Here is a 130293-nt window from a genome sequence, read left to right as displayed (position 1 = left end):
ACATATTTGAGAGCATCAAAATCTTTTCGGAAGAATTATATTAGCCTGGCATTTTTTAAAATATTCGCCTTTCTTAATTTCATTTTTTTTATTTCTAAAATACCTTATCCTCAACACTGAATAATTTTGTTCAAAATAATAGAGAAAATTATATATATAGATGAAATAGGACAAAACAATAGAGTTTTGTGTGGGGTTGAGATCCCTTGCACACATAATTTAGATTGAGTGTTAGGTCTAGTTGGTTGTTGCAAGAGAAAAAAATATATGATATATAGGTGAAAAGGACAAAATATAATTATTAGGTAATAAACATGGAGTGAGAGTGATAAATACCTAATTCGCTTTCTGTTTATTTTTTTAAGAATAAAGTGATTTCTGTCAAAAACAAAAATATTTTAGCTCTTACCAAAATTATTTTGAGATAATATAATTATTTTATTAAAAAATTGTTAAATAATAACAGATATTAATATTGTAGGACCTTTATTTATAATTTCTGAGAATTTTAAATCCACACAAAATATTTTTTTACAATATGATCAATTATATCATCACTACTATCACTATTTTTTCTTCTTCATCATCATCATCATCGTTATTATCACTATTTCTACTATTTTAATTATGCAATTATATCTTATTATTATTTTTTCTACTATTTCAATTTTTTATAAATTCTTAAAAACAAAAATTTAAGATAAGAAATGAAACGGGGAAACAATAAGTTAGTTAATGAAAGAAACGATAAAAGCTACAACAAAATTGATCGAATACACGTACATTAAAATATTTAAAAGAAAATAATGTTAAAAGACATCAAGCGTAAGGGGTAAAGTCTCACATAAGTGAAAATGAATTCAGTAAGTAATAAATATGAGTTAAACTCCAAAATGAATCTTGAAATTATTGGTGGCATACTGGCATGTACTAAAAAAAAATTTAGATTCCAACTCAAGTAATTTAGTCTTCAAAATTCTAAAAGTTGCACCACTTTTTTTCAATCTCAAATTATTTTCAGTTTACGACTTTAATCTAGGTCCACTAAAATAAATCACACATTTCTTCCGCACATTGGAGGTGATGATTATTTTGGGTCACGAAGTTGATTGCTTTGATGGCAGGACCGCCACTAGCCACTAAGATAGAACAATAATCTTCAATTGAAAGTTTTTGCAACCAAATAAATGAGACAAAGCACGGAACTAATTTTTAGTTGGTTAATAATTTAATATTAATTAATTTTAGACTTTAAATTTATAATTTATAATTTAAAATATACACATTAAAATAAGTTAAATTATATATATATATATATATATATTCATACACAAACACATAATAATTAATTTTAATAATGTATAAATAATATTTTTAAACAATTTAATATCAAGACTAATTTATTTAACGAAATAAGAGTTTAAAAAAATTATTAAAAACTAAAGTATGTAGCTGAAAATACTCTATATATGAAGGGTACAATTTATCTTATCTTGATATTATTTATTCGAGTTGAGATGAAAAGAAGGGCAAAGAAAAAAACATGAAGTTGGCGAGTAAGGCAGAATCAATAATGGTGTTACTGATTGGGTGACAAAGCATAAGGCCCCCTTTGCATAATGGGCAACACAAACTAGTGCATTTTCTGTATGTGCACTTTTTAAACAAGGTTCTTATAATAAGAATGGTTATAAAAGAAAAATTCATTTATTCTCTAACATAAGGTGATTTTAATTATATCAACTTCATCAAATTTTCTTTGTTTTTGTACAATTTATTTTTATTTTTTTTATCTAAACTAAACTAATAAAGTGATTGATTTTTTTAATATTAATTCAATTAAATTAGTCTATTTGATTTTGTTCTTGCGTAGATATAACCGATTTCAAAGTATAGTTCATCTTGCTCAATGCTCGAATTCATTTATTGAGTTAGATGAGATATACGTTGATTTCTTTAAGAACGGCAGTGAAAACACCTGCAAAACTCAACTTATAAAGAGTATATATAAAATGATATACATATTATTCAAAATGAATAACGTACATTTTTTTCTTGTAGGTTCGCTTATTTATAAAGCTGATATGCTTTATGAAACAATTATCTTGCTGACTTAAGATCTTGCTTATCCTCGTTCAGCAATTTCCAAAAATAATTCTATTATAGTTTTGATTTTGTGCGGTTTTGTTGGACACATTTTAGTTATCTTTATTTCAGTTTCAATTTACAATAGATTTAACTTAAGTTTATACTATATTTTTATACTCTAATATAAGGATTATCATGTTAGTTCGTCTCATTTTAAATAAAATATTTTACTTATTTATTTATTTATGAGATAGCAGTTTCCTTACTACAAAATAAATGTACGAAACATTTCTTGCTTCCTTATAAAACAAAAATCTTTTAATTATTTTTTTATGTGCATTTTCTTTTTTTTTGTGTGGGTATGTTCGATTTGTCATTTTAGTGGGATGAATGATGACATGATATTGCATGCCTATGCTACTTAAGCTTAAAAGTTAAAATAGTGATGGCCGTACACGAATTGACATATAGTGATAAGATTTGGAAAATTTGTAAGGATACAGGTACAATATTTTAGTAATTTTTAATCGGTTATTTAATTATTTTAATTACAAAAAAATTATATTATATATATAATTAAAATTAACGATTAAAAATTATTATAACATCAATATATTAATATATTTAAAAAAAAATTTAAAGATTTAGTGTATGTTTAGTTTAGTGTTCATTCTAAAATATGAATATACATTTAAAAGTCTTGAAAGTTAGACCAAATTTATTTGGATGATTGTTTTAGCATATTCTTTACTTTCAAATATACATTTACTTAAAGTAATATTTTGTAAATTTTGTTTTCAATTCTTATCTCTCTTAACTATCCTTCTTCAGATTTTTCTTTTTCTACATACAAAATAATCTTCTGATATGTACTTCAAATGTTCGTGACATTAAAAGTTCAAATATTATTTTGAAGTTATTAGTTTATATTTTTAGAATATTTAATTTAATTTGATGTATTTTAATTTTGTTTATTTAGTTATTAACTTGGACTTTGTGTTTATGGACTTATTAGAATTTTCTTTGATTTAACCTAATAAGAGATTATAAATACCTCCTTATCTCTTATAGTTGTAGTATTTGAGTGATTAGAAGTGTCAAAGCATTTTTTTAGTTTTGAGATGAAACCATAGTGTGGACAAGTGAGATTGAGTGAGTCCCTCTCTTGTTGTATAGAGGATTGGGTAGAAGATTGAGAAATTCCTTTCTTATTGCATCAAAAAATTAAATAAAAAATAGCGTAATTCTCTTTGTATCCAATTGCATTCTATCCTTTTTATTTTCTATTTCAATTTTAATATATCTTTTTTATTCAATTTCAATTCATGTCATTTTGTCTTTCTTTTTTCTTATCATCTTCATTTTATTTTTCAACTACTCTTCTTATTTTTTTCTTTTTTTTACATGTAAGGTCATTTTTATTTTATTTCTTAATTATATTTCTTCACTTTCTTCATCTTCTATTTTTTTTATTTTATCTTTTTTTGTGCATTTTATTATTATAGTTTATAATTATTATACATTATTAATTATATGTATAAATATTTTGACGTAAAGAACATAACACACTCTAGTTAATTTTTGATCAAATTTCTATTTTTCGGTCTTTTTTAATTTAAATTTAGCTATTGGATTGACTCAAATCTGACTTTCCGATTTAATTTGAGTCAAAACCAACCCTCTAATTTGTGACAACCTTAAATCGGATGGTTTGATTTGTAACTAGCCATTTTTTTTACATTCTATACTTTTGAATAACACACAATAAACCAATAATCAATAACCATGGATAACACCACCACTTTCTCAATATGAAAATTAAAATGTGTCACATCACTATACTTGTTATAAAATGGTCAGTGACCCAAATAATCGCAAATCGCAAGCTAGTTCTCCGGTTCTTCTCTTTTATTTATGCTTCTTATTTTAAATTTTAAATTTTAATTTTTAAATACAGCTGTTGTTGCCATCAAAACAGGTTCTAAAAATCAGATCGAACTGTTCGATTCGACTGGATTACTGAGAACTGGTCAGTTAGCCGGTCTAATGCATGCAAAAAATAGATGAAAAATCGGTCGAACCGATAGTTAATTGGTGAACCAGATGAACCGACCGTTTATTTTGAAGTCCGATTCTCCCATTCAACACCAAACGGCGTCGTTTTGGTTTAATTTAAAAAAAAAAAAACAAAACCAAAACGCGCAACCCAAAATACCCCCAATCCCCTCTCCTTTCTCTCTCACTCTTAGAATTCACCAAAATCCCTAGTTCAAAGGTGGCATCTTGGAGAGCAGCAGAAGAATGAGCGGAGCGCTTGTCGGAGCACGGCAGCAGCGGATGAAGGAGGCGGTGGAGCTGTGTCTGAGGTTGATGTGCATGGCTTTCCGAGCTTCTCTGCTTCTCTCTTCTCTCTTCTCTCTCACTCTCAGTCTCACCAAAATGGCAAAATGCCCCCAATCTATCTCACTCTAGGTCTTAGACGCCGCCACTATTCTCTGTTCTCCCCGTCGTCGGCCGCCTCTTTCTCGTCGTCAAAAACGCCTCTGTCTCCGAAACATCTGTCTCTCTGTCTGTGTCGAGCACCACTCTGTGCGAAGTGCGAACATACCCATGCCGCCATGGGCTCTTCGCCGTCGCCATGAGTTCTTCAATATTCGCCGTCCCTCAACATCTTTGTGGTCTTCTTTATTTTCACTGATTTCTTCCCTTTTTTCACTTTAGTTTTTTATTTGTTTCCTCTATTGTGTGTGGAACGAGTCACTGATTATTTGTTAATTTTATTTATTCCGATTTCTGAGTTGCTTCACTTGTTTGTTGCTGATTTTTTTTATTCTCAGTTAATTGTGCTATGATGCATTGCTTCACTACATTGTTTATCTTGAAATTTTTTCTGATTTTGAGTTGTTTATGACTTTATGTTATGATTCTGATTTTGAATTGTTTATGAGTTTATGCTGATTTTTTCTAATTTGGTGATTCTGCTTCTTGTTCTTTCTGATTTTGAGGAGTTGATGTGTTGTGGTGGAGTATGGAATTTTTTAAAATTCTAAGGTGAATATGCTATTTTTCTAAATTTTGATTTGGCATTTTTGTCTATTTTAACTTTTGTTAGTTATAAAATTTGATGTTTGAAGTAATTTGTTAATTTTTAACTATAAATAATTTATTATATAAAATTATGAAATTTTAAATTTTATTAACCTAAAAATTATTAAATTTAAATATTTAAAATTATATATTAAATTTTTAATAATTTTATTATATATTTAGTTAAATCGGTTGAACTCCAGTTAAACCTCGGTTGAACCTTTAAATCACTGAATCAGTCATTCTATCGATTTATTGACCAATCCGATTCTTGCAACCTTGATCAAAACTCACCATCACGTTCCCACGGCACTGCTGGTACACCTCTTTTTTCTCGTGTTTGAGTTTATTCATATTTTATTTAAGGAGATGCTCCCATAAAAACGCAGAAAATGTCTTTTTTTAAAGATATATTTTAATAATTAAAATTTAACATATATAATCACTTAAATTATATTATTTTTGTCAAAATTAGGTCAGATAAATCAATTTAATTGAAAAATGGTGAATCAAATTTTGAATCCGTCTAAATTAATATTATTTTTTATAAAAAATGACTATAATATCTCTATTATATTTTTTTTGGTGACTACAATATCTCTATTATATAAAATGACTAAAATACTCTTATTATATATATTAATTTTGAGAATCCTAAATTCTAACCCTTTTCTTCTCTATCGTTATAGGGTTAGAATTTAAAGTTTTCAATATATATATATATAATTGGGATATTTTAATTGTGCTTTATAATAGGAATATCGTAGTAATTTTTTATAAAAAATATTAATTTATATCGGTTCAAAATTTAATTTATTAATTTTTTTGCTAAATTGATTTGTTCATTATAATTTTAATAAAAATAATACAATTTAATTTATTTTTTATGTTAAATTTTAATTTTTAAAAAATATTTTAAAAAAAAGACGTTTTTAACATCTTTATTTAAGTGCTCCCTTTTATTTATATCTTCTTTCGGTTTCTTTTTTTTCCTTTTTTAAATTTATCTGATCATTGTTAGAATCTGGCTCTTAACCGGAACTAACCGAGAGTTAAATTGATTCATAAAATGATGTTAATTTTAGTATAATTAAGATAAAATAAATTTAATTTTTTAACTATATTATATAATAAAAATTAAATAATAAACATAAAATTTTTAAATATTAATTTAAATATACAATACAATTTTAAAAATAAAGTTGTATATATTAAATAATTACTATTTAAAATGTTTGTCAATTTTCGAGTATTAGTATTATTTTTGCATCTATTCATATTTCCATTTTTAGATATTCCCACATATACACGTTAGGAGTTATGAGAATTGAGAAGTGTGATACAGCTTTTGAGATACTTCTCACCTATTTTCTTCCGAAAACCTTCTTTCTAGACGACCTTAAACCCCCGACATGCATGCTTATACCGTCAACTTTAAGTTAGGTAAATGCATTTATTTATGTTATAAACTATAGTTTTGTTTTTGACGTGCTTAAAATATATCGTTGCTACATGCATGTGATTTAGTAAATTATATCAAAGTTTAACCTAAGGTCATGCTTTCTTAAAGAAATATTATATTGACCAGTCTATGGTTATAAGCTTATTATATATATATGTTCAAAGTGATCATGGGTCCAATGTGACGATTTCTTTTGATTTGTTTTTGTATCACATGGCAGATCTTTTTGAAATTCAATTCAAACTTTACGAACAGGAAGCTTCTCTCTGAAAAACACGCACCACTAGTGATGCTCGCGTTTTTCTATTCTTCGTTGAATTTCTTCTTCAATTATTTATTTATTTATTGTCGCTTGTTTATATTGTCAAAATCAACACCATGAAGAACTATTGAAGACTGAAGACTAAAAGTACGTATGATTGTTACTATTTAATGAAGTTTAATTTCGAGTTTCACTGTTACAACATAAGAAGAAAAGAAATTAGTGTTGAAATTAAAGTAATTTTATCTTTTTTTTAATTTTAACAACCAAGAAATATCCATACCAAATAATTAATAATCAAATATCAAGAGACAAAATTTAATTTCTATTTGTAGGCAAAATACGAAGATGAAGCAACCAGGACAAATTAAAGTATGAGGAGTGTTAGGGGTCAGTAACTTTTATGTTTTATAACCATTAATTGGCCATTAATAGTCTTTTTAATGGTATGAGATTACATTCAATGGTGAGAGATCACTTACTTTTCTTTTAATAGTTAAGTGTTGGCCACAAAATACAAAAGTTGCTAGCCCTCTAGACTTTTTCTTAAAGTAATTAAGCACAATGTAGTTAGTTACTTGTCATACTAGTGTTATGCAGGTTTTTATGTTTTGCAATCAAAGATAGTCATTTAACAAAATCAAAGTAAAATCATAATTCAAGATCTAACATTTAGGTGCAGAATCAACTCCTCTTGTAAATACAGTTTAAAAAATGCATAAAAAAATTTTTTAGTTTGGCATGAAGAAAAAACAAAAATGAAGATGTTATATATATATATATATATATATATATATATATATATATAATATTCTACATCTAAGTAAAAATGCATCCAAATTATCCGAGCAATATTGGCCAGACGCGCTCCACTTTTGCCGACCCATTTGTCATACACGCGCTACATATAACATGCTGCAACCTAAAGCTTTGCTCAACGTAAATCTTCTGCTGCAACGTAAACCTTTTTCTACTTCTTCTTCTTTATTGATCTGCATTGCCTTCGTCGTTCTCCTCTGGTCGCGTTCATCTTCTCGTTTTCTTCTTTTGATCTGGTTACGTTGCATTTATCTTCTTCCTATTCTTCTTCGTTTTCTTCTTCGATCTGCACTTCTGAATCGAAGACTCAACTTCAAATTAGTTGATGAGAACGATTTGGATTATTCTTCTGAAACGAATCAACCTGACGAAGTTTGGATTATTCAATTTTGAATCGAATTAAATGGAACGCAATTGCTAATTTGAATTGAATGGACTGAGGTGTACTGAATTGAATTGAATTGAATTGAATTGATAATATGTAAATTATAGGCAGAGCTGTTTGAATTTAATTTTATATAATGGATTATGTTTCGTTCACTCAGTACTATACAATTGTTTCACCATGAGTACGCGTTCGGTTCGTTATGCATAAAGCTGTTTGAATTTGATTTTATATGATGGATTATGTTTCGTTCACTCATCACTATACAATTGTTTCACCATGAGTACGTGTTCAGTTCATTATGCAGAAAGTTATTTAAATTTGATTTTATATAATGGATTATGTTTCGTTCACTCAATACTATACAATTGTTTCACCATGAGTACGTGGTTCGGTTCATTATGCAGAAAGCTGTTTGAATTTGATTTTATATAATGGATTATATTTCGTTCACTCAGTACTATACAATTATTTCACCATGAGTACGTGGTTCGGTTCATTATGCAGAAAGCTGTTCGAATTTGAATTTATATAAAAGATAATGTTCTATTCATTTAGTACTATACAATTGTTTCACCATAATAACATGTTCGGTTCATTTCTGTTATGCACAATTCAAAACTTTTCCTCCTCACTTTCTACTGCTTCTTCACCAGAGAGAAGAAAGAAAAGACAAAAAAATACAGCAGCAATAACAACAAAAGAATGATGATAAGGAGAAAACACGTGAAAAAAAAAGGAACGCAAAAAAGAAGGAGAAGGAACGCGAAGAAGAAGAAGACGCTTCGTGCGTAAACGAGTGTGAGAAGAAGAAGAAGAAGAAGCACGTTCGGTTCATTATGCAGAAAGCTGTTCGAATTTGAATTTATATAATAGATAATGTTCTATTCATTTAATACTATACAATTGTTTCACCATAATAACATATTCGGTTCATTTCTGTTCTGCACAATTCAAAACTTTTCCTCCTCACCTTCTACTGTTTCTTCACCAGAGAGAGAAGGAGGAAAAGACAAAAAAATACAGCAGCAACAACAACAAAAGATTGACGATAAGGAGAAAACACGTGAAAAAAAAGGAACGCAAAAAATAAGGAGGAGAATGAGGAGGAGGAGGAACGCGAAGAAGAAGAAGACGCTCCGTACGTAAACGAGCGTGAGAAGAAGAAGAAGAAGAAGAAGAAGAAGAAGAAGAAGAAGAAGAAGAAGAAGAAGAAATATCAACTTAAGTAGTATCGTGACATGGTATTAGAACTCTATGTCTAAAAGGTCTAGAATTCGATTTTTGGTGAATCTAAAAATGAAAAAAATAGCATAAGGCAAATAAAAAAAGAAAAGAATGTCTGTGTAAAAAACCAAACAAACTCAAGAAAAATTTTTGTTTGAAGGAAAGTATTAGATGTATAGTTATTTATGTTACATTTTTCTATATATCATCTTAAACTTTTGGAATAAGTAGTATCATGACAGAAGATAATAAACTTAATAGCATTATAAAATATACATACAAATAATCGAATGCGAACTCGCGAAGGATTCACGTAAAAAAGAAGACATTAACAAACTAAATAAAATGAAAAGACTTTGTAAAAAGTAAAGTATAAAATCAAAAGAAAATAAAAAGATACATAGGAAGGATTTATATAGAAAAAAAAAATTAACAAACTAAATAAAATAAAAAGACTTTGTAAAAAGTAAAGTAAAGTATAGAATAAAAAAAATGAAAAGATAATAAAAGGAATCTCTATTAAAAAATCTAACTTAAACAATATCAATCGCACAAAATCGCTGGTATCTATTGGAGAAATTCAGGTGCAGTCAATTTCACGTGAAGTTGATAATTGAAAATTGTTAGATAAAAATTTAGTCAAATCAATCAAATCGTTTAACGGCTCTCAACTATTAACTTAACGTAAAATTGACTACACCTGAATTTTCACCGTATATATGTGTGACAGTACAAGAGTATTTTTGCCACTATTTATATACAAACTTGCCCAATAGCCCTTTGACACGTAGGACTTTACAGTTATTTCTATAATAACTGGTCGTGGCAAGAAATACATCACTCTTGCTGCTTTTCGAATCCTTTTTTCAACCACACTTTTCAGCTGGATAATGGTTCTCCATCGATTTAACTCTTCGATGCCTTCCCTTGGAAAGTTTCAAATTGTTTTCACGCAAAACTCCCTGACAAATCAATCCATTTCCGATCGGCTCTTTTTCTTCGATCTTGATACGTTTGTTGTCGAATAACAATTAGTGATAAATTAATTAGAGTTAAGTATTTTTTTCATTTCCAAAATTTGAGGTCAAAATCAAAATCCTTCCCCATCTTTTTTCTTTATTAAAATCATCCTTAACATTATAAAATGTTATAAAATCGTCCTTTTGTCTATAAATAATATTTTTCGGACAATTTTATTCTTAAACAAAAATAAAAAAATCCTCTTCATTCTCACTCCTAACACCCCCTGCATCATCAGTCATCATGACTACCACCATCACACCATTCTTCATCCATCCATCAATCTAAACCCATCACAACACCACTCTCTTCATCCAAACAACACCAACACTAGTAATAGCAACTCAATTTTAAAGTGAAAATAGAGAAAAAAAACTTGGCATCAACAATTCAATGACAACAACTTAAAAGTTATGTTTTTTTATTTCATCTCTATAAAATTACCAGCAATGCTATAATACAGTACAATGTTTATAAATTTACCATTTAAATTGTAATTCAGACATACACGTGTTATTAGGGATAATGTAGACCATTAATTGAAAACAGAGAAGCAGAGAAGGGAGGTGTGTGCAGCCACAGGCTCAAATTTTATTCTAATTTAAAGATTTCAGAACAAAAAATAATAAAAACACTTATGTATATATTCTTCAAAAATAAAAATAAAAAATTAGAAGAACAAAATAAGAACATCGAATAAGAATAGAGAGCAAGGGAAGAAAATAGGAATAGAAAATTTGAGACGGCGAAGAATGTGTCTGAGTTGGTCTGTTGAGGACGATAAAGACAGTGGAGTGGGAGATCCAACTCGAAATTCAACTTCAAAATGAGATCTTTGGACTTGACAGTTGACACTAGAGTAGGAGACCCAAATCGGTGGCTTCAGCTGAAACGACGCCGTTGAAGTCGATGTCAACATGGTTGTCATTGAGGCCTAAAGAGGAGTCGGGATCACCGAGAGAGTGGTCGTCGTGGGAGATGAGGAAGGCGAGGCTGACGCTAATGGAGGAAGGGTTGAAGTTGGTGATGGAGAGAGATAGGGAAGTTGAAAAAGGAGGCAGAGGGCGGAGGTGGTAAGGTGGCGGAAAGGGAGAGAAAAAGAATTTTGGGAAGGGGGAGGGAGAGTCCGAAGAGAGAGTGGTAGATGAAAGGGGATGGAGAGGGAAGAAAGTGAAGAGATATCCCAAAGAAAGTATGTTTAATTTTGTTTTTTTAATATCATTTTTATTATTGTTAAGGGTAATTTAGTAAAAAAAAATTAAAATTGAGATAGAAAAGGACGATTTTATAACGTTTAGTAATATTGAGAATGATTTTCATAACAAAAAAAGGTCAAAGATAAATTTAATTTTCACCCCAAACTTTAAGAGCAAAAAATGTATTTAATCCAATTAATTACTAGTGTTCATCAACGGGTTTTATTTGAGTGAATTTCTAGCGAAAAACTTAAATTTCATCAAATCGTACTTTCTTAAATTGATTAATGGAGGTTTTTGCTTGTAAGAAATTTTGACGCTCAAATTAATCACAATCCAAAAATATAAAAATTATGATTAAATAGCATACTTTGAACATGAATTAAACCCTTTATTTATAGTGTTTCGATGAGAATCTAAAAAAAATTGAATAAATTCGTATATAATATACACAAAATCTTGTATAGATATGTTTTAGATTATGTCCTTTCTAGATTCAATATGCCTCAAAAAAATAAAGTTGTTTTTGAGCCAACTATAGTGGCTAATTTTTTTTTGTTATGGAGGTAAAAGTGGTGATATACTTTAACATGGTAATTTTTGGTGTTTTTTAAAACTGTGGAAGTACACAAATCCCTGGGACCGATTTCTGTACTTAAAATTTTTAAATTTTTTTTTACACAAATCCTTGGGACCGATTTGTGTACCTCAGAAATCCCTCGAACCGATTTGTGTATCTCTCAGAAATTTTTGGGACCAATTTGTGTACCTCTCAAAAATTCCTGGGATCAATTTCTGCTTCTCTAGTTAAACGATCCCACATTTAAGTATAATACTCCAATAATCCACATTTAAAAAAAACGCCAATACCACTCCAATATTAAAAATAAAACATTCAACTATACTTTTAGGTTCAATTATTTTAAGAGTTTTATAGTAACAAGTATTAATGAATCTATTATTAAACGGTAATATTAGAAAAACTAAAAAAATAGTCAGAATTTATTTAAGAGTACAAGTTATATCTAGTGTCTACAATGAATGCATATCTTATTGATATTCGTTCTTTTCATTTTACAAAATTTAACAGATTTCATATTTAAAATGATTTCACATACTTATTTAATAATTGAAAATATTTGATAACAAAAAAAATTAATTTAAAATAATTTTAATAATTAATAAATATTAAATAAAATAATTTTAAATTATTTTTAACTAATTTTTTTTGTTATCAAATATTTTCAATTATTAAATAGATATCTCGAATCATTTCAAATATGAATTCAATTAAAAAACTTTGTAAAATGAAAAGAACGAGCATCAATGAGATATTTGGCAGCATTCATTTGTAGATGCTATAGCTAGATGTAGCTTGTACCCTATTATTAGGTCATATAGTACTATTATTATAAAATTGTAGCATCTTAATGAAGTTTTGGCAACATTTTTGGTTACCTTAAATATATAACATTATAAATGTAACCATGAAAATTCACTTTCGCTCCCCAAATTCATACCTAACTGCTTTATTACTGTTCCTCTCATTCACAAATTTTAAGATTGGAATTTGCAGAACACATGTTTAGATCTGTTTAAAGAAAAAGGGAATTATATTTTGAACAACAACATATTTAATTTTATGATGATTTTCAGTAAACGTAAGATTATTGGACACTAATCATTTTCGGATGGAAAAGTATATGGAACCAAAATGTGACCGGCCAAAAAGTAAACAAAACCGTTTAATTAAGAGCAATGCTAGGGGGCCAGCAACTTTTGTGATTGGTAGCCATCAAATAGCCATCAATGATGATCTAATGGTATGAGATTAGTGTGAGATTTCATCCAATGACTCACCTTTCTCTGCTGGCTACATACTGGTCAAAATTCAACAAAACTGCTGGCCCCCTAGACTTTTTCTTTAATTAAAATCACTTTTTGAATAATATGTTTGAAAACCGCTCCTAAAATCACGGAGCACAAATCAAAACCCAATTTTTCATAAAACCCAAACACATTTTGGCTGATTTTTGCTGATATGATTTTGGTTCCTAATTATTCTCTGATAAGAATGGGAAAAATTACATATTATTGGTACGTTGTTGGTTCATACTAGTAAGTTAACGTTACATTATATTTTTGGACAATAATAATGAATAATCAACCACCAAATGAATTGCTATATATATTAAATACATGTGTTGTTTTAATACACACTTATATACATATGCATATCCAAAGTTGATCCTCCCACCGTGTTAGTTAATCATTTAATTATTCATGATTTATAAAAGAAGAACAAAATAAATGAAGGCTAAGAATGTATTAATCATAAATTTTGGAAAATAGTAATTTTGTAAGATTCCTGTCTAGAAATTAAACACAAGCTAATAAATGATTTTGATTAAAAACTCTTTATTTGAGTTTTTAACGAATGTTATTTAAAAATTATACAAATATATGAAAAATAACCTTTTTTCAGTTTTTAATTTTAAAGAAAAGATTTGTTTTAAATAAACCTCATCAGACGAACAGTCTTTACACATACCTAAAGGCAAATTGAAAAAAAAAAAAAAAACTAGAGTATATTCAGATCATAAAATAGTATATTAAAACTAGATTCTTAAAGAATCTTATCATATGGATTTATTGTTTTTTCTTTTAAAAATAAATACTAAGTAATTTCTTTAGAAAATTTTATAATAGACTTACAAGTATTATTTGAGAAAAATAACAAATAAATTTTTAGAACATTTTAATACTTGACTTATAGATCCTTGAAAAATTATAATGTTAAATATGATTCATTTATCAGTCAAAAAATATATAAATTACTTTACAATTTTTCAAGAATTTAATTAACATTTTTTGTATCATTTTTATACACCTATAAATTCGTGATAAAATTTTTTAAAACCTTATGTGATAATTTTTTTTAAGAACTTACGAATTAATAACAAAATTTTTCATGCATAGACTTATTTTTGGTTTAAAATAAATAAATAAACACTATACTCCTATACAATAGCTATAGCAAAATGAAATAATATATTGGAACTGGTGCCGAGACATAACTTTTTTTTTTTACAAGGTGACGAGACATATAACTTAATTATTATTCTAGGAAGACCAATATAAGACCATGACATAAAACTTAATTATTCCGAAAATACTCCTATGAAGAACATTAATAAATTTAAACATAATATATATATATATATATATATATATATATATATATATATATATATATATATGAATCCCATTAAGTCAGGAAAGCGAGAGTAAATCAAGTATTGATGAATTTGAGGTGAAAGGCTACTTAATTAGTAGTATTAATAAACAATTATGCAACTAACTAGTTAATTAAGCTGCTAAATGCTAATATATTATTATACCGTCACAATCAAATTACAATTTAGTCGAGTAGTCCACCATCTCCGTCTGCCAAAGTCAAATACACTGTCGTAGATGACATCAGTGAGGTATAAAAATAAAATTAATAAAATTAAAAATTAAATACATGTTTTTAAAAAATATATTAATGATAATTAAATATTAATTTTAGACATAATTTATAGTATAAAAACAGATAATAAATTAGTTACTAGTACAAAATACTTTCTCAATTTAAATGAATAAGATACAATCAATATCAATATATCAATATATTTGTATATTATGTGTTATTACTTGTGTTGGTATCTATGTCAATCTATATTTAAAAGAATAAAAATAAATAAAAATTTATTCAAAATTTATTATATATTTAATTTTTGTCACATATATCAATAAGAATCTAGGTGGCACAGTGGAAAGAGGAGGTGCCATATCTTTACCCACTCGAGTTCGAATATTTCTTGCTGCATTTTTGGAGTTGCGAAGAGGGTGCTCCTACAATGGTTCAGCAGCGCGCAGGTGCACCGTGGACCCGCGTGGGTTTAATGCAATCTGAGTATGAACCGGCCGATTTTTCGGCCGGTCCGGACCGATTCTGATAACTATATAATAAAGGCTCACACCTTCGCACACCAAAGGCTCACACCTCCACTCACCACCTCCTTTCCAATCATTCACAGTTTCACACTTCTCTTCATTCACAGTTTCACACTTCTCTTCACCAAAGGCTCACACCTCCGCTCACCACCTCCTTTCCAATCATTCACAGTTTCACACTTCTCTTATATTGTCACCAAAGGCTCACACCTCCGCTCACCAATCATTCACACTTCGAGTAATTATAATGAAGAATTGCAAGTGTTTCGAAAGTCTTCCCGGCAAAAGTGGTCCGGAGGAGCTAGAGGAGAGTTGATACTTGTTGATACTTACTACCTTAAGGTTTTGAGTTGGACGTAGTGCCTTCTCATCTTATATTCTCTCACTTGATATTTACTACCCATTAACTCAATACCTTAAGGTTTTGAGTTGGATGTGGTGTCTTCTCATCTTATATTCTCTCACTTGATTCTTTTCCCGAAATCTCCTCGGTGATCGAGAGCTCCTCACGGTGGCCTAACAAAGTGGTATCAGAGCCAGTATTCAAGGTGAAGCATCAAAAGTCTTGTCGGCAAAGGTGGTCCGGAGGAGCTAGAGGAGAGTTGATGCTTGTTGATACTTACTACCTTAAGGTTTTGAGTTGGATGTGGTGTTTTCTCATCTTATGTTCTCTCACTTGGTTCCTCCTCGAAATCTCCCCGGTGGTTGAGAGCTCTCCACGGTTCGTCCCACAAGTAGTATAAGATTTTGAGTTGGATGCGGTGTTTGTGAATTGTGTGTTACGGTGTGGAGTTCAGGGCAAGGGGTGTGGGAGTTTTTATAATAGAAGAGGGAGGAAGAAGGGTATGTTAATTAATTTAAGATCCTTTAGACAAATTAATTTGAGTTATAAATAACATAAACAAGGTTAGATTATTTAAAAAATGATCTACACTTTTATAGAATGATTAGTTAGAAATTAAAAAAATGTTATTTTATTTCTATATTTGATAAAACCTATTATGCTCTAAATATATTGTTCAGGTATTTATTATGGTGAAATATATCATACAGGTATCATAATCAAATTATGCTCTAAATATGCTCAAATTTGGTTATGGCTTGTTTGCTGGCATATCAGAGTGATACCTATCGCTGTGATGATTACAAATCGCAATGGTTTGATATCTAGTGATTTTGGAGCAAAACCTACTCCTCTAGAGAGATCCATTAACTCAATACCTTAAGGTTTTGAGTTGGATGTGCTGTCTTCTCATCTTATATTCTCTCACTTGATTCTTTTCCGAAATCTCCTCGATGGTCGAGAGCTCCTCACGGTGACCCAACAAAGTGGTATCAGAGCCGGTATTCAATGTGAAGTATCAAAAGTCTTCCCGGCAAAAGTGATACGGAGGAGCTAGAGGAGAGTTGATACTTGTTGATACTTACTACCTTAAGGCTTTGAGTTGGACGTGGTCCCTTCTCATCTTATATTCTCTCACTTGATACTTACTACCCATTAACTCAATACCTTAAGGTTTTGAGTTGGATATGGTGTCTTCTCATCTTATATTCTCTCACTTGATTCTTTTCCGAAATCTCCTCGGTGATCGAGAGCTCCTCACGGTGGCCTAACAAAGTGGTATCAGAGCCGGTATTCAAGGTGAAGCATCGAAAGTCTTGCCAGCAAAGGTGGTCCGAAGGAGCTAGAGGAGAGTTGATACTTGTTGATACTTACTACCTTAAGGTTTTGAGTTGGAGGTGGTGTCTTCTCATCTTATGTTCTCTCATTTGATTCCTCTCCGAAATCTCTCCGGTGGTCGAGATCTCTCTATGGTTGGCCCCGCAAGTGGTATAAGGTTTTGAGTTGGATGCGGTGTTTGTGGATTGTATGTTACGGTGTGGAGTTCAGGGCAAGGGGTGTGGGAGTTTTTATAATAGAAGAGGGAGGAAGAAGGGTATGTTAATTAATTTAAGATCCTTTAGACAAATTAATTTGAGTTATAAATAACATAAACAAGGTTAGATTATTTAAAAAATGATCTACACTTTTATAGAATGATTAGTTAGAAATTAGAAAAATGTTATTTTATTTCTATATTTGATAAAGCCTATTATGCTCTAAATATATTGTTCAGGTATTTATTATGGTGAAATATATCATACAGGTATCATAATCAAATTATGCTCTAAATATGCCCAAATTTGGTTATGGCTTGTTTGCTGGCATATCAGAGTGATACCTATCGCTGTGATGATTACAAATCGCAATGGTTTGATATCTAGTGATTTTGGAGCGAAACCTACTCCTCTAGAGAGACCCATTAACTCAATACCTTAAGGTTTTGAGTTGGATGTGCTGTCTTCTCATCTTATATTCTCTCACTTGATTCTTTTTCGAAATCTCCTCGATGGTCGAGAGCTCCTCACGGTGACCCAACAAAGTGGTATCAGAGCCGGTATTCAATGTGAAGTATCAAAAGTCTTCCCGGCAAAAGTGATACGGAGGAGCTAGAGGAGAGTTGATACTTGTTGATACTTACTACCTTAAGGCTTTGAGTTGGACGTGGTCCCTTCTCATCTTATATTCTCTCACTTGATACTTACTACCCATTAACTCAATACCTTAAGGTTTTGAGTTGGATATGGTGTCTTCTCATCTTATATTCTCTCACTTGATTCTTTTCCGAAATCTCCTCGGTGATCGAGAGCTCCTCACGGTGGCCTAACAAAGTGGTATCAGAGCCGGTATTCAAGGTGAAGCATCGAAAGTCTTGCCAACAAAGGTGGTCCGAAGGAGCTAGAGGAGAGTTGATACTTGTTGATACTTACTACCTTAAGGTTTTGAGTTGGAGGTGGTGTCTTCTCATCTTATGTTCTCTCATTTGATTCCTCTCCGAAATCTCTCCGGTGGTCGAGATCTCTCTATGGTTGGCCCCACAAGTGGTATAAGGTTTTGAGTTGGATGCGGTGTTTGTGGATTGTATGTTACGGTGTGGAGTTCAAGGCAAGGGGTGTGGGAGTTTTTATAATAGAAGAGGGAGGGAGAAGTGTATGTTAATTAATTTAAGATCTTTTAGACAAATTAATTTGAGTTATAAATAACATAAACAAGGTTAGATTATTTAAAAAATGATCTACACTTTTATAGAATAATTAGTTAGAAATTAGAAAAATGTTATTTTATTTCTATATTTGATAAAGTCTATTATGCTCTAAATATATTGTTTAGGTATTTATTATGGTGAAATATATCATACATGTATCATAATCATCACCGTCGAAACACGCTGTCACCGTTGTTATCGCTACATTTGGCTCTTCTCTTTTCTGCTCTGCCATTGCCGACCGATCACCTCCGCTGCTTGCACCACCGCCGGTTTTGTGCATAGATGGTTGAAGTGTGAGGTTGGGTTGTTCTGTACAGATTGGCCTTCTATTAGATTCAATTTGACGTGTTCTAATTTTGAAACTGAATGCAGGTGATACCTTGTGCTGTGTTGGCCTTTCTTATTCATCCATCAACTTCTCATCATTTATTGAACAGGATTTTCTGGACATTCCGTGTATATCTGGAAGCAGTTTTGGTATTACCTCAACTGTGGATCATGCAGAACACCAAGGTATTATTACTTAACTACAAGAATTATCATTCTAAATTTTATGTTTGGGATCTGATCTGGTTATTTTCCTTTCTAACCTTTTTCAATTTTAACCTCCAGATTGTTGAGCCACTCACGGCTCATTGGGTGTTGCAAGATTCCTTAGCTGTGCTCATTGGGTTCTTCAGGTATGATATGTTCTTAAAAATTACTAGTTATATTGGTCAAGAATTTGATTAATTTGCAAATTTTGTTATGGCTTGTTTGCTGGCATATCATAGTGATACCTATTGCTGTGATGATTACCAATTTAAATGGTTCGATATCTAGTGATTTTGGAGCGAAACCTACTCCTCTAGAGAAACCCATTAACTCAATACCTTAAGGTTTTGAGTTGGATGTGCTGTCTTCTCATTTTATTTTCTCTCACTTGATTCTTTCCCGAAATCTCCTCGATGGTCGAGAGCTCCTCACGGTGGCCCAACAAAGTGGTATCAGAGCCGGTATTTAAGGTAAAGTATCGAAAGTCTTCCCGGAAAAAGTGGTCCGGAGGAGTTAGAGGAGAGTTGATGCTTGTTGATACTTACTACCTTAAGGTTTTGAGTTGGACGTGGTGCCTTCTCATCTTATATTCTCTCACTTGATACTTACTACCTATTAACTCAATACCTTAAGGTTTTGAGTTGGATGTGGTGTCTTTTCATCTTATATTCTCTCACTTGATTCTTTTCCGAAATCTCCTCGGTGATCGAGAGCTCCTCACGGTGGCCTAACAAAGTGGTATCAGTGCCGGTATTCAAGGTGAAGCATCGAAAGTCTTGCCGGCAAAGGTGGTCCAGAGGAGTTAGAGGAGAGTTGATGCTTGTTGATACTTACTACCTTAAGGTTTTGAGTTGGATGTGGTGTCTTTTCATCTTATATTCTCTCATTTGATTCCTCCTCAAAATCTTTCCGGTGGTCGAGAGCTCTCCACGGTTGGCCCCACAAGTAGTATAAGGTTTTGAGTTGGATGTGGTGTTTGTGAATTGTGTGTTACAGTGTGGAGTGCAGGAAAAGGGGTGTGGAAATTTTTATGATAGAAGAGGGAGGTAGAGGGGTATGTTAATTAATTTAAGATCCTTTAGACAAATTAATTTGAGTTATAAATAACATAAATAAGGTTAGATTATTTAAAAAATGATATACACTTTTATAGAATAATTAGTTAGAAATTAAAAAAATATTATTTTATTTCTATATTTGATAAAGCCTGTTATGCTCTAAATATATTGTTTAGGTATTTATTATGGTGAAATATATCATACAGGTATCATAATCATCACCGTCGAGACACGCTGTCACCGTCCCTATCGCTACATTTGGCTCTTCTCTTTTTTGCTCTGCCATTGCCGATTGATTACCTCCGCTGCTTGCACCGCTGCTGGTTTTGTGTATAGATGGTTGAAATGTGAGGTTGGGTTGTTCTGTACAGATTGACCTTCTATTAGATTCAATTTGACGTGTTCTAATTTTGAAACTGAATGCAGGTGATACCTGTGTTGTGTTGGCCTTGCTTATTCATCCATCAACTTCTCATCATTTATTGAACAGGATTTTCTGGACATTCCGTGTATGTCTGGAAGCAGTTTCGGTATTACCTCAACTGCGGATCATGCAGAACACCAAGGTATTATTACTTAACTACAAGAATTATCATTCTAAATTTTATGTTTGGAATCTGATCTGGTTATTTTTCTTTCTAACCTTTTTCAATTTTAACCTTCAGATTGTTGAGCCACTCACTGCTCATTGTGTGTTGCGAGATTCCTTAGCTGTGCTCATTGGGTTCTTCAGGTATGATATATTCTTAAAAATTACTAGTTATATTGGTCAAGAATTTGATTCATTTGTAAATTTGGTTATGGCTTGTTTGCTGGCATATCAGAGTGATACCTATCGCTGTGATGATTACAAATCGAAATAGTTTGATATCTAGTGATTTTGGAGCGAAACCTACTCCTCTAGATAAACCCATTAACTCAATACCTTAAGGTTTTGAGTTGGATGTGCTGTCTTTTCATCTTATATTCTCTCACTTGATTCTTTTCTGAAATCTCCTCAGTGGTCGAGAGCTCCTCACGGTAGCCCAACAAAGTGGTATCAGAGCCGGTATTCAAGGTGAAGCATTGAAAGTCTTCCCGGCAAAGGTGGTCCGGAGGAGCTAGAGGAGAGTTGATGCTTGTTGATAATTACTACCTTAAGGTTTTGAGTTAGATGTGGTGTCTTCTCATTTTATGTTCTCTCACTTGATTCCTCCCTGAAATCTCCCCGGTGGTCGAGAGCTCTCTACGGTTGGCCCCACAAGTGGTATAAGGTTTTGAGTTGGATGTGGTGTCTTCTCATTTTATATTCTCTCACTTGATTCTTCTCCGAAATCTCCCCGGTAATCAAGAACTCCTCACGGTGGCCCAACAAAGTGGTATCAGAGCCGATGGTTAATCGGTCTGGTGGTTTTAAGGGGGTATTCAAGGTGAAGTATCGAAAGTCTTTTCGACAAAGGTGGTCCGAGCGGCATGTCCCGCGGTGTGGTGCGGTGGTGTAATGGACAAATACTCATATGTGGTGGAGGAGTTAGAGGGGAATTGATGCTTGATGTGGAGACTGGAGACTCACATTTGAGGGGAAGATTGTCAATATTGCAATAAAGTTAGTCCCATATCAAAAAAAGCAAGAAAGAGTGAAGAGTTTATAAGATGAGAGACTCATTAATTTAATACTTTAAGATTTTGAGTTGAATGTAGTGTCTTCTCCTCTTATATAATCACGGTAGCCCAACATATAGTACTTTTAATATAATATTGTAGCATCTTAATGAAGTTTTAGCAACATTTTTTATTACCTTAAATATATAACATTATAAATGTAACCATGAAAATTCACTTTTGCTCCCCAAATTCATACCTAACTGCTTTATTACTATTCCTCTCATTCATAAATTTTAAGACCGGAATTTGCAGAACACATGTTTACATTTGTTTAAAGAAAAAGGGAATTATACTTCGAACAGCGAACAACATATTTAATTTTATAATGATTTTCAGTAAACGTAAGATTATTGGACACTAATCATTTTCGGATAAGAATGGGAAAAATTACATATTATTGGTACGTGGTTGGTTCATACTAGTAAGTTAACGTTACATTATATTTTTGGACAATAATAATGAATGAATAATCAACCACCAAATGAATTGCTATATATTTATGTTATGTATACATATTAAATACATGTGTTGTTTTTATCTAGGAAGCACCGATACGACACGCGATACGGACACGACACGACACGGATACGTCGACACGTTCTTCTTATAAAAAATTGGATACGACACGTTTAGGATACGTTGTGAATTAAAATTTAAATAATATATTAAATTAATAAAATATCATATTGTAAATTTAAGAGGAAATATAATTGCATAAAAAAGTCTAAAAATTATGCAATTATTTAAAAAATAAAAAATTTTAATCTATTTTTGCCATCTCGCTAACAAAAAATGTATCAATTTCTTCTCCTCCAAATCCATCATCCGCAAATACCACAGCTTCTATGTTTGGTTCATCTAAAGATAAATACGAAATCTCACTCAGATCTGGACTGTTGTCATCAACTCTGCTTCTATTAATTATTTTATTTTTAAATTTAAATTTTGATTTGTTTTTATTTTAAAATATTTTAAAATAAAAAAATCGGTTAATTGGGCCATAAAACCACAAAATCGAGTCGGACTCGTTCAAATTCCTGACAGCTTTACTAAAATTCTGCACCGCAAGAAGACACGCCACCGATACACTCGTTTAAAGTATCCGTCGAGTGTCGGTGTCGGATTCGTGTCCGACACGGATACGCCGGCACCATAAGAGAATCCGTGCTTCATAGGTTTTTATACACACTTATGCATATGCATATCCAAAGTTGATCCTTCCACCATGTTAGTTAGTCATTTAATTATTCATGATTTATAAAAGAAGAACAAAATAAATGAAGGCTAAGAATGTATTTATTATAACGAAAATATTTGATAACCAAAGAAAATCTGCCAAAAACAGTCATAACTTACCTTATTTAACATTCATTAATTGTTGCGACAATTAATTAATGCTAAATAAGACAAGTTCTGATTATTTTTTTTTTGTCTACCTAAAATTTTGAAAAAGAGTAATTTTGTAAGATTCCTATGTAAAAACTAAACACAAGCTAATAAATGATTTTGATTAAAAACTCTTTATTTGAGTTTTTAACTAATGTTATTTAAAAATTAGACAAATATATGAAAAATAACCTTTTTTCAGTTTTTTTTTTAAAGAAAAGATTTGTTTTAAATAAACCTCATCAGACGAACAGTCTTTGCACATATCCTAAAGGCAAAGTGGGAAAAAAAAAACTAGAGTATATTCCGATCATGAAATAGTATATTAGAACTAGATTCTTAAAGAATCTTATCATATGGATTTATTGTTTTTTTTTTTTAAATAAATACTAAGTAATTCCTTTAGAAAATTTTATATTTGAGAAAAATAACAAATAAATTTTTAGAAAATTCTAATACTTGACTTATAGGTCCTTGAAAAATTATAATGTTAAATATGATTCATTTATCAGTCAAAAAATATATAAATTACTTTACAATTTTTCAAGAATTTAATTAATATTTTTTGTATCATTTTTATACACCTATAAATTCGTCATAAAAAAATTTTAAAATCCTATGTGATAATATTTTTAAGAACTTACGAATTAATAACCAAAATTTTCATGGATAGACTTATTTTTGGTTTAAAATAAATAAATAAACACTATACTCCTATACAATAGCTATAGCAAAATGAAATAATATATATTGGAACTGGTGCCGAGACATAACTTTATTTTATTTTTTTTACAAGGTGACGAGACATATAACTTAATTATTATTATTCTAGGAAGACCAATATAAGACCATGACTCAAAAACTTAATTATTCCGAATATACTCCTATGAAGAACATTAATAAATTTAAACATAAAAATAAAATATATATATGAATCCCATTAAGCCAGGGAAGCGAGAGTAAATCAAGTATTGATGAATTTGATGTGAAGGGCTACTTAATTAGTAGTATTAATAAACAATTATGCAATAACTAACTAGTTAATTAAGCGGCTAAATGCTAATATTATTATACCGTCACAAGCAAATTACAATTTAGTCCACCATCCTCGAATGCCAAAGTCAAAAATACACTGTCGTAGATGACATCAGTGAGGTGACGTCATTCTGAAAGTGCAATCCACGCATTTCCGATTTTATTTGAATAAAAGTCTCATTCACATAACAACCCATTGGAAAAAATTTAACATGTAGCAGAAGGGTGCTTGAGGGTCCAATATTATGAACCGCAGAGATTTATTTAACTAATATTAAAGGTCTAGATTGAGTTGACAAATTTTATGGTGTGCACATAGGTGGTGCAGTGCACGAAGAGCATGCGCCCCATTTGTTCCTCTATCCCTTTTTCAGGTAGCGAAAATGACCGTTTTGTACATCATCGGTTTTTGACTTTTTTTTTTTTTTTTTTTTTAAATCATCATTGTGTATGCTCAACCAATTACTTAACGGGTATGGATTTTTCTTTATATCAAGATATATGATAATTTTTTAATTACATACCATACAAAGGTATTTGTATTCTCTAATTTATCTAAAATAAAAGTTTTTTAAGACTAATTTAAAATATTATTTATAATTTAATTTAATTTTATCACGTATCTTATTATTGATTATCTTTACTTAATTTGTATTAAACCATTTTTTTCTATTAGTCCATAACAATAAAAATATAAAGGATAATATTTTTTTTATTTTTGTTATTTTTTCATAATTTTATTATAATATCAGAATAATGGTATTTTTTTGAATAAGATAGCTTATTTTAGTTTTAATGAGAAAATTATGTTTTTTTTTTATCATTAGTACTCTTTTTCTTTATGCATTTTTTCTTTTTTTTTTTGTCTATGCATTGACATTTTCTCATCTCATTGATTAGTCCATCCTTTCTTTTTTGTCTTTCTGAGTCTAATAAGTCATGGTATTCTCATTGAAGAGAATAAATTATTTTTTTTCTCATGAAATTATTGTACTTTTTACACTTTTTTTTTATTTCATTTTTTCTTGTCTTTTGTCATTATTTGGAGACTTTTTTTTTTCGCCTTGTGTCTTTTCGAGTCTAATAAATCAAACGTCACTGTCATCCGCTACTTACCTACTTTTATTTTTCGTCACCTTCCGATAATTCATCACCCTTTGACATTTTACCATCTCTTTGCAATTTGTAATCTTTTCGACAATTTTGGGACAAGTTTTCATCCTTCTGACAATTCCGTTTGCGCTTCTTTTCAGCAATTCTGTCGGCACTTTCTTCTGACAATTTCATCTTTTTTAGAGTTTTATTATGGTTTTATCCATAACTAAAATTGTCAATCCTAATTGTCAACATTCTTCTTCTTCCTCAATGTTGTGCTCGAATTGTGGTTGCGACGGTCACACCGTTGATGCGCATTACATCAAGTATGGCTACTCGCGCGGGCTACCTGCGCCACCCAAGTAGGACAAAATTTGATGACAAGGATCATTCTTCCATTAAATTATCATCTAACGATTTTTAACTATAAACTTTACTTAGAGATAATTACGTGAGCGCTCACCTTATTTAACGGTTATGAATTTTTCTTTATAACAAACTAATATGTAATAATTTTTTAACTATTTACTGTACAAAAGTATTTGTATTATCTAAAATAAAAATAGTTAAAGATTAATTTAAAATATCACTCAAAATTTAATTTAATTTTATCACATATCTTATTTTTTATTACTTTTACTTAACTTGTTCTTTCAAACTAAAAAAAAAAGTATTAATAAAGGCCAATAATTTTATTTTATATTGACCAATATTTTTAATCAATAATTTAATATCCTTAGTCTATCGTTTTAACAATATATTATTAGTCTATACTCTTTACTCTATACTTTTAAATATAATTGATTAACTGCTGATGATAAACAAGAAATTCTATTCGTATTCTAGCATTATTCAAACAACAATACTAACAAAAGTATTTATTTAATAACACCTGTGAAAATGAAAATGATCAAGGCAAGTCACCTGGTTTTATGTTGTAAATTTGATGTGAAAATGACTACTACTTATAACTAAAGATTAACGAGAATCAGTTTGGGACAATTTTTAATATATAGTTAATGGTGGTTGATTATTAGATTAATCAAGGACAAAAAATAAAAGATAAGTTTTGTAATAAGTTGGAACTGAATCTCCTAAGTGCCAGCAATACTGTACTAGGCACATCTCACCCAAGTTGGTGGAACAAATTGCAACACGACAAATTAAGAGCCCTATATTGGTCATTTCAACTACCGCAGCTGGAACAGCAATGTACCAGTCACATGAGAATATTTTCTCTTATATAAAGGGAGAGTCGAATCTCCCCTTCATCATTCGGTATAAGTCTTCATCTTTAAACTTCCAAGTACCTTCAATGTTCCTTCTACCTAACTCTCTTATTCAATAGTCTCGTTAATTTCAACTATATAATCAAGGAATTGTATTATATTTCTTCCTCTCTCGTTTCGTTCAATTCCGTTCCACCAATAATCTCTGCATATTTTAATTTTTTCTCTTTGAATTCAGTTACTAAAATAAAATAATAATGGCGGAGGAGGAGGTGAAGGAAAGAAATTTCAGATCGGGAACTGTTCTTTTGAGCAACTCCGATGCGATTCTGAAACCGCCATTGCCTCCTCATCAAGCTTCTACTTTGTTGATACACATTGATAATATTAATAATGAACATCAAAATCAACATCATCGTCGTCACTCTTCTTCTTCTTCCCAAATTTACCCTACTAATTCCGAATTCGAGGATGAACCTTCCTCTGGCCTTTCACAGCAGCAGGGTCCGAAAGATGAGTGGCTTCCAATCACGGAATCAAGAAATGGAAATGCATATTTTGCAGCGTTTCATGTTCTCAATTCAAATATTGGATTTCAGGCTCTCATGCTTCCCGTTGCATTCGCCACTCTTGGTTGGTACGTACCTTAATTTTTTTTTTTTCATATTATTGGATCTAATCTAATTAAATTCATTATTAATTTGAATAAAAATAATCTCATCCAACAAATTTTATTTGTTTATGGATGAATTTGCTTAAATCTAACAAATTTCACCTAACTTCCCTTGGTCGTCTCGTTCTATGAATAATTTACTGCTTGGAGTTATATATGTGCATGTGTATGAAATATGATATATTATATGTCAGATTAATATAATTTTAATTCTCCGTATAATAATACGATATTATTATTATTTTTATTGACTAGTATTAGAAAGTACAAAAGGTCTTTATACATGAAGAGTAGCTAGTAGAAGTAGCAGAGTGAGATACGAAAACCATGACAACAATGCATGTGATACACGCACGTATACGTACATGTGTGTATGTGAATGTGATGGGAAAGAGAGAACAAAAAGAGGTAGGGCAAAATAAAAAGTCATAGGCCTAAATTAAAGCAAAAGCAATGCATCTGGAAAAAAGATGAAATATCTTGAAGAAAAAATTAAATATAGAAAAGTCTTTGACAGACTTTTATAACTACTACTCACACAATCTAGTAGTTGATTGATCAAACAATAATGACTATAATTTATTATCATGATGTATACTTAAAAAACTAATCACTAAATTAGTTATTTATATAAAATAAATTTTTAAAATATATAAAATAATATATATATTTATATATAAATATATAATAACTAATTGTGTATATATATATATATATTATTTTTATTTAATATATTGATTCATTTAATTATTTTTTTTAAGTCTTTTTTAATGTATATCTGTATGACTATTCGACGAGAGAAATAATAATAATAATGATAATAATAATAATAATAATGATAATAATAATAATAATATAGCTAAAAATATCATATACAATAATGCAAATGGCTGATCGTTTGGTCTACATCTTTCACTTTCTATATATGTGGAATATAATTCACCAGAATTTATCATCATTACTCTTCTATATATATAGTTCTATATATATACTTACATAATTTATAATCAAAAAGAAAAAAAGAAATATAATATAATAGCACATGCATACATTTCCAGTACAGTATACTATTATTGTTATTGGACAAATTCCACAATAATGGAATAATAATTTGCGGAATATAAATTAATGAATAATGAAATGGAAATAATTGCAGGGCATGGGGTAGTGTATGTTTGTCTCTGGCATTTATTTGGCAGCTATACACCATATTTCTCCTTGTTGAGCTTCATGAATCAGTTCCTGGAATTCGGCACAGCAGATTCCTTGTTCTCGCTATGGCTGCTTTTGGTACAGCAATAACACAAACTTCCACTTTTATTATTCTACTAATTAAGCTAAGCTTGTTTCAAAAAGAAAAAATATGCTACCTCAACACGCTAATTAGATGATGGTCTTAATTAAGTAAAATTATTATTTATGATAAAATATTTTTTTTTTGTTTTAAATTTTACAACCCACTTTAGTCATATACAGTAAGAAGGCACTTTTTATCATTTACTTGGATTATACTCTTTATATATTTTAAAAGATTTTGTTAACAAATATCTTAATACTATAGTTAAAAAATTATTTTCTTTAAATTAGTACATATTATATTAAATATATAATTTTTTAATATACTTTTAAACTAATATCATTCCGAAACTCATCAACTAACATATTTTTAATTTTAATATGAATTCTAGAATCTTACCAAGAACAAATTAAGTAGTGGTATGATAGTGGATGTATTCCATTATATTTTTTTTCCACCTTAACTACATATATACTATATATTTTGTTCTCGCATACATCATATGGTAGTAAATATATTCTGAATGTGTTCCATTATTAATTTTCTTTTTCCAATATAAAATTTGAAAATACTTGTTTTGAAAGTGCTATCTCATCAATTATAGGATGGCATGCACCAAAATTTTCTATATATGCCAGCCACTACACATGATACATCACTTCTACTTTCACTTAGCTTATTGATATGTGGTCTACTTTATATATAGTTTTTGTCCATTTTTTAACAGAGCCCCACTGGGTCATCTAGAAATTAAACACCTCATTACCTTTAATTTATATATAGCCCATATAAATATTTTCAACTTGATTTGATGCTAACATTTGGAGAAGATAACATACTTTAACTCATGTTGAAGTAGCCTTTAACAGCACTACATACACCTATTATATTATTCCAAGAAATCAATTTTCACATGTTGAATAAAATAATTTTACATAAATATTTAATTATTTTATAAAAATACAACAATTCGTATTATTTTTTTTTTATTAGTTTAAACTTTTGAGATAAGGGTTCCATCTTCCATGACATAATATCAGAGTTGCGACTTCTTATCAGTTTAAACTTTTAAGAAAATTGGTATCATGACATGTTTATTGCTACATGTAACTAATTTTAAAATTTATCATTTAAAAAATAATCTACATATATAAATTTAATTAAATAATTATATAAAACTTTTTATACGAGTATATCAAAATTAAAACTCTTAATTTAAGTAAAACTTATTTATAATATTTATAACATGTGCTGTACTTTGAATAATTATAATTTTTTTGGCATGTTCTTTAAAAGAGTGGATTTTTCTAACACAAACCTAACCTATGTTATATAAATGTTAGGTAAGAAACTAGGGAAGGTAGCAGCACTATTTCCGGTGAGTTACCTCTCCGGAGGAACGTGCGTAATCTTAATTATCACCGGTGGTGGAACCCTAGACCTACTATTCAAGACACTTTGTGAAAAGGATAATTGTACTCTCCACTCACTAACTGGAGTTCAGTGGTATTTGATCTTTACTTGCATAGCCATTCTCATAGCTCAGTTGCCAAACCTCAATTCAATGGCTGCTGTTTCCGCCGTCGGCTCCGTCGCCGCCATCGCCTATTGCACACTCTTTTGGGCCATCTCCGTCAAGACGGGTAAGCCCAATGATGACGTGTCCTATAGTACAACGATGCATGGAAGTAACGTGGCTAAGGCTAATGACGTTATGAATTCCATTGGAATCATTTTGCTTGCTTTCCGGGGCCATAATCTTATACTCGAAATACAGGTGAGTCATTAATTATATTTGAGCTTCTAATCAGACAAAAAAAAAATGACACAAAAAGAAATTGTTTATAATTATTTACACAAAAATATATTTATAAAATGATATAGTTAAGATTATGATTTTGAAAATTAGATAACCAATTGATTTAATTGGATTCATTAAAAATTAGTTACTAGACCAAGTTAGTTCAAGATAAAAATGAATTTATAATGAATTAAAAAAAGAAAAATATCAGAAAGTCATCAAAATTTATTATTTTTGGTCATCAATACTTAAAAATGTGGATCAAAATATATTGTTATTAAGTTATTAAACTAAAAGAATTAGATTAATAGTTAAAAATGATGGCCACAAATAATAAATTTTAATAATTTTTAGTATTATTTAAAAAAAAAAACCTTTTGAAAAATTAATTAATCGATTAAATCAGTCAAATTTTTTAACTGTAAATTAGTTTAATAAAATAAAAAATTCATTTTCAAATAAAAATATATTATTTTATTATATTTAATTAGTTCAACACCTATTAAACCTTAAATTTTTTAATTTTAAATTTTATTAATCTAATATTCAGCTTGATTTTCAAAATTTTAATTAAGATTCCATAAATAATTTATAATATTTGTCTAAACTGATATATCTCTGTATTTTCACATGTGGGTAGAGAGACTCTATAATCAAATTAGATTGACATTTATGTATCTATGGTTACACAGGGAACGCTTCCATCAGATTCGAAAGAGAAATCCAACGTAAAAATGCGTAGAGGAGTGATCATTTCGTACGCAATAATTGCCATGTGCGTTTATCCCCTGGCTCTTCCCGGATTTTGGGCTTACGGAAACCAGGCAAGAATTTTAACTTCACTAATAATTTGCATCTATGTATATATATATATTGATTCATTACCTCTATTAGTTTGACAAACTTAATGTATGTATGTTCCTTTGTTGCAGATTGAAAAAGACGGGCTATTAACTTCGTTTGCACACATGCACGCTCATCAAGTGACGAAGTTCACAATAGGAGCAATGTACTTTTTGGTAATTCTACATTGCCTGAGCAGCTACCAAGTGTATGCGATGCCATTTTTTGACAACATTGAATTCAAAATCACAGCCAGAAAGAACAACAAGTGTCCAAGGTGGGTCAGAACATGCATTCGTCTTTTCTTTGGAGGATTAACCTTCTTTGTAGCCGTGGCGTTCCCCTTCCTACCATCACTGTCACTTCTTCTTGGTGGAATCGCATTCGTGCCAGTGTCTTATGCATACCCATGTTTCATGTGGGTGGCCATTAAGAAACCTCGTACGAGAAGCTTCGCTTGGTGCTTCAATGTTGTTCTTGGTTGCTTAGGAATGCTCATTGCTGCTCTTTTGATAGCTTCGGCTTTGAAGACTCTAATTGATAAACGTCTCAATGCCAATTTCTTCAAACCGTAATTAATAACATGAACCGATTTAATTAATTAATTAATTAAACTAGCAGAATTAAGTTAAGTCATTGAAGGTTAATTGTTAATTAATTAATAACCAAAATATAGCTTGTCCATTGTTATTATTCACTGGTTTTTCAAATGAAAGAAGAATCGCGTTACAGAGCAGACTTTAGATCATTTTTGATGTCCGTGTGTACACAAAAATGCAATTCTGACTTCTGAGTATGTAAATATATTAAAGTTTGAATAGCTGTTTGTAGTGCTATTCAATCTATCAGAATGTCAAAATTATTTTGAAATGGAGTTATATATGATACACCATTCCTCTGTTGTAGTGGGATATGGACGACTCGTGAAGTAGCATTTTTATTTTTAAATATAGATATATATGTTTTCTATGATACAAAACAAAAGATTAAACATAGTTTAGCGAATAAAAAAATTGTGTATAAACATTCTTTATAAGTTCGATTTTTATTTTAGCCATTTTAAAATTATTTGTGAAGGTGTGATGAACACATACAGTTCGATCAACTCGATTCGAACCAGTTCGCTCGCACTCATTATAGTCAAATTTAATAATTGTGGTAATACATAAAAAGTAACAAATTTTTTTTTTGAAAAAAAAAATAGTGTTAACAAGAGTGTATCCTCGTTATATATAGTTTTAAATTTCGATATGCAATAGTGTAAAACATTTATATTATTATCCAATTAAATGTTGAAAATTATGAGTTACTCTGTTAATATAAAATTTAGTTATATTAACTTTTTTTTTTTTTGGACTTGAGTTATATTTTATTAACTTGGATGGGTTGAAAATTAAATTTTTCGCATCTCACCCGCCATACTCTACTTTTTTCCTTTTTTTTTTCCGGGACTTACTCCACTTTGTCCTCTCTACTTCTCTAATATCTAGAGTAGGGTTTTCAGCAAAAACTTGAAATCCGTGATAAGAATCAAGCCCAAACTATTACACCAACTAAAATATGGAGTTATTCATGGAATTTCGACTCCAAAAAATGACATGAATAGGGGGTACTGAGAAGCTTCTCTTTGAGCTTGACACAGCAATTTAAGAGTTTCTCCTAGACACTGAGAAGAAAATTGATAGAAGATTGACTGAGGGATGCAATGTTATTGTTGTCATAGAGGTGTGGTGTGTGATACTGATATATCACAATCGAATACAAGTTCAATGCTTTAATGATAAAATAAAAAAAATCTAATAAATTAATTTCAACAAAACTCTTATCAAGGAATTTTATATTATGCATCACAAGTTTATTATCATGCTAGAAGAACAAGCTGACCTCCAACAAAATAAATATTATAAGAAGTCATGCTAGAAGGACCTCAAGATTCTATGCCAAAGCTGCAACATAAGGGACTGTACAATATTCTAAACCAACCTTTTGACATAGTAGTAAAAGAAATCTGCTAGGAAGAAGGTCTGGACAATTTCTGATATAAGAATCATCGGTGGCCATAAACCATACCCAAGGCAACCAACAAAAATGTCCACGGGTATCTAACACCTGTTACAAGAAATAGAATGTTAGTATGAGTAGGCACCCGGCAGACAGTATCCTGTGAACTATACCAATAAGAAATGTGCTAATAATGGTAGCAATACTCAATTGTCTAATTTGTTATCTATCAAAATCGATGTAACTTAAATTAAAAAACTCAGCAAAAAAAAATTTGACAAGGAAAATCATATATAGGCAAAGCACAAGCTCTCTAAAAGATCTTCCAGAAGAATGACATCAGGATTGTACCATTGAAAATGAAAGAAATAAACTTACAATAATATTAATTTACACCCTTGGTCAAAGATTCTAGTGGAAAAAAAACATTAATCATCACAGCAATAGCCATAACTAAATTTACAAATAAATTAAATTCTTAACCAATATATTTCACCATATATAATAAATACCTAAACAATATATTTAGAGCATAATAGACTTTATCAAATATAGAAATAAAATAACATTTTTCTAATTTTTAACTAATTATTCTATAAAAGTGTAGATCACTTTTTAAATAATCAAACCTTATTTATGTTATTTATAACTCAAATTAATTAACATAACCTTCATACTTCCCTATTCTATTATAAAACTCCCATACCCCTTCCCCTTAACTCAACACCCTAAAACACAATTCACAAACACACACTATTTGAATTAAATTCTTTCAAACACTTCTAGTGGCGTCAATTTTGCCAAGTATGTAAGAAGCGTTTGTGACCACGTCAGCACAACAGCCAAATATAAACAAAATTACAAAAGATAACAAAAACGAGCAGACGATAAGTTGATAATACAGTGCAGAAATTAGAAAGAAAAAAGAAAAAGAAGAGGGAGCTTTGTTCACTGATTCCTTCAATTCAATGGCGCCAGCTGCAGTGCCGTTGAATATTAAATGGTTGCCGCTGAATTCGAAGCTCAAAGCCAAGAGCCAACTCCAAACAAGCAGCAGGAACATTGAGTTTGAGAGGGTTCAGCTTCCGGAGAAGACCCGCAACTCGACAGTCTTGGTTCTTGGCGGAACAGGTAGGGTCGGTGGATCCACCGCCATTGCTCTCTCCAACCTTTGCCCCGATCTCCGCATCCTCGTCGCTGGCAGAAACAGGTCTCTCTCTCTCTCTCTCTCTCTCTCTTCCATGTTATCATCTGCTCTGCTATTCAGCAGCACCTTTATGTATATAACAATTACTGTTTACTAACGTAGTTTACTGTGAATATGAGTAATTCATTCTATTCAAGTATGGTAACAACAGAGAGAAAGGTGAAGCTTTGGTTGCAAAACTCGGGGGCAATTCTGGTTTTTCTCAGGTTGATCTCAATGATCAAGATTCACTCCAAACTGCTCTGCAAGGTAATCATAACTACTCTAAATAGATTGTACAGTATTAGTTAGTTAAAACTTAAAAGAAGGTAGTTGCAGTAACATCACATTTTGTCAACTGGCTTTTCATTTACTTGCTTGCTTGTTTGTTTATTTTGTGTGGTGAATTGATGTTGTTGATACTGCCGTAAAATTTATATTGTATTGTAATACAGTTATACGGTTATGTAAGTTTAAATGTTTGGAGTGATAATGATATTGATGGGAAAATTCAGTGATAATGATATCTTAAGGCTCTGCTTTATGCAGATGTGGATCTTGTAGTTCATACGGCGGGGCCATTCCAACAAGCAGAAAAATGCAGTGTGCTTGAAGCTGCCATAAACACTAAGGTACCATATTCTATATTCAACATTTAATCCTTGCTCATGTTATATATGATATTGAAAATCTCTCCGCACCTACATGCAGGCATATATCTTGGTTCCTGCCTTTTAAATGTGCATGTTTGCAACACCTGACTATCATTTTCGATATGTTTCTTGATGCAGACTGCATATGTTGATGTTTGCGATGACACAAGCTATGCAGCGCGTGCAAAGTCCTTTATGAGCAGAGCGTTAGCTGCGAATGTTCCAGCTATAACAACAGGAGGAATATACCCTGGAGTGAGCAATGGTGCTTACTGCTAAGTGCTAATTGCTTATTTATATGCTGTATTCTTGTGTTGGCAAGAATAACTTTTCAAATAATCCATATTTACAATAATGTTAATTTACACCTTGGTCAAAGATTCTAGTGGAAAAAAGACATTAATCATCACAGCAATAGCCATAACCAAATTTACAAATGAATTAAATTCTTGACCAATATATTTCACCATAATAAATACCTAAATAATATATTTAGAGCATAATAAACTTTATCAAATATAGAAATAAAATAACATTTTTTTAATTTTTAACTAATTATTCTATAAAAGTGTAGATCACTTTTTAAATAATCTAACCTTATTTATGTTATTTATAACTCAAATTAATTAACATAACCTTCATACTTCCCTATTCTATTATAAAACTCCCACACCTCTTTCCCTTAACTCCACACCCTAAACACAATTCACAAACACACATACTACTTGAATTAAACTCTTTCAAACACAGTAACACACAATTCACAAACACACACACATTACTTACTCTTTCAAAAAAACAATGGAGTTCCTTTCTCTCAACTTAGAGAACCAATCTGCACTACCACCAAAGCCGAATCTTCTACGTCAGATCATCGTCGTGGCGTCTATCACCGCCGGTGTTCAGTTTGGGTGGGCTCTACAGCTATCCTTACTGATGCCGTAGGTTCACCTCCTTGGTATCCCACACACTTCCGCAGTTTACATCTTATTTTGCGGACCCATAAGTGGGATGCTCGTACAGCCCATAGTAGGCTACTACCTGCTGCACGTCACGGTTTGGACGCCGACGGCCTTTCATTGCTGCCGGAGCCTTAGCGGTCGCCATTGCAGTGCTCCTTATAGGCTACGCTGCTGACATGGGACACATGTTTGGTGACTCGCTCGAGAAGAAGGCCCGCCCGCGTGCCATAGCCATCTTCGTGGTCGGGTTCTAGATCCTCGACGTTGCCAACAACATGCTTCAAGCTCCATGCCGGGCACTTCTCGCCGACCTCGCCGCCGGAGACCAACGGAAAATGCGGATGGCCAACGCTGGCTTCTCCTTTTTCATGGAGGTGGGAAACGTCCTAGGATACGCCGCCGGTTCCTACAGCGGTCTCCATCACATCTTCCCGTTCACAAGAACGAAAGCTTGCGATGTGTACTGCGCCCACCTGAAAAGCTGCTTCTTCGTTTCAATCACGCTGTTGCTAACCCTAGCCACAGCAGCGGCGGTATACGTGAAAGAGGAACCACTCTCGCCGCAGAAATCAACGGCAGCGGCGTACGCCGAGATTAAAGAGAAATCAGAAGGCATGGATAAACATTAACGAATTATGGTAACAACGATGCATGGAAGTAACGTGGCTGAGGCTAATGACGTTATGAATTCCATTGGAATCATTTTGCTTGCTTTCCGGGGACATAATCTTATACTCGAAATACAGGTGAGTCATTAATTATATTCGAGTTTATAATTATAAAAAAAAAAATTACACCCAAAAAAATTTTGAGTTTATAATTATTCACATAAAAATATATTTATAAAAAATCATAGTTAAGATTATGATTTTGAAAATTAGATCAAACCAATTCATTTATGTATCTATGGTTACACAGGGAACGCTTCCATCAGATTTGAAAGAGAAATCCAACGTAAAAATGCGTAGAGGAGTGATCATTTCGTACGCAATAATTGCCATGTGCTTTATCCCCTGGCTCTTCCCGGATTTTGGGCTTACGGAAACCAGGCAAGAATTTTAACTTAACTAATTGTTACGGCCCGACCCAGGACTCTCGCGGATCAACCCGACCCGAGCTCCACCCGGCCCGGTTGTGCACCCTCCAACCGACCCGGACACGTGTCCCGTACGGCTCACCCGCAGCTATGGGACAGCGTCCTTGAGAATATGGGTCTGCCCTCTAGGGGAGCCCACTGCTGACATGTATATAAGGGGAAGGTTGGCTCTTCCCCCGAGGTACGTCACATCTTTCACATCACCCCTCTTTCCGCCTGCACATTGTCTGACAAGAGCGTCGGAATGTCCTTGCAGGTGGCACCCCCCCTTCTCCACACAAAGTACTCGGGACCTCGCTCCTCTTGGACTGGACGATCGTAGCCAGACGAGCCCCTCCATCACTCCGAATCCTGACCCGAACCGTCTGGTAGCCGATCTACCGAACATTGGCGCCGTCTGTGGGGATCAAACATGGACTTCGTACTAGTCCAGACTGAGACAGGTAGCGAGGCTGCGCCTCCCGTGCTTGGGGGAGGCGCCGTTCCGACAGATACCCGACAACAGCAGAGGTCGCCTCCGAGGGACACGACGCAGACTCACGAAAGACGCCCCTTCGGAGGTACTGGCGACAACCACGCCAGGATAATGCAAGAGTTGCGCCATAGGATGAAAGACTTAGAGCGCCGGCTAGCCGAGAGAGAACGCGACCAACGCACTCCGGAGCGGAGCCCCACCCGCTCCCGTTCAAGGAGCCGCTCGAGGCGCTCACCCAGCCCCCAATACGAGTCAGAGAGCACGGGGGGACGGGGACGAGCCAGAAGAAGAAGTCGGGACCCCATCATTTACGCCTGACACGAGAGACGGCGCGCGTCGAACAGAGGCGAAGAGAACGCCCGTCGGGAGAATGGCGAGCCGGGGAGAACTACCCGGGGACCAGTGATAATAGGAGCGACCCCCTTCCACCGTTCCGTGCTCGAGGTCCGGCTGCCGAAACACTTCGACAAGCCAACGGACATGAAGTATGATGGAACACAAGATCCCCTGGAACACTTGACGGCCTTTGAGGCCAGAATGAACCTGGAAGGGGTAGGAGACGAGGTCAGATGTCGCGCCTTCCCGGTCACCCTGGCGGGCCCAGCGATACGGTGGTTCAACAACCTCCCGCAGGGCTCGGTGACTCAATTCTCTGACATCAGCCACGCCTTCTTGGCTCAATTCACGACCAGGATTGTCAAAGCCAAACACCCAATCAATTTGCTAGGGGTGACACAGAGACCCGGAGAGCCGACCAGGAAATACCTGGACCGTTTCAATGACGAGTGCCTGGAAATTGACGGTCTAACGGACTCGGTGGCAAGTCTATGCTTGACGAACGGGCTCTCGAATGAGGACTTCAGGAAACACCTTACCACAAAGCCCGTTTGGACGATGCAAGAGATCCAGTGCGTGGCCAAAGAATACATCAATGACGAAGAAGTCAGCCGGGTCGTGGCTGCCAATAAACGTCAGCCCGCCTACAACCAAGCCCGGCACTATGAAGGCAGAGAAAGACCAAAGGAACACGCCAGGGACGGCGGTCCGAGTATAACACCCAAACCGTTCCCCCGAGTTGGGAAGTTCACCAATTATACCCCCCTCACTGCACCAATCACCGAAGTTTACCAACAGATAGCGGAAAAGGGGATACTGTCAAAGCCCCGACCTCTGAAGGACAGGACGGGAGGAAACAAGAACCTCTACTGTGAGTACCACAAGGGCTACGGACACAAGACCCAAGACTGCTTCGACCTAAAAGACGCCCTGGAGCAAGCTATCAGGGATGGGAAACTTGCCGACTTCTCTCACCTTATACGGGAACCAAGGAGACGCAACCGGGACCACGATAGCGAAGATGGCCCCCGGTCAACGAGGCGACGGCAGGAACCAGAGGGTGACGACCACGGCCTTACGGTGGTAAACGTGGTAACAGCCAGGAACACCGCCCCAAGGTCAAAGTCAGCACAGAAAAAAGACGCCAAGGTCCTAGCGGTCTCCACCTCGACCGTTAGAAGTTTCCGAGGTATCCCACCCATCTCCTTCGGCCCAGAGGACCAATGGTTTGACGAGGTACCGGAAAGTCCGCCCATGGTCATCACAGCCAGGGTCGGAACGGGCCTCGTCAAACGAATCCTGGTAGATACGGGGGCAGACTCGAACATCATGTTTCGAAACGTTTTCGATGCCCTGGGACTAAGAGACGCCGACCTGACGACCCACCAGCACGGTGTGGTAGGGTTGGGGGACCACTTCATCAAGCCGGATGGAATCATCTCACTCCCGACCTCTGTTGGACAGGGGCAAAAGCGACGAACAATCATGGCGGACTTCGTAATACTACGAGACTCCACGGCTTATAACATCATCCTGGGGAGGAAAACCATCAACGACCTGGGGGCGGCCATTAGCACAAAGCTGCTGGTGATGAAGTTTGTCACGGATGACGGATCCGTAGGATCCATCAAAGGCGACTTGGAAACGGCGGTCGCTTGCGACCACGCCAGCCTTTCTCTCAGGAAAAAGTCCAAAGAAGCATCTGGGGTCTTCCTTGCTGACCTGGACGCCAGGATAGAAGACAAACCTAGACCAGAGCCAGAAGGAGACTTGGAAAAGTTCAGGGTCGGCGATGAGGACGATAACTTCACATTCATAAACAGGAACCTTCCCCATGAAATGAAGGAGCCTTTGATGGAAATGATCAGGGCTAATGCCGACCTCTTTGCTTGGACGCCCGCCGATATGCCCGGGATAGATCCCCAGCTCATATCGCACCATCTGGCCGTCAAGGCGGGAACCAAGCCAGTGGCCCAGAGGAGGAGAAAAATGTCGCAAGAAAGGGCAGAAGAGGTAGCCAGGCAAACGGCCAGCCTCCTAGAAGCAGGATTCATCCGAGAACTTGACTACTCGACCTGGTTGTCGAACGTGGTCCTGGTTAAAAAGCACAGTGGGAGATGGAGAATGTGCGTGGACTACTCTGACCTCAACAAGGCGTGTCCCAAGGATTGCTACCCCCTACCTAACATTGATGCACTCGTCGACGCAGCGGCGGGGTACCGGTATCTGAGCTTCATGGATGCCTACTCAGGATACAATCAGATACCGATGCACCGACCCGACGAGGAAAAAATGGCGTTCATAACGCCAGGGGGAATCTATTGTTACAGGGTAATGCCTTTTGGTTTGAAAAACGCTGGGGCCACGTACCAAAGGCTGATGAATAAAATATTCAGTGAGCTTATAGGCAAAACAGTAGAAGTCTACGTGGATGATATACTCGCGAAGACCACACGACCCGACGACCTCCTTAGCGACCTTGATGGCGTTTTTTCCTCCCTCCGGCAACACGGCATGAGGCTTAATCCGCTCAAGTGCGCGTTTGCCATGGAAGCCGGAAAGTTTCTGGGATTCATGATTACTCAAAGAGGGGTGGAAGCCAACCCCGAGAAGTGTCAGGCAGTTTTCCAGATGAAGAGCCCGGGTTCTATCAAAGACATTCAACGACTTGCCGGGAGGTTAACGGCTTTGTCCCGATTCCTCGGCGCGTCAGCAGCAAGAGCCCTGCCCTTCTTCAATCTAATGAAAAAAGGAATGACGTTCGAATGGACCCCAACGTGCGAAGAGGCATTCAACCACTTCAAGCAGATCTTAGCGGCACCACCAGTTCTCGGAAAACCCAGGGCCGGAGAACCGCTCTATCTCTACCTATCAGTAACCGAAGAAGCGCTTGCCACAGTGCTCATTAGAGAAGAGGAGAAGACCCAACAACCCGTTTATTTCGTTAGTAGGGTCCTCCAAGGACCAGAACTGAAATACAGCAAGTTGGAAAAACTGGCGCTGGCGCTCCTAGTCTCCTCCCGAAGGTTAAGACAATACTTCCAGAGAGCCATCGTATAGTCGTGAGGACGGATCAAGCGATTCGCCAAGTACTGCAAAGGCCCGACTTGGCCGGTAGGATGATGACCTGGGCCATCGAGCTCTCGCAATACGACTTGCAGTATGAACCCCGACATGCAATCAAAGCCCAGGCAATGGCAGACTTTTTAGTTGAGGTAACGGGAGACCCTCCCGAAAAAACGGGCACACGGTAGAGGCTTCACGTGGACGGGGCCTCCAACCAAACGTCTGGGGAGCAGGGGTCATCCTAGAAAGCCCAGCAGGGATCATCTATGAGCAATCAACCAAGTTCGACTTCCCAGTGTCCAACAACCAAGCAGAATATGAAGCTCTCTTGGGAGGACTCACACTAGCTCGGAAAGTCGGGGCGACGAAGGTCGAAGTATGCAGCGACTCCCAAGTCGTCACCTCGCAGGTAAACGGAAGCTACCAAGCCCGGGACCCCCTCCTCCAAAAATACTTGGAAAAGGTTAAGGAAATGACAAGCCAGTTCTAGGAGGTCATTGTCCAACACGTTCCAAGAGAAAGAAACACACGGACAGACCTCCTGTCGAAGCTGGCGAGCACAAAGCCAGGATCGGGTAACCGGTCGCTCATCCAAGGCATGGTGAAGGAACCAACGGTCGCCCTCTACTTGGCGAAGTCGAGCCCCTCATGGCTGGACCCCATCACCAACTTCCTGGAACTCGACAAGTTGCCTGAAGATGAGAAAGCAGCCAAAGCTTTAAGAAGGGAGGCGGCCAGATATGCAATCATACAGGGACAGCTATTCAAAAAGGGACTCAGCCAGCCCCTATTGAAGTGTTTGCACCCCGACCAAACGAACTACGTGCTTAGAGAAGTCCATGAGGGGTGTTGCGGACACCACATCGGGGGCAAAGCCCTAGCAAGGAAGCTCATTCGAGCGGGGTACTACTGGCCGACAATGATGAAGGACTCAAAGGAATTTGTCAAAAAATGCACAAAGTGTCAACAAAACGCCAACTTCCACAGGGCGCCGGCCTCCGAGTTAAACTCTCTAACGATTACTCGACCTTTTGCACAATGGGGAGTCGACCTCCTGGGACCTTTCCCGGTCGGCCCAGGACAAGTCAAATACCTCATTGTCGCCATTGACTACTACACCAAATGGGTGGAGGCCGAACCACTGGCTACGATATCGTCCTCCAACTGCCGGAAGTTCGTGTGGAGGCAGGTGATAACCCGTTTCGGTATCCCAGAGGTTGTCATCTCAGATAACGGGACCCAGTTCACAGACAAGAAGTTCATGGAGTTCCTCTCTAGCCTAGGGATAAAGCAAAAGTTCTCCTCGGTAGAACATCCCCAAACAAACGGGCAGGTAGAGGCCGCAAACAAAGTCGTCCTTCTTGGTCTAAAGAAGCGCCTAGACAATAAGAAAGGAAGCTGGGCTGACGAACTCTCCTCCGTCCTATGGTCTTACCGGACAACCGAGCAAAGCGCTACGGGGGAAACTTCCTTTCGCCTAACATACGGGGTCGATGCGGTGATACCAGTCGAAATCGGCGAACCGAGCCCTCGACTACTACTCGCAGGCATGAGCGAAGCAGTCGAGAAGGACCTGATTGAGGAAACAAGGGAGATGGCTCACCTAACAGAAATGGCGCTGAAACAAAGAATAGCCCTGCGATACAACGCAAAAATCCTCAAACGAGATTTCGAGGAAAGGGACCTCGTCCTGCGACGCAACGACATCGGCGTCCCGATCCCAGGGGAAGGTAAGCTGGCAGCAAATTGGGAAGGTCCCTACAGGGTAAGGGAGGTACTCGGCAAAGGTGCTTACAAGCTCGAAAGACTCGACGGCAAGGAAGTGCCCAGAACATGGAATGCGGGAAGCCTAAGAAGGTTCTACTCATGACCAGATGACTCGCCGACCTGAGAACCTAAAGAGATAGTAAATACTTGCTTTGTTTGCATGACAATCTACCTTTTTATCTTATCAAATATTCGCCATATTGATTAATTTGCTTAGCTAACGATTAACTCATACTTGTCAAAACTTTTTTTTCTTTCTTTTCGTACTTGTTTACCTCTTCCCTATGTGCGCCGCACACGAGCGCGCCTTAAAACGGCAGACCGGGATTGATCACCCCAGGGGCCATCTTCGTTACGGCCAAAGCCAACGGCGACGACAATACGACCACGGCGACCCAAGCCATAACAATCATAAAACGGGAAAACGGGCGCGAGCCCCCAAGAGAAACAACGACAGCAAATATAGTAAACGGCAACCCGGCCAAACGACCAAATAAGTATAACTTATAAAGAGTCAAAACAAAAAACAAGCAATAAGTTGTTCAGCAAACGCCATTACAAAATATCTTAAGTTACAAGGCCTCACTTCCTCGGCATGTCAACAATCTTTCCGTCCTGGATAGTCTTGAAAACGCCAATTAACGACGTGCCGAAATCAGGAGCTGCGATCCTCAGCTGAGACTTCAAAGCATCTTCGGTCATCGAGATGGTGTTCTTTCCCTGCTCCCTGGTAGCCTTCAGCTTCTTTTTGAGCCCCTCGACTTCCGACCTAGCGGCCTCGGCCAACGAGACATCTTCGTCACGCTCTTTCTCCAAGGCCGCCGCCCGACCCTGAGCAGAGTTCAGCTGGCCCTCCAAGGTCATCTCCCGCTCGATTAGGCGGGCCACCGAATCGTCCGAAATTTTCAACTTCTCGGCAGCGGAGGTCGCCTTCTCCTCCGAAACTTTTAGGTTCTCCGCCATTTCGGACAACTGACCCTGGAGCTGCTCAACTTGAACTTTGAAATCATTATTGGCTTTAACAGAGGACTCAAGCTTCCTTCGGAGGGCTTGCATTCCCGACAACTCGAACTCAGCCTTTCGAGCTATTACGGCCCCCCGGAGCAAAGTCCGATACATCCATCTAGCCTGCCCAGCCAGTTCAGTGCCAAGGAAATGTTCCTCCGTCCCGGGGATCAATTGGGAGTCTATAAACCTTGTTGCATCAAAATTTCTCTCCATGATACTAAGGGCCCCCTCCAGACTGGCTGACGACCTCCGCCTTTTGGGAGTGTGAATAAGCTCCACGTCATCATCTTCTTGGCGGGAAGCGGTTGAGTGCCCGCCAGTTGCCTCCTCGGGAATAGGGGAACCCTGATCCTCGATAGGTCTTTTCCCCGCCTTAACGGCCTCCCGAGAAGAAGCCTCGCCCTGACCTCCAACCTCTACGGCTGGACCCTCCGACTTCCCGGTCTGATCCTCCGCCTCCCCAGCATCCTTCTCCGCTTCCTCGTCGTCACTACCTTCAAAAAAGGTCTTCATCAAGTTTTCAAGTCCGACCACAGTGGCAGACATTTCCACTACAACAAACAACAAATGCATTAGTCGTTAAAACGGATAAAGAAAACAACAGTAAACGCAAAGACAAGCAAATAAGACAACTCACGGATATAGCTCCTGCCGGCCTCCCGTTCACCCAAAAGAAGATGAGGGTTCACGGGGTTCTTTTCAAAAATAGCAAAAAGTACGTCAGCTATTTGCTTATCTACAGGTGACAACCTCTTGTACGTCACCTTGATAAAGGGATTCGAACCCGCCCCGAAACTCCAGTAAGTCGGGATGAGCCGCTCCCCCTCTAACGACAACCAAAAGGGATGACGACCTCTGACGGGACGGACTTTGAAATACTTATCTTTGAAACCATGGTAGGAGTCCTCGAAGAGGCCAAATATTCTCCTACCCTGGCCAGAACGGAAAGAGAGAAATCCTTTCCTCGCCTTCCCCTGCTTGGAAGGGTTGGTAAGGTTGAAGTAAAAGAGGAAGACGTCCACTGACGCCGGCAGCTCTAGATACTCGCAAACCATTTCGAAACAGCGGATCGAGGCCCAACTGTTCGGATGGAGCTGAGAGGGGGAGACGGATATCCGGTTTAGGAGTGCCATTTGAAACTCAGAGAACGGTATCCGAACGCCAACTTGCGTGAACATGGACTTGTAAAACCAAATCCAATCGGGGACGCGAGGAGAATGGAAGTTGAGCTCGTAAATACGCTCGTGGGGGGCAGGAACGACGGTCTCATAATTGGCCTCCTCGTCCGTCCCCCCACACAAGTGACCGGCTCGCCGAAACTCATTCAACTCCTCCAAATCCATTTGGTTGGGCGATGCCTTTATATCGTCAGTCACCCAGGCGTACGGGTCGTAGGCTGCGCCAGATCCGGAAGACCGGGAGACAATGCGAGGCATACCTACAGCGGGGTACCAATCCGTTAGTCTATGAGGTCGGGGGTCCATAACAACCCAGAAACTACACCCTTTCAACTTTACCATGACCAAATACGGTTAAAATCTAAACCTATCGCACAAGTCACCTAAAAACCTACCCCGGAATGGTACCCCTCCCATAATTCATCTACCCCAACGATTGGAAAGCCATCAGGCAAAGGTAAACACAAACAGCAACTACGTAACAATAAGGCACAGTATAAACACAAGAAAGTAAGAAACAAGAAATTACCTGAAATGGCTGTAGGAATTGGAGTGTGAAAGAGAAGCACAAGATAGCTCGAGCAAGAAAATTTGGATGTCAGGGAGAAAAGAGGATGAAAATAGCAAGAGTGGGAGAAAAAGAAAGAAGAAACTGTTTAAAAACCACCACGAGAAGCGCGAAAGAAAGCAAGGGCAAAACGGTCTTTACGCGCGGGGTTTTTTCAAACCATTATGAGCATTTAATGCTCAGCGCAAAGAACGAAGCGACGAACGAACGCCTCAGCAGACCAAGGGACACGCGCACGAGAGACGCGCCTCTCTTACGGTCCGCCGACTCAACGGCAACACACGAACAAGGACATCACGCGCCACCGACCGCCCTCACGACCCTCACTGACGCGTCGGGGGCACTGTTACGGCCCGGCCCAGGACTCTCGCGGGTCAACCCGACCCGAGCTCCACCCGGCCCGGTTGTGCACCCTCCAACCGACCCGGACACGCGTCCCGTACGGCTCACCCGCAGCTATGGGACAGCGTCCTTGAGAATATGGGCCTGCCCTCCAGGGGAGCCCACTGCTGACATGTATATAAGGGGAAGGTTGGCTCTTCCCCCGAGGTACGTCACATCTTTCACATCACCCTCTTTCCGCCTGCACATTGTCTGACAAGAGCGTCGGAGTGTCCTTGCAGGTGGCACCACCCCTTCTCCACACAAAGTACTCGGGACCTCGCTCCTCTTGGACTGGACGATCGTAGCCAGACGAGCCCCTCCATCACTCCGAATCCTGACCCAAACCGTCCGGTAGCCGATCTACCGAACACTAATAATTTGCATCTATATATATATATATATATATATATATATATATATATATATATTGATTCATTACCTCTATTAGTTTGAGAAACTTAATGTATGTATGTCCCTTTGTTGCATATTGAAAAAGACGGGCTATTAACTTCGTTTGCACACATGCACGCTCATCAAGTAACGAAGTTCACAATAGAAGCAATGTACTTTTTGGTAATTCTACATTGCCTGAGCAGCTACCAAGTGTATGCGATGCCATTTTTCGACAACATTGAATTCAAAATCACAGCCAGAAAGAAGAACAAGTGTCCGAGGTGGGTCAGAACATGCATTCGTCTTTTCTTTGGAGGATTAACCTTCTTTGTAGCCGTGGCGTTCCCCTTCCTACCATCACTGTCACTTCTTCTTGGTGGAATCGCATTCGTGCCAGTGTCTTATGCATACCCATGTTTCATGTGGGTGGCCATTAAGAAACCTCGTACGAGAAGCTTCGCTTGGTGCTTCAACGTTGTTCTTGGTTGCTTAGGAATGCTTATCGCTGCTCTTTTGATAGCTTCGGCTTTGAAGACTCTAATTGATAAACGTCTCAATGCCAATTTCTTCAAACCGTAATTAATAACATGAACCGGTTTAATTAATTAATTAATAACCAATATATAGCTTGTCCATTGTTATTATTCATTGGTTTCTCAAATGAAAGAAGAATCGCGTTACAGAGCAGACTTTAGATCATTTTTGATGTCCGTGTGTACACAAAAATGCAATTCTGACTTCTGAGTATGTAAATATATTAAAGTTTGAATAGCTGTTTGTAGTGCTATTCAATCTATTAGAATGTCAAAATTATTTTGAAATGGAGTTATATATGATACACCATTCCCCTGTTTAGTGGGCTATGCGCGACTCGTGAAGTAGCATTTTTTATTTTTATATATTTAGATATATATGTTTTCTATGATACAAAACAAAAGATTAAACATAATTTAGCGAATAAAAAAATTGTGTATAAACATTCTTTATAAGTTCGATTTTTATTTTAGCCATTTGAAAATTATTTGTGAAGGTATGATGAACACATACAGTTCGATCAACTCGATTCGAACCAGTTCGCTCGCACTCATTATGGTCAAATTTAATAATTGTAGTAATACATACATGTAAATATGAAAAGTAACAAGTTTTTTTTTGAAAAAAAAAATAGTGTTAACAAGAGTGTATCCTCGTTATATATAGTTTTAAATTTCGATATGCAATAGTGTAAAACATTTATATTATTATCCAATTAAATGTTGAAAATTTTGAGTTACTCTGTTAATATAAAATTTAGTTATATTAACTTTTTTTTGGACTTGAGTTATATTTTATTAACTTGGATGGGTTGAAAATTAAGTTTCTCGCATCTCACCCCCCCCCCTTTTTTTTTGGGACTTACTCCACTTTGTCCTCTCTACTTCTCTAATATCTAGAGTAGGCTTTCCAGCAAAAACTTGAAATCCGTGATAAGAATCAAACCCAAACTATTACACCAACTAAAATCTGGAGTTATTCAAGTAGCCTACAGTTTCAATATTCCTTGCCCAAGGCCAAGTAGACTGGTCTTTTGGGCCTCAATATCACTTTCTTTACCATAATGGTGGCTGGGACTTGAGACATTTCATGTTGCTTCTCTAAGCAACTGATTACATTGATATTTTTAGAAATTGTTTAAAGTTTAAACTTCAAGTTTGATAACTTTCCTTCCAAAGAAAGTTCTGTGATAGTTTTACAAACAGGGGTGTTCCAATGTTTTTAGACTTGGGAAAATATTTATTTTAAGAAAGAAATATTAATCCATGATACATAAAACTAATGCAAAAGTAACTGTATTGTCACTAGGACAAAATATTTTAATTTACAGCAATAGCCATAACCAAATTTACAGCAATAGCCATAACCAAATTTACAAATAAATTAAATTCTTGACCAATATATTTCGTCACTAAATAACCACTAGTCGCGACCCGCGAAGTTTAGGTCGGCTAGGGTACATTATGAAATTAGTTGACAACAGTATATCCTAATCTCTCCCGAAGGAAACATGAGAGCCTCTATAGGCAAATTCAAAGAGTTCAATATAATATAAACTTTCCAAAACAAAGGTGGAGAGATTCTAATCAAAACACAAAGTAGAGGAAATAAGGATCTTCGTCGTCTCTCAGACGATCCATAACTCACTTCTGAGCACCTGGACCTGTATCTGAAAAACAAGAGAAAAAAAAATAGTTTATCTAAAACTAATGCAAAGTTACTGTATTGTCACTAAGCGCATAAAACTTTAAGTTTAAATTCTATTCCATCACAATATTGAAAAAAAAATAGGTAAAAAAGTGTCCTCACTCCTAAGGCAAAAGGCATTGGTTAAGTTAATGAAAGGGGAAAGTTTTTGTTTTTCAAATGAATTAAATGCATTAAAAATTTTTGTTTTAATGTTTGTATGGCTGTTTCCCTTGGTTTTATGGTTGAAAAGTTTCAAATTTGAGAAAACAAAAATGCTAATTGTGAGTTCAGTTTAGATTGTGGCAGCCATATTATGAGAATGCATCTGGTTAAAGTTTCACTTTATACTCATTAATATTTTATGTCGGTTTAGTTGTTCTTGACTTGGTTTTGTAGCCATGTTATATTGTTTTGTAATTTTGTTTCTAAGTTATATTATTGATCATTGATAATTTTATATTTTGAAAAAAGGAAAATATTTTTCTGTAATGAGATTGATTTTACGAGTAGTAGGATTAGAGGATTATAGTGAAAGTAGAATCATATTGAGGAAATTTGGTAGAGAAAAGAGAGATAAATAAGATAGAAGAGATGTAATCGGGGAGGAGAGTCCTAAGAAATTTTACAAATTCCAAACTAAGTGTTGCAATACCTATACTCATTACAGTTTCTCCTTTACAAGATTGTTGACTCTTGATTAGCAGCACAATAAATCTTTTCTCATGTTGTATGTTTATGCTTTGATGTTATTGTATAGGGCTCGATTGTAAAAGGGTCATTGGTTATGCAACTATTAGATTATTGATAACTGAATATTACAGTCAGAGAGTATGGTAAATCAGCCACAAGCAACTAGTTCCGCCACACCGGTCCAGAATACTGAGGATCAAGTAGCAAGTGCCTCTTCTACTGTGAACTTGATAGATTCATTGCAGAAACAATATCTCAAAATCAAAGAGAATGCAGAAACCTACCCTTATGTATGGGCTTCCTATATTGTTGTATATGGTGGCTTTGGTCTATGGACTGCATATAGATGGAAAAAGCTTCGAAAAACCGAAGACAGAGTAAAGAATCTTCAAGAGAAACTACGAAAGCTTGTTGAAGCTGAAGAATATGCTATTTCTACTTCTACCAAAGTGGTTGAAAAGGGTTCTCCATCTTCTGAAACGCCTTCCAAGTAGCCTACAGTTTCAATATTCCTTGCCCAAGGCCAAGTAGACTGGTCTTTTGGGCCTCAATATCACTTTCTTTACCATAATGGTGGCTGGGACTTGAGACATTTCACGTTGCTTCTCTAAGCAACTGATTACATTAATATTTTTAGAAATTGTTTAAAGTTTTTTTTTTTTTTTGGACGATAAAGAAACCCCATTTTACTTTCGCTGCATTTCTGAGTAACCTTGATTAACAGCTATACATATACCCGTCAAAATACAACAGTAGACAAATCTTTGGCGTGAAGATATTTTCATAAGTGGGAGTAATGATCTACACTAAGAACACATAACTTATAAGGGTAAGTAAATATTTTCCTTGGCAAGACCAAATTTCATGCTATTAACAATCTACGTTCAATAGCATCGAAGTATTGAAGTCACCAGGGAAAATTGCCAAGAGTTAACGGTCAGCAACGGTTTTATCCTTACCCAAATCGGCACTGGAATCAACTTCGGAGTTGTTGTCTAGGGTAATTGTTTCATTGTCGCCATTTTCGGAATCAGAAACTGTGCTAGCAGTGTCCATCTCCTTCCCTGGACAATAAATTTGGACAGACTCGGCGACTTCATTGCTAAAACTATCATGACTCCTACTTGAAGGTGACAAGTCTTCTTTCTTGATAACATTGAACACAATCCCATTATGGATCCTTTCAGGCTGCAAAAGATCGCCTTCAGTTACCATTATGCTAGATCCATTCGTGAAAACCTTGTTGCCGTTTTCCCTCTGGTCGGATTCTGAGGAGCTCCTATCCGGTGTTGTCACCCTGGGACTGTGATATTGAAAATTGTGAGGCGTAGTACGACCCGGCATGCTTGTACTAGGTTCAATATCGATTTCTAAGTGCTGGACGAAGTCAATGAACAGATTGGACGAAGTAGTTCTCATTAAAGGCCCCCCAGTTCTTGTCCAAGAATTTGAGTCACTACATTCAGATTCACAGTCACTTCCATAATATGCGCTACGGTTGGACTTCCAATTTTTACCGGAGGTTTCATTGGGACCGTTAGCGCCTAGAATAAGATCTTCAAGGGATCCTGTTGAATTTTCTCGTGCAATAACATTCCATGAAGGAATTCTTCTTGCACCACAGAACTTGACAGCAGGGGAAAACCGGGACCTTGAGAAGAAACAGCAGCTGCCGCTCTTGCAGCACTTTGTTTGAGTCTTCTCATATGATTGAGCATTACAACACACTCATCAAGAGCAAGCTCAATTCCGCAATTAGCTTTTATGGCCGAAAGCTTCTCCCAGGTGCATCTTCTCCCTTGGTTGTTTGCCTTCTGAAGTTCCATATATGAAGGATTCTGTATAATTTTCGAGTACTGAGCAAGAGTTGCAGGCATAACAACAGTTACATCACCCTCCCATTCTTGAGCAAACAGCTTGGCAATTCCACCTAAAGGAAATCCGAGTTCAAGTATCTGATTACATCTATGTTTCACCTCCATCTCCACAAGATGAGCAAGCTTGGCAGCGAAGTTGTTTAAAGTTTAAACTTCAAGTTTGATAACTTTCCTTCCAAAGAAAGTTCTGTGATAGTTTTACAAACAGGGGTGTTCCAATGTTTTTAGACTTGGGAAAATATTTATTTTAAGAAAGAAATATTAATCCATGATACATAAAACTAATGCAAAAGTAACTGTATTGTCACTAGGACAAAATATTTTAATTTACAGCAATAGCCATAACCAAATTTACAGCAATAGCCATAACCAAATTTACAAATAAATTAAATTCTTGACCAATATATTTCGTCACTAAATAGCCACTAGTCGCGACCCGCGAAGTTTAGGTCAGCTAGGGTACATTATGAAATTATTTGACAACAGTATATCCTAATCTCTCCCGAAGGAAACATGAGAGCCTCTATAGGCAAATTCAAAGAGTTCAATATAATATAAACTTTCCAAAACACAGGTGGAGAGATTCTAATCAAAACACAAAGTAGAGGAAATAAGGATCTTCGCCGTCTCTCAGACGATCCATAACTCACTTCTGAGCACCTGGACCTGTATCTGAAAAACAAGAGAAAAAAAAATAGTTTATCTAAAACTAATGCAAAGTTACTGTGTTGTCACTAAGCGCATAAAAATTTAAGTTTAAATTCTATTCCATCACAATATTGAAAAAAAAATAGGTAAAAAAGTGTCCTCACTCCTAAGGCAAAAGGCATTGGTTAAGTTAATGAAAGGGGAAAGTTTTTGTTTTTCAAATGAATTAAATGCATTAAAAATTTTTGTTTTAATGTTTGTATGGCTGTTTCCCTTGGTTTTATGGTTGAAAAGTTTCAAATTTGAGAAAACAAAAATGCTAATTGTGAGTTCAGTTTAGATTGTGGCAGCCATATTATGAGAATGCATCTGGTTAAAGTTTCACTTTATACTCAATAATATTTTATGTCGGTTTAGTTGTTCTTGACTTGGTTTTGTAGCCATGTTATATTGTTTTGTAATTTTGTTTCTAAGTTATATTATTGATCATTGATAATTTTATATTTTGAAAAAAGGAAAATATTTTTCTGTAATGAGATTGATTTTACGAGTAGTAGGATTAGAGGATTATAGTGAAAGTAGAATCATATTGAGGAAATTTGGTAGAGAAAAGAGAGATAAATAAGATAGAAGAGATGTAATCGGGGAGGAGAGTCCTAAGAAATTTTACAAATTCCAAACTAAGTGTTGCAATACCTATACTCATTACAGTTTCTCCTTTACAAGACTGTTGACTCTTGATTAGCAGCACAATAAATCTTTTCTCATGTTATATGTTTATGCTTTGATGTTATTGTATAGGGCTCGATTGTAAAAGGGTCATTGGTTATACAACTATTAGATTATTGATAACTGAATATTACAGTCAGAGAGTATGGTAAATCAGCCACAAGCAACTAGTTCCGCCACACCGGTCCAGAATACTGAGGATCAAGTAGCAAGTGCCTCTTCTACTGTGAACTTGATAGATTCATTGCAGAAACAATATTTCAAAATCAAAGAGAATGCAGAAACCTACCCTTATGTATGGGCTTCCTATATTGTTGTATATGGTGGCTTTGGTCTATGGACTGCATATAGATGGAAAAAGCTTCGAAAAACCGAAGACAGAGTAAAGAATCTTCAAGAGAAACTACGAAAGCTTGTTGAAGCTGAAGAATATGCTATTTCTACTTCTACCAAAGTGGTTGAAAAGGGTTCTACATCTTCTGAAACGCCTTCCAAGTAGCCTACAGTTTCAATATTCCTTGCCCAAGGCCAAGTAGACTGGTCTTTTGGGCCTCAATAGCACTTTCTTTACCATAATGGTGGCTGGGACTTGAGACATTTCACGTTGCTTCTCTAAGCAACTGATTACATTGATATTTTTAGAAATTGTTTAAAGTTTTTTTTTTTTGGACGATAAAGAAACCCCATTTTACTTTCGCTGCATTTCTGAGTAACCTTGATTAACAGCTATACATATACCCGTCAAAATACAACAGTAGACAAATCTTTGGCGTGAAGATATTTTCATAAGTGGGAGTAATGATCAACACTAAGAACACATAACTTATAAGGGTAAGTAAATATTTTCCTTGGCAAGACCAAATTTCATGCTATTAACAATCTACGTTCAATAGCATCGAAGTATTGAAGTCACCAGGGAAAATTGCCAAGAGTTAACGGTCAGCAACGGTTTTATCCTTACCCAAATCGGCACTGGAATCAACTTCGGAGTTGTTGTCTAGGGTAATTGTTTCATTGTCGCCATTTTCGGAATCAGAAACTGTGCTAGCAGTGTCCATCTCCTTCCCTGGACAATAAATTTGGACAGACTCGGCGACTTCATTGCTAAAACTATCATGACTCCTACTTGAAGGTGACAAGTCTTCTTTCTTGATAACATTGAACACAATCCCATTATGGATCCTTTCAGGCTGCAAAAGATCGCCTTCAGTTACCATTATGCTAGATCCATTCGTGAAAACCTTGTTGCCGTTTTCCCTCTGGTCGGATTCTGAGGAGCTCCTATCCGGTGTTGTCACCCTGGGACTGTGATATTGAAAATCGTGAGGCGTAGTACGACCCAGCATGCTTGTACTAGGTTCAATATCAATTTCTAAGTGCTGGACGAAGTCAATGAACAGATTGGACGAAGTAGTTCTCATTAAAGGCCCCCCAGTTCTTGTCCAAGAATTTGAGTCACTACATTCAGATTCACAGTCACTTCCATCATATGCGCTACGGTTGGACTTCCAATTTTTACCGGAGGTTTCATTGGGACCGTTAGCGCCTAGAATAAGATCTTCAAGGGATCCTGTTGAATTTTCTCGTGCAATAACATTCCATGAAGGAATTCTTCTTGCACCACAGAACTTGACAGCAGGGGGAAAACTGGGACCTTGAGAAGAAACAGCAGCTGCCGCTCTTACAGCACTTCGTTTGAGTCTTCTCATATGATTGAGCATTACAACACACTCATCAAGAGCAAGCTCAATTCCGCAATTAGCTTTTATGGCCGAAAGCTTCTCCCAGGTGCATCTTCTCCCTTGGTTGTTTGCCTTCTGAAGTTCCATATATGAAGGATTCTGTATAATTTTCGAGTACTGAGCAAGAGTTGCAGGCATAACAACAGTTACATCACCCTCCCATTCTTGAGCAAACAGCTTGGCAATTCCACCTAAAGGAAATCCGAGTTCAAGTATCTGATTACATCTATGTTTCACCTCCATCTCCACAAGATGAGCAAGCTTGGCAGCAAAGTTGTTTAAAGTTTAAACTTCAAGTTTGATAACTTTCCTTCCAAAGAAAGTTCTGTGATAGTTTTACAAATAGGGGTGTTCCAATGTTTTTAGACTTGGGAAAATATTTATTTTAAGAAAGAAATATTAATCCATGATACATAAAACTAATGCAAAAGTAACTGTATTGTCACTAGGACAAAATATTTTAATTTACAGCAATAGCCATAACCAAATTTACAGCAATAGCCATAACCAAATTTACAAATAAATTAAATTCTTGACCAATATATTTCGTCACTAAATAGCCACTAGTCGCGACCCGCGAAGTTTAGGTCGGCTAGGGTACATTATGAAATTAGTTGACAACAGTATATCCTAATCTCTCCCGAAGGAAACATGAGAGCCTCTATAGGCAAATTCAAAGAGTTCAATATAATATAAACTTTCCAAAACAAAGGTGGAGAGATTCTAATCAAAACACAAAGTAGAAGAAATAAGGATCTTCGCCGTCTCTCAGACGATCCATAACTCACTTCTGAGCACCTGGACCTGTATCTGAAAAACAAGAGAAAAAAAATAGTTTATCTAAAACTAATGCAAAGTTACTGTATTGTCACTAAGCGCATAAAACTTTAAGTTTAAATTCTATTCCATCACAATATTGAAAAAAAAATAGGTAAAAAAGTGTCCTCACTCCTAAGGCAAAAGGCATTGGTTAAGTTAATGAAAGGGGAAAGTTTTTGTTTTTCAAATGAATTAAATGCATTAAAAAATTTTGTTTTAATGTTTGTATGGCTGTTTCCCTTGGTTTTATGGTTGAAAAGTTTCAAATTTGAGAAAACAAAAATGCTAATTGTGAGTTCAGTTTAGATTGTGGCAGCCATATTATGAGAATGCATCTGGTTAAAGTTTCACTTTATACTCATTAATATTTTATGTCGGTTTAGTTGTTCTTGACTTGGTTTTGTAGCCATGTTATATTGTTTTGAATTTTGTTTCTAAGTTATATTATTGATCATTGATAATTTTATATTTTGAAAAAAGGAAAATATTTTTCTGTAATGAGATTGATTTTACGAGTAGTAGGATTAGAGGATTATAGTGAAAGTAGAATCATATTGAGGAAATTTGGTAGAGAAAAGAGAGATAAATAAGATAGAAGAGATGTAATCGGGGAGGAGAGTCCTAAGAAATTTTACAAATTCCAAACTAAGTGTTGCAATACCTATACTCATTACAGTTTCTCCTTTACAAGACTGTTGACTCTTGATTAGCAGCACAATAAATCTTTTCTCATGTTGTATGTTTATGCTTTGATGTTATTGTATAGGGCTCGATTGTAAAAGGGTCATTGGTTATGCAACTATTAGATTATTGATAACTGAATATTACAGTCAGAGAGTATGGTAAATCAGCCACAAGCAACTAGTTCCGCCACACCGGTCCAGAATACTAAGGATCAAGTAGCAAGTGCCTCTTCTACTGTGAACTTGATATATTCATTGCAGAAACAATATCTCAAAATCAAAGAGAATGCAGACACCTACCCTTATGTATGGGCTTCCTATATTGTTGTATATGATGGCTTTGGTCTATGGACTGCATATAGATGGAAAAAGCTTCGAAAAACCGAAGACAGAGTAAAGAATCTTCAAGAGAAACTAAGAAAGCTTGTTGAAACTGAAGAATATGCTATTTCTACTTCTACCAAAGTGGTTGAAAAGGGTTCTACATCTTCTGAAACGCCTTCCAAGTAGCCTACAGTTTCAATATTCCTTGCCCAAGGCCAAGTAGACTGGTCTTTTGGGCCTCAATATCACTTTCTTTACCATAATGGTGGCTGGGACTTGAGACATTTCATGTTGCTTCTCTAAGCAACTGATTACATTGATATTTTTAGAAATTGTTTAAAGTTTTTTTTTTTGGACGATAAAGAAACCCCATTTTACTTTCGCTGCATTTCTGAGTAACCTTGATTAACAGCTATACATATACCCGTCAAAATACAACAGTAGACAAATCTTTGGCGTGAAGATATTTTCATAAGTGGGAGTAATGATCTACACTAAGAACACATAACTTATAAGGGTAAGTAAATATTTTCCTTGGCAAGACCAAATTTCATGCTATTAACAATCTACGTTCAATAGCATCGAAGTATTGAAGTCACCAGGGAAAATTGCCAAGAGTTAACGGTCAGCAACGGTTTTATCCTTACCCAAATCGGCACTGGAATCAACTTCGGAGTTGTTGTCTAGGGTAATTGTTTCATTGTCGCCAATTTCGGAATCAGAAACTGTGCTAGCAGTGTCCATCTCCTTCCCTGGACAATAAATTTGGACAGACTCGGCGACTTCATTGCTAAAACTATCATGACTCCTACTTGAAGGTGACAAGTCTTCTTTCTTGATAACATTGAACACAATCCCATTATGGATCCTTTCAGGCTGCAAAAGATCGCCTTCAGTTACCATTATGCTAGATCCATTCGTGAAAACCTTGTTGCCGTTTTCCCTCTGGTCAGATTCTGAGGAGCTCCTATCCGGTGTTGTCACCCTGGGACTATGATATTGAAAATCGTGAGGCGTAGTACGACCCGGCATGCTTGTACTAGGTTCAATATCGATTTCTAAGTGCTGGACGAAGTCAATGAACAGATTGGACGAAGTAGTTCTCATTAAAGGCCCCCCAGTTCTTGTCCAAGAATTTGAGTCACTACATTCAGATTCACAGTCACTTCCATCATATGCGCTACGGTTGGACTTCCAATTTTTACCGGAGGTTTCATTGGGACCGTTAGCGCCTAGAATAAGATCTTCAAGGGATCCTGTTGAATTTTCTCGTGCAATAACATTCCATGAAGGAATTCTTCTTGCACCACAGAACTTGACAGCAGGGGGAAAACCGGGACCTTGAGAAGAAACAGCAGCTGCCGCTCTTGCAGCACTTCGTTTGAGTCTTCTCATATGATTGAGCATTACAACACACTCATCAAGAGCAAGCTCAATTCCGCAATTAGCTTTTATGGCCGAAAGCTTCTCCCAGGTGCATCTTCTCCCTTGGTTGTTTGCCTTCTGAAGTTCCATATATGAAGGATTCTGTATAATTTTCGAGTACTGAGCAAGAGTTGCAGGCATAACAACAGTTACATCACCCTCCCATTCTTGAGCAAACAGCTTGGCAATTCCACCTAAAGGAAATCCGAGTTCAAGTATCTGATTACATCTATGTTTCACCTCCATCTCCACAAGATGAGCAAGCTTGGCAGCGAAGTTGTTTAAAGTTTAAACTTCAAGTTTGATAACTTTCCTTCCAAAGAAAGTTCTGTGATAGTTTTACAAACAGGGGTGTTCCAATGTTTTTAGACTTGGGAAAATATTTATTTTAAGAAAGAAATATTAATCCATGATACATAAAACTAATGCAAAAGTAACTGTATTGTCACTAGGACAAAATATTTTAATTTACAGCAATAGCCATAACCAAATTTACAGCAATAGCCATAACCAAATTTACAAATAAATTAAATTCTTGACCAATATATTTCGTCACTAAATAGCCACTAGTCGCGACCCGCGAAGTTTAGGTCAGCTAGGGTACATTATGAAATTATTTGACAACAGTATATCCTAATCTCTCCCGAAGGAAACATGAGAGCCTCTATAGGCAAATTCAAAGAGTTCAATATAATATAAACTTTCCAAAACAAAGGTAGAGAGATTCTAATCAAAACACAAAGTAGAGGAAATAAGGATCTTCGCCGTCTCTCAGACGATCCATAACTCACTTCTGAGCACCTGGACCTGTATCTGAAAAACAAGAAAAAAAATAGTTTATCTAAAACTAATGCAAAGTTACTATATTGTCACTAAGCGCATAAAACTTTAAGTTTAAATTCTATCCCATCACAATATTGAAAAAAAAAATAGGTAAAAAAGTGTCCTCACTCCTAAGGCAAAAGGCATTGGTTAAGTTAATGAAAGGGGAAAGTTTTTGTTTTTCAAATGAATTAAATGCATTAAAAATTTTTGTTTTAATGTTTGTATGGCTGTTTCCCTTGGTTTTATGGTTGAAAAGTTTCAAATTTGAGAAAACAAAAATGCTAATTGTGAGTTCAGTTTAGATTATGGCAGCCATATTATGAGAATGCATCTGGTTAAAGTTTCACTTTATACTCATTAATATTTTATGTCGGTTTAGTTGTTCTTGACTTGGTTTTGTAGCCATGTTATATTGTTTTGTAATTTTGTTTCTAAGTTATATTATTGATCATTGATAATTTTATATTTTGAAAAAAGGAAAATATTTTTCTGTAATGAGATTGATTTTACGAGTAGTAGGATTAGAGGATTATAGTGAAAGTAGAATCATATTGAGGAAATTTGGTAGAGAAAAGAGAGATAAATAAGATAGAAGAGATGTAATCGGGGAGGAGAGTCCTAAGAAATTTTACAAATTCCAAACTAAGTGTTGCAATACCTATACTCATTACAGTTTCTCCTTTACAAGACTGTTGACTCTTGATTAGTAGCACAATAAATCTTTTCTCATGTTGTATGTTTATGCTTTGATGTTATTGTATAGGGCTCGATTGTAAAAGGGTCATTGGTTATGCAACTATTAGATTATTGATAACTGAATATTACAGTCAGAGAGTATGGTAAATCAGCCACAAGCAACTAGTTCCGCCACACCGGTCCAGAATACTGAGGATCAAGTAGCAAGTGCCTCTTCTACTGTGAACTTGATATATTCATTGCAGAAACAATATCTCAAAATCAAAGAGAATGCAGAAACCTACCCTTATGTATGGGCTTCTTATATTGTTGTATATGATGGCTTTGGTCTATGGACTGCATATAGATGGAAAAAGCTTCGAAAAACCGAAGACAGAGTAAAGAATCTTCAAGAAAAACTACGAAAGCTTGTTGAAACTGAAGAATATGCTATTTCTACTTCTACCAAAGTGGTTGAAAAGGGTTCTATATCTTCTGAAACGCCTTCCAAGTAGCCTACAGTTTCAATATTCCTTGCCCAAGGCCAAGTAGACTGGTCTTTTGGGCCTCAATATCACTTTCTTTACCATAATGGTGGCTGGGACTTGAGACATTTCATGTTGCTTCTCTAAGCAACTGATTACATTGATATTTTTAGAAATTGTTTAAAGTTTTTTTTTTTTTGGACGATAAAGAAACCCCATTTTACTTTCGCTACATTTCTGAGTAACCTTGATTAACAGCTATACATATACCCGTCAAAATACAACAGTAGACAAATCTTTGGCGTGAAGATATTTTCATAAGTGGGTGTAATGATCTACACTAAGAACACATAACTTATAAGGGTAAGTAAATATTTTCCTTGGCAAGACCAAATTTCATGCTATTAACAATCTACGTTCAATAGCATCGAAGTATTGAACTCACCAGGGAAAATTGCCAAGAGTTAACGGTCAGCAACGGTTTTATCCTTACCCAAATCGGCACTGGAATCAACTTCGGAGTTGTTGTCTAGGGTAATTGTTTCATTGTCGCCATTTTCGGAATCAGAAACTGTGCTAGCAGTGTCCATCTCCTTCCCTGGACAATAAATTTGGATAGACTCGGCGACTTCATTGCTAAAACTATCATGACTCCTACTTGAAGGTGACAAGTCTTCTTTCTTGATAACATTGAACACAATCCCATTATGGATCCTTTCAGGCTGCAAAAGATCGCCTTCAGTTACCATTATGCTAGATCCATTCGTGAAAACCTTGTTGCCGTTTTCCCTCTGGTCGGATTCTGAGGAGCTCCTATCCGGTGTTGTCACCCTGGGACTGTGATATTGAAAATCGTGAGGCGTAGTACGACCCGGCATGCTTGTACTAGGTTCAATATCGATTTCTAAGTGCTGGACGAAGTCAATGAACAGATTGGACGAAGTAGTTCTCATTAAAGGCCCCCCAGTTCTTGTCCAAGAATTTGAGTCACTACATTCAGATTCACAGTCACTTCCATCATATGCGCTACGGTTGGACTTCCAATTTTTACCGGAGGTTTCATTGGGACCGTTAGCGCCTAGAATAAGATCTTCAAGGGATCCTGTTGAATTTTCTCGTGCAATAACATTCCATGAAGGAATTCTTCTTGCACCACAGAACTTGACAGCAGGGGGAAAACCGGGACCTTGAGAAGAAACAGCAGCTGCCGCTCTTGCAGCACTTCGTTTGAGTCTTCTCATATGATTGAGCATTACAACACACTCATCAAGAGCAAGCTCAATTCCGCAATTAGCTTTTATGGCCGAAAGCTTCTCCCAGTTGCATCTTCTCCCTTGGTTGTTTGCCTTCTGAAGTTCCATATATGAAGGATTCTGTATAATTTTCGAGTACTGAGCAAGAGTTGCAGGCATAACAACAGTTACATCACCCTCCCATTCTTGAGCAAACAGCTTGGCAATTCCACCTAAAGGAAATCCGAGTTCAAGTATCTGATTACATCTATGTTTCACCTCCATCTCCACAAGATGAGCAAGCTTGGCAGCGAAGTTGTTTAAAGTTTAAACTTCAAGTTTGATAACTTTCCTTCCAAAGAAAGTTCTGTGATAGTTTTACAAACAGGGGTGTTCCAATATTTTTAGACTTGGGAAAATATTTATTTTAAGAAAGAAATATTAATCCATGATACATAAAACTAATGCAAAAGTAACTGTATTGTCACTAGGACAAAATATTTTAATTTACAGCAATAGCCATAACCAAATTTACAGCAATAGCCATAACCAAATTTACAAATAAATTAAATTCTTGACCAATATATTTCGTCACTAAATAGCCACTAGTCGCGACCCGCGAAGTTTAGGTCGGCTAGGGTACATTATGAAATTAGTTGACAACAGTATATCCTAATCTCTCCCGAAGGAAACATGAGAGCCTCTATAGGCAAATTCAAAGAGTTCAATATAATATAAACTTTCCAAAACAAAGGTAGAGAGATTCTAATCAAAACACAAAGTAGAGGAAATAAGGATCTTCGCCGTCTCTCAGACGATCCATAACTCACTTCTGAGCACCTGGACCTGTATCTGAAAAACAAGAAAAAAAAATAGTTTATCTAAAACTAATGCAAAGTTACTATATTGTCACTAAGCGCATAAAACTTTAAGTTTAAATTCTATCCCATCACAATATTGAAAAAAAAAAATAGGTAAAAAAGTGTCCTCACTCCTAAGGCAAAAGGCATTGGTTAAGTTAATGAAAGGGGAAAGTTTTTGTTTTTCAAATGAATTAAATGCATTAAAAATTTTTGTTTTAATGTTTGTATGGCTGTTTCCCTTGGTTTTATGGTTGAAAAGTTTCAAATTTGAGAAAACAAAAATGCTAATTGTGAGTTCAGTTTAGATTATGGCAGCCATATTATGAGAATGCATCTGGTTAAAGTTTCACTTTATACTCATTAATATTTTATGTCGGTTTAGTTGTTCTTGACTTGGTTTTGTAGCCATGTTATATTGTTTTGTAATTTTGTTTCTAAGTTATATTATTGATCATTGATAATTTTATATTTTGAAAAAAGGAAAATATTTTTCTGTAATGAGATTGATTTTACGAGTAGTAGGATTAGAGGATTATAGTGAAAGTAGAATCATATTGAGGAAATTTGGTAGAGAAAAGAGAGATAAATAAGATAGAAGAGATGTAATCGGGGAGGAGAGTCCTAAGAAATTTTACAAATTCCAAACTAAGTGTTGCAATACCTATACTCATTACAGTTTCTCCTTTACAAGACTGTTGACTCTTGATTAGTAGCACAATAAATCTTTTCTCATGTTGTATGTTTATGCTTTGATGTTATTGTATAGGGCTCGATTGTAAAAGGGTCATTGGTTATGCAACTATTAGATTATTGATAACTGAATATTACAGTCAGAGAGTATGGTAAATCAGCCACAAGCAACTAGTTCCGCCACACCGGTCCAGAATACTGAGGATCAAGTAGCAAGTGCCTCTTCTACTGTGAACTTGATATATTCATTGCAGAAACAATATCTCAAAATCAAAGAGAATGCAGAAACCTACCCTTATGTATGGGCTTCCTATATTGTTGTATATGATGGCTTTGGTCTATGGACTGCATATAGATGGAAAAAGCTTCGAAAAACCGAAGACAGAGTAAAGAATCTTCAAGAAAAACTACGAAAGCTTGTTGAAACTGAAGAATATGCTATTTCTACTTCTACCAAAGTGGTTGAAAAGGGTTCTATATCTTCTGAAACGCCTTCCAAGTAGCCTACAGTTTCAATATTCCTTGCCCAAGGCCAAGTAGACTGGTCTTTTGGGCCTCAATATCACTTTCTTTACCATAATGGTGGCTGGGACTTGAGACATTTCATGTTGCTTCTCTAAGCAACTGATTACATTGATATTTTTAGAAATTGTTTAAAGTTTTTTTTTTTGGACGATAAAGAAACCCCATTTTACTTTCGCTACATTTCTGAGTAACCTTGATTAACAGCTATACATATACCCGTCAAAATACAACAGTAGACAAATCTTTGGCGTGAAGATATTTTCATAAGTGGGTGTAATGATCTACACTAAGAACACATAACTTATAAGGGTAAGTAAATATTTTCCTTGGCAAGACCAAATTTCATGGTATTAACAATCTACGTTCAATAGCATCAAAGTATTGAAGTCACCAGGGAAAATTGCCAAGAGTTAACGGTCAGCAACGGTTTTATCCTTACCCAAATCGGCACTGGAATCAACTTCGGAGTTGTTGTCTAGGGTAATTGTTTCATTGTCGCCATTTTCGGAATCAGAAACTGTGCTAGCAGTGTCCATCTCCTTCCCTGGACAATAAATTTGGACAGACTCGGCGACTTCATTGCTAAAACTATCATGACTCCTACTTGAAGGTGACAAGTCTTCTTTCTTGATAACATTGAACACAATCCCATTATGGATCCTTTCAGGCTGCAAAAGATCGCCTTCAGTTACCATTATGCTAGATCCATTCGTGAAAACCTTGTTGCCGTTTTCCCTCTGGTCGGATTCTGAGGAGCTCCTATCCGGTGTTGTCACCCTGGGACTGTGATATTGAAAATCGTGAGGCGTAGTACGACCCGGCATGCTTGTACTAGGTTCAATATCGATTTCTAAGTGCTGGACGAAGTCAATGAACAGATTGGACGAAGTAGTTCTCATTAAAGGCCCCCCAGTTCTTGTCCAAGAATTTGAGTCACTACATTCAGATTCACAGTCACTTCCATCATATGCGCTACGGTTGGACTTCCAATTTTTACCGGAGGTTTCATTGGGACCGTTAGCGCCTAGAATAAGATCTTCAAGGGATCCTGTTGAATTTTCTCGTGCAATAACATTCCATGAAGGAATTCTTCTTGCACCACAGAACTTGACAGCAGGGGGAAAACCGGGACCTTGAGAAGAAACAGCAGCTGCCGCTCTTGCAGCACTTCGTTTGAGTCTTCTCATATGATTGAGCATTACAACACACTCATCAAGAGCAAGCTCAATTCCGCAATTAGCTTTTATGGCCGAAAGCTTCTCCCAGTTGCATCTTCTCCCTTGGTTGTTTGCCTTCTGAAGTTCCATATATGAAGGATTCTGTATAATTTTCGAGTACTGAGCAAGAGTTGCAGGCATAACAACAGTTACATCACCCTCCCATTCTTGAGCAAACAGCTTGGCAATTCCACCTAAAGGAAATCCGAGTTCAAGTATCTGATTACATCTATGTTTCACCTCCATCTCCACAAGATGAGCAAGCTTGGCAGCGAAGTTGTTTAAAGTTTAAACTTCAAGTTTGATAACTTTCCTTCCAAAGAAAGTTCTGTGATAGTTTTACAAACAGGGGTGTTCCAATATTTTTAGACTTGGGAAAATATTTATTTTAAGAAAGAAATATTAATCCATGATACATAAAACTAATGCAAAAGTAACTGTATTGTCACTAGGACAAAATATTTTAATTTACAGCAATAGCCATAACCAAATTTACAGCAATAGCCATAACCAAATTTACAAATAAATTAAATTCTTGACCAATATATTTCGTCACTAAATAGCCACTAGTCGCGACCCGCGAAGTTTAGGTCGGCTAGGGTACATTATGAAATTAGTTGACAACAGTATATCCTAATCTCTCCCGAAGGAAACATGAGAGCCTCTATAGGCAAATTCAAAGAGTTCAATATAATATAAACTTTCCAAAACAAAGGTAGAGAGATTCTAATCAAAACACAAAGTAGAGGAAATAAGGATCTTCGCCGTCTCTCAGACGATCCATAACTCACTTCTGAGCACCTGGACCTGTATCTGAAAAACAAGAAAAAAAAATAGTTTATCTAAAACTAATGCAAAGTTACTATATTGTCACTAAGCGCATAAAACTTTAAGTTTAAATTCTATCCCATCACAATATTGAAAAAAAAAATAGGTAAAAAAGTGTCCTCACTCCTAAGGCAAAAGGCATTGGTTAAGTTAATGAAAGGGGAAAGTTTTTGTTTTTCAAATGAATTAAATGCATTAAAAATTTTTGTTTTAATGTTTGTATGGCTGTTTCCCTTGGTTTTATGGTTGAAAAGTTTCAAATTTGAGAAAACAAAAATGCTAATTGTGAGTTCAGTTTAGATTATGGCAGCCATATTATGAGAATGCATCTGGTTAAAGTTTCACTTTATACTCATTAATATTTTATGTCGGTTTAGTTGTTCTTGACTTGGTTTTGTAGCCATGTTATATTGTTTTGTAATTTTGTTTCTAAGTTATATTATTGATCATTGATAATTTTATATTTTGAAAAAAGGAAAATATTTTTCTGTAATGAGATTGATTTTACGAGTAGTAGGATTAGAGGATTATAGTGAAAGTAGAATCATATTGAGGAAATTTGGTAGAGAAAAGAGAGATAAATAAGATAGAAGAGATGTAATCGGGGAGGAGAGTCCTAAGAAATTTTACAAATTCCAAACTAAGTGTTGCAATACCTATACTCATTACAGTTTCTCCTTTACAAGACTGTTGACTCTTGATTAGCAGCACAATAAATCTTTTCTCATGTTGTATGTTTATGCTTTGATGTTATTGTATAGGGCTCGATTGTAAAAGGGTCATTGGTTATGCAACTATTAGATTATTGATAACTGAATATTACAGTCAGAGAGTATGGTAAATCAGCCACAAGCAACTAGTTCTGCCACACCGGTCCAGAATACTGAGGATCAAGTAGCAAGTGCCTCTTCTACTGTGAACTTGATAGATTCATTGCAGAAACAATATCTCAAAATCAAAGAGAATGCAGAAACCTACCCTTATGTATGGGCTTCCTATATTGTTGTATATGGTGGCTTTGGTCTATGGACTGCATATAGATGGAAAAAGCTTCGAAAAACCGAAGACAGAGTAAAGAATCTTCAAGAGAAACTACGAAAGCTTGTTGAAACTGAAGAATATGCTATTTCTACTTCTACCAAAGTGGTTGAAAAGGGTTCTACATCTTCTGAAACGCCTTCCAAGTAGCCTACAGTTTTAATATTCCTTGCCCAAGGCCAAGTAGACTGGTCTTTTGGGCCTCAATATCACTTTCTTTACCATAATGGTGGCTGGGACTTGAGACATTTCATGTTTCTTCTCTAAGCAACTGATTACATTGATATTTTTAGAAATTGTTTAAAGTTTTTTTTTTTGGACGATAAAGAAACCCCATTTTACTTTCGCTGCATTCCTGAGTAACCTTGATTAACAGCTATACATATACCCGTCAAAATACAACAGTAGACAAATCTTTGGCGTGAAGATATTTTCATAAGTGGGAGTAATGATCTACACTAAGAACACATAACTTATAAGGGTAAGTAAATATTTTCCTTGGCAAGACCAAATTTCATGCTATTAACAATCTACGTTCAATAGCATCGAAGTATTGAAGTCACCAGGGAAAATTTCCAAGAGTTAACGGTCAGCAACGGTTTTATCCTTACCCAAATCGGCACTGGAATCAACTTCGGAGTTGTTGTCTAGGGTAATTGTTTCATTGTCGCCATTTTCGGAATCAGAAACTGTGCTAGCAGTGTCCATCTCCTTCCCTGGACAATAAATTTGGACAGACTCGGCGACTTCATTGCTAAAACTATCATGACTCCTACTTGAAGGTGACAAGTCTTCTTTCTTGATAACATTGAACACAATCCCATTATGGATCCTTTCAGGCTGCAAAAGATCGCCTTCAGTTACCATTATGCTAGATCCATTCGTGAAAACCTTGTTGCCGTTTTCCCTCTGGTCGGATTCTGAGGAGCTCCTATCCGGTGTTGTCACCCTGGGACTGTGATATTGAAAATCGTGAGGCGTAGTACGACCCGGCATGCTTGTACTAGGTTCAATATCGATTTCTAAGTGCTGGACGAAGTCAATGAACAGATTGGACGAAGTAGTTCTCATTAAAGGCCCCCCAGTTCTTGTCCAAGAATTTGAGTCACTACATTCAGATTCACAGTCACTTCCATCATATGCGCTACGGTTGGACTTCCAATTTTTACCGGAGGTTTCATTGGGACCGTTAGCGCCTAGAATAAGATCTTCAAGGGATCCTGTTGAATTTTCTCGTGCAATAACATTCCATGAAGGAATTCTTCTTGCACCACAGAACTTGACAGCAGGGGGAAAACCGGGACCTTGAGAAGAAACAGCAGCTGCCGCTCTTGCAGCACTTCGTTTGAGTCTTCTCATATGATTGAGCATTACAACACACTCATCAAGAGCAAGCTCAATTCCGCAATTAGCTTTTATGGCCGAAAGCTTCTCCCAGGTGCATCTTCTCCCTTGGTTGTTTGCCTTCTGAAGTTCCATATATGAAGGATTCTGTATAATTTTCGAGTACTGAGCAAGAGTTGTAGTCATAACAACAGTTACATCACCCTCCCATTCTTGAGCAAACAGCTTGGCAATTCCACCTAAAGGAAATCCGAGTTCAAGTATCTGATTACATCTATGTTTCACCTCCATCTCCACAAGATGAGCAAGCTTGGCAGCGAAGTTGTTTAAAGTTTAAACTTCAAGTTTGATAACTTTCCTTCCAAAGAAAGTTCTGTGATAGTTTTACAAACAGGGGTGTTCCAATGTTTTTAGACTTGGGAAAATATTTATTTTAAGAAAGAAATATTAATCCATGATACATAAAACTAATGCAAAAGTAACTGTATTGTCACTAGGACAAAATATTTTAATTTACAGCAATAGCCATAACCAAATTTACAGCAATAGCCATAACCAAATTTACAAATAAATTAAATTCTTGACCAATATATTTCACCATAATAAACACCTAAACAATATATTTAGAGTATAATAGGCTTTATCAAATATAGAAATAAAATAACATTTTTCTAATTTTTAACTAATTATTCTATAAAAGTGTAGATCACTTCTTAAATAATATAACCTTGTTTATGTTATTTATAACTCAAATTAATTAACATAACCTTCATACTCCCCTGTTCTATTATAAAACTCCCATACCCCTTCCCCTTAACCTTCACAAACACATACACTAATTGAATTAAACCCTTTCAAACACAGTAACACACACACACACTACTTACTCTTTCAAAAAAACAATGGAGTTCCTTTCTCTCAACTTAGAGAACCAGTCTCCACTACCACCAAAGCCGAATCTTCTACGTCAGATCATCGTCGTGGCGTCTATCGCCGCCGGTGTTCAGTTTGGATGGGCTTTACAGCTATCCTTGCTGACACCCTACGCCCACCTCCTTGGTATCCCACAAGCTTCCGCAGCTTACATCTTATTTTGCGGACCAATAAGTGAGATGCTCGTGCAGCCCATAGTAGGCTACTATAGTGACCGCTGCACGTCGTGGTTTGGACGACAGCGGCCTTTCATTGCTCTCGGCACCTTAGCGGTCGCCATTGCAGTGCTTTTTATAGGCTACGCTACTGACATGGGACACATGTTTGGTGACTCGCTTGAGAAGAATGTCCGCTCGCGCGCCATAGTCATCTTCGTGGTCGGGTTCTAGATCCTCGACGTTGTGAACAACATGCTTCAAACTCCATGTCGGGAACTCCTCGCCAACTTCGCTGCCGGAGACTAACGGAAAATGCAGACGGCCAACGCTGGCTTCTCGTTCTTCGTGGGAGTGGGAAACTTCCTAGGATACGCCGCCGGTTCCTACAGCGGTCTCCATCACATCTTCCCGTTCGCAAGAACGAAAGCGGGCGATGTATACTGCGCCCACTTGAAAAGATGCTTCTTCCTTTCATTCACGCTGTTGCTAACCCTAGCCATGGTGGCGTCGGTATACGTGAAAAAGAAACCACTCACACTGTAGAAATCAACGGCGGCGGCGGACGCCGAGATTAAAGGCAAATCAGAACGCATGGATAAGCATTAATGCATTATGGTAACAAAATGTATATTTAATTATTCTGTGAGAACTAAAACTAAATATATTTTATTATTTCTATATTTAATAGGCTTTATCAAATATATAAATAAAATAACATTTTCCTAATTTCTAACTGATTATTCTATAAAAGTGTAGATCATTTTTTAAATAATCTAACCTTGTTTATGTTATTTATAACTCAAATTAATTTGTCTAAAGGATTTTAAATTAATTAACATACCCTTCTCCCTCCCTCTTCTATTATAAAAACTTCCACGCCCCTTCCCCTGAACTTCACACTGTAACACACAATTCACAATCACACACACACACACCCTAATTGAATTAAAACTCTTTAAATCACACAATGGGGTTCCTTTCTCTCAACTTAGCGAACCAGACCGCACAACCACCGAAGCCGAGTCTTCTACGTCAGATCATCCTCGTGGCGTCTATCGCTGCCGGTGTTCAGTTTGATGGGCTTAACAACTATCCTTGCTAACACCCTACGTCCACCTCCTTGGTATCCCACGCGCTTTCGTAGCTTACATCTTATTTAGTGGACCAATAAGTGGGATGCTCGTGCAGCCTATAGTAGGCTACTATAGTGACCACTGCACGTCGCGGTTTGGACGCCGGTAGCCTTCCATTGCTGTCGGCACCTTAGCGGTCGCCATTGCAGTGCTCATTATAGGCTACGTTGCTGACATGGGACACGTGTTTGGTGACGCGCTCGAGAAGAAGGCCTGGGCGAGCGCCATAGCCATCTTTGTGGTCGGGTTTTAGATCCTCGACGTTGTGAACAACATGCTTGAAGCTCCATGCCGGGCACTCCTCGCCCACCTCGCTGCCAGAGACCAACGGAAAATGCGGATGGCCAACGCTGGCTTCTTGTCCTTCGTGGGGTGAGAAATGTCCTAGGATACGCCGCCGGTTCCTACAACGGTATCCATCACATCTTCCCGTTCACAAAAACGAAAGCGGGCGATGTATACTGCGCCCACCTGAAAAGCTGCTTCTTCCATTCAATCACGCTGTTGCTAACCCAAGCCACGGTGGCGGCGGTATACGTGAAAGTGAAACCACTCTTGCCGCAGAAATCAACGGCGGCGGCGGACGCCGAGATTAAAGGCAAATCAGAATGCATGGATAAGCATTAATGCATTATGGAAACAAAATGTATATTTAATTATTCTGTGAGAACTAAAACTAAATATATTTTGTTATTTCTATATTTAATAGGCTTCATCAAATATAGAAATAAAATAATATTTTCCTAATTTCTAACTAATTATTTTATAAAAGTGTAGATCATTTTTTAAATAATCTAACCTTATTTATGTTATTTTTAACTCAAATTAATTTGTCTAAAGGATCTTAAATTAATTAACATACCCTTCTCCCTCCCTATTCTATTATAAAAACTCTCACACCCCTTCCCCTGAACTCCACACCGTAACACACAATTCACAAACACACACACACAACTTGAATTGAAAGTTTCAAACACACGTCACACACAATTCACAAACACACATGCAGTACTTGAATTAAAACTCTTTCAAACACACAATGGAGTTCCTTTCTCTCAACGTAGAGAACCAGTCCGCGCTACCACCGAAGCCGAGTCTTCTACGTCAGATCATTGTCGTGGCGTCTATCGCCGTCAGTGTTCAGTTTGGATGGGCTTTACAGCTATCCTTGCAGACACCCCTACGTCCATCTCCTTGGTATCCCACAGGCTTTCGCAGCTTACATCTTATTTTGCAGACCAATAACTGGGATGCTCATGCAGCCCCTAGTAGACTACTATAGTAGTGACCGCTGCACGTCGCGGTTTGGACGCCGGGGGCCTTTCATTGCTGCCGGGTCCTTAGCGGTCGCCATTGTAGTGCTCCTTGTAGGCTACGCTGCAGACATGGGACACATGTAAAAAGGCCCGCTCGCGCGCCATAGCCATCTTCGTGGTCGGGTTCTGGATCCTCGACGTTGCTAACAACATGCTTCAAGCTCCTTGCTGGGCATCCCTTGCCGACCTCGCCGCCGGAGACCAACGGAAAATGCGGACGGCCAACGCTGGCTTCTCGTTCTTTGTGGGGTTGGAAAACTTCCTAGGATACGCCGCTGGTTCCTACAGCGGTCTCCATCACATTTTCCCGTTCACAAGAACGAAAGCGTGCGATGTATACTGTGCCCACCTGAAAAGCTATTTCTTCCTTTCAATCATGCTGTTGCTAACCCTAGCCACGGCGGCGGAGGTATACGTGAAAGGGAAACCACTCTCGCTGCAGAAATTAACGGCGGCGGCGGACGCCGAGATTAAAGGCAAATCAGAACACATGGATAAGCATTAATGCATTATGGTAACAAAATGTATATTTAATTATTCTGTGAGAACTAAAACTAAATATATTTTGTTATTTCCATATTTAATAGGCATTATCAAATATAGAAATAAAATATCATTTTCCTAATTTCTAAGTAATTATTCTATAAAGGTGTAGATCACTTTTTAAATAATCTAACCTTGTTTATGTTATTTATAACTCAAATTAATTTGTCTAAAGGATCTTCTATTAATTAACATACCCTCTTCTATTATAAAAACTCCCATACCCTCTTCATAAACACACACACACACTACTTGAATTGAAACTCTTTCAAACACACGTAACACACAATTCACAAACACACTCACACTACTTGAATTAAAACTCTTTCAAACACATAATGGAGTTCCTTTCTCTCAACTTAGAGAACCAGTCCGCACTACCACCGAAGCCGAGTCTTCTAGGTCAGATCATCGTCGTGGCGTCTATCGCCGCTGGTCTTCAGTTTGGATGGGCTTTACAGCTATCCTTGCTGACACCCTATGTCCACCTCCTTGGTATCCCACACGCTTCCGCAGCTTACATCTTATTTTGCGGACCAATAAGTGGGATGCTCGTGCATCCCGTAGTAGGCTACTATAGTGACCGCTGCACATCGCGGTTTGGACGACGGCGGCCTTTCATTGCTGTCGGCAACTTAGCGGTCGCCATTGCAGTGCTTCTTATAGGCTACGCTGCTGACATGGGACACATGTTTGGTAACTCGCTGGAGAAGAAGGCACGCCCGCGCGCCATAGCCATCTTCGTGGTCGGGTTCTAGATCCTTGACGTTGCGAACAACATGCTTCAAGCTCAATGTCGGGAACTCCTCGCCAACCTCGCTACCGGAGACCAATTGAAAATACGGACAGCCAACGCTGGCTTCTCGTTCTTCGTAGTAGTGGGAAACGTCCTAGGATACGCCTTCGGTTCCTACAGCGGTCTCCATCACATCTTCACGTTCACAAGAACGAAAGCGGGCGATGTATACTGCGCCCACCTGAAGAGCTGCTTCTTCCTTTCAATCACGCTGTTGCTAACCCTAGCCACGGCAGTGGCGATATACGTGAAAGTGAAACCACTCTCGCTGCAGAAATCAACGGCGGCGGCAGACGCCGAGATTAAAGGCAAATCAGAACGCATGGATAAGCATTAATGCATTATGGTAACAAAATGTATATTTAATTATTCTGTGAGAACTAAAACTAAATATATTTTTTTATTTCTATATTTAATAGGCTTTATCAAATATAGAAATAAAATAACATTTTCCTAATTTCTAACTAATTATTCTATAAAAGTGTAGATCATTTTTTAAATAATCTAACATTGTTTACGTTATTTATAACTCAAATTAATGTGTCTAAAGGATCTTAAATTAATTAACATACCCTTCTCCCTCCCTCTTCTATTATAAAAACTTTCACACCCCTTCCCCCGAACTCCACACCGTAACAAACAATTCACAAACACACACACACTACTTGAATTGAAACTTTCAAACACACGTAACACACACACACTACTTGAATTAAAACTCTTTCAAACACACAATGGAGTTCCTTTCTCTCAACGTAAAGAACCAGTCGGCACTACCACCGAAGCCGAGTCTTCTACGTCAAATCATCATCGTGGCGTCTATCGCCACCGTGTTCAGTTTGGATGGGCTTTACCGCTAACCTTGCTGACACCCTACGTCCACCTCCTTTTTATCCCACAAGCTTCCACAGCTTACATCTTATTTTGCGGACCAATAAGTGGGATGCTTGTACATCCCATAGTAGGCAACTATAGTGACCGCTGAACGTCGCGGTTTGGACGACGGCGGCCTTTCATTGCTGTCGGTGACTTAGCGGTCAGCATTGCAGTGCTTCTTATAGGCTACGCTGCTGACATGGGACACATGTTTGGTGACTCGCTGGAGAAGAAGGCACATCCGCGCGCCATAGCCATCTTCGTAGTCGGGTTCTAGATCCTTAACGTTGCGAACAACATGCTTCAAACTCCATGTCGGGCACTCCTCGCCAACCTCGCTGCCGGAGTCCAACGGAAAATACGGACAGCCAACACTGGCTTCTCGTTCTTCGTAGGAGTGGAAAACGTCCTAGGATACGCCTCCGGTTCCTACAGCGGTCTCCAACACATCTTCCCGTTCACAAGAATGACAGCGGGCGATGTATACTGCGCCCACCTGAAGAGCTGCTTCTTCCTTTCAATCACGCTGTTGCTAACCCTAGCCACGGCAGTGGCGGTATACGTGAAAGAGAAACCACTCTCGCTGCAGAAATCAACGGCGGCGGCAGACGCCGAGATTTAAGGCAAATCAGAACGCATGGATAAACATTAATGCATTATGGTAACAAAATGTATATTTAATTATTCTGTGAGAACTAAAACTAAATATATTTTGTTATTTCTATATTTAATAGGCTTTATCAAATATAGAAATAAAATAACATTTTCCTAATTTCTAACTAATAATTCTATAAAAGTGTAGATCATTTTTTAAATAATATATTCTTGTTTATGTTATTTTTAACTCAAATTAATTTGTCTAAAGGATCTTAAATTAATTAACATACCCTACTCCCTCCCTCTTCTATTATAAAAACTCTCACACTCCTTCCGCTGAACTCCACACCGTAACATACAATTCACAAACACACACACACACACTACTTGAATTGAAAGTTTCAAACATACGTCACACACAATTCACAAACGCACACACACAGTACATGAATTAAAACTCTTTCAAACACACAATGGAGTTCCTTTCTCTCAACGTAGAGAACCAGTCTGCACTACCACCAAAGCCGAGTTTTCTACGTCAGATCATCGTCGTGGCGTCTATCGTCGTAGGTTTTCCGTTTCGATGGGCTTTACAGCTATCCTTGCTGACACCCTACGTCCACCTCCTTGGTATCCCACACGCTTCCGCAGCTTACATCTTATTTTGCGGACCAATAAGTGGGATGCTCGTGCATCCCGTAGTAGGCTACTATAGTGACCGCTGCACATCGCGGTTTGGACGACGGCGGCCTTTCATTGCTGTCAGCAACTTAGCGGTCGCTATTGCAGTGCTTCTTATAGGCTACGTTGCTGACATGGGACATATGTTTGGTGACTCACTGGAGAAGAAGGCACGCACGCGCGCCATAGCCATCTTCGTGGTCGGGTTCTAGATCCTTGACGTTGCGAACAACATGCTTCAAGCTCCATGTCGGGCACTCCTCGCCAACCTCGCTGCCGGAGACCAATGGAAAATATGGACAGCCAACGCTGGCTTCTCGTTCTTCGTAGTAGTGGGAAACGTCCTAGGATACGCCTTCGGTTCCTACAGCGGTCTCCATCACATCTTCACGTTCATAAAAACGAAAGCGGGTGATGTATATTGCGCCCACCTGAAGAGCTGCTTCTTCCTTTCAATCACGCTGTTGCTAACCCTAGCCACGGCAGTGGCGATATACGTGAAAATGAAACCACTCTCGCAGCAGAAATCAACGGAGATTAAAGGCAAATTAGAACGCATGGATAAGCATTAATGCATTATGGTAACAAAATGTATATTTAATTATTCTGTGAGAACTAAAACTAAATATATTTTGTTATTTCTATATTTAATAGGCTTTGTCAAATATAGAAATAAAATAACATTTTCCTAATTTCTAACTAATTATTCTATAAAAGTGTAGATCATTTTTTAAATAATCTAACATTGTTTATGTTATTTATAACTCAAATTAATGTGTCTAAAGGATCTTAAATTAATTAACATACCCTTCTCCCTCCCTCTTCTATTATAAAAACTTTGACACCCCTTCCCCCGAACTCCACACCGTAACACACAATTCACAAACACACACACACTACTTGAATTGAAACTTTCAAACACACGTAACACACACACACTACTTGAATTAAAACTCTTTCAAACACACAATGGAGTTCCTTTCTCTCAACGTAGAGAACCAGTCCGCACTACCACCAAAGCCGAGTCTTCTACGTCAGATCATCGTCGTGGCGTCTATCGCCGTAGGTGTTTCGTTTGGATGGGCTTTACAACTATCCTTCCTGACACCCTACATCCACCTCCTTGGTATCCCACACGCTTCCGCAGCTTACATCTTATTTTGTGGACCAATAAGCGGGATGCTCGTGCATCCCGTAGTAGGCTACTATAGTGACCGCTGCACATCGCGGTTTGGACGACGGCGGCCTTTCATTGCTGTCGGCAACTTAGCGGTCGTCATTGCAGTGCTTTTTATAGGCTACGCTGCTGACATGGGACACATGTTTGGTGACTCGCTGGAGAAGAAGGCACGCCCGCGCGCCATAGCCATATTCGTGGTCGGGTTCTAGATCCTTGACGTTACGAACAACATGCTTCAAGCTCCATGTCGGGCACTCCTCGCCAACCTCACTGCCGGAGACCAATGGAAAATACGGACAGCCAACGCTGGCTTCTCGTTCTTCGTAGTAGTGGGAAACGTCCTAGGATACGCCTTCGGTTCCTAGGGCGGTCTCCATCACATCTTCACGTTCACAAGAACGAAAGCGGGCGATGTATACTGCGCCCACCTGAAGAGCTGCTTCTTCCTTTCAATCACGCTGTTGCTAACCCTAGCCACGACAGTGGCGATATACGTGAAAGTGAAACCACTCTCGCTGCAGAAATCAACGGCGGCGGCAGACGTCGAGATTAAAGGCAAATCAGAACGCATGGATAAGCATTAATGCATTATGGTAACAAAATGTATATTTAATTATTCTGTGAGAACTAAAACTAAATATATTTTGTTATTTCTATATTTAATAGGCTTTATCAAATATAGAAAAAAATAACATTTTCCTAATTTCTAACTAATTATTCTATAAAAGTGTAGATCATTTTTTAAATAATCTAACTTTGTTTATGTTATTTATAACTCAAATTAATGTGTCTAAAGGATCTTAAATTAATTAACATACCCTTCTCCCTCCCTCTTCTATTATAAAAACTTTCACACCCCTTCCCCCGAATTCCACACCGTAACACACAATTCACAAACACACACACTACTTGAATTGAAACTTTCAAACACACGTAACACACACACACTACTTGAATTAAAACTCTTTCAAACACACAATGGAGTTCCTTTCTCTCAACGTAGAGAACCAGTCCGCACTACCACCGAAGCCGAGTCTTCTACGTCAGATCATCGTCGTGGCGTCTATCACCACCGTGTTCAGTTTGGATGGGCTTTACCGCTAACCTTGTTGACACCCTACGTCCACCTCCTTGGTATCCCACACGCTTCCACAGCTTACATCTTATTTTGCAGACCAATAAGTGGGATGCTTGTGCATCCCATAGTAGGCTACTATAGTGACCGCTGCACGTCGCGGTTTTGACGACGGTGGCCTTTCATTGCTGTCGGCGACTTAACGGTCAGCATTGCAGTGCTTCTTATAGGCTATGCTGCTGACATGGGACACATGTTTGGTGACTCGCTGGAGAAGAAGGCACATCCGCGCGCTATAGCCATCTTCGTGGTCGGGTTCTAGATCCTTAACGCTGCGAACAACATGCTTCAAACTCCATGTCGGGCACTCCTCGCCAACCTCGCTGCCGGAGTCCAACGGAAAATACGGACAGCCAACGCTGGCTTCTCGTTCTTCATAGGAGTGGGAAACGTCCTAGGATACGCCTCCGGTTCCTACAGCGGTCTCCATCATATCTTCTCGTTCACAAGAATGACAGCGGGCGATGTATACTGCGTCCACCTGAAGAGCTGCTTCTTCCTTTCAATCACGCTGTTGCTAACCCTAGCCACGGCAGAGGCGGTATACGTGAAAGAGAAACCACTCTCACTGCAGAAATCAACGGCGGCGGCAGACGCCGAGATTAGAGGCAAATCAGAACGTATGGATAAGCATTAATGCATTATGGTAACAAAATGTATATTTAATTATTCTGTGAGAACTAAAACTAAATATATTTTGTTATTTCTATATTTAATAGGCTTTATCAAATATAGAAATAAAATAACATTTTCCTAATTTCTAACTAATTATTCTATAAAAGTGTAGATCATTTTTTAAATCATATATTCTTGTTTATGTTATTTTTAACTCAAATTAATTTGTCTAAAGGATCTTAAATTAATTAACATAGCCTACTCCCTCCCACTTCTATTATAAAAACTCTCACACCCCTTCCGCTGAACTCCACACCGTAACATACAATTCACAAACACACACACACTACTTGAATTGAAAGTTTCAAACATACGTCACACACAATTCACAAACACACACACACATAGTACATGAATTAAAACTCTTTCAAACACACAATGGAGTTCCTTTCTCTCAACGTAGAGAACCACTCCGCACTACCACCGAAGCCGAGTCTTCTACGTCAGATCATCGTCGTGGCGTCTATCGCCGTAGGTGTTCCGTTTGGATGGGCTTTACAGCTATCCTTGCTGACACCCTACGTCCACCTCCTTGGTATCCCACACGCTTCCGCAGCTTACATCTTATTTTGCGGACCAATAAGTGGGATGCTCGTGCATCCCGTAGTAGGCTACTATAGTGACCGCTGCACGTCGCGGTTTGGACGACGGCGACCTTTCATTGCTGTCGGCGACTTAGCGATCGCCATTGCAGTGCTTCTTATAGGCTACGCTGCTGATATGGGACACATGTTTGGTGACTCGCTGGAGAAGAAGGCACGCCCGCGCGCCATAGCCATCTTCGTAGTCGGGTTCTAGATCCTTGACGTTGCGAACAATATGCTTCAACCTACATGTCGGGCACTCCTCGCCAACCTCGCTGTCGGAGTCCAACGGAAAATACGGACAACCAACGCTGGCTTCTCGTTCTTCGTAGGAGTGGGAAACGTCCTAGGATACGCCTCCGGTTCCTACAGCGGTCTCCATCACATCTTTTCGTTAACAAGAACGAAAACGGGCGATGTATACTGCGCCCACCTAAAGAGCTGCTTCTTCCTTTCAATCACGCTATTGCTTACCCTAGCCACGGCAGCGGCGGTATACGTGAAAGAGAAACCACTCTCGCCGCAGAAATCAACGGCGGCGGCGAACGCCGAGATTAAAGGCAAATCAGAACGCATGGATAAGCATTAATGCATTATGGTAACAAAATGTATATTTAATTATTCTGTGAGAAGTAAAACTAAATATATTTTGTTATTTCTATATTTAATAGGCTTTATCAAATATAGAAATAAAATAACATTTTCCTAATTTCTAACTAATTATTCTATAAAAGTGTAGATCATTTTTTAAATAATCTATCCTTGTTTATGTTATTTTTAACTCAAATAAATTTGTCTAAAGGATCTTAAATTAATTAACATACCCTTCTCCCTCCCTCTTCTATTATAAAAACTCTCACACCCCTTCCTCTGAACTCCACACCGTAACACATAATTCACAAACACACACACTACTTGAATTGAAAGTTTCAAACATACGTCACACACAATTTACAAACACACACACAGTACTTGAATTAAAACTCTTTCAAACACACAATGGTGTTCCTTTCTCTCAACGTAGAGAACCAATCCGCACTACCATCGAAGCCGAGTCTTCTACGTCAGATCATCGTCGTGGTGTCTATCGCCGTTTGTGTTCAGTTTGGATGGGCTTTACAGCTATCCTTGCTGACACCCTACGTCCACCTCCTTGGTATCCCACACGCTTCCGCAGCTTACATCTTATTTTGCAGACCAATAATTGGGATACTCGTGCAGCCCATAGTAGGCTACTATAGTGACCGCTGCACGTCGCGGTTTGGACGACGACGGCCTTTCATTGCTGTCGGTGCCAAAGCGGTCGCCATTGTGGGGATGCTTATAGGCTACGCTGCTGACATGGGACACATGTTTGGTGACTCGCTCGAGAAGAAAGCCCGTCCGCGCGCCATAGCCATCTTCGTGGTCGGGTTCTAGATCCTCGACGTTTCGAACAACATGCTTCAAACTCCATGCCGGGCACTCCTCGCCAACCTCGCCGCTGGAGACCAACGAAAGATGCGGATGGCCATCGCTGGCCTCTCGTTCTTCGTGGGGGTGGGAAACGTCCTAGGATACGCCGCCGATTCCTACAGCGGTCTCCATCACATCTTCCCGTTCACAAGAACGAAAGCGGGTGATGTATACTGCGCCCACCTGAAAAGCTGCTTCTTCCTTTCAATCACGCTGTTGCTAACCCTAGCCACGGCAGCGGCGGTATACGTGAAATAGAAACCACTCTCGCCGCAGAAATCAACGGCGGCGACGAACGCCGAGATTAAAGGCAAATCAGAACGCGTGGATAAGCATTAATGCATTATGGTAACAAAATGTATATTTAATTATTCTGTGAGAACTAAAACTAAATATATTTTGTTATTTCTATATTTAATAGGCTTTATCAAATATAGAAATAAAATAACATTTTCCTAATTTCTAACTATTTATTCTATAAAAGTGTAGATCATTTTTTAAATAATCTATCCTTGTTTATGTTATTTTTAACTCAAATTAATTTGTCTAAAGGATCTTAAATTAATTAACATACCCTTCTCCCTCCCTCTTTTATTATAAAAACTCTCACACCCCTTCCCCTGAACTCCACACCGTAACACACAATTCACAAAGACAAACACACTACTTGAATTGAAAGTTTCAAACACACGTCACACAGAATTCACACACACACACAGTACTTGAATTAAAACACTTTCAAACACACAATGGAGTTCCTTTCTCTCAACCTAGAGAACCAGTCTGCACTACCACCGAAGCCGAGATTAAAGGCAAATCAGAATGCATGGATAAGCATTAATGCATTATGGTAACAAAATGTATATTTAATTATTCTGTGAGAACTAAAACTAAATATATTTTGTTGTTTAATGTAACTATAGTTGACATAAGACACTTGTAGGCTGATTTTTTTATATGATTTAGCATTGTGAGTTATGCTGGGTTATGATGATTAGGGATGAATTACACTGTTATGACGGCGTTACTTTTAGGAATCTGGGGGGGAAGAAATCGAACCATCCGATTTCATGCAGAGAGAGAAAGGAATACAAATCGGACGGTCCGATTTGTGTGAGGCAGATATATGAGTTGCATGAAGTTGGACCCACCGATTTTCGGTTGTTCAATTTTTTAAATCCTAGAGTGCACTTTTCGGACCCACCGATTTCTGGGGGCAAAATTTTTTTTAATTCGGGAGTGCACGAATCGGACCCAACAATTTGTGATGTGCAAAAATTTTGAAATGATAGGACGCGGTCGGTCCGTCCGATTTGTTTGTTAGTGCATACATAAACCCAAAAAAAATGACAGAAATTCCATTTCTTCATCGTGTGTCTCAACTCATGTTCTTCTCTCATTCTTCTCCTTCATTCTTGCAAAATAAATTTTAGTGAGATTGAGAGTAGTTAAGTGAGTATAGTGTTATGGATGATATAGTTGTGTTGAAAATTTATTGTTACGGGCAGATTTTATTACAAACATACGAGGGAGTTCAATTTGTGTGTGAAAATCCATTAAATGTTGTTATTCCGTTCACATTGTCATTTGAAAAATTGAAAAGTGTGATTTGTGAGAAGATAGATTCTCAAATATATAGGAGAGTATCGTGTATTTTGTACAGGTATCCTTTATCTTTGTTTGGTGGGTTCGTTCAATTTCAGACCAAATACATTACGGATGAAGCGAGTATGCATGAAATGTTTTCAATGTATATGGGAAATCGCCACCGAATGTCGTGCACCGAGTTGTATATTAAGTTCGAGCAATATGAAGTGGACCGTAATATTGAATTAGAAGATTATAATAGTGAAAGCGAGGAGAAATTTGAAAGTAACTATGAGATCGTTGGTCCAGGTGAAGACGAAGATGAAGCTGACGACACCATGAACGCAGATGCGGCGGAAGTTGCAAATGCACTAGCAAACCCACATCCGTTTCAGGAGCCTTCTTTCATGCGGTCGTTGGATTTGGAGGCTATGCATGCACCGGAGTTTTCCCAATATATGAATGTAGGTACGTAAAGTAAGATAGCTTTGTGATACTCTGAAGTAGGAGATCAATATGGTCGGATGAGTAATATATGTTATATGTGGATAGTAATTAGTGACCATAGCATTTGATTACTTTATTAGTTAATAGTTCTTTATTATGAATTATATTTAGTTGTTCTTTACGTAGATACAATAGCGAAAAAAAGGCTATTATGATCATACATGGATAAGTGTGTTTATTACTTATGATGTATGCAGCGCTTCCTGTTGTGGCGAATGGTGAGTTCACGGTGGGGATAGAATTCAGTTCAAGAGAGGCAGTAATCAAGGCAATGAAAGATTATACCATCTGTAGAGGTGTAGACTATCGGGTATATGAGTCAGAACTGACGACATTCTATACTAAATGTACACAATATGGCGGTGGTTGTGATTGGCTGATCAGGGTAACCAAAATGTAGAAGAAGTACTGTTGGGAAATAAGGAGGTACAATGGTAGTCACACTTGTACCAAGTCTACTATTTCTCAAGACCATTCGAAGCTGGATTCCAAGACAGTTGCAGAAGTAATTAAGCCGTTGGTAGAGGTTGACTTGTCTATAAAGGTGAAATCAGTCATTGCTAAAGTCCAGTCAAAGTTTAACTACACTACCAGTTATCGCAAGGCTTAGTTAGCAAAGCAAAAGGCGGTGGAATCAATTTTCGGAGGTTGGGAAGCATCATATGAAGCTTTGCCCATATGGTTTGAGGCCATGTGTCACAAGGAGCCATCAGCAGTGGTTCACTTTGAAACATAGCCTGTGTACCAGGGGGATGATTTGGTTCCTGATATACGTGTACTACATAGAGTCTTCTGGAGTTATTACCCTTGTATAAGGGCCTTCAGACACTGCAAGCCGGTGGTGCAGGTGGACGAGACTCATTTGTTTGGAAAATACAAGGGTTGTTTATTGGTTGTAGTCTCACAAGATGGTAATAACAGCATCGTGCCTATTGCATTTGCCATAGTGGAGGGAAAAAGACTTCTGATGCATGGTACTTTTTTCTAAGTAACTTGCGTCAACATGTAGTGACACGTGATGGTGTGGGACTTATTTCTAATCGACACGATTCTATTAGGTCAGCTATTGATCGGAGTAATGGGCTTGGTCTCCTCCTAGAGCTTTCCATATGTGTTGTATCCGGCATATTGACTTCTTGAGGAAGTTCAAGGCACCTTACTTGCAGAAGCTTATCGTCAACATTGGTAAGTTTGAATACAATGACCTTTGAATTTATTGTAAGTACGATTAAATTGAATGGTGTTCATAGTTGATTGTTTCTTTTTCATAGGATATTCGAGGATGATTAGGGAGTACTAGATGCCCTATGAACGATTAAAAGAATAGGGTGAGGCTTACACCAACTGGCTTGAACGGATCCTACGTGAGCAGTATGCTTTGGCATTTGATGGTGGATACCGATGGAGTCATATGACTACCAATCTTGTGGAGTGCATCAACTCCGTCTTAAAGGGTGCACGCAATCTCCCAGTCACCGCGCTTGTTAAGGCTACATGTTACAGACTAAATGAGTTGTTCACTAGGAAAAGAGCCGAGGCTGAGGCTCGAATTAATGCTGGACTTGTGTTCTCTGAGATGGTGACCTCCAAGCTGCATGCAAATCAACGAGCTGCAGGAAACATATAGGTTAGCTGTTTTGATAGAGAAAATAAAGTCTTTGAAGTACGTGAGATGCCTAGTGGGGTTGAGTATGCAGTTGACCTACGCCAACATCGATGCGACTGTGGTGAATTCCAGGTTGACCGAATTTTGTGTCGACATGTGTTTGCTTGTTGTGCAAATCAGCGGTTAGATTGACAAGTGTACGTTCATGATGTATACAAGATGGACCAAGTTCGAAGAGTATACAGGGCTAGGTTTAGACCACTGAAAAATCCTGCAACGTGGCCTGCTTATCATGGACCTCGATTCGTTGGCAACCCGTTCCTCAGACGGGTAGCCAAAGGTCGGCCTAAGATGACCCGCTTCTTGAATGAGATGGACAGTTGTATGTTGCGTCGCCTTAGGCGATGCAAGCAATGCGGTGCCGAGGGCCATAGTCGTAACAGATGTCGTCAAACTGCTGGTCAAAGTGCAGGTTCAGCCGAAGAGTAGTAGTTACTTTTGTTATATACTTATATTTCATTTGAATTTACATTAATGTACGGCATTGACATTTGAATTTACCTTTTCGTGCTTGTGTTCATTTCAAACCTAATTAACATACTTAATAATTAAATAGTAATAACAACCTAATCAACATACTCAATAATTAAATAGTAATAACAACCTAATTAACACAATTAATCCATACAACTTAATTAACATAGTCCATTACAAAAGAGTTACAACAACTTAGTTAACACAAACAATCCATGCAAGTTAAATAACAACATCAAACACTTTATTTTCTCGCTGCCCACTTCATATCGTTGTATAACTTTTTGCACTTCTTGGCAATCCTGTTAAAAGCGGGTGGTGTATACCAATTCGTACTCCGATGTAGAGGATCAGCTCTAAGATTGTAACCTTTACCTTTTTAACTTGTGGCCGTACCTATTTGAAACACAACATATGTAGGATGCAAGTAATCATATGGCACTTCATTATGTAATACAAATAGAAGTTCATCATGAATATACCAATATAAATTCATTATCAAATTGAAATTCATTATCAACAGTTTATTTTACCTGCACTAGGCACTGGATCATCGTCACAGTCTTCATCAACAGCATCGTCGTCGTCATCATCATCATCCTCATCCTCATCCTCATCCTCATCCTCTGGATGGTCTACTAGGTAGTCATCAGTCTCATCATCAACTGCCCTATTACTCTCTTAAATCAGACTCATCGGAATACGTCTAGGATTTCCACTCTGTATAATCCCTCCCGCCACTTCAGCACTCCTACTTGAGTCAACAGACATTTTGGCTCCAGAATTATCAGAAGAAGTGCGAACCCGAGGTCTCGAATCCAATGACCTCCTAACTAGCGTAATACCACCCGGATGTGCTTGATGGTCAGTGGGAATGTCAACATAATTACCTGAATGTGAGTGACCCGGCCCCGGAGCCATGAAACCAAGCAGCTGACTGAATGAATGTTGCTTCCCTGACTCAAACTGTGGACCACCCCAATACTGTTGATGTACCAGGACTGACGCTGAAAAATAATCAGACGGATGCATGTCAGGAACATATGGTGCAAAACACTCAACCCCTGTTGTGGCGGTGGCGGTGGTGGTGGAGGACCTTCTGGATTCTCTTGAAAGACAAGGTTTGACAATTGCAAGTGGGCATCGAATGCTTCTCGGTACCAATGCATGTAAATTTCCAATGGATAATGTAAAGGCACCAAGTCATCAACAAGAATGTGACCATACCGATTGGTCCACTGCATCACCCAAAAAGAGTGGGTATCAGCCCAATCTTGATTCTTAGGCCCAATTAGAACTTCGCCATGTGATGCACCTAGATCCCGCTCTTGATTAGGAACACCTTGTCTCAAGCCAAATTACCTTCTGACTCTGTCAGATGCATGCCACTCGTTGCATTCAAAAGATATAAGCAGCACCGTGGCACTCCAAATAACCGAATTATGACGGATGTCTAAAGGAATCACGTCTGGGTCAATGTCTCCAACGCCATAAGCCTGCCAAACAAACTAGACACATCGAAACAGTGAGATGATTACAGAACAATTAATTTTATAAAGCTTCCTCTACAGTCCATCTTCCTCGATGCAACCCCAAACTGGTAAAATCACTCGGCCTCTAATGCCTCAAAACTACTCATGGTCGGTCCTGTAACCGGAAGATCATTTGTCGGCAGAACGAGAATTATTGTCACATCCTCCAAGGTCACGGTACACACACCAATCGAAAAATAAAATGTGTGAGTCTCAGGCCGCCATCTCTGAAACAGAGCATTAATCATTGCTGACTGACATTGAATAACTCTAATCTGAGAAACATAATAAAATCTAGTCTCGTGTAAGTGTGACTCAACAATTTGGTTGTATGGATCCGGCAGCTTTAAGTGATCACATATCAATATCCGTGAACCCTACAATATCACATTTCTGTTATAAGTACCGGTATAATATAACTATATTAACAAAAACACAATTAGTATTATAACTAATTACCAGCATAATTGCATTTCAAACATACATAGTAAATCTGTTATACAAAAATCCTTCAATCATATTCATTACCTTGTAACAAAAATTAATTAACCTTAACTAACTAACCAGAATAATTTCACGACTGATAAATTATTTATTCGTAGAATAAATATTTTTTTTCTTTCAACTTCTTTTATTATTATTATTATTATTTATAAAACAACATACTAATTTTCTAATTTAGATTTAGTTATTACTAATTTATTGTCTAAATTTTACTAAATTATGTTAAATTCAATTATTATTAATGATCATAAATAATTTATTAAATTTATATTATTAATCGTAATAATTTATTAAACTCAATTACTACTAATACTAATACCAATAACAATATCTAATATGTACAGATCTTATTCTCATTCTCCTTCTTCTTTCATTCACATTCATTCATTCTTTCTTTCATTATTTCATTTCAGTTTAACTAATAATCATAAAAAAACCCAAATCAAGAGTAAAAACTTATCATTATTTCATACATACATACATGACTAATCCTCATTTTAATCTCTATTTTTAGCCACCTAACAATAAAATCATACACATATACATGATTAATCTCTACTTAGTGCCATTATAATATATATTGCTAATAAAATCTAATATTATCACTATTATTATTATTATTAAATCAAATTATTAAAAAATAAAAACTTACATAATTAAGATGCATGCCCAAGATAATTAACAATATAAAATTCTGGTTGATTTACTTTTTTAATTTTTGGTCTTTTTGACATTTTTTTCCAAATTTTTCGGAGCTTTGTTATGGTCCAACAATGATGAATAATGAAAAAAGTGGTGAGGTTGGGGAGCATGAAGAAAGGGATATGGGAGTGAAGGAGATGTCTGCTGGGAGGGGAGGGAACACTCGTGTTTGGGGTATAGTCATACGAAGCCAACCAAGGAAGCCATCTGCATGCACGCCACGTGGAGGAAAGACGCAAATTGGACCCACCGATTTGTGCACCGTCCGATTTGTAAAATCGGACCGTCTGATTTCAATTCTCTTAATCGGTCCGTCTGATTACTTCTACACAGCCATCACAATTCGGTGATACACCATAAACCTAGATATTCCTGTTATACACCATCATTCCCTCCATATCAAAATTAAAAAACTCGACACTTGTATGAGGGATTGTTTGTTGAAAGTTATGTAAATTGTTACTGTTTATTATGATTTTTTATTTTTGTGTACTATGAGTATTTTTGCAATTAAAGCATATTATTATACAGTTATAAGTTAATGTGATCTAACACGATACCAAAATTTGGATGCAATTGGAATTTTTACTTTGAACAAGCCATCTTGAAAAATTTTTTATGGGAGCCAAACATATAATTAAGATATAAATTGTGTCATGAAATTAATTTTTTTTCAAAAACTTAAATTCATATGTAAATTATTTATGTTCAAATTAAAAGTATTAATATTTTTTATCTTTCAATCATTATAACTTCATAATTATAGAATTGTAATAAATTATATAAAAAAATAGAAATTATAATTAACATAATAACATCTAAAATTACAATAAATAGATATGTTTGTTTTTAATTTCTAAATTAATTTTTCTAAAAAATATTAAAAATCGATAAAAAAATATAAAATGATAAACTTAAAATTTAGCAAAAGCTCTTTTTTTTTTTTAAATTTTATGATATCACCTATTCTATTGTACAACACAGTTTGACAATAACATAGAAAATTAAAATATTACTAATTAGACTTATTTTAATAAACACTACTCATGGACTAAATCATGTGGAATTAGTTTATCTATTTTATAATTTAGTTAAAAAATATTGTTGTATTATAAAAGATTAAAATTACTAAAATAATATGAAATCATTTGTTAATATTATTTATTATTTTATAATTAGATTTTATTTAATAAAATCATTATAATTTAAAATTATTAGCTTGCCTTTTTAATTATAAACTTAAGAAATATTATTTATAATTATAATATAAAATCAAGATATAAATAAATAAATAAAAGTAAAAGTAAAAGAATAAAGACGGATGACGTTAAAAAAAAAAGAAAGATATATATAATGGAAAAAAAAAAAAGAAAAAAATTGCTTGTAAGAAGACTTGAACTAAGAATCGGAGCAGTCACCAAAAAAGAACTAAGAATCGGAGCATTGTGAAATGACTTACAAGAAGAGTGAACACTAACTCAAACTTAAATTAGAAGCAAATGATATTTCTGTGTTCTTATATTCCTTTCAACTAATTCATGCATTTATATATAGGCAAAAGATGAAACTTTTTTGGATTGAAAACTAAAATAACTGTACAAATAATGAAATTTAATTTTAAATTTTTGAATTTAATTTATTGGTTTTATTGTTCATTTTGTTCCACATTATTTGGCACCCACTTTATAGTAAATGGATTGGTTAAAACATAACCACTAAACTTCATAATGTCTTTGAAACTTATAATCTTTAATATGTATTTTTCTTTATTTTTTGGTAATAAGAAAAAGTTTAGGGCCAGCAACTTTGTTAAATTCTGGCCAGCATGTAACCAGCAAAAAAATGTGAGTCATTGGATGAAATCTCACACTAATCTCACACCATTAAAACCATCATTGATGGCTACAAATTACAAAAGTTGCTGGTCCTAGCATTCCTCTTAAATTTATTCAACTAAGTGAAATCAATCCTGTTGCATACTTGAATAAAAATGAATGTACATCAAGTTCAAAAGTTCAGATGAATAAAAAATGATTCTTGGTTAAAATCATGAATATCATAAAAATATGGATCTAGCATCTCTAGCATTAATAGAGGATTAATAGAAGAATGAAGAAAAAACTGTCAAGAGATGTGAGAAATAACTATACTCACATTAGAAGCCGAATATTTTTGTAAAACTAAAATGAAGTAACAAATTCAGCTACTTGAATAAAACATTCACTTTTTTGAATTGTATGATGCTCCTTTTCAATATCCTCATAAATGGAATGCATCAAAATTAACACATATTAGTTTGACAAACTTAATGTATGTATGTTCCTTTGTTACAGATTGAAAAAGACGGGCTATTAACTTCGTTTGCACACATGCACGTGCATCAAGTAACGAAGTTCACAATAGGAGCAATGTACTTTTTGGTAATTCTACATTGCCTGAGCAGCTACCAAGTGTATGCGATGCCATTTTTCGACAACATTGAATTCAAAATCACAGCCAGAAAGAACAACAAGTGTCCAAGGTGGGTCAGAACATGCATTCGTCTTTTCTTTGGAGGATTAACCTTCTTTGTAGCCGTGGCGTTCCCCTTCCTACCATCACTGTCACTTCTTCTTGGTGGAATCGCATTCGTGCCAGTGTCTTATGCATACCCATGTTTTATGTGGGTGGCCATTAAGAAACCTCGTACGAGAAGCTTCGCTTGGTGCTTCAACGTTGTTCTTGGTTGCTTAGGAATGCTTATTGTTGCTATCTCAATGCCAATTTTTTCAAACCGTAATTAATAACATGAACCGATTTAATTAATTAATTAATTAAACTAGCACAATTAAGTTAAGAAATTGAAGGTTAATTGTTAATTAATTAATAACCAATATATAGTTTGTCCATTGTTATTATTCATTGGTTTCTCAAATGAAAGAAGAATCGCGTTACAGAGCAGACTTTAGATCATTTTTGATGTCTGTGTGTACACAAAAATACAATTCTGACTTCTGAGTATGTAAATATATTAAAGTTTGAATAGCTGTTTGTAGTGCTATTCAATCTATCAGAATGTCAAAATTATTTTGAAATGGTTATATATGATACACCATTCCCCTGTTTAGTGGGATATGCACGACTCGTGAAGTAGCATTTTTATTTTTATATATAGATATATATGTTTTCTATGATACAAAACAAAAAATTAATCATAGTTTAGCGAATAAAAATTGTGTATAAGGATTCTTTATAGCGAGAACGAAAATACTAATAAGTTCGACTTTTATTTTAGCCATTTTAAAATATTTCTGAAGGTGTGATGGTCTGATGGACACATTTCGATCAACTTGATTCGAACTAGTTCGCTTGCACTCATTCTGTTCGAATTTAATAATTATGGTAATAGAAGCGTATAAATATAAAAAGTAATAAGTTTTAAAAAAATCGTGTTAACAAAAGTGTATCCTCGTTATATATAGTTTTAAATTTCGATATGCAATTGTTTAAAAGGTTTATATTATTATCCAATTAAATATCCAAAATTAATTAGTTACTTTTGTTAATATAAAATTTAGTTATATTAATTTTTTTTGTTGGACTTGAGTTATATTATATTAACTTGTTTGGGTTGAAAATTAAATTTCTCGTATCTCACCCGCCACTCTACACTCTACTCTTTCCCTTTTTTTTGGACTTCTCTACTTTCAAAAACTTGTAATCCATGGTAAGAATCAAGCCCAAACTAATATACCAACTAAAATCTCGAGTTATTCATCGAATTTCGACTACAAAAACTGACATGAATAGTTTCTTTTAATGTTTATGTCATCTTGCTAATTTCATAGAACAAACCATCATATAGCTCATGCAGAGTGCATCAGAGAACTACATTTTATCTTTGTTGGGCTTGTTTTCCCTCCTCTGTGAAGTCCAAGTTCAAATTGTGAAGGTGTCTCTTTAGTCTTTACACTCAAGTGTCAATATCCTAATCAGATTTTAGAGGTTATTGAGAGAGTGAGAGAGCAGTCATAGAGTGAAAGAAAAGAGAGAAAATAGAATTGTCCACCTAAAATTTAGACTTTAGGTTCGTCTCCTTTGGTTCTTTATTATGGATAGTGGAAATGTTGATTTGAGAAATGTAGGGGGGGGGGGGGGAATTGGGAAAAATTGGCAGAGCACACACAGCAGCTTTTTTTTAGGTATTTTTTCCATTTTTTTTGCTTCTCATTTGGCTAGTGAAACTTCCTTTTTGTCTGGACAACTGATTATTTTTATCTCTTATATTAAAAGAATTTTTTTAACAGATCTTAGTATGTTCTTATTATTGCTTTACTTAATATATTTACTTATTATTGATAGTTGCTTTCGTATTGTGTTGAGAGTAGTTCCATATTATTTTTGTGTAGATATTTATATTGTTTCTGGCTTTCTGCTGCTGAGTTCTATCATCCTGGTCTTCATCTCTATTCTATTAAGAATTTAACACACATTTATCAGTTTCTGTCAATAATTCGTCAACATTATAAACATGGACTGCATTTTTAGAAACAAACAACATCCAATTGAACACACGATTTACACTAAAATTGGCACGACAAGTTCTAGTAACAGAGTCAATGGGTAACAAAAAAAAATAAAGATCGATATCTTTACACGCGAGAGAGACGCCCAAGGAGAAGAGAATTAAATCAATCGTAGAGACATGAATGGATCAAGTGAAGAGGTTTTCCAAGTTTGTTACCATGCAAGGTGACCGGACATCGGATTCTTGTGTAGAATTTGGACTTGACCAATCTTCCGAGGATATAAGCCCTTGATCTCACCACAAATGTGAGGTTTAATGGCAATGCAACACTCTCCATGTGCTGTTTCGTGTCACCGAGAACCGACACCCCGCCGTAGAGTGGAATCTGGTGGCCTAACACCACTACCACTTGCTTCCTCTGACTCTTCCTGTGCTGATAGAACTTCTGCATCTGTTATATCATTCCATTGGCAAGAGTCATTTTCATAGGTAACAGCAATTGATCATGTATTCTTTGTTGTATTAACAAAATCAAAGGATATGGATGAAGACAATGTTAGACAGATTAGTTGATTCAAAATAGTTAACTATAGAAGTGCATGATGTCCTTCCATAGAGAGGGCTAAAGCAACAAACTAATAAGTGTAGATACTTCAATATAATCTCATATAAAGTAGTTTATTTTAGATACTTTAACACTATCTCAACAAGAGTGGAGAAAATTACTTAATCTGAGTTATGGCACTTTACATTGGAACTCAAATCCAAATCCAATAACACCATGATATTGTAATCCAGAAATGGGAATGTGAAGAAGTTGAAGACCCTTATAGTTAACACTGAAGAGAAATAATAATAATAACATTAATAATTTAATTTTGATATTATAAAATAATTTTATTATTCATACATCCAATTACATATTGTCATGTTAGTAAAATAACTATCTTTTAGATTGAATGAGTGAATGATCATCAGAAAATCAGATGTAATCATCCGACAAACAAATGTGACTCGTATCAAAATTAAACTCTAATAATAATAACAATAATAAAGAGCTTTTAAAATAAAAAAATTATAACTGAATAAAATAAGAAATTAACCAATATTAAATTTATAAATACTATCACGTGAGTTCTATTATCTTCATTTAGGTTATGTTTGATTGAAGGTAAAATGGAAGGAAAGAAAAAGGAAGAAAGAAAATGGCAAGAAAAAATGATTATTTTTCATTATTTGGTTGAAAAAAATTAAAGAGAAAGAAAAATGGATGGAAAAAATCTGGTGGAATCCATCAATTTTTTTCTCTCTAATATTAGAAAAAAAATAGAAAGAAAACTAATTTTTCTTTTTCTACTTCCAATACTACCCTTTTACTTTTTTAATATATTTTATAATATAAAAATAAAATTATCTTTTTATAACATTTCTTTCTTTCTTATTTTCCTTCCATCCAAATACATCTAAAAAAAATAAAAATTCACTTAATTTCTTTCCTTTTCTTCTCTTTCTTTTCTTTCTATTTCCTTCCTCTCTATTTCTTTATTAATTTGCACTTTAGAGGAGTTTAATAATAATAAGAGTAGGAATGTCTGTGGGTAATTGGAATGGGGCCTGTCTTTATGGCCTAGTGTAGTGTAATCAAATTAATAGTGGTGTATCCTAATTCCTATTAAAATGGGCGTGAAACCCACGTGAAAGAGAGAGAAAGGTGCGTGTAGGATTTGATGAAGAGAAAGGAATCAATTTTTTTCCAAGCAAAACATAACCAATGACAAGTAGGTCCCCCACAACTAGGTTAAAGGATGAATCCAGAAGAAGGAGAAGGAAAAGCAGGCTTTTTAGTTTTTATTCAGTAAACAAAAAAGCCAACAAAAGAGAACCAATCAAACAGAACCCTTCTTCAGTATGTCTGTGTTCCCCAATACACTCCTCTGCTCTCTATTGCCCCATGCCCCATGCCCCTCCCAAACGGCCCCTTCCAATCTCTATACTCTAAAGTCAATCAAGAAATTATAATAATAATAATAATAATAAATATTAATATATGATACCTGGCCGGAGGCTAGTTTGAGTTGATAATAGTTGAGCTGAAGAGGGGTGGAGGTGACGTGGACGCCGAAAAAGGTGGCAGGGTTTCTGTATGAGATCCTCACCGTTGAGTTCAATGACAGCATATCCGTTGGCACCCCCGTTCCGTCGTTCCCAGATTGTACATTCAGATTCCAGAACACCATGTTCTGCATTTTCTTTATTAATAAATATTCTTATCCAAACTCCAAATAACTAAGCACTAGCACAAGGGAACACACAAACAATGATCGCATTTAGGCCCCACAAATATTATTATTCAATTCAGAAACTCATGATTTGCATTATTCAAACCCCAACAACAACGGAACTACATTAAATCAAAGTTAAAAAGGAATGCAGGGCCAGAGGGAAGGTCAATTCGGTAATTACACACTCCATAATGTCTCTCACCAGCTGAAAACTTTACTGAAAGTAAGTGGTAACCTCAATGCATGAATCATGAATCACTCGTACACAAGAATTTTACACAAAATGTAAAAACAGCGAGTCACAACTCGGATGAAACCACCGAGTCAACTCGGAGAAAATGAAGGTTTCGTTTGTTGGTTACCGTAACGGTGACGCGAGGCTTGTAACTCTTGCTGGCACCCCAAAGGATAAGAGAGAACGCGGAGAACAGGACCACGAAGAGGAGGAAGAAGCAGAAGTAGAGGCGGATGTTACGGCCGGAGTCATCATATGCGTCGTCGTCGTCGTCGTCGTCGTCACCGGCGGCTTCGGAATCGTGGCGGCTGAGCTTCTTCCAGGGTGCGAAGGAGGAGGAGGTGTGGTGGTGGTGGTGAGGGTGGCGGCTAGGGTTCTTGAGAGAGGCGGAGAAACGAGAGGTGGAGGACTCGCGGGAATGGTGGACGGGGGAGCAGACATAGTAGTGGTGGTGGTGCTGCGGTGATGCGGCGGGGGAGGAGCCGTACGACATCTTCTCGATGACGTCATGGTTGGATGGGCTTTGGACGTAGTACAGTGGACGGCGTGGAGATCGCGGTGGCGACGATGTTGATTGGTCGATGCTTACGTCGGAGTCGGATTTCGTGTGCATTCTAACTCCTCCCATTGTTTTCTTCTTCTTCTTTGTGTGTGTTTTTTGCTTTGCGTGTGCTTTTATGAGTTATGAACAGAGCCTGTCACAGTCGCAGAGATACACAGAAGTGGAAAATGAAGAGAGAATGGAAGCTTTTTAATTGTTTTAAATATACTTTACAAAACGGTCACATATTATCAAAGGTTACTACACTAAATATTCAACTTAATTAGCCCTTTCTCCTCTTAATTAATTAAGACAAGACAAATATAATTTTTTTCACCATATCCCTCTGTCCGGCTGGCTAACAGATTACTATATATGCAAAATATAATTCCAATGCTCTAGAATTATTTAAGTTGACTAATAATATAATTTTTAAATTAATTTAATTAGTTAATTAAGAGAAATATAAATAATAAAATAAAAATTTACGTGTATTTATTTTTATATAAAGTTGATATTTAAAAATTATTTAATTAAATTATTATTTAATAATTTTTAACTATTAATTTTATACAATAAAAATACTATGTGTGTTTACTTAATAACAATATTTTTTATTAATATTAACTAATAATCAATATTTTATTTTTATATTATCAAAATTTAAAATTTAAGATTTATAATTTAATATTTAATTTTTAATTTTTAATATTTAAAATTGTCTAAGTGTTAATAAAAAATGATACATTTTATTGATCATATAAAATTTTACATCAATTAATTAATTAATTAATTTCTCCTAATTTTAAGTTATAAGGAAAACTACACAGAATAAAATTTAGCTTTCATTGTTTACTAACTTCCAACTAATCATGGACCAATGTAGATAACTTTATGCCTGAAAGGATTTTGAAGATGATAAATTTTAAAGTTATTATAAAGGTTCAACTTTACTGTTTTCAAACTTCCAAGTAAAAAAGGGTTTTACGGCAGTTTAATCAATTCGGTTTTATTAGGTTGACAATGATTTTCATAAACAATATAAATAATATATTTTAGAATTAATTTAATAAAATAAAAATACATTACACTCATACAAAAATTATAAATAAAAAAAATTATTATATATATAATTATATTATTTATTAAATTTATTGTCTCTCTATATTTTTTTTAATCTAATAGTTTTGGGAAAATTATAAGTAATAATAATGTGTGACTGTTAGAAGTTTAAAGAATATCAGTTATTTTGGTAAGTTTTAATTTAGTAATACAATGAAAAAGGTTTACATTATCAATTGAACGAAATTAAGTTTATATTCACAAAATATATTTTTTATATCACAAAAGTTTTTAAATGTTAATTTTATTTATAGAAAGCTGTGAATTTATATAGATAAAAACGATCATTTATTTATTTATTTGTACAAAATTAATTTTATTAATTCATATATGTTAACACTTAAAACTTTTATTAATAAAAATAAAAATTTATGTATTTGTAAAAATAATTATGTTAGATCTATATTAAAATGAACTATTTATATAAAAATATATAATAATTGATTTTATTTTTTAATGTAAATAGAATTTTCGTCATAGAAGGTGTACCCTTTTTGTGCTGTTGCGTTGAAAAATTTGTTTGAACGCGTTGGCAATGAATATATTTATGGCTTTATTTATAGCATATCTCCTCTTACTCAATCTGATAATTTCTTGTATAGTAGGCCAATTTATTTGGAAAGATGGCTTCCGCAAATATATCATTTATTTACTTCTTTGTTAAAATTCTCTGGCTTATTATTTTGCTTTTTCAAGTCCATTCTTTATACCTCGTCACAAATTTAAAAACCATATCATTTATGCAAAAGAAATATTAATTTTCTTCGTTAAGTACATATTAAATATTCTTAAATTTTGGTATTTTAATATTAGTAGTACAATCTTTGGTGGATTGGGGTTTATCACGCAATTCCAAACACTCAAATTCTTTGGTGATTTGTGGGAAGCAGAGATAGGCGCACTAAACTCGAAGGTTTTACCTTCCTCGTGTATCTGACTTATTTTGTTTTGTGTGAGTGACTTATTTCTTAAGCTACGTTTTTCCTTTGTCCTCTCTTTCCGAGTGAGTGGTTGAATACTTGAATTGAAATAGAATTAGAGTTGATATATAGGCTTCAAGGGTTATGGGTGGGATAGGACACTAATTCACCCTAAAAAGAAAATATTCTTAATAAATAAATACCTTTGTGGAGTTTAAGAATGCATGATCAAAAAGGAGTGTGGGGCCAAATTTCATGCGTTTTTGTTTTGGGTGACAAATTTTCATGCATTAAAAGACATGAAGGTTTTAGTCTTGGTTTGCGGATTTGCGCAGGCAGTAGTGAGTCTAAGATTTTTTTTTTTTCATAGTATCTTTTAGTTTAACATATTAAAGACTATTTTATTATAAATTTAATTTTTATATAAAAATTTTATTAATTAATAAATTATTACATATATAATATATGATATAAATTTTAATATTTATTTAAATAGACGAAAAAAATAATTATTCAATTAATCTAAATTAGTTGTCTAGAACGCTCTTCGTAAGGACACTAACATGGAAAGTGGTCCCATTGTTTCCATTAGGATAGGGCTTTGGGTGAGGTTGTGGACCCTCCTTCCATTCTCAACGTTTGATTATTGGGCTCACAAGTCAACAAAATTAGCCCACAGTGAATGGTTTTCAGAATTCTTTATGAAGCAAAGGCTTATACTAGTCCTTGCCTCCTTGGGTACCAAAATCGAGGGCCTAGTACACTAGTACTAGCCTCCGCTTTTGGATCACATGGAAACCAGAGATGGATTAAATATGTGATCCCTTGAAGACAGAAATATGCAGGTGACATGAATTTTGTTTTATAATATTTTTTAATTTCGTTATATTTTTATATCTTTTTTATTTTAAAATGAAGTGTTATCAAATAGAAAATAATGTGATATTAATTTTCGCCATATTTATTAAGTATTATCAAATGATAGTCATTATGGTAGACAAAAATATCTTCTAATTTTTTTTTTTTGGTGACTAAATATCTTCTAATTTACTCACAAGCAAAATATTTTCAAAATATTTAAAAAAATAATAAAAATATTTAAATTAAATATATTTTTTTAAATAAAAAATATATTTCTTAAAAAAAATTTGTGATTTTATATTAAATGGATTTTTTTTTGTATTTTTTCTGAATGACCAAAATCATTTCTAAAAAACAAAAAAAATTAAACTTTGAATTTTGGTCTTTTATTGCATAAATTTTTAAATAGTTATTTAAATATTTTTTAAAATTTCAAATAAAAAAACAAATATTCTGCTAAATACAAAATTCATTTATCATTTATTAAAAAAATTATATATTTTTCAATTTTTTTCACATTTTAGAATATTTTTATCATTGGTAAATTTAGAAAGTCTTTGTATCAGTAATTTGATAATTCAAATTGAGGGTGCTTTTGGTATATAAATAATAAATCACTTGCTGCTTAGATGGAAAATGCCAAACTAAATACAACAACATTTTCCCATGATTTTCTTTATCGAGCAGAGCACAGAAAGTCAGAAACCACCAATACCGGCAACACAAATTCCTGCTGGATGAGCTGTCAAAACAGCTGTTCATACTTCATATTCTTCTTTTCTAATTCTTTTTCGTTGTTGGTTAATTTGTGGTCTAAAGTCTAAGTTCTGAACATCTAACATCATACTCTGTCAAAATCTAGATAAAATTTAAGCAAATATGAATATGGTTTGTAGTTTCTTTAAAAATAACATGGTCACTACCATTTAATCAGCAAAGCAACTAGTAAAATTTGCATTATTAGATCATGTAATTTTAGAAACGAAACAATTATGCCAATCACAGGCTGTCCTGATTCGAAAACACCACTTCAGGCCCATTACTCGGAATAGGCCCATTACTAATTTGGGCCTGACCATTACTACTTAACTCAAACTCCTTAACGAGTTCAGGATCCACATTCTCCTCAGGCTCCCAAGTGGGCTCATCCATATCAGCCCACTTAACTAAAAACTCCGGTCTCCCTTCATCGCCGACCCTTTTCCCAAGCACCGCCTCCGCCACCGCGTACTCAAGGCCAGCTTCGTAATCCCTAACCAGATCCTCCGCCACAAACCTCGCCTTCACCCACTCGTTGGCGCCACCATCCTTCCACCGCACAAGGTACTCCAAATTCTCACCCTTCCCCCTCCGCTCAATAATCTCCTCCACCTCCGCGAACTCGAAAACCGCGCCTTCCAAAACCCTAACCACCCCTTCCAACCCAATCCTCCTCCCAAACTGCATCGGATTCCCTTTCGGCGTCGCCTTCAGAAGCTCCCTCGCCAGATCCAGCGCCGTTCTCCCTCGATCGTCCTCCCCTTCCGGATCCGCACCGAGGTCCAGGAGAAGCTTCGCGACGCCGGGCCTCACGTAGCCCGCCGCCATGTGGAGAGCGGTGAGGCCGCCGGCGTTGTCGCGGTGGTCGACATCGGCGCCGGACTCCGCGAGGAGGCGGACGCAGGGCTCAGAACCCAGTCCAGCGACGAAGAGGAGGGCAGTGCGGCCGTCTGAGTCGACGGCGTTGACGTCCCGACCATCATCGGAGTCGAGGATTTGACGGAGTGCGTCGTGGTCGGCTTTCTTAGCTGCGGTCCACCAGGGAGACTCGTATTCGGAGAGGACGTCTTTGGCTATGAAGTCAGAGGGGACCCAGGAAGGGGCATGACCGTCTTTCCACTCTATGAGGTACTCCATTCCAGTGGCACCTTCGAGGGCTCTGCTTCCGATGATTTTCTTGACCTCGCCGTAGGATTCATCTTCGGTGGGAGTTGGCTGGCTCTGGTTTTGGAGTGCGGAGAGAGGAGGGAGGTGGACGTGGTTGGTTTTGTGGCGGAAGGGGAGGTGGTGGGTGGAAGAGAAGGGTTGTTTGAGAGTGGGAAGAAGTTTGAGGTGAGAAGCTGGATTAGCGGCGAATAAAACAGCTTCCATTAAAGGTGGTTAATGGTGTAATTGGTTTACGGTGGTTTGTTGAATATGTGGCAGTGGCATGGTGAGTGAGTGTAGGAGCAAGGGGTTTGGAGTGTCCGAAGAAGATAAGGAATTACATCCAGTTCATGATTTCCATTGGATAAGACTTGAGTCAAGACTTAAGAGTGTTCTAGTTTATTTTTCTAAAAATAAAAAATAAAAGACACTCAAAAAATTTAAGCGATTGGCATGTAAATTTTTTTTTTAAAAAAAATCAAAGATAGATATTTATTAAAATAAATATGGCAGTATAGTGATATATGAATTATTAAGTAATTCCTGTTACTTATTTTTTCTTCTATTCTAATTTAAATAAAACAAAATGATAAATAGACATTGCAGTATAGTGATATATGAATCGTTTTTTTTTTTCTTCTTTTCTATTATTAGATACACATGAATGGAAGTGTAAAAATATGGAGTCTCTATTGACCAGTTTTAATTGTGAGTAGTGAGGACGCTTTTGAATGGTTTATTGAGAATTAGAAGGTTTATAATAGTTTTGGAATTGTTTGATGAGTGGGTGAACGTGGATATTGGACCTGATTCTTATACTTGTTCGGCTGGATTGCAGCTTTTTAATGAAATGATTGAATTGGCTAGTAGATGGGTTAAGAAAGCAAGGAAAGGTTGATGATGCTTATAATTTGGTTGTTCAGGTAAGCAGATTTGGTTTTCTGCCAAATTTGTTTGCTTGTAATGCATTAATCAAAGCTTTGTGCAAACGAGGAGATTTGGATAAATCAGAGTCGCTTTATAATATGTGTCCGGTGAACTTGCATCCCAACGATATTACTTATTCTATTCTGATTGATTCCTTTTGCAGAAGGGGAAGGTTTGATAGAATGATAGAGGCTGGCATAGCAGAAACTGTATATGCATACAACTCCATGATAAATGGCCAATGCATGTTTGGTCATTTGAGTGCCGCCGAGTCTTTGTTCGCTCGGATGATCAATAAAGGTTTGAAGCCTACTGTGACAACCTTTACGCCGTTGATTAGTACATATTGCAAAGATCTACAACTACGAAAAGCATTCCAACTGTATGCCCCAAATGTGTATACCTTCACTGCGCTTATTTCTGGGTTTTGCAGTGCAAATAATATGGCTGAAGCATCCAAACTTTTTGTTGAAATGGTGGAAAAGAAAATCACCCCAAATGAGGTAACATATAATGTTATGATTGAAGGGTATTGTAGGAGTGGTAAAATTGACAAGGCGTTTGAATTACTTGATGAGATGCTTCAGAAAGGCCCTGTTCCGGACACATATACCTACAGACCTCTTATCAGTGGCCTTTGTTCTGCTGGCAGGGTTTCAGATGCTAAAAATTTTGTTGATGTTCTACACAAACAGGACCGTAAATTAAACGAGATGTGCTATAGCGCACTTCTACATGGTTATTGCCGGGAAGGTAGATTGGTGGAGGCGTTGAGTGCTGCTTCTGAGATGATTCAAAGAGGAATCAATTTAGATTTGGTTTGCCATGCTGTTCTCATCCACGGTTCACTGAAGCAACTAGATAGGAAAACACTATTTGGTCTCTTAAAACAGATGCAGGATCATGGTTTGAAACCTGATAATGTAATATATACAAGTATGATCATGTAATATATACTAGAGATAAGCTGGCCCTTCAAGGGTATGTTATTTAATTTAAGATCATTTAGACAAATTAATTTGAGTTATAAATAACATAAACAATGTTAGATTATTTAAAAAATGATCTACACTTTTATAGAATAATTAGTTAGAAATTAGGAAAATGTTATTTTATTTCTATATTTGATAAAACCTATTAAATATAGAAATAACAAAATATATTTAGTTTTAGTTCTCACAGAATAATTAAATATATATTTTGTTACCATAATGCATTAATGCTTATCCATGCGTTCTGATTTTTCTTTAATCTCGGTATTCGCTGCTGCCGTTGATTTCTACGGCGAAAGTGGTTTCTCTTTCACGTATACCGCCGCTGCCGTGGCTAGGGTTAGCAACAGTGTGATTGAAAGGAAGAAGCAGCTTTTCAGATGGGCGCAGTATACATCGCCCGCTTTCGTTTTTGTGAACGGGAAGATGTGATGGAGACCGCTGTAGGAACCGGCGGCGTATTCTAGGACGTTTCCAACTCCCACGAAGAACGAGAAGCCAGCATTGGCTGTCCGCATTTTTCATTGGTCTCCAGTGGCGAGGTTCGCAAGGAGTGCCTGGCATGGAGTTTGAAGCATGTTGTTCGCAGCGTCGAGGATCCAGAACCCAACCACGAAGATGGCAATGGCGCACGGGCGGGCCTTCTTCTCGAGCGAGTCACCAAACATGTGTCCCATGTCAGCAGCTTAGCCTATAAGTAGCACCACAACGGCGACCGCTAAGGCACCGACAGCAATGAAAGGCCGTCGTCGTCCAAACCGCGACGTGCTACGGTCACTATAGTAGCCTACTATGGGCTGCACGAGTATCCCACTTGTTGGTCCGTAAAATAAGATGTAAGTTGCGGAACCGTGTGGGATACCAAGGAGGTGGACGTAGCGTGTCAGCAAGGATAGCTGTAAAGCCCATCCAAACTAAACACAGACGGCGATAGACACCACGACGATGATCTGACGTAGAAGACTTGGCTTCGGTGGTAGTGCGGACTGGTTCTCTACGATGAGAGAAAGGAACTCCATTGTGTGTTTGTGAATTGTGTGTGACGTGTGTTTGAAACTTTCAATTCAAGTAGTGTGTGTGTGTGTTTGTGAATTGTGTGTTATGGTGTGGAGTTCAGGGGAAGGGGTGTGAGAGTTTTTATAATAGAAGAGGGAGGGAGAGGGTATGTTATTTAATTTAAGATCATTTAGACAAATTAATTTGAGTTATAAATAACATAAACAAGGTTAGATTATTTAAAAAATGATCTACACTTTTATAGAATAATTAGTTAGAAATTAGAAAAATGTTATTTTATTTCTATATTTGATAAAGACTATTAAATATAGAAATAACAAAATATATTTAGTTTTAGTTCTCACAGAATAATTAAATATACATCTTGTTACTATAATGCATTAATGCTTATCCATGCATTCTGATTTGCCTTTAATCTCGGCGTCAGCCGCCGCCGTTGATTTCTGCGGCGAGAGTGGTTTCACTTTCACGTAACCGCCACCGCCGTGGCCAGGGTTAGCAACAGCGTGATTAAAAGGAAGAAGCAGCTTTTCAGGTGGGCGCAGTATACATCGCCCGATTTCGTTCTTGTGAACGGGAAGATGTGATGGAGACCGCTGTAGGAACCGGCGGCGTATCCTAGGACGTTTCCCACCCCACGAAGAATGAGAAGCCAGCGTTGGCCGTCCGCATTTTCCGTTGGTCACCAGCGGCGAGGTTGGCGAGGAGTGCCCGACATGGAGCTTGAAGCATGTTGTTCGCAACGTCGAGGATCCAGAACCCGGCCATGAAGATGGCTATGGCGCGCGGGCGGGCCTTCTTCTCGAGCGAGTCACCAAACATCTGTCCCATGTCAGCAGCGTAGCCTATAAGTAGCACCACAATGGCGACCGCTAAGGCACCGACAGCAATGAAAGGCTGCCGTCGTCCAAACCGCGACGTGCAGCGGTCACTTTAGTAGCCTACTTTGGGCTGCACGAGCATCCCACTTATTGGTCCGCAAAATAAGATGTAAGCTGCGGAAGCGTGTGGGATACCAAGGAGGTGGACGTAGGGTGTCAACAAGGATAGCTGTAATGCCCATCCAAACTGAACACCTACGGCGATAGACGCCACAACAATGATCTGACGTAAAAGACTCGGTTTCGATAGTAGTGCGGACTGGTTCTCTACGTTAAGAGAAAGGAACTCCATTGTGTGTTTGAAAGAGTTTTAATTCAAGTACTGTGTGTGTGTTTGTGAATTGTGTGTTACGTGTGTTTGAAACTTTCAATTCAAGTAGTGTGTGTATGTGTGTGTGTGTTTGTGAGTTGAGTGTTACGGTGTGGAGTTCAAGGGAAGGGATGTGAGAGTTTTTATAATAAAAGAGGGAGGGAGAAGGATATTTTAATTAATTTAAGATCCTTTAGTCAAATTAATTCTAGTTAAAAATAACATAAACAAGGTTAGATTATTTAAAAAATGATCTACACTTTTATAGAATAATTAGTTAGAAATTAGGAAAATGTTATTTTATTTCTATATTTGATAAAGCCTATTAAATATAGAAATAACAAAATATATTTAGTTTTAGTTCTCACAGAATAATTAAATATACATTTTGTTACCATAATGTATTAATGCTTATCCATGCGTTCTGATTTGCCTTTAATCTCGGCGTCTGCCGCCGCCGTTAATTTCTGCGGCGAGAGTGGTTTCTCTTTCACGTATACCGCCACTGCCGTGGCTAGGGTTAGCAACAGCGTGATTCAAAGGAAAAAGCAGCTTTTCAGGTGGGTGCAGTATACATCGTCCGCTTTCGTTCTTGTGAACGGGAAGATATGATGGAGACCACTGTAGGAACCGGCGGCGTATCCTAGGACGTTTCTTACTCCTAGGTTTCATTAAGCTTGAGTGCAAAATCGGAAGATTATGCTACCTGTATGTGTATTGCTCCCCCTTTAGCCTTTTCTAAAATGAAATGCATATAGTGCATTAGAAAAAAAAAAGGTTACAACAATAATAATAAAAGTGAAAGCACTAATATTATATAGCATTTGTAGAGTCACCATCGGTTCTGATACCACTTGTTCGACTCTGATACTACTTGTTTTCATAAAATTGATTTTGCAAACTTGATTTTGATTAAAAAAAAGTTTGTATTAAAGTGATTTATGTTTGGCAATTTTTGTACCAAAATGGATTATAATAAAATAAATGTTGTTTGCATTATACATTTCAAAATTACTTTTAGATAAAAATTTATTAAAATAGACATCAACTTAAATAATTTTTTTATGTTATCCTATCATTTTAATTTAGATATTTGAACAGAACTTATTAGTTAATTTTATAATAAAACTAATATTTACTTACTAAAATAAAAATAACCTATAAAAATAGATAAAATATATTTTTAAATAAAACTAAAGAAATATAAATTTTTTATTTAATTTAGTTTTTTTAATAGGATCAAGAAATCATATTATAAAAAGATAATAACAAAAATAATATACAAAAATCACAATTAAAAAAGCGTATGATATCAAATAAACAGTTAACAAAAAATAAAAATAATAAATAATAGAAAAAGAAAGCTTATATAAACACACCTACCCTTCCGATATTGACAAAGTCACCGAAATGATGCCGTTGTCAACCACCAACTGAAAACAAGTAAAATTCAAACCTAGTTATGTTAATGTCAAAACATCAATTAATTAAGTACTTTTTAGCTTCTTTTCTGACAAAAATAAAACTTAACAAATTAATTAATTTAGTTCATTATTAATTCACCTATTGCTGGTTTTTTTCATTATGCTTGACTACAAAATCGGAAGAAGATATTATCTGCATGTCGTTGCTCTTCTTAAGCCTTTTTTGAAATGAAATGAGTACAATGCATTAGAAAAAAAATGTTAGAACAACAATAATAATAAAAGTGAAAGCACTAATATTATATAGCTATTTGTTGGGCCACCATTGGTTCTGATACCACTTGTTGGGCTTTGAAATTGTTTAAATTAGATTTGTTTATAACCTCCTGAAAGATAAGTTCAGCTATATGGCTCTATCTAGTACAAGATAAAGAACCATGCCAACAATAAGAGATAGAAAAATGGGATAAATTCTGGCTCACCCTTAAGTCGTTCTCTTAACGAAACCAAGCAATCCTCATTTTGGAGGAGAGGTATTTAAAAAAGACCCGTAAATGTGTAAATAATTTGTTTTGTTGTGTAATTATTTGTATTGGTTTCAGGTGGATGACAAATATCAATACTCATGTGAGAACACTAAAAGCAACATTCATGGATGGATTAGCCTTCAGCCTGATGAACCCTGGATTTCTAGATGATTACTCCTTCCAATGAGTTCCGCAATGGTAGCCCCATCAAGCAAGACCTCACTTCTCACTTTGGCCCCTTCACTCTTTCCATATTTACCAGCACTCACTATGCCGGCAAAGAAGTAACAATGTCTTTCCAATAAGGTGACACTTATAAAAAGGTTTTTGGACCTGTTTTTGTCTACTTTAACTCTGCTTCAATCTCCGATCATCCCTTGTTTCTTTGGTCATATGCTATTAACCAGGTTTCTCTCTTACTTTAATTTCTTACCAGGAAAATAATTACGATAATTAATAATTAGTTTTTTTATTCTTTGGTAATTATTATTAGTTCTCCAATAAAGTCAAAGACTGGCCTTACGATTTTCCATTATAACCAGATTACTTTCCACCTGATCAACGAGGAATAGTGTTAGGAAGATTGTTAGTCTAAAATTGGTACAACAATTTGATACAATATTTTTTATATGTTTATTTTTCTATTTAATTTCACACCATGACTTATATAAAATGTAGCAGGTGTGTTAAGGGTGGGAGATTAGCTTCTTTTCTGATAAAAATAATACTTAGCAAATTATTTAATATAGTTCATTATTACTTCACCTGCTGCTGGCTTTTTTCATTAAGCTTGACTGCAAAATCGGAAGATTATGCTGTCTGCATGTTGTTGCTCCCCCTTTAGCCTTTTCTAAAATGAAATGCATACAGTGCATTAGAAAAAAAATGTTACAACAATAATAATAAAAGTGAAAGCACTAATATTATATAGCATTTGTAGGGTCACCATCGGTTCTGATACCACTTGTTCGACTTTGATACTACTTGTTTGTATAAAATTGATTTTACAAACTTGATTTTGATAAAAAAAAAGTTTATATTAAAGTGATTTATGTTTGACAATTTTTGTATCAAAATGGATTATAATAAAATAAATGTTGTTTGCATTATACTATTCAAAATTACTTTTAGATAAAAATTTATTAAGATAGACATCAACTTAAATAATTTTTTTATGTTATCCTATCATTTTAATTTAGATATTTGAATAGAACTTATTAGTTAATTTTATAATAAAATTAATATTTACTTATTAAAATAAAAATAACCTATAAAAATAGACAAAAAATATTTTTAAATAAAACTAAAGAAATATAAATTTTTTATTTAATTTAGTTTTCCTAATAGGATCAGGAAATCATATTATAAAAAGATAATAATAAAAATAATATACAAAAATCACAATTAAAAAAGTGTATGATATCAAATAAACAGTTAACAAAAAATAAAAATAATAAATAATAGAAAAAGAGAGTTCATATAAACACATATAGCCCTCCGGTATTGACAAAGTCACTGAAATAATGTTGTTGTCAACCATCAACTGAAAACAAGTAAAATTCAAACCTAGTTATGTTAATGTCAAAACATCAATTAATTAAGTACTTTTTAGCTTCTTTCTTGATAAAAATAAAACTTAACAAATTAATTAATTTAGTTCTTTATTAATTCACCTATTGCTGATTTTTTTCATTATGCTTGACTACAAAATCGGAAGATGATACTATCTGATTGTCGTTGCTCCCTTAAGCCCTTTTTGAAATGAAATGAGTACAATGCATTAGAAAAAAATGTTAGAACAACAATAATAATAAAAGTGAAAGCACTAATATTATATAGCTATTTGTTGGGCCATCATCAGCTCTGATATCATTTGTTGGGCTTTGAAGTTATTTAAATTAGATTTGTTTATAAGCTCCTGAAAGATAAGTTCACCTATATGGCTCTATCTAGTACAAGACAAAGAATCATGCCAACAATAAGAGATAGAAAAATAGAATAAATCATGGCTCATCCTTAAGTCATTCTCTTAACGAAACCAAGCAACCCTCAATTTGGAGGAGAGGTACTTAAAAAAGACCCGTGAAAATGTAAATGATTTATTGTGTTGTGTAATTATTTGTGTTGGTTTCAAGTGGATGACAAATACCAATACTCAAGTGAGAACAGTGAAAACAATGTTCATGGATGAATTAGCCTTCAGCCTGATAAATCCGTGGGTTTTTGGATGATTACTCCTTCCAATGAGTTCCGCGATGGTGACCCCATCAAGCTAGACCTCACTTCTCACGTTGGCCCCTTCACTCTTTTCATGTTTGTCAGCACTCAATATGTCGGCAAAGAAGTAACCATGTCTTTCCAACAAGGCGACACTTATAAAAAGGTTTTCGGACCTGTTTTTGTCTACCTTAACTCTGCTTCAATCTTCGATCATCCCTTGTCTCTTTGGTCAGATGCTATTTACCAGGTTTCTCTCTTACTTTAATTTCTCATAATGAAAATAATTACGATAATTAATAATTGATTTTTTTATTCTTTGGTAATTATTATTAGTTCTCCAATAAAATCAAAGCCTGACCTTACGATTTTTTACTGTCACCAGATTACTTTCCACCTGATCAACGAAGAATAGTGTTAGGAAGATTGTTAGTCTAAAATTGGTACAATAATTTGATACAATATTTTTCATATGTTTATTTTTCTATTTAATTTCACACCATGACTTATATAAAATGTAGCAGGTGCGTTAAGGGTGGGAGATTAGCTTCCTTTCGGATAAAAATAATACTTAGCAAATTATTTAATTTAGTTTATTATTAATTCACCTGCAGCTGGCTTTCTTCATTAAGTTTGACTACAAAATCGAAATATTATGCTGCCTCCATGCTGTTGCTCCCTCTTTAGTCTTTTCTAAAATGAAATGCATACAGTGCATTAGAAAAAAATGTTACAACAATAATAATAATAAAAGTGAAAGCACTAATATTATATAGCATTTGTCGGGTCACCATCGGCTCTGATACCACTTGTTCGAATCTGATACTACTTATTTGCATAAAATTGATTTTACAAACTTGATTTTGATAAAAAAAAAAAGATTTGTATTAAAGTGATTTATGTTTGGCCGTTTTTGTATCAAAATTGATTATAATAAAATAAATGTTGTTTGAATTATACTATTCAAAATTATTTTTAGATAAAAATTTATTAAAATAGACATCAACTTAAATAATTTTTTTTATGTTATCTTATCATTTTAATTTAGATATTTGAATAGTTATTAGTTAATTTTATAATGAAATTAATATTTACTTACTAAAATAAAAATAACATATAAAAATAAATAAAATATATTTTTAAATAAAACTAAAGAAATATAAATTTTTTATTTAATTTAGCTTTTCTAATAGGATCAAGAAATCATATTATAAAAAGATAATAACAAAAATAATACATAAAAATCACAATTAAAAAGTGTATGATGTCAAACAAACAGTTAATAAAAAATAAAAATAATAAATAATAGAAAAAGAGAGCTCATATATACACACATAGCTCTCCGGTATTGACAAAGTCACTGAAATGATGCCGTTGTCAACCACCAACTGAAAACAAGTAAAATTCAGACCTAGTTATGTTAATGTCAAAACATCAATTAATTAAGTACTTTTTAGCTTCTTTTCTGACAAAAATAAAATTTAGCAAATTAATTAATTTAGTTCATTATTAATTCACCTGCTGCTGGCTTTCTTCATTAAGCTTGATTGCAAAATCGGAAGATGTCGTTGCTCTCCTTAAGCCTTTTTTGAAATGAAATGAGTACAATGCATTAGAAAAAAATGTTACAACAACAATAATAATAAAAATAAAAGTACTAATATTATATAGCTATTTGTTGGCCACCATCAGCTCTGATACCACTTGTTGGGCTTTAAAGTTGTTCAAATTAGATTTGTTTATAAGTTTCTGAAAGATAAGTTCAACTATATGGCTCTATCTAGTACAAGACAAAGAACCATGCCAACAATAAAAGATAGAAAAAGAGATAAATCCTGGCTCACCCTGGAGTCGTTCTCTTAACGAAACCAAGCGACCCTCAATTTGGAGGAGTGGTACTTAAAAAAGACCCATGAATGTGTAAATGATTTATTTTGTTGTGTAATTATTTGTGTTGGTTTCAGGTGGATGACAAATACCAATACTTGTAAGACCCAGTTAATTAACGGCTAATTAACCCATAAATGAGAATTTATTCTAGAAAGCCAAAAATGTTATTTTTATGGCTAAATGTGATAGAGGAGATTGAGACGAGAATTTCGATACCAATTTTATAGAAATCGGACCAAGATTGGACCAAACGGGCCAAACCGGTCCAACCGGACCCAAAGTGGGCCCTTGGCCCAACTAAACTAAACCAAAACCCTAGTTTTCAGCACTCTCTCTCCTCACAACACACTAAACACGCTGAAAATGGAGGCTATGGAGGGAAGAACACTCTCTCAAGTTCTTTCTCTCACTTGATCTTCAAACCACCATAACTTTTGATCTAGAGCTCCGATTGCCGCTCCGTTTGTGGCCACGCGTTCACCGCGGAGAGCTCTACAAAACCCATACAATTAATCTTGAGATAAGCCACGTTTTACTGTTCGAAATTCCAGCCCTTGATTTCGAGTTTCATGAGCAAAAATGTTGAGATTTTGGGTTCTTTGATGTTATAGGACCCAACTCTCTTGAAGGAGAAGGTTAATCTTGTCTCCTTGGACCTTGGGTGTGGTAAGATTCTCAACCCTAGTGTAATTTGTTGTTCTATGAGGTTTGGGCATTGAGATGTTGTGTATGGGTATGATGATTGTGGCTTAGGTTGTGTATATGTGAATATTGGAGCTTGATTGGTGATTTTAGAAAGCTTGGAAGAGGGTTTTGTGTGACAAAATCTGTTCTTGGAGGTGTTGAGACCTTGAGAGCTTGAGGACAAGTGGTTTGGAAGTGCTCCGGTTGAGCTTGGGAAATTGGCTAAGGTATGGTTTCGGTTTCTCGTATCTAATATGTAATGTGGTAGGAAATACTTAGGCTAGAGGCCCTAAGATAGGCATTGAATTGTTGGTGTTATTGAATAGTTGAGATATATGATGTGTTCATATATGTGATTATGAATATTGATGCCTTGATTGTGTGATGTATGAGAAATGCATGTTGTGATATATGCTTGATGGGTGATTGAGGTTGAATTGATGGGTGGTACCATGTTGATGGTGAGTATGATGTTGATCATGTATAATGATGGTTGATTTGGAAATTAATATTATTGGAAATTGGGATGAGAAGGATGTATGACATGAGATTGTGTTTGTCCTTTAGTCATTGATTAAGAAGTGTTAAAATGGTTAGAGGTAGTTTTGGAAATTTTGGTAAAATGTCAATGTGTGAGTTGAGGATGGCTTGTTGTTGATTTTGGTACATTTCGAATGATTTCAAAGAGAAGGGTTGAAATTAGCATGTTTTGATTGATTTTGAAAAGAGTTGAAAGTGGCTTGTTTTGAAAATGGCACTTTGTGGTTTTGAATGAAAACATGGTTTTTGGGCATACTTTGACGGGACATAACTTGGACTACGGATCTCTGATTTGTGCCAAATCTGTTTAGAAATGAAATTGAATCCGGGATGTCCATGCCGTTTGAAGAACGGGTGAAAAATGATTTAAAATGAGAGAGTTATGACCGTCGGAAGATTGGGGGTTGAATCTGTGAATTCTGCAGTTTTTAACTTAGAAAATTTTTAGCAGAATGACCCCCCGCGCGTAGGCACACTTGGCGCGTACGCGCCGTTCTTCCAGGAAGCGCCATCCACGCGTGCGCGTGATGTGCGCGGGCGCGCCGAATGTGCTGCACCCAATGCCCAGCCATTTTCCAGAGAGTTGTGCCAGAGTTGTGCCCGTTTTGTGCCTGGGGCACAAGAGTACCCACGCGTACGCGTGGCTGACGCGTGCGCGTTGTTTGGCTAATTTTCAACCCGCGCGTTCGCGCGTATGACGCTTGCGCGTAGATGAGTTATAAGGCCATCCGCGCATGCGCGTGAAGTGCGCGTACGCGTGGCCCTGTTTTCATCCCAAAGTTGATTTTTGAGTTTTAAAAGCCAAATTTCATACTTCTAAGCCTCCGATCTCACCACTTATGTCTTAAATCATTATGATATGCCTAGCATGAGAAAAAGGGCTAGTGACTGTGGTAACTTGCGAGTGAAGCAAGGGGAAAAATGAATGGTCATTGAGGATCAAAGATGATTATGTGAGATGCGGAGAATGGCGGTGGAAGTGCTTGTTATGCCATGGGCCGAAGGGCCATAATTGTTAATGAATTGGCTGGTTATGGATTTAACCGTGAGCCGGATGGCTAGATTATTGCCGTGTTATGGCGGAGCCATGTTTATGGCCAAGTATAAATGCATATATGCTGTTGATTGAATTGTGTATGTTTGCACTTCCACCATTGGAGATGAGGGTTTCCCTGGGTAGTAGCAATGGCTAGCCACCATGTGCTCCAGGTTGAGACTCGAAGCTCTGTTAACCCAATGTCGTAAGTGTGGCCGGGCACTGTGAAAGGCCCGGATGAGCTCGCCCCCGTAAATATTCACCAGTGAGGGTGATGGATATGGATCATGATTATGATCAAGTTTATGATGAGTATAACTCGAGTTGGGGATGCACGACAGAGGGACAGTCCAATGGTTAGCTACCAGGACTTGTCGGGTTGGCTCTATAACCGACAGATGATATCATCAGCCACTAGGGACAGGCATGCATCATAAGCATACTACATGAATTGTTTGAGATTGCCTATTGACTGCATATTACTTGCTAATTGCCTAAATGCCTTATCTGTTCCTATTTGTAAATCTCTTGTCTGATATAACTGTGTTTGCTATATTATACTCCTGCTGGTGGTTGGGAGGTCTGAAGGAATTGGAAAGGGAAGTATTAGTTAGAATGAAGGGTCTTTAGTCAGTTGCCACTTACGGTTTAGCTTGTTTATAAGCTTTGATATTACCTGGAGGAAGTTCTAGGATTGCCTTCGGCTTTCCTCTATTATTATGTATTATATATGTGGAAGCTGTTACCGTACTGGGGACCTCTGGTTCTCACCCATGCGGATTTTGTGGTTTTCAGATGCAGGACGCGAGGCTTCTCGTTGAGGCATGCTGGAGACTCCTGGATTAGCGAAGATCCTTTGTTCTTGGGACTCTGTTTGGTTTATATATCTTGTTTAGATACTTTTATCTCCATTAAATAATACAAACTATGATGACTCCTTCTAGAGGGGATTTTGGAGAATAGGTTGTATGTATTTGTGTCCCTTTGGGTTTTCTTTGGGGTTTCCTTATTTTATTATATGTATATATTATTATGCTCGGACCAGTTATCTTCGCAGCCGGATTTTGAGTCTTGATATTCCCGTTTTTGACACTCCTTATATATATGATCTTGCGTTAGCTTATCCTTTGCTCGTTACGTTATCAATCGGAGTGTTGCGCGTTCGAGTTACGGTTTTTGTTTACCCCTTTTTCTACAAAGGCTCCTAGCTATAATCAATTATTCATACTACTATACGTACTAAATTTTTGTTTTAGAGGTCGTAATACCTTGCCATCTCTGAATTATGACTTAAGCATAAGACTCTGTATGGTAGGGTGTTACATTATAGTATCAGAGCAGTTCGTTCCTGTAGAGCCTGAGGAATGGACTGACTATGCTTCTGTGCATTCTCTGTGTGTGTGTTATGTGCTGTTAGTATATCTACTTGATATAATTGGCATAAACGTTCATGAGCATACATTTGGGACTTTGAAGCACTAGACTTCCGATATTGAGACTGATCAACTTAATATCGATTGTTTGGTGTGTAGAGGAACCAGATGGTGTCTCGTGTACGCAGTAGAGGTCGTGGGAGAGGTCGTACTAATGCTCGTGCGCCGGAGACTAACCCTAATGACCCGGTGAACTTTATGACTACGTTGGAGAATATGGCTGCTGCTATGCAAGCCACTGTTGAGGCTCTTGGTCAACAGATGAATAACCATGGTAATGACGGAGGTGGAGTTCAGGGCCCAATGACACTGGCAAACTTTTTGAAGGTTAATCCCCCAAAGTTCAAGGGAACTACTAGCCCGACTGAGGCCGATACATGGTTTCAGGCTATGGAACGAGCACTGCAAGCGCAGGTGGTACCTGAAGGGCAGCGTGTGGAGTTTGCTACCTATTTGCTCACTGTTGAAGCGTCGCATTGGTGGCAGGGTATTCGACGCCTTCTGCAGCAGGGTGATGATTATATCACCTGGGACGTCTTCCAAGAGGAGTTCTATAAGAAGTACTTTCCGACTTCTGCCAGGACAGCCAAGGAGCTTGAATTGTTGCAGCTGAAGCAGGGTACTATGTCCGTATCTGAGTATACTGACAAGTTTGAGGAGCTGTTCAGATTCTCTCGTATGTGTCAAGGGACTCTGGTGGAATATGAGGAATAGAAGTGTGTTAAGTACGAAGGAGGACTCCGGAGTGATATTTTCGGTTCAGTGGGGCCAATGGAGATTAGGACTTTCTCCGAATTGGTGAACAAGTGTAGGGTTGCTGAAGAGTGTGTGAAGAGGGCAGCCGCTGAGAAAGGAAGTCACAAAGGATCATTTCCACAGAACCGAGGGAAGAGCTTTGCACCTAGAGGTCCGTCTTTCAAGAGGGGAGGTTCTTTTAGGAGGCCCAACAACTACTCCCAAGAGAAAAGGTTTGGGAAGCAGCCTCAGAATGATCAAGCTTGTACTAGGTGTGGGAGTCACCATCCGGGAGTACCATGCAAGGCCGAATGGGGTTTGTGCTACAATTGTGGAAAAGCGGGGCATAAAGCCACAAGTTGTCCGGAGAAGCAAAAGCAAGGTGCTGGGAAAGCACAACAGACTGGTCGGGTGTTCACCACCTCAGCTGTGGGTGCAGAGGGATCTGAGACACTCATTCGAGGTAACTGTGAAATGGCTGGTCAAACTTTAAATGCTTTATTTGATTCGGGAGCATCACATTCATTTATTGCATTTGAGAAAGCCCATGAATTAGGATTGAAGATCGTAACCTTAGGTTATGACTTAAAAGTGTATAATGCTACCCATGAGGCCATGGTAACTAGGCTAGGATGCCCGAAAGTTTCGTTTAGGTTCAAGCAGCGTGATTTTGTCCATAATTTAATCTGCTTACCGATGATCGGTCTTGATCTTATCTTGGGATTGGACTGGTTATCTGAGAACCATGTCCTGCTTGATTGTTCTACAAAGTCGGTGTACTTTATGCCGGAAGATACAGAAGGGCCGGTCGTGGTGAATAATTATTACTTGAATTCGATGATGGTGAACTATTCTGGAATCGAATGTCAGGATATCCTGTTGTTAACCGCTGGTGTTTCGGGTGATGATCAAAAGTTGGATCAGATTCCGGTAGTGTGTGAGTTTCCGGAAGTGTTTCCCGATGATATTGAGGAATTTCCACCTAACCGAGAGGTCGAGTTTGCTATTGAGTTGGTGCCTGGGGCGGGACCAATCTCAAGTGCTCCTTATAGGATGTCACCGTTAGAGATGGCCGAGCTAAAGTCTCAGTTAGAGGAATTGTTGGGTAAGAACTTTATCCGACCAAGTGTTTCCCCGTGGGGTGCTCCAGTGTTACTGGTAAAGAAGAAAGATGGAAGTATGCGGCTCTGTGTGGATTACAGGTAGCTGAACAAGGTCACTATAAAGAATAAGTACCCATTGCCAAGGATTGATGATCTCATGGATCAGTTACAAGGAGCTGGGGTTTTCTCTAAGATCGATTTGCGATCCGGTTATCACCAAATAAGGGTGAGGGGTGAGGATATCCCTAAGACCGCTTTCAGGACTCGTTATGGTCATTACGAGTATACTATGATGTCTTTTGGGTTGACGAATGCTCCTGCAGTGTTTATGGATTACATGAATAGAGTATTCCGTCCGTTTCTGGATAAATTCGTTGTTGTCTTCATTGACGACATACTGATTTACTCCAAGACTGAAGAAGAGCATGCGGAATACTTGCGGACCGTGTTGCAGATTTTAAAGGAGAAGAAACTCTATGCGAAACTGTCTAAGTGTGAGTTTTGGAAGAGTGAGGTAAAGTTTTTGGGTCACGTGGTGAGTAAGCAGGGAATAGCCGTAGATCCAACTAAGGTGGAAGCTGTGATGGATTGGAGGAAACCAACCACAGTAACTGAGATAAGGAGTTTTCTGGGTTTAGCTGGCTATTACCGAAGGTTCATCAAAGGCTTTTCGCAATTAGCCTTGCCATTGACAAAGTTAACCCGCAAAGACACTCCGTTTGTTTGGACTCCTGAGTGCGAGGAGAGCTTTCAGGTATTGAAGAAAAAGTTGACCACTGCACCTGTGTTAGTGTTACCTGAGCCGAACGAACCTTTTGAGGTGTACTGTGATGCCTCACTAAAGGGTCTAGGATGCGTGCTGATGCAGCATCATAATGTGGTGGCGTATGCCTCACGACAGTTAAGACCTCATGAAGTTAGTTACCCTACGCACGATTTGGAACTCGCTGTGGTTGTGTTTGCCTTGAAGGTGTGGAGGCATTATCTCTATGGGGTTAAGTTCCAAGTCTTCTCTGATCACAAGAGCTTGAAATATCTCTTTGATCAGAAAGAGCTTAATATGATGCAAAGGAGGTGGATGGAATTATTGAAAGACTACGACTTTGAGTTGAATTACCATCCGGGAAAGGCAAATGTAGTGGCGGATGCGTTAAGTCGGAAGTCGTTATATGCGTCTTGGATGATGCTTCAAGAGGAGAAGTTGCTCAAGGGATTCGAGAGTCTAAAAATTGGTGCTCGAGAAGTATCTGGAACCTTGTGTTTAAGCCGATTAGAAATCTCAAGTGACTTTAAGTCCGAACTCCTAAAGGCTCATGAAAATGATGAAGCGTTATGGAAGGTGTTACTGGCTATTGAGCAAGGAAAACAGTGGAGAGTGTCGGAAGAAAAATATGGGTTATGGAGATTCAAGGGTAGGATCATTGTGCCGGATGTTGGTACTTTGAGGCAAGATATCTTAAAGGAGGCACACAAAAGCGGATTCTCCATTCACCCGGGAAGTACTAAGATGTACCATGATTTAAAGGCGATGTTTTGGTGGCTGGGTATGAAGAATGATGTGGCGGAATATGTTTCAAAGTGCTTAACTTGTCAAAAGGTAAAGATTGAACATCAAAGACCTTCCGGGATGTTGCAACCTTTAGAGATTCCGCAATGGAAGTGGGAAAGTATTGCAATGGACTTTGTGTCGGGATTGCCAAGGACTAAGACTGGTTTTGATGCTATCTGGGTGATTGTGGACCGACTGACAAAGTCAGCTCACTTTTTGCCCATTCGGATGACTTACACCCTTGAGGAGCTAGCTCGGTTATACATAAAGGAGATTGTGAGACTCCATGGTGTACCTGCTACTATAATCTCTGATAGAGATCCTCGTTTCACTTCGAGATTCTGGGGTGCATTTCAGAAAGCTTTTGGAACCCGATTAAGCTTGAGTACAGCTTACCATCCTCAAACAGATGGTCAATCTGAGAGGACGATCCAAACACTAGAGGATATGTTGAGAGCTTGTGTTTTGGATCAACCGGCAAGTTGGGATTGGTATATGCCGTTAGTGGAGTTTGCATACAATAATAGTTACCATATGAGCATCGGAATGGCTCCGTGTGAGGCATTGTATGGGAGGAAATGTCAATCTCCGCTATGTTGGTATGAAACTGGAGAGAAAGGCTTGTTGGGGCCGGAAATGATAGCTGAGACTACTGAACAAGTTAAGAAAATCCGAGATAGGATGCTTACGGCGCAGAGTCGCCAAAAGAGTTACGCCGATCAGAGGCGGAAGCCCTTGGAATTTGAGGAAGGAGATCATGTTTTCCTTAAGGTTACTCCGACCACAGGAATAGGTAGAGCGATTAAAGCAAAGAAGTTGAATCCTCGATACATTGGTCCATTTCAGATCCTGGAGAGGATTGGGCCGGTGGCGTATCGCGTGGCTCTACCACCTCATCTTTCGAACCTGCACGACGTGTTTCACGTGTCGCAGCTTCGGAAGTACACCCCTGATGCTAGCCATGTGTTAGAACCCGAATCGGTTCAGTTAAGGGAAGATTTGACGCTTCCAGTGGCTCCAGTCAGAATTGATGATACTAGTATCAAACGACTGCGTGGAAAAGAGATTTCATTAGTCAAAGTGGCTTGGAGTCGAGGCGGTGTTGAGGAACACACTTGGGAACTTGAGTCGGAGATGCGAATGGATTATCCGCACTTATTCTCAGGTAATTGCATTTGAATTTTGTGGGCAAAATTCCCAATTAGGTGGGTAGAATGTAAGACCCAGTTAATTAACGGCTAATTAACCCATAAATGAGAATTTATTCTAGAAAGCCAAAAATGTTATTTTTATGGCTAAATGTGATAGAGGAGATTGAGACGAGAATTTCGATACCAATTTTATAGAAATCGGACCAAGATTGGACCAAACGGGCCAAACCGGTCCAACCGGACCCAAAGTGGGCCCTTGGCCCAACTAAACTAAACCAAAACCCTAGTTTTCAGCACTCTCTCTCCTCACAACACACTAAACACGCTGAAAATGGAGGCTATGGAGGGAAGAACACTCTCTCAAGTTCTTTCTCTCACTTGATCTTCAAACCACCATAACTTTTGATCTAGAGCTCCGATTGCCGCTCCGTTTGTGGCCACGCGTTCACCGCGGAGAGCTCTACAAAACCCATACAATTAATCTTGAGATAAGCCACGTTTTACTGTTCGAAATTCCAGCCCTTGATTTCGAGTTTCATGAGCAAAAATGTTGAGATTTTGGGTTCTTTGATGTTATAGGACCCAACTCTCTTGAAGGAGAAGGTTAATCTTGTCTCCTTGGACCTTGGGTGTGGTAAGATTCTCAACCCTAGTGTAATTTGTTGTTCTATGAGGTTTGGGCATTGAGATGTTGTGTATGGGTATGATGATTGTGGCTTAGGTTGTGTATATGTGAATATTGGAGCTTGATTGGTGATTTTAGAAAGCTTGGAAGAGGGTTTTGTGTGACAAAATCTGTTCTTGGAGGTGTTGAGACCTTGAGAGCTTGAGGACAAGTGGTTTGGAAGTGCTCCGGTTGAGCTTGGGAAATCGGCTAAGGTATGGTTTCGGTTTCTCGTATCTAATATGTAATGTGGTAGGAAATACTTAGGCTAGAGGCCCTAAGATAGGCATTGAATTGTTGGTGTTATTGAATAGTTGAGATATATGATGTGTTCATATATGTGATTATGAATATTGATGCCTTGATTGTGTGATGTATGAGAAATGCATGTTGTGATATATGCTTGATGGGTGATTGAGGTTGAATTGATGGGTGGTACCATGTTGATGGTGAGTATGATGTTGATCATGTATAATGATGGTTGATTTGGAAATTAATATTATTGGAAATTGGGATGAGAAGGATGTATGACATGAGATTGTGTTTGTCCTTTAGTCATTGATTAAGAAGTGTTAAAATGGTTAGAGGTAGTTTTGGAAATTTTGGTAAAATGTCAATGTGTGAGTTGAGGATGGCTTGTTGTTGATTTTGGTACATTTCGAATGATTTCAAAGAGAAGGGTTGAAATTAGCATGTTTTGATTGATTTTGAAAAGAGTTGAAAGTGGCTTGTTTTGAAAATGGCACTTTGTGGTTTTGAATGAAAACATGGTTTTTGGGCATACTTTGACGGGACATAACTTGGACTACGGATCTCTGATTTGTGCCAAATCTGTTTAGAAATGAAATTGAATCCGGGATGTCCATGCCGTTTGAAGAACGGGTGAAAAATGATTTAAAATGAGAGAGTTATGACCGTCGGAAGATTGGGGGTTGAATCTGTGAATTCTGCAGTTTTTAACTTAGAAAATTTTTAGCAGAATGACCCCCCGCGCGTAGGCACACTTGGCGCGTACGCGCCGTTCTTCCAGGAAGCGCCATCCACGCGTGCGCGTGATGTGCGCGGGCGCGCCGAATGTGCTGCACCCAATGCCCAGCCATTTTCCAGAGAGTTGTGCCAGAGTTGTGCCCGTTTTGTGCCTGGGGCACAAGAGTACCCACGCGTACGCGTGGCTGACGCGTGCGCGTTGTTTGGCTAATTTTCAACCCGCGCGTTCGCGCGTATGACGCTTGCGCGTAGATGAGTTATAAGGCCATCCGCGCATGCGCGTGAAGTGCGCGTACGCGTGGCCCTGTTTTCATCCCAAAGTTGATTTTTGAGTTTTAAAAGCCAAATTTCATACTTCTAAGCCTCCGATCTCACCACTTATGTCTTAAATCATTATGATATGCCTAGCATGAGAAAAAGGGCTAGTGACTGTGGTAACTTGCGAGTGAAGCAAGGGGAAAAATGAATGGTCATTGAGGATCAAAGATGATTATGTGAGATGCGGAGAATGGCGGTGGAAGTGCTTGTTATGCCATGGGCCGAAGGGCCATAATTGTTAATGAATTGGCTGGTTATGGATTTAACCGTGAGCCGGATGGCTAGATTATTGCCGTGTTACGGCGGAGCCATGTTTATGGCCAAGTATAAATGCATATATGCTGTTGATTGAATTGTGTATGTTTGCACTTCCACCATTGGAGATGAGGGTTTCCCTGGGTAGTAGCAATGGCTAGCCACCATGTGCTCCAGGTTGAGACTCGAAGCTCTGTTAACCCAATGTCGTAAGTGTGGCCGGGCACTGTGAAAGGCCCGGATGAGCTCGCCCCCGTAAATATTCACCAGTGAGGGTGATGGATATGGATCATGATTATGATCAAGTTTATGATGAGTATAACTCGAGTTGGGGATGCACGACAGAGGGACAGTCCAATGGTTAGCTACCAGGACTTGTCGGGTTGGCTCTATAACCGACAGATGATATCATCAGCCACTAGGGACAGGCATGCATCATAAGCATACTACATGAATTGTTTGAGATTGCCTATTGACTGCATATTACTTGCTAATTGCCTAAATGCCTTATCTGTTCCTATTTGTAAATCTCTTGTCTGATATAACTGTGTTTGCTATATTATACTCCTGCTGGTGGTTGGGAGGTCTGAAGGAATTGGAAAGGGAAGTATTAGTTAGAATGAAGGATCTTTAGTCAGTTGCCACTTACGGTTTAGCTTGTTTATAAGCTTTGATATTACCTGGAGGAAGTTCTAGGATTGCCTTCGGCTTTCCTCTATTATTATGTATTATATATGTGGAAGCTGTTACCGTACTGGGGACCTCTGGTTCTCACCCATGCGGATTTTGTGGTTTTCAGATGCAGGACGCGAGGCTTCTCGTTGAGGCATGCTGGAGACTCCTGGATTAGCGAAGATCCTTTGTTCTTGGGACTCTGTTTGGTTTATATATCTTGTTTAGATACTTTTATCTCCATTAAATAATACAAACTATGATGACTCCTTCTAGAGGGGATTTTGGAGAATAGGTTGTATGTATTTGTGTCCCTTTGGGTTTCCTTTGGGGTTTCCTTATTTTATTATATGTATATATTATTATGCTCGGACCAGTTATCTTCGCAGCCGGATTTTGAGTCTTGATATTCCCGTTTTTGACACTCCTTATATATATGATCTTGCGTTAGCTTATCCTTTGCTCGTTACGTTATCAATCGGAGTGTTGCGCGTTCGAGTTACGGTTTTTGTTTACCCCTTTTTCTACAAAGGCTCCTAGCTATAATCAATTATTCATACTACTATACGTACTAAATTTTTGTTTTAGAGGTCGTAATACCTTGCCATCTCTGAATTATGACTTAAGCATAAGACTCTGTATGGTAGGGTGTTACAATACTCAAGTGAGAACAGTGAAAACAATGTTCATTGATGGATTAGCCTTCAGCCTGATAAATTCGTGGGTTTCTGGATGATTACTCCTTCCAATGAGTTCCGCAATGGTGGCCCCATCAAGCCAGACCTCACTTCTCAGTTGGTCCCTTCACTCTTTCCATGTTTGTCAGCAGTCAATATGTCGGCAAAGAAGTAACCATGTCTTTCCAACAAGGCGACACTTATAAAAAGATTTTCGGACCTGTTTTTGTCTACCTTAACTCTGCTTCAATCTCCGATCTTCCCTTATCTCTCTGGTCAGATGCTATTAACAGTTTCTCTCTTACTTTAATTTCTCACAATGAAATTAATTACAATAATTAATAATTTGTTTTTCTATTCTTTGGTAATTATTATTAGCTCTCCAAAAAAGTCAAAGTCTGGCCTTACGGTTTTTCACTTTTACCAAATTACTTGCCACCTGATCAACGAGTAACAGTTTTTATTTTTCATATGTTTATTTTCCTATTTAATTTCACACCAAGACTTATATAAAATGTAGCAGGTGCGTTAAGGGTGGGAGATATCTTCTTTTCTGACAAAAATAAAACTTAGCAAATTAATTAATTTAGTTCATTATTAATTCACCAGCAGCTGGCTTTTTTCATTAAGCTTGTCTGAAAAATCGGAAGATGATGCTGCCTGCATGTTATTGCTCCCACTTAAATTTTTTCTGAAATGAAACGAGTACAGTACATTAGAAAAAAAAGTTACAACAACAACAACAACAACAACAATAAAAGTAAAAGCATTAATATTATATAGCATTTGTTGGATCACCATCGACTCTGATACAATTTGTTTGCATAAAATTGATTTTACAAACTTGATTTTGATAAAAAAGTAAGTTTGTATTAAAGTTATTTATGTTTGGCAATTTTTGTATCAAAATAGACTATAATAAAATAAATGTTGTTTGGATTACACTATTTAAAATCGTTTTTAAAATAAAAAAATATTAAAATAGACATCAACTTACATCATTTTTTATATTATCCTATTATTTTAATTTAGATATTTGAATAGATATTTTTAGATAATTTTATAATAAAATTAATATTTATTTTCTAAAATAAAAATAACATATAAAATAGACACAATATATTTTTAAATAAAACTAAAAAAATAAATATTTTTTATTTAATTTACTTTACCTAATAGGATCAATAGATCATATTATAAAAATAATAATAAAAAAATAATACACAAAAATCACAATTATAAAAGTGATTAATATCAAACAAACAGTTAACAAAAAATAAAAATAATAATTAGTAGAAAAAGAGAGCTCGTATAAATACACATAGCCCTTCGATATTGACAAAGTCACTGAAATGATGCCATTGTCGACCACTAACTGAAAACAAGTAAAATTTAAACCCAGTTATGTTAAAGTCAAAACATAAATTAATTAAGTACTTTTTAACTTCTTTTCTAATAAAAATAAAACTTAGCAAATTAATTAATTTAGTTCATTATTAATTCACATGCTGCTGGCTTTCTTCATTAAGCTTGACTGCAAAATCGAAAGATGATGCTGCCTGCATGTTGTTGCTATCCTTTAAACCTTTTCTAAAATAAAATGAGTATAGTGCATTAAAAAAAATGTTACAACAACAACAACAACAACAACAACAACAACAACAACAACAACAACAACAACAACAACAACAACAACAACAATAATAATAATAATAATAAAAGCAGTAATATTATATAGCATTTGTTGGGCCACCATCGGCTCTGATACCACTTGTTTGTAAAGATTGATTTTGTATACTTGATTTTGATAAAAAGTAAGTTTATATTAAAGTGTGTTTGGCAATTTTTGTATCAAAATGGATTATAATAAAATAAATGTTATTTGGATTACACTATTCAAAATTATTTTTAGATAAAAAATTATTAAAATAGACATCAACTTAAATAATTTTTTTTATATTATCCTATCATTTTAATTTAAATATTAGAATAGATCTTATTAGTTAATTTTATAATAAAATTAATATTTACTTACTAAAATAAAAATAATATATAAAAATAGACAAAATATGTGTTTAAATAAAACTAAAAAAATATACATTTTTTATTTAATTTACTTTACCTAATAGGACCAATAAATCATATTATAAAAAGATAATAACAAAAATAATACATAAAAATCACAACTAAAAAAATGTATGATGTCAAATAAACAGTTAACAAAAAATAAAAATAATAAAAAATAGAAAAAGAGAGCTCATATAAACACACATAGCCCTCGAGTGTTGACAAAGTCACTGAAATCATGTCGTTGTCAATCACCAACTAAAAACAAGTAAAATTCAAACCTAGTTATGTTAAAGTCAAAACATCAATTAGTTAAGTACTTTTTAGCTTTCTTTTTGACAAAAATAAAACTTAACAAATTAATTAATTTAGTTCATTATTAATTTATCTATTGCTGGGTTTTTTCATTATGTTTGAATGTAAAATCGAAAGATGATGCTATCTGCATGATATTGCTCCCCCTTAAGCCTTTTCTAAAATGAAATGAGTACAATACATTAGAAAAAAAATGCTACAACAACAACAACAACAACAACAATAACAACAATAATAATAATAATAATAAAAGTGAAAGCACTAATATTATATAGCATCTGTTGAGTCATCATCGGCTCTGATACCACTTGTTGGGCTCTGAGGTTATTCAAATTAAATTTGTTTATAAGCTTCTAAAAGATAGGTTCAGCTATATGGCTCTATTTAGTACAAGATAAAGAACCATACCAACAATGAGAGACAGAAAAATAGGACAAATCCTGGCTTACTCTGAAGCCCTTCTCTTAACGAAATCAAGCAACCCTCAATTTGGAGGAGAGGTACTTAAAAAGGACCCATGAATGTATAAATGATTTGTTTTGTTGTGTAATTATTTTTGTTGGTTTCAGGTGGATGACAAATACCAATACTCATGTGAGAACAGTGAAAACAACGTTCATGGATGGATTAGCCTTCAGCATGATGAACTTGTGGGTTTCTGGATGATTACTCCTTCTAATGAGTTCGACAATGGTGGCCCCATCAAGCAAGACCTCATTTCTCATGTTAACCCCCTCACTCTTTTCATGTTTGTCAGCACTCACTATGCCGGCAAAGAAGTAATCATGTCTTTTCAACAAGGCGACACTTATAAAAAGGTATTCGAACCTGTTTTTGTCTACCTTAACTCTACTTCAATCTCCAATCATCCCTTGTCTCTCTAGTCAGATGCTATTAACCAGGTTTCTCTCTCACTTTAATTTCTCACAATAAAAATAATTACAACAATTAATAATTTATTTTTTTATTCAATGATAATTATTATTAGCTCTCCAAAAAAGTCAAAGTCTGGTCTTACGATTTTTCACTATCACCATATTACTTTCCACCTCCTCAACGAGGAAGAGTGTTAGAAAGATTGTTAGTCCAAAATTAGTACAAAAATTTGATACAATATTTTTCATATGTTTATTTTTCTATTTAATTTCACACCATGACTTATATAAAATATAGCAGGTGCGTTAAGAATGGGAGGTTAGCTTCCTTTTTAATAAAAATAAAATTTAGCAAATTAATTAATTTTGTTCATTATTAATTCACCTGTTGCTAGCTTTATTCATTAAGCTTGACTGTAAAATCGAAAGATTATGCTGTCCTGCTGTTGCTTCTTTTTAAGCCTTTTTTTAAATGAAATAAGTATAGTGCATTAGAAAAAAATGTTACAACAACAATAATAATAATAATAATGAAAAGCACTAATATTATATAACATTTGTTGGGCCACCATCGGCTCTGATACCACTTGTTTGCAAAAATTAATTTTGCAAACTTGTTTTTGATAAAACGTAAGTTTGTATTAAAGTGATTTATGTTTGACAATTTTGTATCAAAATAGATTATAATAAAATAAATATTGTTTGGATTACACTATTCAAAATCACTTTTAGATAAAAAATTATTAAAATAGATATCAACTTAAATAATTTTTTTATATTATTCTATCATTTTAATTTAAATATTTGAATAGATCTTATTAGTTAATTTTATAATAAAATTAATATTTACTTACTAAAATAAAAATAACGAAACCAAGCAACCCTCAATTTGGAAGAAAAGAGGATCCGTGAATGTGTAAATGATTTGTTTTGTTGTGTAGTTATTTGTGTTGGTTTCAGGTGGATGATAAATACCAATACTCATGTGAGAACAGTGAAAACAACGTTTATGTGTGGATTAGCCTTCAGTCTGATAAACCAGTGGGTTTTTAGATGATTACTAGGGGTGACAAGCGGAGAAGCCCGTCCCGTCCTATCAAAAGCCCACATTTTGACGGACTGGTCTGCCCCCGCCCCACCTAGTGAGGCGGTCCTAAAATTTCACCCTGCCCTACCAAAAGCACCCTCAATTTGAATTATTAAATTACTGTTACAAATACTTTTTAAATTTATCAATGATAAAAATATTCTAAAATGTGAAAAAATATGAAAAAATATGATTTTTTAATTAATGATAAATGAATTTTGTATTTAGCAAAATATTTATTTTTTATTTGAAATTTTTTAAAAATATTTAAATAACTATTTAAAAATTTATGCAATAAAATACCAAAATTCAAAGTTTAAATTTTTTGTTTTTTACAAATGATTATGGTCATTGATAAAAAATACAAAAACATCCATTTAATATAAAATCACAAATTTTTTTAAAAAATATATTTTTTATTTTTTTATTTAAAAATATATATTTAATTTAAATATTTTTATTACGGTTTAAAATATTTTGTTAGTAAATTAGAAGATATTTTTGTCTACCATAATGGCTATCATTTGATAATACTTAATAAATATGGCGAAAATTAATATCACATTATTTTCTATTTAATAACACTTCATTTTAAAATAAAAAGATATAAAAATATAACCAAATTAAAAAATATTGTAAAACAAAATTCATGTCACCTGCATATTTCAGTTTTCAAGGGATCACATATTTAATCCATGTCTGGCTTCCATGTGATCCAAAAGCGGAGGCTAGTACTAGTGTACTAGGCCCTCGATTTTGGTACCCAAGGAGGCAAGGACTAGTATAAGCCTTTGCTTCATAAAGAATTCTGAAAACCATTCACTGTGGGCTAATTTTGTTGACTTGTGAGCCCAATAATCAAACGTTGAGAATCGAAGGAGGGTCCACAACCTCACCCAAAGCCCTATCCTAATGGAAAATATGGGCCCACTTTCCATGTTAGTGTCCTTACAAAGAACGTTATAAACATCGAACTTGAGTTGGTGGAATAGACAGTTCACTCGTTCGCTTAAACAAGTGTTGGGGGTTCGAATCTCTCTTGTTAATTAATAAAATTTTAAATAAAATTTAAAATTGTGATAAAATAGTCTTTAATAGTTCAATATGTTAAACTAAAAGATACTATGAAAAAAAAATCTTACACTCATTACTACCTGCGCGACCAGCTTGCAAAATGCAGACAACAAACTGTATTATCTTAAGAACATAATTAGTATACCAAATTTGTACAATTATTTTCTACCAAATTTGTTTGTTTGTAATGCATTAATTAATAGGGCTGATTGATTAGTAGATATTGCAAAGATCTACAGCTACGAAAAGCATTCCAACTGTATGATATGATGATTGCAAAAGGAATTGCCCCAAATGTGTATACCTTACACTGCGCTTATTTCTGGGTTTTGCAGTGCAAATAATATGGCTGAAGCATCCAAACTTTTTGTTGAAATGGTGGAAAAGAAGATCACCCCAAATGAGGTAACATATAATGTTATGATTGAAGGGTATTGTAGGAATGGTAAAATTGACAAGGCCTTTGAATTACTTGATGATATGCTTCTAAAAGGCCTTGTTCCGGACACATACCTACAGACCTCTTATCAGTGGCCTTTGTTCTGCTAAAAATTTTATTGATGTTCTACACAAACAGGATCGTAAATTAGAGAGCGGTTTTTGTGTAAACTAGAGAGTTCAACATGGCAATGGAGTTGCACAATTGAGAGTTGCTATGCCATATCAAAATAGATAGCATTGCTCTCTTGGGGTTGAATTATTCGAAAAAGTTTCTGCATTGTGATATGGCGTCATATTCAAATCAGAAGGACCTGGTAAAATTCTTGTTAGCTTTGATTTCAATTTGCCTAATATTATGTATCACTTACATTTAGCTCTTTCACCTCTTACATTTACCATTTACAATTTTTGGTAACTAAATGCGCCAAACAAGAATTGATACGGAACGTAACACAGGATAAGATGGAAGATCAAAGAAAGGGACTTCTCTACCTCAATTTGATTTCCTGATGCAACAATTAAGGGAATCACTCTATCTCACCTGTTCACACCCAAGTTTCTCAAAGAAACTCAAAGAAAATTTCATTCATAAAAAATTAAAAAAAAAATGGCTACTAGGGTTTAGAGGGTTTTTATACCTCTTAAATTTAAATCCCTAACTCATAAGTTCACTAGAATAAAATATGGGCCAAATCATAATTGGGCCTAAAACAAACAAATAACAAAAATAAAATAAACATAGAATAAATTCTAAGAAAGTGATGTCTCTTTTAATTCATCTTGACTAATGAGAGTCTTCAATGCATCTTGTAAAATAGTAAGACGTGTGGCTTTTGATAATCGTTAATCATTGTCTTGCCCAATTCTTGATGCATCTCCTGAACACATGATTTAGCCATGTTTGCAAAACCTTCTTTTATTCTCTTAGTTGTTGCTCTTGTAATTGGACCAATTGGCATATGACAGTTCTCAATTTGTTCCATAGGGCTCGTATCATTCCCTCCCTCCTGAAAAAGATTCGTCCTCGAATCTGCATCACAAGCAAAAGGAGATAGGTCAGAGACATTAAAAGTAGCTGATACATTATACGCACCTGGAAGGTCAATCTTGTAAGCATTGTCATTGACCCTTTCGAGCACTTGAAATGGACCATCACCCCTAGGGTCTAACTTGGATTTTCTTTGAGTAGGAAATCTCTCTTTTCTCAAATGAACCCATACCCAGTCACCAGGTTCAAAGATAAGTTGTCTTCGACCTTTATTCACCCGTTGGGCTATCAACTTATTTTTCTGTTCAAGCGATTCACGTGCTTTCAAGTGCATTGCTTTAACCTTTTCAACTTTACCTTCTGCATCCAAGCTAACAATATCACTCAAAGGCAAAGGTAATAAGTCCAAAACAGTTAAAGGATTAAAACCATAAACAAGTTCAAAAGGAGAAAACCCAGTAGAAGAATGAGTAGTTCTATTATAAGCAAACTCAATAAAAGGTAAACAATCTTCCCAAGTTTTCAAATTCTTACCAACAACAGCACGTAATAAGGTCCCTAATGTTCTATTTACTACTTCAGTTTGACCATCAGTTTGAGGATGACAAGTAGTAGAGTATAATAATTTTGTGCCTAATTTACCCCATAAAACTTTCCAAAAATGACTCAAAAATTTGACGTCACGATCAGAAACAATAGTTTGGGGAACACCATGCAAACGCACAACCTCTCGAAAGAATAGATCAGTAATATTTGTCGCATCATCAGTTTTATGGCATGCAATAAAATGAGCCATTTTACTAAATCTGTCTACCACAACAAAAATGCTATCTCGACCTTTTCTTGTTCGAGGCAAACCAAGAACAAAATCCATAGAGATATCAACCCACGGATGCATAGGAACAGGTAAAGGGGCATACAAACCATGTGGTAAAGACTTAGATTTAGCCTGTTTACATGCAACACATTTAGCACAAAATTTTTCAACATCTCTACGCATGCGGGGCCAGTAAAAATGTTCAGATAATACATCCAATGTCTTATGCACACCAAAATGACCCATCAAACCCCCATTATGTGATTCAAGAACAAGTAAGTCCCTCATAGAACAAGCAGGCACACAAATTCTATTACCACGAAACAGAAAACCTTCATGTCTATAAAATTTGTTAAATGCACTATGTTCACAAGAGGCATAAATAGCAGAAAAGTCAGAATCAGTGACATACAACTCCTTTAAAAACTCAAAGCCCAATAACTTAGAGGTAAGTGTAGTAATCAAAGCATACCTCCGAGATAAAGCATCAGCAACGACATTATCTTTACCTTGTTTAAAGGCAATAACATAGGGAAATGTTTCAATAAATTCCACCCATTTAGCATGTCTTTTATCAAGCTTACCTTGTCCTTTTAAGTGCTTCAAAGATTCATGATCCGTGTGAATCACAAACTCCTTAGGTAAGAGGTAGTGTTGCCAAACCTCTAAAGCCCGAACCAAAGCATATAATTCTTTGTCATATGTTGAATATTTACGCTGAGCTAAATTCAACTTTTCACTGAAGAAGGCAATGGCTCGTTTTTCCTGCATTAAAACAGCACCTATACCAATCCCAGAAGCATCACATTCAATTTCAAAGGTTTTATCAAAGTTAGGTAAAACAAGAATGGGAGCAGAACACAAACAGTCTTTTAGGGTATGAAATGCAATGTCTTGTTCCCTTTCCCATTTAAATCCAACATCCTTTTTTATGACCTCTGTGAGAGGCGCAGCAATGGTAGAAAAATTTTTCACAAATCTTCTATAAAACCCAGCTAACCCATGAAAACTTCGTACCTCAGAAGCATTCTTAGGCGTTGGCCATTCACTAATAGCCTTTACCTTTTCCTCATCAACTTCAATTCCACTCGCACTCACAACAAAACCAAGAAATATAACTCGATCAATACAAAAAGTGCACTTTTTAAGATTAGCATATAATTTCTCTTGTCGAAGCACTTCCAAAACAGCTGAAACATGTGACAAGTGGTCATCCAAACAAGTGCTATAAATGAGAATATCATCAAAATAAACAACAACAAATTTACCCAAAAAGTCTCGCAAAACATGGTTCATCAGATGCATAAAAGTACTAGGGGCATTAGTTAACCCAAAAGGCATTACTAACCACTCATATAACCCATGTTTTGTTTTAAATGCAGTTTTCCATTCATCCCCTGGGTTCATTCTAATTTGATGATACCCACTTTTTAAATCAATTTTAGTGAATATGCATGCACCATATAACTCATCAAGCATGTGATCTAACCTAGGGATAGGATAACGATACTTTACCGTAATTTTATTGACTGCGCGACAATCCACACACATTCGCCAAGTACCATCCTTCTTTGGAACCAACAAAACTGGTACAGCACATGGACTCATACTCTCCCGGATATGACCTTTGGCTAATAACTCCTCTACTTGCCTTTGAAGTTCCTTTGTCTCTTCAGGATTACTCCTATAGGCTGGTCTATTAGGAATACTAGCACCAGGAATAAAATAAATTTGGTGCTCAATCCCACGTAATTGAGGCAAACCACGTGGTACGTCAGTAGGGAAGACATCGGCAAATGCCTGCAACAAAGAGACAAAGCTATTTGGCAAATTTGGGTTAAGGTCAGTGTCAGAGAATAAAGTATCCCTAAACCGAACCATAAACAAAGCTTTCTTGCCTATTAAAGCACTCTTTAAATCTCTCTCTTTTGCAAAGAAACACAATTTGCTCTCAACTTTCTTAATTTTTTTTGTATTTGTACTACTCTCATGACATGGACTCTTTTCTTTCTTTTCACTCACCTTTGGGCCTTTTGCTATATTCTTTTC

At 36.3% G+C, this 130293-nt stretch overlaps 13 protein-coding genes and 19 pseudogenes across 14 annotated transcripts in view; 21 read left to right on the top strand and 11 right to left on the bottom strand.

Annotated features, from left to right (window-relative positions):
* Window positions 1-26656: 26656 nt before the first annotated feature.
* Window positions 26657-32121, top strand: LOC107629584 (lysine histidine transporter-like 8). The gene is made up of 5 exons (XM_088506544.1): window positions 26657-27252; window positions 28445-28578; window positions 29929-30362; window positions 31079-31210; window positions 31319-32121. Exons 1-5 carry the CDS (start codon window positions 26873-26875, stop codon window positions 31802-31804), a joined length of 1566 nt encoding a protein of 521 aa, XP_088362670.1. The 5' UTR covers window positions 26657-26872; the 3' UTR covers window positions 31805-32121.
* Window positions 32122-34095: 1974 nt separating this feature from the next.
* On the top strand, window positions 34096-35447 carry LOC107629586 (uncharacterized). Its single transcript, XM_088509357.1, has 4 exons — window positions 34096-34440; window positions 34589-34686; window positions 34966-35048; window positions 35208-35447. Exons 1-4 carry the CDS (start codon window positions 34199-34201, stop codon window positions 35346-35348), a joined length of 564 nt encoding a protein of 187 aa, XP_088365483.1. The 5' UTR covers window positions 34096-34198; the 3' UTR covers window positions 35349-35447.
* Window positions 35448-35670: 223 nt separating this feature from the next.
* LOC107632481 (sucrose transport protein SUC5 pseudogene) lies at window positions 35671-36660 on the top strand (annotated as a pseudogene).
* Window positions 36661-42126: 5466 nt separating this feature from the next.
* On the top strand, window positions 42127-42874 carry LOC148569839 (uncharacterized). The gene is made up of 2 exons (XM_088506666.1): window positions 42127-42189; window positions 42338-42874. Exons 1-2 carry the CDS (start codon window positions 42127-42129, stop codon window positions 42872-42874), a joined length of 600 nt encoding a protein of 199 aa, XP_088362792.1.
* A 6481-nt stretch (window positions 42875-49355) lies between these two features.
* Window positions 49356-49709, top strand: LOC107632483 (uncharacterized). Its single transcript, XM_016336159.2, has one exon. It carries the CDS (start codon window positions 49356-49358, stop codon window positions 49707-49709), a length of 354 nt encoding a protein of 117 aa, XP_016191645.2.
* Window positions 49710-50145: 436 nt separating this feature from the next.
* Window positions 50146-51224, bottom strand: LOC148569838 (triacylglycerol lipase SDP1 pseudogene; annotated as a pseudogene).
* A 1390-nt stretch (window positions 51225-52614) lies between these two features.
* LOC148569837 (uncharacterized) lies at window positions 52615-52968 on the top strand. Its single transcript, XM_088510214.1, has one exon. It carries the CDS (start codon window positions 52615-52617, stop codon window positions 52966-52968), a length of 354 nt encoding a protein of 117 aa, XP_088366340.1.
* A 433-nt stretch (window positions 52969-53401) lies between these two features.
* LOC107632484 (triacylglycerol lipase SDP1 pseudogene) lies at window positions 53402-54481 on the bottom strand (annotated as a pseudogene).
* A 1388-nt stretch (window positions 54482-55869) lies between these two features.
* On the top strand, window positions 55870-56223 carry LOC148569836 (uncharacterized). The gene has a single exon (XM_088510217.1). The coding sequence runs from the start codon at window positions 55870-55872 to the stop codon at window positions 56221-56223; it is 354 nt and encodes a 117-aa protein (XP_088366343.1).
* Window positions 56224-56655: 432 nt separating this feature from the next.
* On the bottom strand, window positions 56656-57730 carry LOC107632482 (triacylglycerol lipase SDP1 pseudogene; annotated as a pseudogene). The gene has a single exon (XR_015907643.1). The product of XR_015907643.1 is annotated as a triacylglycerol lipase SDP1 pseudogene (transcript).
* A 1393-nt stretch (window positions 57731-59123) lies between these two features.
* On the top strand, window positions 59124-59477 carry LOC148569835 (uncharacterized). Its single transcript, XM_088510218.1, has one exon. The coding sequence runs from the start codon at window positions 59124-59126 to the stop codon at window positions 59475-59477; it is 354 nt and encodes a 117-aa protein (XP_088366344.1).
* Window positions 59478-59911: 434 nt separating this feature from the next.
* LOC148569834 (triacylglycerol lipase SDP1 pseudogene) lies at window positions 59912-60991 on the bottom strand (annotated as a pseudogene).
* A 1390-nt stretch (window positions 60992-62381) lies between these two features.
* Window positions 62382-62735, top strand: LOC148569833 (uncharacterized). Its single transcript, XM_088510219.1, has one exon. It carries the CDS (start codon window positions 62382-62384, stop codon window positions 62733-62735), a length of 354 nt encoding a protein of 117 aa, XP_088366345.1.
* Window positions 62736-63167: 432 nt separating this feature from the next.
* LOC148569832 (triacylglycerol lipase SDP1 pseudogene) lies at window positions 63168-64247 on the bottom strand (annotated as a pseudogene).
* Window positions 64248-65636: 1389 nt separating this feature from the next.
* Window positions 65637-65990, top strand: LOC148569831 (uncharacterized). Its single transcript, XM_088510192.1, has one exon. It carries the CDS (start codon window positions 65637-65639, stop codon window positions 65988-65990), a length of 354 nt encoding a protein of 117 aa, XP_088366318.1.
* Window positions 65991-66422: 432 nt separating this feature from the next.
* On the bottom strand, window positions 66423-67502 carry LOC107632480 (triacylglycerol lipase SDP1 pseudogene; annotated as a pseudogene).
* A 584-nt stretch (window positions 67503-68086) lies between these two features.
* LOC107632485 (sucrose transport protein SUC5 pseudogene) lies at window positions 68087-68818 on the top strand (annotated as a pseudogene).
* A 424-nt stretch (window positions 68819-69242) lies between these two features.
* On the top strand, window positions 69243-70035 carry LOC148569830 (sucrose transport protein SUC5 pseudogene; annotated as a pseudogene).
* Window positions 70036-70447: 412 nt separating this feature from the next.
* On the top strand, window positions 70448-71229 carry LOC148569829 (sucrose transport protein SUC8 pseudogene; annotated as a pseudogene).
* A 376-nt stretch (window positions 71230-71605) lies between these two features.
* Window positions 71606-72400, top strand: LOC110269366 (sucrose transport protein SUC5 pseudogene; annotated as a pseudogene).
* Window positions 72401-72797: 397 nt separating this feature from the next.
* On the top strand, window positions 72798-73561 carry LOC110269365 (sucrose transport protein SUC5 pseudogene; annotated as a pseudogene).
* A 448-nt stretch (window positions 73562-74009) lies between these two features.
* On the top strand, window positions 74010-74789 carry LOC110269364 (sucrose transport protein SUC5 pseudogene; annotated as a pseudogene).
* A 397-nt stretch (window positions 74790-75186) lies between these two features.
* On the top strand, window positions 75187-75981 carry LOC110269363 (sucrose transport protein SUC5 pseudogene; annotated as a pseudogene).
* Window positions 75982-76375: 394 nt separating this feature from the next.
* LOC110269362 (sucrose transport protein SUC5 pseudogene) lies at window positions 76376-77169 on the top strand (annotated as a pseudogene).
* A 416-nt stretch (window positions 77170-77585) lies between these two features.
* Window positions 77586-78380, top strand: LOC107632210 (sucrose transport protein SUC5 pseudogene; annotated as a pseudogene).
* Window positions 78381-78790: 410 nt separating this feature from the next.
* LOC107632486 (sucrose transport protein SUC5 pseudogene) lies at window positions 78791-79504 on the top strand (annotated as a pseudogene).
* Window positions 79505-90697: 11193 nt separating this feature from the next.
* On the bottom strand, window positions 90698-93994 carry LOC107634172 (late embryogenesis abundant protein). Its single transcript, XM_016337746.3, has 3 exons — window positions 93370-93994; window positions 92780-92965; window positions 90698-91176 (listed from the first exon to the last, which is right to left on the bottom strand). The coding sequence occupies exons 1-3, from the start codon at window positions 93868-93870 to the stop codon at window positions 90889-90891; spliced, it is 975 nt and encodes a 324-aa protein (XP_016193232.1). The 5' UTR covers window positions 93871-93994; the 3' UTR covers window positions 90698-90888.
* A 3622-nt stretch (window positions 93995-97616) lies between these two features.
* On the bottom strand, window positions 97617-99178 carry CAO (chloroplast signal recognition particle component (CAO)). Its single transcript, XM_016332402.3, has one exon. The coding sequence runs from the start codon at window positions 98814-98816 to the stop codon at window positions 97686-97688; it is 1131 nt and encodes a 376-aa protein (XP_016187888.1). The 5' UTR covers window positions 98817-99178; the 3' UTR covers window positions 97617-97685.
* Window positions 99179-99269: 91 nt separating this feature from the next.
* On the top strand, window positions 99270-100468 carry LOC110269945 (uncharacterized). Its single transcript, XM_021118118.2, has 2 exons — window positions 99270-99514; window positions 99682-100468. Exons 1-2 carry the CDS (start codon window positions 99489-99491, stop codon window positions 100466-100468), a joined length of 813 nt encoding a protein of 270 aa, XP_020973777.1. The 5' UTR covers window positions 99270-99488.
* A 329-nt stretch (window positions 100469-100797) lies between these two features.
* Window positions 100798-101529, bottom strand: LOC148569828 (sucrose transport protein SUC5 pseudogene; annotated as a pseudogene).
* A 378-nt stretch (window positions 101530-101907) lies between these two features.
* LOC107632488 (sucrose transport protein SUC5 pseudogene) lies at window positions 101908-102700 on the bottom strand (annotated as a pseudogene).
* A 24536-nt stretch (window positions 102701-127236) lies between these two features.
* The window catches only part of LOC110269361 (uncharacterized), a 4266-nt gene continuing 1209 nt past the window's right edge, over window positions 127237-130293 (bottom strand). Inside the window, exons 2-5 of the mRNA XM_088506664.1 lie at window positions 129892-130225; window positions 128243-129813; window positions 127533-127882; window positions 127237-127469 (exon numbers count right to left, since the gene is read on the bottom strand). Of these exons, the coding sequence (XP_088362790.1) occupies window positions 127237-127469; window positions 127533-127882; window positions 128243-129813; window positions 129892-130225 (2488 nt within the window). The remainder of the gene's footprint in view (window positions 127470-127532; window positions 127883-128242; window positions 129814-129891; window positions 130226-130293) is intronic.

The sequence above is a fragment of the Arachis ipaensis genome, chromosome B3 (genome assembly GCF_059453495.1).
Source record: "Arachis ipaensis isolate K30076 ecotype BB chromosome B3, ASM5945349v1, whole genome shotgun sequence".
NCBI lineage: Eukaryota > Viridiplantae > Streptophyta > Magnoliopsida > Fabales > Fabaceae > Arachis > Arachis ipaensis.
Note: the sequence above shows the minus strand (reverse complement) of the source record. Positions and strands in the feature narration are given on the sequence as shown.

Bases quoted from the DNA above. Each gene is read 5' to 3' on its own strand.
- LOC107629584 (XM_088506544.1), top strand. From the start codon at position 26,873: ATGGCGGAGGAGGAGGTGAAGGAAAGAAATTTCAGATCGGGAACTGTT. The intron at 28,579-29,928 runs GTACAGCAATAA...TATAAATGTTAG, and splicing joins TCTCGCTATGGCTGCTTTTG to GTAAGAAACTAGGGAAGGTA. The intron at 30,363-31,078 runs GTGAGTCATTAA...ATGGTTACACAG, and splicing joins ATCTTATACTCGAAATACAG to GGAACGCTTCCATCAGATTC.
- LOC148569837 (XM_088510214.1), top strand. From the start codon at position 52,615: ATGGTAAATCAGCCACAAGCAACTAGTTCCGCCACACCGGTCCAGAAT.
- CAO (XM_016332402.3), bottom strand. From the start codon at position 98,816: ATGGAAGCTGTTTTATTCGCCGCTAATCCAGCTTCTCACCTCAAACTT.
- LOC148569831 (XM_088510192.1), top strand. From the start codon at position 65,637: ATGGTAAATCAGCCACAAGCAACTAGTTCTGCCACACCGGTCCAGAAT.
- LOC107629586 (XM_088509357.1), top strand. From the start codon at position 34,199: ATGGCGCCAGCTGCAGTGCCGTTGAATATTAAATGGTTGCCGCTGAAT. The intron at 34,687-34,965 runs GTAATCATAACT...TGCTTTATGCAG, and splicing joins ACTCCAAACTGCTCTGCAAG to ATGTGGATCTTGTAGTTCAT. The intron at 35,049-35,207 runs GTACCATATTCT...TTCTTGATGCAG, and splicing joins AAGCTGCCATAAACACTAAG to ACTGCATATGTTGATGTTTG.
- LOC110269945 (XM_021118118.2), top strand. From the start codon at position 99,489: ATGATGCTTATAATTTGGTTGTTCAG. The intron at 99,515-99,681 runs GTAAGCAGATTT...TTCCTTTTGCAG, and splicing joins CTTATAATTTGGTTGTTCAG to AAGGGGAAGGTTTGATAGAA.
- LOC148569836 (XM_088510217.1), top strand. From the start codon at position 55,870: ATGGTAAATCAGCCACAAGCAACTAGTTCCGCCACACCGGTCCAGAAT.
- LOC107634172 (XM_016337746.3), bottom strand. From the start codon at position 93,870: ATGGGAGGAGTTAGAATGCACACGAAATCCGACTCCGACGTAAGCATC. The intron at 92,966-93,369 runs GTAACCAACAAA...AAGAAAATGCAG, and splicing joins AGCCTCGCGTCACCGTTACG to AACATGGTGTTCTGGAATCT. The intron at 91,177-92,779 runs GTATCATATATT...ATGATATAACAG, and splicing joins TCAAACTAGCCTCCGGCCAG to ATGCAGAAGTTCTATCAGCA.
- LOC148569833 (XM_088510219.1), top strand. From the start codon at position 62,382: ATGGTAAATCAGCCACAAGCAACTAGTTCCGCCACACCGGTCCAGAAT.
- LOC148569835 (XM_088510218.1), top strand. From the start codon at position 59,124: ATGGTAAATCAGCCACAAGCAACTAGTTCCGCCACACCGGTCCAGAAT.
- LOC107632483 (XM_016336159.2), top strand. From the start codon at position 49,356: ATGGTAAATCAGCCACAAGCAACTAGTTCCGCCACACCGGTCCAGAAT.
- LOC148569839 (XM_088506666.1), top strand. From the start codon at position 42,127: ATGGGTGGAGGCCGAACCACTGGCTACGATATCGTCCTCCAACTGCCG. The intron at 42,190-42,337 runs GCAGGTGATAAC...ACAAACGGGCAG, and splicing joins TGCCGGAAGTTCGTGTGGAG to GTAGAGGCCGCAAACAAAGT.